Here is a 144,179-nt window from a genome sequence, read left to right as displayed (position 1 = left end):
CATTAGAAGTCTGGCTAGATTTAGCAGTTGTCCACCCCGTATTCAGCATGCTTTTGTGCATTAGATGTATGGCTCTCTTCATACTACACTCTTGCCAGTTCCACTAATGCACCACAAATACAGTAAGTGCTATAAATAGTCTGTAATTTCTATTAAACTATAGCTCCAAGCACCACCTCTTATCTTGATCTCAAGATGTACATCAGCTGTTTCTCTCTTGGCTTATTGTCGGCATCTGTATACTAACAACACCCCGAGCACCCATTAGAGTCAATTTTATTGGTAACTTCTGCTCACTTAGAAAGACATCATTTATCAGCTCCTGGAAATCAAAGCCAACTACAGCCTCCTTGCTTACATAGTCTTGCAGTCCACCAAGTATTAAAACCATATGGAAAGGCAACAATTACACACACACACACACAAATCTGTTCAGAGAAATAGTGTTTTTGTGTGTGTTGCATTAATAAGTCGCTGGCTGCCTGAATAGTTTTAGCTGGAATCATGCACTGGAGGGGTTGGGGGTCCCTCAGCCCAGCCTGCCCCTTTTCACAGTCCGGGAGCCCTCAGAGGATGTCCTACTGAAGGCTTAGGCCCGCACCAGGAGGGGACCAGCTAATCTGGGGAACGCAACACGCCCATTATGCCTCTGCTGCTGCCATTGCCAGCTTCGAAGCTGGCTGAGCCTCAACCTTCACAGTCACTGCAGCTTTCCTGAGCCTCACCCAGCCATCATTGCCTGAGACTCAGACCCTTGCAGCAGCAGTGGCCATAGGTGGCTTGCCTGAGCCCGGGGCCCACCCTGGGCAACTGGGTAGCTGCCATCACGTTCCCAATGCTGCAAGTCCCCACCCACATCCCCGACACTGCAAGTCCCTGCCCACCTGCATCTGCTGAGCACATAGCCTGCTGATCAGTCTTTCTGTGACCATGTCACAACCAATTTGCATATTACCCTATTAGATAGATTTGCTGGAAATTTTTTTAGAAAGGTGTGTGAGTAAACAATTGAGCTGATTTTATTTCTCTTCTGACTTGCTACTGAGCTATAAACAAGATTACAAAGTTTGCCTTTTGATCCCTTGTTATTCCTCTTTTTCTTTATCTCATGTGTGCATCTGACGCCTCAATTCTTTCTCCTGGCTAGCCGAGGCCTGCCTTTTTACACCATCCCTCTCCCAAAATTCCTCCTTTACTCTTTAAAGATCAATTTAGAGCAACAAGATTGCAAATATGTACCCTACCTACTCCTTGGAAGCTGAAGCCACAGAATGTAAAGTAGAAATGAGGAATAAATAATGCATATTGTAATTTGATGTTGTGATTCCCATCAGCACCTTCTGAGCAAATACATAAAGGTCAGGGTTTTGCCCTGAGAGAAGAGATTCTGCACCAGGGAGGTTTAGAAGGAGGATGTTTGGCTGGTTCGTCAATGTGAACTGATTGTTCAACTAGTAAACCTCCTTTGGCTATTCTGAAACTAAACAAGTTTGTATATCGGTATTCATTAAATATTCCTTTAAAAATTTCTTGGTATAGCCGAAACCAGTTTGGCTCAGTGGTAGAGCATCGGTCTGTGGACTGAAAGGTCCCAGGTTCGATTCTGGTCAAGGGCATGTATAATACATTGGTTGTGGGCACATCCTCGGTAGGGGGTGTGAAAGAGGCAGCAGGTTGATGTTTCTCTCCGACGTTTCTAGCTCTCTATCTCTCTCCCTTCCTCCTCTCTGTAAAATATCAATAAAATATATTTTTAAAAAATAAATAAATAAAATAAAATTTTCTTGGTATACAGAGATTTGGTGGACAAACCCTACAGTGACCCCGATGAGTCATGCCCTTCCCTTGAGTGTGAGTGGAACCCACAAGTGCTGCTAAAAGAGATATGACAAAGCAGATAGGATTCTGTGCCTTTGATTAGGTTACTTGGCTTGGATGGCAAAGGTGATACAACACCACTCTGGTGATTGTGTCACCTTAGATAAGACTCTGACTTAGAAGACTGGAGGAAGAAATTCTCCTGCTGGCCTTGTAGTCAGCTGCCATGTTGTGAGCCTAGGAGGTAGCTCACAGCAAGGAAAGGTGGATGGCAGCCTCTCGTAGCTGAGAGCAGCCCCCAGCCCACAGGGAGCAACAAAACAGGGACCTGGGTTCTGCAGCTGCATGAAGAAGAATTCTGTTAACATCCAGAGGGGGCTAAGAAGCAGAACTGTCCTCAGTCAAGGCTCTGACGAAAATGCAACTTTGGCTAGTACCTGATTGCAAATAGCAAGAGCCTGAGCAGAAACCCCAGCTAAGGTGCATCTGCCCTCCTGCCCCCAATATTGTGGGACAATAAAAAGCTGGTTTATTTTCCTTTAATACTTTTATAGTATTCCATTATCTTCTCACAATCAGGTTTCTGTTGCCAAAAGTGTGACATGCAATTGATTTGTTTTCTCCTTCCTAGGTGATCTGCTCTTATTCTTTCGTAGATGTTGGGATTTTCTTTACTGAACCAAGTAGACATTTCAACAGATTACACATTTTTTCTGAATGGAATGGCCAGCAATGCTTTTAGAAAGGCAACATGAAGAGTTCTGTTGACCCTATCACTGATAAAACAACCATAACTGGTGAAAATTTACGAAAACAAATAGAATATTGTCATAAGAGCATACACCTAATGAAAAAAATACTTATTTTTAAAAAATGCACGCAATCTCGGTAAGAATAGAAATTGAGCCTCTTTACCTGGCCGTTCCCCAGCTCCAAGTGACCGTAGTTCTATTCCAGGAAGGTGCAGATCAGAACACAGAGGTCTCGCCCCCAGCTCCCAGTCCAGCATTAACTACGCCCCCTGGTAGGGCAGGCCCACGGTCCTTCTCACCTTCCAGCTCCCTGCACCTCTTCACAGTCCAGGAGCCTCCTGGGATGTCCTACTGGCTGCTTAGACCCACTCCCTGTTGCAGAAGCTCTATTCCAGGCAAGAGTGGCTGAGGGGCCTCGGGTTGCTCCCTTCCTCCACATGGTCCTCACGCCAGTTGGTGCATCAGACCAAGAAAACTGGTTCCCAACTGCCTTGTCTCTGCCTGCTTGCAGGTTGGGCGGTTTCTAAGTCTGAAGTGGCAAGCCCAGAAGACCAAAAAGTGAATGGCCTTATACAATATCCCACTTGTAAAGAGGGAACCTCACTTCCAGGGAAGTGGGTTGCTGTCCTTCGCAGCTCTGGAGCAGTGGTGCGGGGAGTTTTGGTGGTGAGCAGTTAAAAAGAGGCTCGTAGCTCCATGGGTGCAACAAACTAAGCCACAGACGAGGTAAATGTTTAACAGAAAGGATGAGGGAAAAGGACAGCTGAGAAGACCCCTCAAAGGCTGGCTTCAAATCTATCCCAGAAGAGACTGGGGTTTAATTGATTTAGGCTGTGGGACATTGTTGAACCCATGCAATGTTTCCCAAACGTCTCTCATGATGAGAATCACCTGGTGGAGTTGTTAAAATACAGATTCCTGAATCCCAACTAAGAAGTGCTAAACTAGAATTTTTGGGATCATATAGGTAAAATTGTATACTTAACTAGTGCTCTGTTGTAACTAGTTTATTGAGATATCTGTCTTAGAGCACTAAGTTAAGTATACAATTTTACCTATATGTTCCCAAAAATTCTAGTTTAGCACTTCTTAGTTGGGATTCAGGAATCTGTATTTTAACAACTCCACCAGGTGATTCTCATCATGAGAGACGTTTGGGAAACACTGCCATAGAACCATCAGCCAGCAAAGAGGGGAGGCTGGCAGCTGGGTGTGATACCATCAGAGACTGGGAAAAGAGGAAGACAGCCCTGCTAAGCCACTGGTACCCCAGGGTGTGTGTGATGCTGAGGCTGCATCCTCGGAGGCAGCACACAGCGGGGGAACAGATTCCACTGAAACAGTCCCGCCAAGCAACTGAAAATATAAACAAAATTATCAACCACCACAGTGAGCCTAGAGGAGCCTATCATATAAGTACTCATTGGAAGCCACATAGAAAGTCTGTGGAAATGCAAGATGTTGTAGCTACTTTGGAAAGGATTCTGGAGATCCCTCAAAGGGTTCAGCATACAGCTACCATATGACCCAACAGCCCACCTCCGAAGTATATACCCCTCCCCCCAAGCAAACATATTTCCACATAAATATATACACAAATGCTTCATTATTCATAATAGCCAGAAATGTGGAAACAACCAAAATGTCCATAAACCAGAAAATGAGTGAGATGTGGTATATTCATATAATGAAATACTACTTGGCAATAAGAAGAGAATGAAATACTGATACATGCTATCACATAAATGAACGTTGACAACATTATGCTAATGAATAAACTAGTCACAAGAGAGCACATTTTGTCCATAGATATGGAAAGTGAGGTGGATGCCTAAACCTGGGTGGTTGGAAGAAATGGGAAGTGACTGCTAATAGTTACAGGGTTTCTCTCTGGTGCTTTGAAACTATTCTAAAAATTTTTGTGGCAATGATTGCAAAAAAAAAAAAAATCTGACTATTCTAAAAGCAATTAAATTGTATACCACTTAAATGAGTGGAGTGCATGGTAAGTAAATTATATCTCAATAAAACTGTTCATTAAAAACTGGCCATGCAACCAGTTACCTTTCTAACTGAATTAATATATTAATGCTAGTAGGGTTTTATCTAAAATTGTGTTTGCCCAAAATTTCTAGAGCATTTTTTTTAGTTGTGTGACGGAGAAAGAGAACTTTAATTACTTGGTCTCTTTGCAGGTATATTTTTTTTCAATAATAAAGTATATGGTTCTATAAAGAAACACACAGGCAGGAATGGAGATGTTCAATATTGCTCAGTGATATGGATTTGCCTCAAAAGATTCTGAGGCTTAGTAAAAAGAATCCATAGTGTTCCTTCTGCTCTCAAATCAGTGGGTTGCTTAATTCATTATTAGTGATTCTATTCAGGTGTACCATGTGCTTCTATGCTGTGTTTTGAATTTAAGAGAGCCAATCTGTAAAATTAGGCTTATTCGCCACTAGAAAACACTGGGCCTGTAATTTGAGCTCACCACACCACATCTGTGCTTTTTAAGAAGTCAGAGTTTAGTCATTTATATTTAAGGAAAGAGATTCAAATGTATCCTTTGATGCCTAAACATAACTCTTTGTTAAAGCAAGTAAATATAAGTAACAATAGAGGCCCGTGCACAGATTCGTGCACTGGTGGAGTCCCTTGGCCTGGCCTGCACCCTCTTGCAATCTGGGACCTTTTGAGGGATGTCAGAGAGCCATTTGGGGCCCAATCCCCACAGGTCAGGCTGAGGGACCCCACAAGTGCACGATTCTCTACACCAGGCTGGTTGTGGCCTGATCCCTACAGTCCAGGCTGAAGGATCCCACCAGGGCTCCAGAGGGCCTGTACTACCATATTTCCCCAAAAATAAGACATCCTCCGAAAAAGAGACCTACTTACAGATTTCCTTCTGAGTAAAATATAAGGCATCCCCCCGAAAATAAGGCCCCCCTAGGCTAAATATGAGAGATTTGGTCCACTGATTCTGAAAGAAATGGAGTCACAAGAAATTCACCAGGAAATTCAGGAATTGGATTGTTATGATGATGTTTCAGAAGATGATGACATGATTGTCATTGAATAAATGAGTAAATTCTTGATACTGTAGGATTCACAGTTTTTCTGGTTTGTGTTGACAACTACCGTACTACCGTACCATATACAGGTAATAAATTTCCTTTATTTTCATTTAACAATAAATGTGTACCGTATTCTTCTTCATGGAAATAATAAGACATACCTTGAAAATAAGACCTAGCACATCTTTGGGAGCAAAAATTAATATATGACATTGTCTTATTTTTGGGGAAACAGGGTATGCATATAAGATCTTTGGTTAATCTCTTCCCACCCTTCTCCCTTCCCCCTTCCCTCTGAGATCCATCAGTCTGTTCCATGTTTCCATGCCTGTGTGTTGAGCATCTGCCCCCTGGTGATCAGTGCACATCATAGCTAGTAGAATGGTCGCTTAGGCCTTTATTTACACCAGTGGTTCTCAACCCTTCTAATGCCGTGACCCTTTAATATAGTTCCTCATGTTGTGGTGACCCCCCCACCATAAAATTATTTTCCTTGCCACTTCATAACTGTAATTTCGCTACTGTTAACAAATTGTAATGTAAACATCTATGTTTTCCAATGGTCTTAGGCTCTACAGCAGTGGTTCTCAACCTATGGGTTGAGTCTAAGAGTTAGAGTCTAACTCTTCCTCTGAGCAATGATTTGATTCTAAAACTGGAGCCAGGTGAAAGTTAAGTAACTTAAGTAAATGTTTACATCTTAGTGGTAGCCCCCATCAAAAAATTCATATAAACTATCACCGATAATTTCTAAATGATCATAATATGGTGGTGAGACCAACTTAAAGATTTTCACATAGAAATAACGCTTGTAGAGTAAGGTAACAGGCAGAACCATATTGGGCATTAGTAAATAGCCTTTGTTTAGCCAACCACATCCAAATCAGGGACCAGACCCGCTCCTTGCTCACAGCAGCAACAATAAATTGATGGTAAGGATGGATCATTAAATCCTGGTAATTAGTGGGATATTATTCCTTCTATCAAATTGGAGGCATAATTGATTCATCTTTTTACTTTGAGATATGTCACATCAATTTCTTTTGCTTGTCTCAATAGTAATTCTTTAGTGTTCTTAATACAGTTATTTCAAAATTATAGATCCAGCAATCAATATGTATTTATAAGTGTCAAAAAGGTCTGAGTTATTATGCTGAACTTTATGGGGCATACAAGTTAAGATAAAATCTCTTTTGTCACAGATAATTAGAAACTAAATAAATGAAAGATTTCTTTTTTAAAAGCAGAGAGAGAAAGAGATAATAAGAATGCTAAATGAGTGGCTTGCATCTCCTTTGGACAATAACCATCATGTTGCCCTTGCGATTATCACTCACTGGGTTGATTACTCATGGTGCCTAAATCCTTCCTTACGCTTAGTTATAGAAATAAGGATTTTCTCATTTCCTTCAAAAACAAAAGCTACAAAAGACCTCAATTTCTAGTGACAGAGCCATTTTTGTTTTGACATGGTATTATAAAATACTCTCTTTTAAAATTAATCAAGAAACTATTTCTTTTTTTAATATATTTTTTATTAATTTATCTGTGTACATATCTTACCATTTCTTAATGCATTTTGGTAACCAATTATTACTTTCTGCATTGGGCTATTTTTTTTATTAGTGAACAGGATAATATGACTATGGTATTAGACACATTTTTTAAAAGTTTTACCTGCTAACGCAATTAATCTAGAATTTTAAAGTTGCCTATACTTCATACACCAGGGAAGCCAAAGAGTGACAATTTGAAAGAATGTGTGGGTGTTTTTGGTTTGTTTTTTTTTAATCAGGTAAAGCATTGGTTATTTTCATTTTTATTGTCCCTCTCTTCCTCCCCCTTTTTTTAAAGAGAGAGAACTTTTCACACTGGCTTATTTAATTAATGATGCATGTGTGACCCTGTGAATATTTTAGTGCACTGTGAACTCTGGCTACAAATATAATTAATATCAAGGAAACTGTTTGTAACAGGAAAGAGAAGCAGCTACATTATCAGTTTCATCTCTAATGATTGTCATAATTTCTTCTTTCATCTTCCAAATTTGATTTTAAAAAGAGCAAATATGTTACTGCTATGCAAGGGTGACATATTCATTAATCACAATACAGTTTACCGTTATGAGCTACATTTGTTTATTATTAAAATAATAGCTGCCATATGAGTAACTAATCTGATATTAATATTCTATTAAGATGATTCGACAGTGCATTATAAATATTAACTACAAAGAGAATTCAGAGTGATTAGAGAGTTCTTTTGTTCCAGAATTGAAAGTGTCATGTCAACTACTGTCATGAAATGGTCAATAAAAATACATAAGGTATAAGAAATTTTTTTTATTCTTATGGCCTCTTAATTTCAGTTATAAAAACTATTATTTTAAAAGTATATAAAGACAGGATTTTTTAAGCAACATGTTTTATGATATGTGCACAGAGATTAAAGTAACTACACATGTCTGACTTCTAACTCATGCTGATAACTTGGAATTTTCTCTTCCTCATGAATTCATGTTTCTTAGAGATAACAAGCTACCCTGGGGAAAGGAGCCCTAGAGAGAAAGGGGTAGTATCTATTACTGGGAGTTTACAAAGTGATGTTCTCTATTAACATTTCCCATTCCCTGGATTCCTTCTCTGACAGCTCCAAAGCTCAACACTGACGCAAAAGCTTAAACAGGTGGGTGATGGGAAATTATACAGCCATTGTGACATTCTGGAAATAACACAAGTTTAAAATCAGAGGTGGATTCAAATAAAAATAAAGTGATATAATGCATATAGATATCTGGTGTTCACAGACTTTCAATTAATTACAGGTAGTATTTATTTGAACTATTTAAGGCCTACCATGTGGCAGACGTTCTGACAGAAGACAGTGGTGAATAAGCCAGACCCAGCTACTTACGGCAACCAACTGTCATAGTTTGTCCAGAACTTTTCTTTCTTTCTTTTTTTTAATATATTTTATTGATTTTTTTACAGAGAGGAAGAGAGAGGGATAAAGAGTTAGAAACATCCATGAGAGAGAATCATCAATCAGCTGCCTCTTGCACGCCCCCTACCAGGGATGTGCCCCGCAACCAAGGTATATGCCCTTGACGGGAATCGAATCTGGGATCTCTCAGTCTGCAGGCTGACGCTCTATCCACTGAGCCAAACCGGTTTCGGCCAGAACTTTTCTTTCATAGTTTGTCCAGAACTTTCCTTGTTTCAGCAAAGAAAGTCCTGCATTTCAGAAACTCTTAAGCCACAAGCAAACCAGGACTGTTGGGTATCCTACCAGAGCATGAACCTAATGAGCAGCCTAACTTGCGGGGGTTCTCTGTTTTCCATCTCCATCACGAAAAACGACAGGTTCCTGAGTGGAGGAGCTGAGGATTAAGAAATTAAAGAAAAAAGAAGAGACCAAGAGGCAGAAAGAGATTCGTCAAGCTGGGTGCTAGATGGGTGCATCCTCTCTGATGGAGAGGCAGCGAGCACCCGGCCATGCAGCAGGTTTATTTATAGGGTCAAAGGAACTTGTTTGCATTCTTAACTAGGCCCTAGCATCACTGGATTTACATATCTAGTCCCGGCCCTGCTGACACCTGGACAAAGGTAAGTCAGAAACTGAATAACAACCCAGCCCCCTTGTTGCGGGGTGGGGGGGGGGGGTGGGGGGGGTGGGGGTGTAAGCCCAGTGCCTCGGGCTCAGCTGACAGGATACCCATGTGCCTTCTCCGGTGGCCCTCTACACTAGCTATAATATATCTAGATGCCGGCAAGGACTTGACCACAGTGTGAAACTATAGTTTCACAGAGTGCCCAAAGGGAGAGCAAAATTATCATCACTCATCGTGAGTGTGAGAAGGACAGGATTCTAAAAGGGTTGGCGAGGAAACCAAGAACTGGGTTAAAGACAGGGCGTGTCAGAGCGATCAGCTGAGGAAGCAGCTGTCAGAGCCATTCGAGATTCCCTGGAACTGTAAGCTGTCCTTGAGGGACCCTTTACAGAGTGTTAGTGACTTTCCTATAGACAGCCAACAGAGGCAGAAGGTATGTAGGAAGCCAAACAAGTGTGTAGGCAATTATGTCACTTGGCGGAGAGCCAAAGCTCAGAGCATTTTCTGTGGACAAAGCTTGACTTAGACCACATGCTTGAAGCATCATATAGTCTTGATATCTCCATAGTACCAATATCTAGTAGTGAAAGGAACCAAAGCTCCAGATTTTACCCTTGGTCCTGAGGCAGTTTTAAATGTTAAGCTCCTCGGTTTTTAATTCCTTGCCTGGACTGTTATCTCAATATTCCTTCAAGCTTTCTGCATCTGGTGTTTCCTCCCACACCGGCCTTCCCACCCAAACCTTCCAATAGCCTCCAGAACCCTCTATTTTTATTGGGAACTCCCATCAGATTCCAACTACATCAAGATTGCTCTTGTTGCCGAAACCGGTTTGGCTCAGTGGATAGAGCGTCGGCCTGAAGACTGAAAGGTCCCGGGTTCGATTCCGGTCAAGGGCATGTACCTTGGTTGCGGGCACATCCCCAGTAGGGGGTGTGCAAGAGGCAGCTGATCGATGATTCTCTCTCATTGATGTTTCTAACTCTCTATCCCTCTCTCTTCCTCTCTGTGAAAAATCAATAATATATATATGATTGCTCTTGTTTATTGTTTAGCCTCTCCTCTCCCTTCCATTGCTGTGTTTTAGTCCATGCTTGCACGGCTGTCTGTAAACCCCATGGTAGCCTCAAGTCTCTCTGCCTCCATTAGAATAAAATGTGTCTCCAAATCTGGCAAAGCTGGCAGCATCCAGAACCGCCAGAGAAAGTTCCAAAATAAAAATCTGGTCATGTCTGTTCCTTGGTTTAAAATCATTCAACTCAAGGTGTTTCCTAGTTTCCCTTCTTCTTTCTTTTTTTTTTTTTTTCAAAAATCCATATTTTTATTGATTTCAGAGAGGAAGGGAGAGAGAGAGAGAGAGAGAGAGAGAGAGAGAGAGAGAGAGAGAGAGAGAGAGAGAGAGAGAGAAATATCAGTGTTGAGAGAGAATCACTGATTGGCTGCCTCCTGCACACCCCCTTCTGGGGATTGAGCCTGCAACCAGGGTATGTGCCTATCAGTCCACAGGCCAACACACTATTCACCAAGAAAAACTTGGAACCAATAGTCCTTCAAAAGCATCTTGTTTAAATTCCACATATTTGTGAATTTTCCAGTTTTGCTTCTGTTGTTGATTTCTCCTTTTTCTTCTCCTCTTTCTCCTTTTCTTCCTCCCCCCCCCCCATCCTCTTCTTCCTCCTTCTTTTTTTGTAAATATTTGTATTGATTTCAGAGAGAAAGGGGAGAGAGAGAGATAGAAACATCATTGATGAGAGAGAACCGTTGATTGGCTGACTCCCCAAGTCCCTGACTGGGGATCAAGTCTGCAATCCCAGCATATGCCCTGACCAAAAAAAAGGACCATGACCTCCTTGTTCATAGGTCCACACTCAGCTGCTGAGCAATGCCAGCCAAGCTGTTGATTTCTAATTTGATTTCATATTGGTCAGAAAAGATACTTGGTCTGACTTCCATCTTTGTAAATTTGTTAAGTCTTATTTTGTGACCTAGCATGTTATCTATCTTGAAAGTCCATGTATCCTTGAGAAGAATGTGCATTCAGCTGCTGTAGAGTGGGATGTTCTGTAAATGTCTGTTAGATAGATTTGGCCCATGGTGTTGTCCAAGTCCTCTGTTTTCTTATTGATCTTCTATATAAGACCTTTTTTATTAATAGTTTGTATAAGGATGGATGATCTTTTCATTATTTTAAATGGAACAGAGTGTGGAAACATTTTTGCTGTACTTCTAGCAGGACTAATACTTCTCAACAGAGATTTTAAGGAGTGTTGCTCTAGCCTTAATTCCTACATCTCCCTGCTTGCCATAGTCTTTATCCAATGCGTACAGAACTCCTAAAACCCATCATGCTCTTGACATCCTCTCATTGTTGCATGTGATTCTTCCTCTTTCAGAAATGTTCAGTTTTTATTCTTTCTCCTAGCTAATTTGTACCTCATCTTCAAGACTAAGCTCCAGGGCACCTTTTTAGCCCCTCTACATCTGGTTTAGATGCCCTTGCCCAAACTCTCTGGGCACCCACTTAATTCCATTAGCACTCTGTATTTTCCTGAGGAGAGAAGACGTCTTATTTATCTTGGCTTCTTCAGTGATCAGTATAGTTTCTGACATATACTTGGTATTTACTTATGAATGCATGGAATGTTGAAGACAGTAAAGAAATCATTAAACCCAAATGTAATGGGTGAAATTGGACCAGCAGTATAGGGACTACCTGTCTGCAAGAGTAATTAGAAGAAACAAAGCTATATTTCTGGAGTGCTCTGAGTACAGGAAAATGAACTGCAGGACCTCTGAGGTCTTCTTCTTGCCTTTGGAGTCTGAAATTCTGGGAGAATAATACATATCTCTATGAGTTTGATCTAGTCCCTTCAAGTACATTTATTATTCTTTATTTAAATAATGTATGACTTACCCTTCCAGCTGAATATCAATAGGAAAAACAAATCTGATCTTAGATTTCCTAACATCTCCAAGTTAGGAATGCATTCCAATTCAATAAAATTAAAAGACCTTATATACAAATTATTGGGAATTTCTCCTCTCTCTCAACTGTCATTTGTATAGTCAGTCTTTTTCATGTTTGTTTTTTGTTTTTTGTTTTTACTTTCTAAATTCTCCTACAGAAGTTTTAAATTAACTTTTCTTGACTTGTTTAGTGAAAACATTAGAATCTATAGAGAAAATGTGTTGCATTTATAACCATCTTTTCTCCGTCAATTTTTTTCCTTGTTCTTTTTATGACTTCTTTTTTCACTAATATGCTCTGCCAAGGATTCTGACAGCTGAGATATGTGATTAGTGCCATATTATATCTCAACATATAGACTTAAATTTAGTCACAGTGGTCCTAGTTGAACTTTTTATTTGTCAAAATATTTTACTCTTAAGTGAGAGCTACCCACACATGCCTTTTACAAAAATAGTTCTTGCATAAAAAGATTTACTATATCTTTCCTTCTTAGTAATTTTGAATAAGTTACCAAATGCAGCTAAAAATCACAAGTTTCATTTCACTCTGTGTGTGTGTGGAGTGGGGTGGGTATACACAGTAAAAGTTTTCATGCCTACCAGTACTTATGCTGCAATAAGGAAATTAACTTTCTTACTTTCTGGAAAACATTGTCTGCTAATATTACTGCCTATGCTTCCTTGCTCAAGTGTGGCTCACAGACTACAACCTCATGAAAATATTACCCTAATTTTTTTAACCCTTATGACATTCCTCAGCATTGTTTGAGAGGAGAAAAAGACATTAGTGCAAATTCTGATACAGATAATAAAAAGGAGAATTTTGGAAAACTGGAGCTTTTCTTTTAATTTATTTTTTTAAGTATCCCTAAACCCTTTAGGTATACTCTACAAAGTAGTTTGTTGCCCCTTTTAAGGAGAAATGTTACCAGGATACCAGCAAAACCAGATATTTCTAAGTTTAATTTGTTATACAAACTGTGTTTTATAAAACTTATTGACCTATGCATGACTTATTCTAGTCTAATTATGGATTTATAGATGTAACTTTTAATATTTGAGGCATTAACACATTTTTTAAGTTTTTTATGTGAATATTAAGAAAATAGCCTCTTAAAACTATGCTTAGAACATCATGAATTCCTCGAAGGAAGGTCTAAGTTTTACATGGCTTTATCTCTTGTGCTTGCTACACAGCTAGGCACATGCTAGTGTATAGAAAGCACCGAAATTGAATTTGAAGTGGAAAACTGAGGCAAATGAGACCATAATCAATGAAAGGCAGATTTAACATTTTTACTTCGAAAACCCACAGTGGTCCTAGTTGAAGTTTTTATTTGTCAAAATAAAAATCCACCTGTCGGCCTAAAAAGGAGAGATTTTTAAGTAAGAAAATAGAATTAGATTAGATGGTGTAACTACCACAAAAATTTCCTCAGTTGAGTAATAATGCATGAGGTTTGTTGTACAGTAACTGAACTAGCTTCCCTGTAGTCCAGTACTGAGCACATTATCTATCACCTGGAATACTGCAGTGGCCTCCCAAAGGGCACCATCATGTCCAGTCTTGTATTCTTACAAACCAGTGTCATCCTGCAGCCAGAATGATAAAGTTAATCATCTCTTCCTCTTTATCCTCTTGGAAATCACTTAGTATGGCACGTCCAATGGGGTGCTGGAAAGCCTGATACATGCAGAGGCTTAAAATCCCAATGAACATTGGGGCTTCTGCTTTTGGGGGGCTTTTGGAGCCCAGTCATCATGTGAAAAAACACAGGCTAGCCCGGTAGTTGATAGAGGCTCATGGCTCCATCACTTCCATTGGCCCACCAACTTCCATTAGCTGACTACAACCTTATTGATTGATATCTTCCCATTGTCCTTAGGATATAATATAAAATTGTATTGTTGCCTGTCCTGAACTTCCTCCCTGCTAGTTTGGTGACACTGTCAATTGCTTAAATCTTCTTATTTACTGAAAACCTTTAGCTATCCTGGAATAATTATCTAACTCTTATTCCCAAGGCAGTTCTTTCTATCAAGAAGACCAGACAACCCAGGTTATGGGAAGCAATTTTTGCTTATTGGTTGACTTGATCAGTGAGAAATCTCACAATCCTAAGACCAAAAAGGTGGGGTGGAGGGGGGTGGGGAGTGAAAGGAAGAACTTCTGTATATGCTGACCATGGGTTTTATTGTCATCAACTAAGAGTGGCCTCAGTGGATAACTGAACCTATCACCTAATTACTGTCAAAAAGCGTGGCTTAGAAACACCTACTCAAAAGCTTTAATAATCATTTGGCAGACTTCCAAAATGTAATTGGCTTATAGTTAACAACTTTATATCATAGGTCAATTCATTTAGTTACCTAGGGGTATATTTTTGTAACCAGTTTATCTTGGAGGTGTACCAGGAGCTGCCTTTGATTAATATCAGGCATTCTGTTGTTGCCTTATTGATATGTTTATGACTACCAAGAACAATTGGGAGCATCTGCTTTGACTTTTTTTTCAGACTCAAATTATTATAACCATGGTATTGAGTTCTCTGACATATTGAGTTCTCTTACAATTTTGGAAACTTGAGTGCCCCTTTATTCATTTGTTGGAATGGGCCTGACACTAAATTGTTTTCAAATCATATGGCTTGTCAAATACTCTACCTAAATTCAGTTAGCCATTAAAAATGAGAAACAGCCCTGACCTTAACTGAATTTCTGACTTACAAGGTTTGCCAGAGAAGATATTTTCAAATCATTTGATATTCAATTCTTTACAGTTGTTTGATGATAAATAAAACTCAAAGATGATTTCAATTATATATTTTTCTAGATATTCCAAATCATATAACCCATTTCCCATTGTCCGTAGGATAAAATCTGCATGTCTTTCTGTAAATTAGTATGCCTCCTTCTCTCATTCACTGTGGTTCACCAAGGCCACATTTCTTGTTAACTCTCCAACTCACCAAGACTGGTTTTTCCTCTGGGGCCTTGCAACAGTTGTCTATGCCTGTAATAGCTTTCTCCTCAATGTGTCATGATGGGGCCTTCTCATCACTTAAGTGTGCCTCAATTATCATTTTTCAAAGAAGCCTTTTTCAGTCTCTTAGTTACTCTCCATTACTTAAACATGTTGTATCATTTTCATAATATTTTCACTATTAAAATTAGTTTAGTGATTGGCCTGTTTGTCACTTATATTCCAAGTGGTGTATGTCATTTGTGAGACCTTTTCCACCTCGTTCATAATCTATCTCAGTATCTAGAACAATGTCCCATATGGACTAAGTGCTCCATAAATATTTTAAATATTTCTTAAATAAATAGATAATCAAAGTAGTGGCCTACATTGAGGGACAAGCAGCCACAAAAACTTGCTTTTATACTGTAATAAAATTTGGAGTATTTAATTTACTATATCCCTCAGTATTCCTCTAAAGGATTTATAGGGGATATTTATCTTGCATACTTATATACAAGATCAATTAATAACTTGTGTGTTTTGACTTGGGATCATATATCAATTGTATCCTATCTTACTTCTATCCCTGGCTGACAAACACAGGACCAAATCTAAGATCCACCTCCAAAAATTAAACAGAAATTTAAGGTGCACATCGGGAGTCCTGAACACAGTCTTAGAATTATTGCCTAGTATCATTTTTTACCCATCTCTTTATTTTATTTTATCTTAACAAGTTGCCTTGTGTGAATTTCTGTAAGTTTTCTCAAATCCTTTTTAGAATGAGACAAGTCAGATAAAAGAGAACAAATATATAAAATATGTATGTCCATTCAATGACTGTAGAAAGCCTACCTCAGGCTCCTCTCCCCTGCAAATCCTTTAACTAAAGTGGCTCTTAATGTCTGCTGGTTACAATTCAGCATTCAATCAAATGCTGTCTTATAGTATGCTCTAACTGTTTCATAGTATAGATACCATAAATTTCTTTAAGTCCCTATATGTATATACGTTCTCCAAAGCACCTAGAACAGTACCTGGCACATAATAAGTATTCCATAGACCTTTATTAAATTAATGAATGAACAAACTGCTCAATGAAGGGGTAATACTGTTTCTAAAACTTCTAAAAAATAAACCAGTTCCTAATATTCTGGAATCATACCTATGACACCAATGGGAATTTAGGAAATGTGTTGTCTAATAGGTTTACTACAAGAACAAAGAACGTATTGATGATGTTCAGCTCCGTAAATATTAAGTGACAGCCTACGCCATGCTTTCAGGATACAGAATTTTACTAGACACCAATTCATCAACTTTGCAATGCTTTTGTATTGATTCTAAAGTGCTTTTTGGATGAACTTTGAAAGCCATTTGCTGAGTGTGAGATTTTGTAGGCTTGGGGTTGTCAATAAATGTGTTTTTCTGTAATTAATAACTATGTGTTCTTGCACCTGTGGGGAAGACGAAGCATCTTTCTAATCTCATGTTCAGCAATAAACATGAGCAACTGTCTGCATGATTCCTTTTTTGATTCCAGCTGCCAACAGCTTGGAAGGCTTTCAGTCCAGCTAACTCCACATTCCCTCATTAGCTGGTGTCCCCATTTATTTTCCTGCCTAAATGGGTGGAGAAGTCATTTTGTTTAGCTCATTCGGATCTGTTGAGAAAGATACCAGTGTATCAACACCTGTCACTTTTCAGTAAATCCTAAGAGGAGCCGGAGCTTTACAGCAGATTTGCCTTGGCAGGAAACAAAATGCTTGAGGATGGCAATAAATGACTCGGTTCCATGAAGCTGCCATCTCGTCCCTTAAAGTGGGGGATGAGCATCAGTCTATTATGGACATAATTAATCCAAATCACTTACAAGACAATAAAACTTAATTATGGATTCTTAAAAGTGAAGAACCCACCAATTATGCTTAATAGGCTTTTTCTTAATTGTAGCTGGTGAGTTAAATTAGTTGAGGCTATTTTTCCAACAGTTGATTTTTTTTAAATGTCATTTTATTTTTAGTTAAGTAGACTTGGTATAACATTGCTTTGTGGTGGTATATCAAATACATCCATTGACTTCACTTTATTCCCTGTATTTTGGAAAATATTAGTTGAGAAGTAAACTCTTGGATGTCTTTATGTAATTGGCATTACCTTAGAGACCTTCTAGCTTTATTATCTGTTAAAAGTATTTTCCTCTATCTCTGAACAGCTGAATATTTGTCTTTACATTGATCTTTTTGTTATTATTGATGTTATTTTTTGTTGTTTTTTGCATCTCTGAACTTGAGAGTGCAGCCAGGGCAAAAGATTTCAAAATTCATTCTGATTTTGTCAGATTCAACAGTGGGTCAGCTGTTGTTTGTGAACGAGAACCTCATCCCTTGAAAGCGCATTAACAAGGACGTTATTAACTTGATGACCCTTCTACCCACAAAGGATTAAACTGTCCCCAGAAACCAGCAGTTATTCTTAAAAATAAATGATAAGAACAAACATTTATTGATTTTTGTTATGTGCCAGGTCCTTTTCTATAGCAGTCTACATGGGTTAGCTTACTTACCTGTACCACTGTTCATAAATTAGGTACTATTACTGCCTGCTCTTTACCAATTAAGAAGCTGAAGGAGTTTAGACAACTTGTCCAAAGTCATGCAGCATGTCAGCGATGGAGTCAGACTTTAAACTCAAGAAACTCAGTTTTAATCCTTTAATCCAGTATTCTTACTCGACTAGAAGGTAGAAAAGGATGCACATATACATGTGCTCTTGTTTCCTTAAACTTTCCCATGTGCTTACTTTTGTAAAGCACCACAGTCAATATCATAAGATTTTTATATGTGTATATATATCATATGTAGTGGCCTCTTTGATAGATCATGTCCAAAGTAGTAGTTTCTGCCACTACCATATTTCCCCGAAAATAAGACATCCTCCGAAAATAAGACCTATTTACAGGTTTCCTTCTGAGTGAAATATAAGGCATCCCCCCGAAAATAAGGCCCCCCTAGGCTCTGTCTCAGAATGCTATTGCTAAACATGAGAGATTTGGTCCACTGATTCTAAAAGAAAGGGAGTCACAAGAAATTCACCAGGAAATTCAGGAATTGGATTGTTATGATGATGTTTCAGAAGATGATTACATGATTGTCATTGAATAAATGAGTAAATTCTTGATACTGTAGGATTCACAGTTTGTCTGGTTTGTGTTGACAACTACCATACTACCGTACTGTATACAGGTAATAAATTTCCTTTATTTTCATTTAACAATAAATGTGTACTGTATTCTTCTTCATGGAAAAATAAGACATCCCCTGAAAATAATACCTAGCGCATCTTTGGGAGCAAAAATTAATATAAGACACTGTCTTATTTTCAGGGAAACTGGGTAGTTCTAGCTATGCAACTGCTTCAGAACTTCCTATCTCTTTCCTAAACCTCATCCAAATAGGTTTCCAGCAAATATTTTTATTTGCTCTTGAATCAGTTAAAATTACTATTATTGTAGATCTTCACCCCAGATGACTTTGAAGTACCACCTAGCATTCAACAGCAAATATTATTGTGTGCTGTTGGAGATCTATTTCAAATAAGAAAATGTTGTTCATACACAGCTGATGAGATTTGCACTGTGAATGGCATATTTTCAGCTGTGATGGTGACTGCACAGAGGTCCTCGGACTTCTGGGTTGATTGAAATGATTTGCAAGTTACCTAGTTAAAGTTAGGGAGCATTATTACTTAGATAGGGCTACCAATTCTTTGCTACTCCTCTGATTGAGAGGTGGAGTTTAGTTCTTCCCTCATATCTGAGCTGGCTTTAATGATGTTTTTTGACCAATTTTCGTGCAAATGGAAGTGACATCTTGGGAATCCCAAGAATAGGTCATAAGAAGTTTTGCAAATTCCACTTCGGTCTTTCAAAATGCTATTCTGGAGAAAGCCAACTACCGTTTATGATGTTTAACTGCCCTGACACCACCATGTTGGGGAGGCCAAATGTAGGCACTTTGGTCAACAGTCTCCACTGGGTTCATTCTTCCACTCATCCTTCCCAAGGCATTACACATAGGAGTGATGTCATCTAGGACCTTCAAAACCATCCCATCCACCAGTTAAGTACAAAAAAAGGACTTCAACCAGTGTCACAAAGGCAGAAGAATTATACAGCAAAGTCTGGCTCAAATGTTTAACATAATTATGGGATATAATACAATCGCTGTTTTAAGCTTTGGGGTGGTTTTTTATGCAGCAGTGGATAACCACACAGGGTATGACATCTGGCTCTGTCACAGGGGAATCAAAGCTGTCATTCTGATTCTATCATCACAGAATCTTAAAGTCCCCAGGCCCTAAAAAGGCCATTTCACAATTATAAGCAGATTTGCCTTCCCCATAGGGATCCAGCTAAATAAGCACTGACTCTCCCCTATAACTGGCCCCTCAGAGTGCATCTCCAACACACTCAGGAATGAGTCCATCCTGGCAGACATCTGCATTGTCTGGGTGGACTGAAAGCCACCAGCTCCTCGAGCTTATGACTATAGCTCAGGTTTTCATCAAGGATCCAAAATCAGTTCTCGTAACCAAATAGGTATTCAGACCACATCCAACTCTTCCTTTATCTGTTCCTTTATCTTCCATTCCTCCTGCCCTCCTCTCTCAACTCCTTTGATCTCCACCATGCTCTTATTTATGGTCTCCTCGGAAGCTCCACCTTCTCTGAAATCTCCTGCTTCTCTTTATGTTGTCCTCCCTTTACCTCTGTATGACCCTGCAGTCACTTGACCTCCCTCCACATCTGTGAGTTAGGAATGATGTGAGCATTCACATAAGATCACATAATTCAACTGTGAGCATAGCACAGGATACAGAGTAACTGCTCAAAATAGCTTCACCGTTATTGATAACATTACTATTATTTGTCAGCCTAAAACAATAGTGGCCCTGCCAGTTAACCCTGGGCCAATAAATATCTGTCTGACTGCCAACTACAATGTGCCATCACTCCTTCCTATAATAATCTAAATTACATTTGGGCTCATTCGGAACCATCCCTACCATAATCTAACCCTTCAAATCAAAGTGACCACACTGCCCAGAAAATCATAGCATGTCATGGTATGAAGAAATATAATGTTTAGTCTCATCATACAGAGAACTGTCTGCCAAACTGTCCCTGAGTCCTCTCTAGAAACTCAAATTCCTGCAACTGAATTACTCATTATAATTTTATAGGGTGTTTTTTTTTCCAGTTACTTATTTCATCTCTGATATACATATCAGTTATTTTAAATTGAGTTAACCCAGTGTTACAGAACATAATGCTATCTTAGTCCCAAATAGTATAACCTGGGTAAAATATATTTTTTACATATCAACTAAGAGAAATAACAATTTGCAATTTTGTCTTCCTAAAATATATGTTATTAAGAAATCTTTAAACATTTTAACACTGTATCATTTTTCACTTTAACATTGTGACTAGATCAATGATGACTATTAGAATGTCCTTTTTTAGGGCTCATCTTCCCCTCCCCCCCAAATATAATAGATATTCAGTAAGACATTTACTTAATGATAACTGAACTCTTTCCAATCTTTAAAAATGGATATACAATTGCTTTATGGACAGCTCTATTTGGTGTATCATAACAATACAACAATAACAGCTAACGCTTAAAGCTTACTCTGTACCCAGCACTATACCAGGAGCCTAATTTACATTTTCTCTGTCTAACCTTCACAACAACCCAAAAGTAGGCATTCTTGTTCTCATTTTACAGAGAAAACAGAGGCATGAAAAATTTAAATAATCTACTTAGAAGCTCACAGCTACTGAGTGTCAGAGCCTGGATTCAAACCCAAGAAGACTGGCTCCACTAACTATAATATATACCATTTCCTTTCTGCCTCTCATGGGCACCTGCAACTCATGTGCTTAAAACAAAACTTATCATTTTCAATCATAAATCTTCTCTAATTTCTTGGTTATCTAGCACCAAGAAACATCATACAATTCTCTCTAATTCTCTCTTTAATGATCTAATTCCCTTCCCCTTCGCTCCCCACCTCCCCTGGATCATTGTAATATTGCAATATCTCCTAACTAGTTTATTTTTGCCTCTAATCCCAGTTTATTCAATCCATGCTCCATTCTGCAGTCAAAGTAAATTTTTCCCAAATGCAAATCTAGTTATATCACCTCCTACCTTAAAGCACTTCAACAGCTTCCTTGTATCCTTAAAAAAGTGTTCACACACCTTAGCATGGCTTACAGCTCTTATGATTTAGTGTGCCATCTCCCTAACCTCACCATCCACCCCACAGGCTTGATGCTCCAGTCACATTCAGCTTCCCTCAACTCTTCAAATAGTTTGTTTTCCTTGCCTCGGGGTCTTCATGCATCCCTCTTCTACTGTGTGTGCACATTACAGAGAACACCACAACTTCTTCACCTGGAAAAATTCTATTCATCCCTCGGGTTTCAGCTTAGATTTTGCTTCCGATGGAAGCCTGCCCTAATCTGCCCTGGCATGTCTTCATGTAACTCCTACACTTCCTTTGCTGCAGCATCAATCAAGCACTATTATCATAATTTTAAAGAACTATCTGCATTCCCCACTAAAATGTCAGTTTCATGAGTACAAAACTGACTTATTTTAGTACTTAAAGTAGTTACCCAATAAGTGTTTGTGAAATTAGTGAATAAATTTAAAGCACAAAAGGGTTAAAAAAAAAAAAAAGGTGATCCAGAGATACTGTATTCAAAAAATTACATACTCTCAAATTGCCTATTTTCTGTCAAAAATGCACTCCCATATTTAGTGTGAAATATTCTATAATAAGAAATTAAAAAGAAGCAAAAGGAATGGTGGATGGCCATGAAGAAACTATAATGGATAACAGAGAAAGAATAAATGAAGGAATAGATAAAATATAACTTTCAGTGGCTGATAAATACATGCTTATTTAATATCATGGACAAGGAGATATACACAAGCATTCATAAGATTACTGAAACAATAACCAAGATATAGTTCTACTGACTTATAATAGTCTCAGAGAGAAAGTAGATTTAAGATTTTGGAAAAATTAGTGTTTATCAGTGTTTCCTTTACAAATTATCCCAGCCTCCTGAATACATGAAGAGCAAAGTTGAAACTGGAGGCTCAGTGCAAACCATATCAAGATCCCGATAATGAAGAGAGGAAATAGAAACCTGTAACTAAAAAAAGAGACATAGACGTTCTGATTAAACCCTTCTCACCACCATCAGTTCTTAGAATCAAAAATGTGTGCATTCATTGGTTTTGAACATCTTTACTAATAATAGCCTAGGTGGCCCTTGCGCCCTTATGCCCTCACATCATCACAAGATGGCCACCCACATGTGGCCACAAGATGGCTGTCACAAGATGGCTATCTACATATTGTCACAAGATGGCTGGCAAGGGGGGGGGGGCAGTTGGGGGCCATCTGGCTGGCAGGACAGGGCAATTGGGGGTGAAATCAAGTCAGAAGGGGAGGGTAGTTGGGGGGTGATCAGGCCAGCAGGGGATCAGTTAAGGGTCAATCAGGCTGCCAGGGGAGCAGTTAGGGGGTGATCAGGCTGGCAGGCAGAAGTGGTTAGGGGAAATCAGGCAGGCAGGTAGGCCAGTGGTTAGGAGCCAGCAGTCCTAAATTGTGAGAGGAATCCCAGATTGGAGGGGCTGTAGGCTGGGCTGAGAGACAACCCCTTCCAGTTCACGAATTTTACCACAAGTCCTCTAGTCTACTATTAATGACATTCCAGGAATGCAAAAATCAATAACAAATATGGCTGAACCTTTCATATGCCTGTATGAGTGCCAGAACTCATGATTGGCTCTTAGCACTAGGTTTGAGAAAAAGAGATGCTGAATAATCTTAAAGTATATAGAGTGGGGTAACCTCCATGGGTCAACACAAAAAGCATCATCAATTAAAACGAACTTCATCATATGGATATTGTTAGTATGATTGCAGTAACCCAAGAACCTGTTGTTTCATGTATCGCTGAGAATATCTGTTAGAAACCAGTCTTCTGCAGAGGATAGCATAGGAAAACGCATGCAAGGTACGGCAGGGACCATTCCCTGCCGAGTCCGTCTACAAAGTGCCATCTGTTTGCATTCAGAAGTCCCCAAGGGCCTACCTACCCACAGATTTCAACAGAACCAGGCCCTGGAGCTAGTGGATTACTTCTGAGGCACAGGACTCCACACAGGACCAAAGGCACGGAATCATAGATTTAGCACAAGGTGGTTTTTTGATCTGTAGGCCCCAATGTTGGGAAAGTCAAGTCAGCTATGCTTCATCTTATTCTGATACGATGAATAAAGTATGAGCCTCATTTACATTAAACACTTATGCCTCATGGTTTTAAAAATCTCTAAAAACTGCTACTCACATTTTAACTGCAACCACCCTACTTTTCCCCTGCAGCTCCCTATATATTTTAATTATGAGAGGGACAGGAAGTATGTCAGACCTGGCAAAGGATACGACACTACGTGTTCAATTTAATTAGAGAACATTTTTAAAAAGAATTTATATGTAAATCCTCTTGAATGGAGAGATTAAAATAAATGTTACAGTCAAATTAAGTTATTCCATATAAATTTCATTTGCAGCATCCTTTGTGAAAATGTGTAAAGATTATGGAAAACATTTAGTAGAATGTTTCTCTTATGCTAACATGCCCAAAATCCTGCCATATTTTATCCTTCTAGGTCTCCCGACAGCAGGTGGTAGAGAGGCCAGAAAAGACATTTCACAATGCCCTTAAAATTTAGAAGAAGAAAAAGAAGAAGAAGAAGAAGAAGAAGAAGAAGAAGAAGAAGAAGAAGAAGAAGAAGAAGAAGAAGAAAATATATATATAGTCATTTAGACACTGGATATTCAAATGAATCTTTATCAATAAAATACATGTTTCAAGTTATTTCTCTCCTTTAATAAGCCATGTTGAGTTTTGTGTTTTGTTTTGTTTTGTTTTGTTTTGTTTTTTTACTTATTTCCTCTTTCTCCATATTGCTGTTTGCTTGTCTTCATTATGGATGCAAACCTCACTGAGCTTTGTGTGGGAAACTGTTATTTGGGGCACAAACATCTCACACTGACTGTTGGTGCTTTTTCCCTGAGGGATAAAGCGCTTCTCTGTGGTTTGTGTTTCTTCTAGGCCACACCTGAGAGAAATAATTAGCGAGGCTCGCAGATTCCGGAGAGGAAATCAGAAAAGCCCATTTTTGTCTTGGTCAACCATCACTAGTATTCTTGTGGACACAAGTCCTTTCTAAAAGTGAAAGTTGTAAAGATACCAAAATGATCTTTGAGCATCAAGAAGCATGCACAAATGGTGCTGATTTTAACTTGCTGAAGGTTTTGTGTGTTTTTCTCATTACTACATGGATCTCAGCAGCTGTAGGTACTTAAACTCTCTTTCTGGAACCCTTGCACCCTGCATTATGCGCAGGAGAAGTAGGGACAATTACCACCCATTTTTCCCGGAGCCCAGGGAGCCACTCTGCAGGAGGATAGACATTCTTCCTCTGCCACCAGACCTTCCCACTCACGGAGCGCAGCATCTTCTTAGAAAACAGCATGATGATATCATTAAGAAAAATAGAATTTTTTTTATATAACAATGGTGAAAGGATCCATGAGAGAAAGAAGGGGAGAAATAAAGTTCAGTTAGTCTTTGCCAAGCTCAGGTTGCCCCCAGCGATAGGTAATGACAGGCCTTTGTGGGTTTGATTGGGGGGGTGAGCATTGATGGCACCTGCGCCTGCAGGGGGCCGCCCCGCAGCCAAATGGTAATAATACCGAGGTACAATTACAGAGCACCTCCCTGGAGTCAGCCCCTTTGTTTCTCAGATCCTTTTCCTTTTCATTGTTCAAGAAGCTGTGGACACTGTATAGAAGCTGAGGTTCCAAGACCTGCAGCTGCTGAGATAAATGAACGTGGTAGCTGTTTCTCAAAGTTTCCAGTTGTACTGTTTGCAAAAGTTTCCAGGGGGAATACTATTTAAGAGGAAAGTTTGACAGAAGTGCAGTTAACACAGTCTACTTACCTTCCCGAAGCCGTAAAATCCTAGATCTATATATGGATCATTCTTTATTCCTCTCCAGTTCACAGGCTGGCCCGGCTCCTGTTCCCCCGCCCGGTGGGGCCGGTCCCCCTGGTCTGCTATTAAATTCTCAGCGTGGAAAAAGCCACTTCGATTTTCTCCTCTGCTCCGCAGACACAGACCTGAGGTTGTCTGCACTGGTGATATATAACAGATCCAGACGTTTAAAAACGTGTTAACCTGTTTATCTGGAAGAATAAAAATGTTCTGAGAGGACAGAGCCCCGCCAAGTCGGAATACAAGTCTGCCTCCACTTTCCTGCGTTTTCCTCACCCAAGCAAAGTCATCCATCGGAGCATCAGCTGCTTGTTGTTGAAGTCTTTTGAGGTTTTGAGCATTAGAAAACTGGCAGGTAGCAAAAGCAAACATGAATGTAATTCCATGTTCAGAACCATGGAGATAGTAAAACCTGTCTTTGGTTTTCCAAAGGCCCTTTATTTTCCCAGCAAAAAAATATAGGATTCATTTATGGGGGAGAGGGAGAATGCTGCTTGATTAATTATTGTTACTCTGCTTATTTTATTTCCTATATTTTGCAAATAGCCTGTTCAGATGAACATAAAAACTGAAAACGTTTGTTAAATGCCCACAATGCAAAAATTAAGTCTTGCTTCACACTTTTGGGATTTTCCAGGAAGCAGTTGTTGGTTTCACAGTATGAGAGGCATTTCTACTTTGCTCACCTGCAGCCTGTTTACTTTTTGTCAAAGTTTACTTTTCCTCCTCCTCTGCGTGTTTAGATGCAGAGATAGATGATAGATAGAACAAGCAATAATAAATGGAGAAAAATGTTACCAATAGGTAAGCCTGCCTATAAAGGCTGTACTACCGTGTTTCCCCTAAAATAAGACATCCTCTGAAAATTAGACCTAGTGCAACTTTGGGAGAAAAAATTAATATAAGACACTGTCTTATTTTGGGGGAAACAGGGTATATATATATATATATATATATATATATATATATATATATATATATATAATTTTTTTGCATTTTAAAAAATATATATCTTATTGATTTTTTACAGAAAGGAAGGGAAAGGGATAGAAAGTTAGAAACATTAATGAGAGAGAAACATTGATCACCTGCCTCCTGCCCACCCCCACTGGGGATGTGCCCGCAACCAAGATAAATCGAACCCGGGACCCTTCAGTCCGAAGGTTCAATGCTCTATCCTCTGAGCCAAACCGGTCAGGGCTATTTTTTCATTTTTAAGTCCAAAATTATTTTCAAATAAGATGTCTTAAAACTTCCATGTGGTTTAAACATGCACAATTAAGGATCTGTCTCAACGCCTGCCCCAAGCACTTTCTCTCCACACATACCTTGAGATCCAGCCATGCCGAACTACTCATTTCCTCAGCTGCTTGCCCTATCCTCTAGTCCAGTGTTTCCCAACCTTCTCTCATGATGAGAATCACCTGGTGGAGTTGTTAAAACACAGATTCCTGAATCCCAACTAAGAAGTGCTAAACTAGAATTTTTGGGAACATATAGGTAAAATTGTATACTTAACTAGTGCTCTAAGACAGATGTTATATACAGAGCACTAAGTTAGGTATGCAATTTTACCTATATGTTCTCAAAAATTCTAGTTTAGCACTTCTTAGTTGGGATTCAGGAATCTGTGTTTTAACAACTCCACCAGGTGATTCTCATCATGAGAGAAGGTTGGGAAACACTGCTCTAGTCTGCCCAGGGAGCTATGACACCTGTTCAAGACAGCACAGGAGTCCCTTCCCCCCGCAAATCCTTCCCCTGGTCTTTTCATGCCGGTTAAGTATTCTTCACTGTGAGAAGTGATTTTTTTACATGTCTATCTTCATTGGCATATAAGACATACAAAGTGAGACTGCATTTTGTGTGACTTGGTCATGTATGCCTCAGTTTCTTAATTTATAATATGGAATATGGCAGCACCTACTCGGAGGGATGTTTTGAGGATTGAATGGGCTCCTTCATGCTAAGCTAGACATGCCTGGTGAATAGCAGGTCTTCCTCATGCTATGGCAGTGCCGTGCTATGACGGTGACAAGTAATACACTATCAGAAAAGCCTGAGAATAATAGGAGTCGGAGGGATCGTGGTATAGCCCACAATAAACATTGCAGAAATGCATTAAATATTTTCAGGTAAAGGAATGGGTGATCGGGGAATATATTATTCTGGCATTGCGGGGAAGAAGTAATGAAGATCTCACAGTGATACCAAGGGGGAGAGAAGGAGAAATCGCATTTGAAAAGCCTTCACGTAGGCCTCTATTAAATAGTAAAACCTTGATTTCAGACGGAGACAGAAGGGATATAAGCTATTATGTCATCGTTATCTTAGGACCTGCATAAAGTCACGTTGTAGGTGGTATTTCTAGGATGTGGTATCACCGAGGTAATTGGTATTGTCTCCACCAGGCAATATGGATCACCCTCTGTTTGGATCCAAGTACTTTTCTCTGTGACAGGCTAGTTATTTAACAGTTTATTGTATGTGTGTAGCAACCTCTAGTCAGCATGTGGTTGTAACTACATATCTGAAAGGACCTGGATCAAAGGTGGTTTATACCCACATAATAAAATTTTTTCTTTGTTTTTATTGTTGACACTGTTATAGCTGTCCCCATTTTCCATCCTCTTTGCCTGCCTCTACCCAGCTCCTGGTCCCCCTTCCCTCTAGTCATCACCACACTGTTGTCTGAGTCTGTGGGTTATACATACATGCTCTTTGGCTGATCCCTTCACCTTCTTTCATCTAGTCCCCCCTGCCCCTCACTCTGACATCTGTCAGTCTGTTCCATGCACCCATGCCTCTGTTTCTATTTTGTTTGTCCTCTTGTTTTGCTCATTAGGTTCCACATCTAAGTGAGAGCATATGCTACTTGTCTTGCTCTGACTGGCTTCCTTCCCTTAGCATAATGCTCTCCTGGTCTATCCATGCTGTCTCAAAAGACTTCCTTTTAAAATTTTTAATGAGACTTATAAACCAGAGGGAGACAAGAAAAACAATGCAACAGCCTAGGCTTCGTTATTTTTAACTAGAGGCCTGGTGCACAAAATGCATGCATGGGGAAGTGGGGAGGTCCCTCAGCCTGGCCTGCACCCTCTCCAATCTGAGACCCCTCGGGGGGATGTCCCACTGCTGGTTTATTGGGCCTAAACCGGCAATCACACATCTGTCTCACAATCCAGGACTGCTAGCTCCTAACCACTCACCTGCCTGCCTGCCTAATCACCCCTAACCACTCTGCCTGTCTGCCTGGTTGTCGCTAACTGCTCTCCCCTGCTGGCCTGATCGTTCTTGCCTGCCTGATCGTCCCTGCCTGCCTGATCGTCCCTGCCTGCCTGATCACTCCTACCCCTCTGCCTTGGCCCCTGCCACTGTGGCTTTGTCCAGAAAATGTCTGGTTTATCTGGTCTAATTAGCATATTACCCTTTTATTAGTATTGATATTAATTTTCTCATACCCTGTATTTCTTTGTTCAGAAAAAAGAAAAAGTTATATTATTTGACCTCAAACCCTGATTCATCCGATACATCAACATAAAATAAATAAATAAATGCAAGAGCACACTGTCATTGTCTCTTAACAGTATTTTATTTAAAAGTTCACAATTAAAGCACTTGTAATAACACAAAAAGGATACAGATACAAAGGCTGCCTTAAGGGAGGACTTTTCTCATGTGCAGATGGGAAAGGGACCTTGTGCCTAAAATGGGTGGGACTCACAGGGCCGTGTGCGCCTCCGTAGATCATTAGAATCCATAATCTGAAGGGAATGAACGTAACCAAAATTGGCAGGAAGTGGGGAGGGCAGGGTGATGGCATAAATCTGAAGATTTCAGTTGGCTCAGGTTAAAAATTTCAAAGAACAACAGGAATAAAACCACCTCAGCGGTATCTACCCTTTGCTGACATCCTCCAAAACCCAAAACTGCAAACTAGTGTCTTTTAAAGAAATTTATGGCTTAAAGACCTCTGTCACACTTCTCACATCCAGTTCCGTGGGGAGGAAGGATGATATTCCTGGGCGAACCAGATAGAGTGATTATTAAAAAGGAGCCATAAACAAACACCACGATGAAGGGCTTCATAAATTAGATCCGGGCTTTATTTCCACAAAGCTTCAGAATACTGTGCCTTGTGAAAGGGTCCTGAGGTGGCAGCTGCTGTGTATGAATGACAATAGTGTCTGTGAGGTTTACATGGAAAGGGTTCAGAAGACAGAGCAGCCACTTCTTCTACCTTGATTATCATTAATCAGCACCATAAAATGTTAGCTGCAGGGAAGCACACGGGAAAGCTTGGCCACCGAAAATAAGGCACCAGCAGAGAGATGCATTCTCTAGGAGAACAAGTTACTGAGACAGGACTCTATGCAAGGCATTTGGAAAGTGACTGACGACAATTTAATGGTGACAGGAAAGAACATTAAGGCAGAAGGTTTGGTATCAACATTCATGTTTGGGAAGGAAGTGGGGAATCAGGTCCTCGGGATAGCACGTGGCTGCGGTTGGCTTGGGAATGGAGCCGGTGTCCACCTCTCTATGCCCCTTTGCCAGCACCGGACTGCCTGTAGTGGAAAAGACTCTTGGAGTCCACAGTGCGAGATTTCTGGATGGCTTCGGCGAACAGTTTGGTCACCTGGAAATATAAGCGTAGGAGTCTTAGCAACCCAGTTATGAAAGTGAATGTTTAATGAACCAGAAGTGAACATCAGTCTCTGCTCCCAATTTTCAAAGGGACATGAAATGAAATAAAGAAATTTTTTTTCTTTTATGTCATGGGGACTTTCTGCTATATTTCAGACATCACCCTGAGCTAATGTATCCCAGCATCCCCCCATTCCTCACCCCCTGAGTGGGAATTGAAACTGACCGGGGGGGGGGGGGTAATGATGGGCAGAAAGATAATGAGTCGAAGAATAGTCTTTCCCTGTGATAAAGAACTTGAGGAGTCACATCCACACAGAGCAGAGCATGGCTCCTGCGATCATTTTCTGTGAATGGAACAAGTGCTCCCATGTATCTTGGATCTTCGATCATTAGCCTGTTGCTTTGATGGGCTGCCTTTCACTTAGACACAATGGAATAAAAGTTTGTATCTTGACTCCAGGCCACACCACACTTCTTGTTTAAAGGATAATTGTATGGGTAATGAGAGGGCCATGGCTCTCCGTGGCTTTTGATTATCTCAATTGCTTGCTCACCAGCTGTCTCAGTGAGGCCACCACCTACCATAATTGCATCATTACTTTAGATTCTATTTAGAAATTCTTCTCCATTGCGAACGTTATAAGAAGGGTAAGGGAGAGAGATGTGCATAGATCGATGAGCACTCTTATGGGAGACACAAAAATAAAAATCCTCATGCAGCCTCTAGTTGAGAAAAAGGTTGTACCTGGAAATTAGTGAGGAGAGCAATCCCACTGTCAACAGCTGTCCTCCGAATCACATAATTATCATGGATAAACTTAGTGTTGTTGTTGGGGAGGTTAATCACCAGGTCAATGCTGCCGTCTCTAATCAGTCTGGAAGGATAAACAAAACAAACAAAAGCTTGCAGGTGATCATGTATATATTTTATAATTAATTCTAAAATACTAACATAAATTACCCTCTTAGCCATTTGAATCAATGCCATACTGAGCTGATTGCCATTTGTCCTCCTCAAAGTAAATGTTCACATTACACTATTTGAGGAGTTATAATTTTATTACTGTACTCTTGAAAGAATTCTGGTTAAAGTCTAACAAAATGAATGGAAAGGTTGCTTTTCTCTTTAAAATGCTATCTATGCCGAAACTGGTTTGGCTCAGTGGTAGAGCGTCGGTCTGCGGACTGAAAGGTCCCAGGTTCAATTCCAGTCAGGGGCATGTACGTTGGTTGCGGTAGGGGGTGTGCAAGAGGCAGCTGGCCGATGTTTCTCTCTCATCGACGTTTCTAGCTCTCTATCTCTTTCCCTTCCTCTCTGTAAAATCAATAAAATATATATTTTTTAAAAATAAAACAATAAAATGCTATCTATCCATAGTAAGAATCGGTAATTTGATAGATACTTAGTTATTTTACAAGAAGATGATTCCCCGGCGTTGAAGTCCAGCCCACCCCATATTCCCACGCCCAGATTAACTTTACTTCCCTGCCTGCATCCCTCCCTCCCCCTCTCAGGCGATGGTTTGAGAATGCAGGTCACCTGATTCTGAGTTAAACCATGTCACATTCTCTTGCTGGGCTGCTACACGCAAAGGAGACATTTAAATGTCAAAGGCATGAAGTAATGCTAATTATTGTTTTACAAAGCTCTAAGCGAGGGCTTATAACACTGGAAGTCTACTAAGGTCTGAAAAATTTGCCTTTTTATTAATTTGATGATGACTTATAGCTACCTTCTTAGGAGCTCTAACAAATAGTATAGTGCTTAGATTTGGCATGATTTAGCCATTCAATGAGGTGTAATATCCCTGAGAATTATCTCATATGTCCCTATGCCACAGAGTTCTGTGTTTATGTAATGGTGTTCTGGAAGGCTCACACAGCATGCTGAAATAGTCTTAGAAATCTAGCCTAAGGCATAGTAACCCACATGATCAAAGAATAGCAAACTAAGTAATCCAATGATTGACATTATCATAGCTCTCATCAGAGTCTTCTACGTGTGGGAAGTGCTCAAGTAGTTGACTGAGTCATTGAAGCATAACCTCGGTGAAAGACAGCTGGTCAAACTTGTACTTGACATACACATATATAAATCATATAAGTTTGACCTCAAAGATAAAGTTCTGTATTGTAGTCTTCATGCCCATGATTCTCATCACTGAGACATCAGTGTCTGTCAAGGAAAGTACCCTGACTGGGAACTATTTTGAAGATGCTTCATATCACTATGTGCACATATGGCATTATGTGTTCATAGTGATTAGCAGAGTTCACAAGAATGAGACTTTACCATCATTCACAAATTCACTCATCTGAAATTGGTTGCCCAAGAGGACTTATAGAAGACTTGCAAAGAGGTAAGATGAAGTATTCCTATCACACTGGTTCCCAAAGTTGACCCTCTGTCTGTGCCCAGTTCTTACTTTCTGATGGAAGAGAGGCTGGGATTCTGTCCTTCCTGAGACGGCCAGGCCACTGGGGTAGCAGGGACATTGTTGGCGTTGAGCCAGTCTGACGTGGCTTCTGTGGCAAAGAGCTGTGGTTGAAATAGAAAAGTCAGTTTCTGGATCACAAGGAAGGCTTTCGAAAGGGAAGCAAAGAAGCCTGCTGGGATACATGTGACACTTAAAACATAAAGGAGAAGAAACTGACACATATGAGAAGCAATGCAATGCCATGACTACAGATTTAGACTCACTATGCAGAGTCATGGGCACTTTAAATATTTCTGCATTATTTGCCATGATAAAACATTTAATAACTAAGCCAGGCTTTGTGTCAATGTATTCATAGCAGAAAAGGATTTTTTTCTTTATTTTTATTGTTGACACTACTATAGCAATAAGTTTTGCCTATAAGCATAGCAGCTGTAAATCCTGACTACATATGAGAACAGATAAATGAAAAAGAGAAAATATATGGAAATGTTTTGGAACTGTGTCCCAATTCTGTGTAAGCTAAACTTTCTAAATTTGTGATAAATGTACTTAAAACTAGCCCAGTCAACCTATGAACCAGGAGGTCATGATTTGATTCCCAGTCAGGGCATATGCCTGGGTTGTGGGCTAGATCCCCAGTAGGGGGCATATATGAGGCAGCCAATCAATTACTCATTCTCAGCATTGATGTTTCTCTAACTCCCTCTCTGAAATCAATAAAAATACATTTTTTTAAAAAAGTTAAAATTAGTCTTTCTAATTATTTGATTCCATTGAAGATATGAAACTATTAAGTTAGAATATATTTGGATTCTCTAAGATGTTTCAATATTTCTTTTGTGGAGAGAGTTCAATGCTGACAGAAAACAACTTGTAAAAAATGTACATACCTTGAAACCTTCATTGTGCAATTGTTCAGCCACACCAAGGAATCTTGGACGGAATGATTGCTGAAATTAAAGGAATTTAATACAATTCGCTTTCTAAATATACATGTTCCTTATTTAGTCATATGTAATGTGGCATTCTCTCATGCTACCATGAGAGATAATGCCATATGTTGCCAGGTGTTTTCTATTTAAAGATGACAAGTTTTATCCCTTATCCTCCTATAGCGAGTGCCAGTGCTTACCTCTTTTCTAATATGGATAAAATTCTATCCACATTGTCTTATTCTCTGCTTTCTTGCTTTTTACCTTGCCCTCAAATCCCTATATTCCCTATTTAATCCATGTAATCTCTGTCTGTAGATGCAGATAGAGCCCAGTTCTGCATGGATCCTATTTCTGATCAAGGAGGACTTAAAGACGCCTGGGTTAGGAGCTCACTGCCAAGTCCAAGTCTGCTTTGCTGGATGTTTTGCCTGTTCTAATTGCTGAATTTGAATTCGAACTTTGTCCTGCCCTTCAGTATGGAGGCCCTGTCCTAGCGTCATTCACAGCACCCTGCAATAAGTCAATCATTGGGAACTCACTTTTACATTTACTCTAAGGCCGTGGTCGGCAAACTGCGGCTCTCGAGCCACATGAGGCTCTTTGGCCCTTCAAGTGTGGCTCTTTCACAAAATACCACGGCCTGGGTGAGTTTATTTTGAAGAAATGGTGTTAGAAGTTTAAGTTTAAAACATGGGGTTCTCAAAAGAAATTTCAATCGTTGTATTGTTGATACTTGGCTCTGGTGACTAATGAGTTTACTAACCACCACTCTAAGGCAAAGAGTAAAAGAATGGACTCTGGACTCACAAGCTACATTTGAAATCCTGGCTTTACCATTCATCATTGCTTAGGAAATGACTCGAGTGTTTGAGCTTTCATTTCTTCACTTTTAAGACAGTAATGAGAATAGTACTGTACCTACTTCTTGGAGTTCCATGACAAACGCTGTGACCCTGAGCAACTTACTTAACCACCCCAGAATGCCCTTTACCCACCTATTAAATAGATAGAGCAACACTACCTATATCCTGGGGTCCTCTAAAGGGAACCAAACTTTAACAGCCCCTCCCAAAAAAAGCTGTGCCTTTTGGATATTGATTTTAATCTAGTTAGTAAGAAACAAGACTTGCCCTAGCCAGTTTTGCTCAATGGATAGAGCATTGGCCTGCGGCCTGAAGGGTCCCAGGTTTGATTCTAGCCAAGGGCACATGCCTGGGTTGTGGGCTTGATCCCTAGTAGGAGGTATGCTGGGGGCAGCCGATCAGTGATTCGCTCTCAACATTGATGTTTCCATCTCTCTATCCCTTTCCCTTCTTCTCTAAAATCAATAAAAATATTGACCTTAGAGCCCCAGCTGGACCCAACTAGTTTCCAGGTCCTGCCTTCCCTGGGTTTCTGCTCATGCACCAGAGTTGCCCAGTCACAACATACCCCCTTCCTATGGCCAAAAGCCAGTGTTTATAAGACAGTGGTCAGGGGAAAGAAAGCAAAGCTAAGTGGCCTACCCAAAGATCAGCCCATGACCTTGAGTTCATTAACATGAGTATACAGTAACAAGCATGCAACAGTACATATAGTTTAAAACTCCTATTCTGCTTGAAATGATAGCATTTTGGCTGTTTTTCTTTGTAAAAAGTTTATACATAGATGGCATAATTTGGTTACTTTGGTAAATGTTTATAATCTATTTATTATATTAGTAATTGTTATGTTACATTAGTAATGGTTGAAAAGATCATGGATATAATTTTATTTCAGAATTTTAGAGAAATTGCAAATTATAATAACAAAACATGGCAAAATCCTTGCACAACTTGGATAACGTCCAGCCCCAAAACCTCCTATTTACTGGCAGAGGCTTTCTGAGAACAGATCTAAATCCTAAGAAAAGACCCCAAAGACTGTGTTCAAATGCAGAATTCTTTCAGATTCGGGCCCTCTCACTCCCAGAAAGGCAGTTTTATGACAGGAAAGTATCAGCAAATAGAAAAGATAAATGCAACTGGATGAATCTCAGCTAAGGCGGGCACAGGGTTATTCATGACAGCCTAGAACACGAATTGTAACCATGCCCAGAAAAGTAGCTTTCCACTTCTGCTTAGGAACAAAGAACAAGAAACAGGCTTAGCTGTAAGAAGCTCATGGCTAGACATAAAAAATAAAATAAAAAAGTATAAAATCAGAGAGTAATTCAGTGGTGTTAGGGCAATTCAATGAGCTATGTGGCAGTCACTTTAAGAACAGGTTAGCTGAAGAATAGGACTCATTTGTTCACATTTGATTCTGCTCGGAAAGCAAGGGACTGAATTAGATGGCATTTTAGGTTTTCTTCGTGTTCAAAGTTCCTTGAAATACAGCACATATACATGAAATATTCTAAATATTCTGAATTTTGGAACATCACATGTGTGTAACACAGAACAGACTTAAGTAAGCACCATAGTACTTTGAAAGGCATCCATCAAACACCTATTGCTAATTAATAGATTAACCATGAACTGAAACAAACTCTTCTCAATCTCTCCAATTTTCCTCTAGCAAAAAGTCACTGATAATATGTGGTCATGTGCTAATCTAATGTTGAAATGGTTTCCTAAAATACCATTTCTTAAGTACAGTGATTCCCAAACTATGGCCCCTGGGAAATCAGCTTGACCTGAGAATTTGTTGAAAACCTGAAACTTTCCGCCCCACCCCAGATCTATAGATGGATCCCAGTAATCTGCATTTCAGCGAGCCCTCCTGGTGATTCCGAGACACACTGGAGTCTAGAAGTAGGAGGGACTAGGAGACAGGAGGGCCATCTTCCTCTCATTTTATCGTTTGAGGTGAAGATGCTCTAACCTTGGCCAAAGACACAGTGAAAAATGCTGAGGGAGGAGAGCTAGGATGCAATATGTTTCTTCTCCATTTTAAAGTCAAATAAGCCAGCCGGTCCTCTCAGGCCTGCGGACACCAGTCAGAACCCGGAAAAGATAAATACCCTCCATGGCAGTATTGGCAGCTCCCAGCCAGGCAACCACTCTGCCTCCCGGTCCGGGGTGCTGGCTTTCATAGCCACATTCTACACTTCTATCCAGCGTGTATTGAACACTTGTGACACATAAAACAGCCTCTCTACAAGAAGAAATTACAGCTGTCAGCTTGCATCTGAGCAGCCCCAGAGTTAATAGCTGATAGGAAATATCTGGGTAAGAAACCATTTGTAACCAGAGGTGAGAAGTGCAGGCTGATTTATTGCCTGGAACATGTTTATATATATATTAAAAAAAAAAAAAAAAAAAAAAAAAAAAAAAAAAGAGCCTTTATCCATTTATATCTATTTCCTCTAATTATCATTTCCCTATTACTCCAACTTCTGCCCACGGAACAGAAAAGCCAAGCTAATACTGTGCGATGCCTGTGGACTCTACAGGGGTGTCTGGGCTGACAACTCTATGGCTGCTCCTAATGATTCTGTATTGAAGATAAAAGGTTATTCAAGTCGCTCTGAGTCGTCTCTTTCAACTAAAACGCTTGCTTTGTGCGCGATGCCAAAGCGCAGCTGTCCGGATGGCACTCGCTCTCCGCAAGCGTCCCTGAATGGCCCAATCAGAGGGGAACAAACAACGGGGACTCTTGATCTACTCTAGAGTGAATCGTTTTTCGTTAAAGGGTGTTCCAGAAAACTTCAAAACCAGGCAGATGGCCTGCTCGTAGCAACTAGAAATAAATCCTGATGGGCTGAAAGGAAGCTGGAAACCCTACAAGGGAATCCAAGATGATTCTGTTCCCATATAAACCTGCGTTGTGCGTTTCCATGCCTATAGAAAGCCTCTCGGTAGACAGTGTGTGTAGCAGTTAAGTTGACAAGGATCCCTTGACAAAATCTAAATCCTGATATTTTCCAAAGCCCTAGTCACACCAGGTTGATGTTATAAATACTTCAAATTTCCTAGGTAATTTGACTCATAGGATTTAACCTTGGACACACGCAGATACAGAGAGCCTGTGTGTATAAAGGATTGTTGGGGGGGAGAGGGGAAAGAAGGAAAATTAAAAGAAAATGTTAAGAAGACTGCAATAACTCCAATGAGTGTATGCATGTCCTCATCCCCAAACTATTTACTAAATGTTTTGAAGCAGCTGATATTCATGAGTAATAATTACTATTTAAAATCTATACTAAACCACCAACAATAAGAAAAATGCTTCCCGGCTCAAAGTCCCTCTTACTTCTTCTCCATAGTTCTCTTTCCCCCAAATTTTATCTGATAGCCTATTATAAAATGTTGATAATACATAAAAGTATCTTCAATTAAACTGTTCTACTCATAACAGACAGGTGGGTCCTGGTGAGGAGATGAAGAGAAAAGAAGACTTTTGCCTCAAATAAATGGGGTAGATATTGACCATCCTCCCCATTTATACATGAAGGAATGATGGAGCGAATTAACTGTGAGTGATGTCCACATCCATGCTAAGTCAATGATTGTCTTAAGAAACCCAAATGCAGGTGTGGACTCTCTTTCTTAGAGCTTCATGTGTGACTCACCTAAATTCCTTCCCTTGTTTTCACTGGCCCTAACCCTCATTTCTGTATTTCAGATCCTTTTAAGTTTTGATTATATAGCACAGTTGCTATGAAGTTTGGGTAAAAAGTTTGATTAGATTTGGTTCCATTCTAGCCAAGAAATGCCCGGTGACTTTTATGGATAGTAACTCTCTAGTTAATATATTCTGTCATATTGTTGTGTTAAATTTATGACTCCATATTTTTAAATCACTGTAAGTGAAAGTCTGTCACATAATAATGGTGAGTCTATGCATTAATTGATGGTGATGGTAGTTTTCCTTGCCTCCCATATAAAGCAGGTCAGGATTCTTATATATCTCTGAAGTCATGCTGATGAAATTTAGCACAGCTGCGAATATTTTATTATATATTTCTTTAAATATTTCCTTTGTATCTTTGTAATTAAAATACGTATGTATTTAAATCTCTAACAGTATGTACTCATGCACAGGGAGAAAGTTCTTTGCAATAACTCATGTAGCTACTGAAACATTTATTTTGTTTAAAAAATAAAAAAATAAAGAGTACGTGAACAGGTAGAAGCTCAATGGACAGAATCCCTTGCTGAAGGAAACTCTTTTTCTCCAACCACCTCCCCTCCCCCGCCGCTTTTTTCCTCCTGGAAAGCAGAAGTTCTAGTCACTGATGCCAACATTACACAAATACTTCATAGGGATCAAATTAATTTTTGCTTCACATTTCCCTGCAGCCCTGGAACCAAACAAGGCACAATTTTATACATCACTGCCTTTTTAAACTGGTATTTTAAAATGTTACCACGAGATGATTAGTTGCAGAGATGGGGATTAAGGGCATGGTCTTCCCTGACTGCCCCCAGGACTCACATTAAACTTTAGCCATAACTGGAAGTTGGGCAAAAACTCTCACGCTTGCAACTTAATAATACTTAATACCCCTTTATAATGGAATGATTCTCTCTTACGGGGTGATGTGTCTCTAAACTGCCATTAAGATTTGCAATAGCAAGTCATCTTGTTAGTCTCTGCTCTGACTGTTCACCTTCACCCTGGTGGCACCTTTATAAAGCAAAAATCCCGTTACTTTTTGCAGAAACTTCTCCAAGGCCACTGCCCGTCCAGTCTCCAGGGTCTAATTTGCATATATTAAGACACCCTAATGAGATGGCATGTATAATAATCACCCACTGGCTTGAGGATACCTGGTCCTGTTCTAATTATATTTTAATGATTTCTATGTAACCATGCATGGTTTGAGATTATTAAAAGTTCAGCAGGGGTGATATATAAGACCAGCTATTGTTTGCAAAAGATCCAAGAATTACTACTCTCCAAAGAAAGTGAATGACCCTTTGGAAGCATCTAGTATCTTTCAGGAAATTTATAAACAGAACAGGTTTTACCTTCTTGCAATAATTATCCCAAGCAGTGGTAACAGAAGTTTCCTGACTACCATTTTGCACTAAGATTGATACTTGGCCTAGAATAATAAACCAATAAGGCCCTTTTCATTATATGAAGCTATTCACTTATAATGATGGCACTCTGCTTTGACTTACAAGGCTTACCAAATAATAATATTTGAAGAACTGCCATGGTATTCTGTGGGAAATGCTGATTTTCTTAAGCCCATTAAGTCGCTGCCCTTTAAAAACTTACAATCAGTCATGGAGAGCTGGGCTGAAATTTTTTCTCAAAAAAATTCCCATCTTCTTCAACTTTGCATTTTTGACATTTAGTGGAAATTGAAATGTGAATGAATGAGTGTAAGAAAGGAGGGAATAGAGGTCAAGACGAGGATGAGAGACCAGAGAGAGGTATCTTACCAGACTGTGGCAAATATTAGGTGGCTGAGGATTATGATTTAAAGGTAATTGTTTTAAATAGGAGGATGGATATTGTAGACATAGATGAGCTGGAAAAGAAGAATGTTAAGAGACAAAAGACACAGACATAGAAAGAGAAAGAAGAGGTAAGACCCAACCTTTCAGAACGCCCATGTTGAAGGGTAAGGAGGACAACTAAGAATAAAACATACAAAGAATGAAGGAGATACCTTTCAAAAACACCCTAAATTCCTTTCAGAACAATCACCCTTTCACTGGAGACTTTTTCCTCTGTCTTTTTTTATTTACCCACTTATTTGTACTGGCCACTGCAGCGGAAAAAGGAAAAAAATCAGGGAACATATAGAGAAAAAAATGACCCTTCTCTCTATAAGTTGCTGTTTCCTTTAGAGGGAATTCAAACTCACCTCCCTCTTCGATACCATAATTAAGGACCCCTCCCCCAGACATTCCCAGCAGGTGCCCACTGGCATGCATACAACCGCACACCACCTACCTGGATTCCAATCAAGATGCCTTTCTGCGGTATCTTAAATCCTGTGGAAAGCATTGCCTTCAGGAAAGCTGTGTGGATACCTTCACCGAAGCAAGCAACCTGTTTAGAATAAATGAAAAAGATAAATAAAAGGAAGCAAATAGTCAACCACCTTTACCGAAAAACAGCCACAAATGGAAAGCACTTTCCTCCCAGACACCTTTGCCAGGTTTTATTAAATTGCCTGTGCAATCTGAATTCAGGGATGAAAAGGCTGGCCAGGGCAGATGTATCTTATGTTTTTAATTAAGCATAATGAATGAATAAGCAATTCTTTCTCTATCCAACAGCACTCCATGGAACCGCCTAACTGGATTCTACTGAGAATTATTTGGATACAAATCACAGCTTCTGGTCCATAATGCGGTGAGTTACCAAATGTTAAGTTGACATAATGTTTAAATAACAGTGTATGTTGTGTATGCTATGCAACAGTGCGTGAATTCACAGGTCAGTAGCACAAATGCGTAACTGCTGATCAATCCTCAGGGATCCTTTCACACAGCGTATGAGAAAGCCTTCTGAGCCATTCAATAAGTCCATGAAAACCTCAAAGGAGTTTGTTTTTTTTATAATTTCCATAAAATGAATATACATACCATACTGCTAGCCCTGAATCCTGCAGCCATAAGTAAAAAACAATTCCAAACTAACAGATAATGTTATGATATAGAGAGGCTTCATCTACCATAATCGTGCCACAATATAACTATAAGTCACACGACCAGCATAACTATAGAACAAGTGGTATTTGTGGAATAAATGGCCATCTTGTTTGTGGATGGGTGTAGACTCTGCCATGCACATCAGCATTTGGCACAGGTACAGAAACACCATTATAGTAAATAACACTGATGGCTAAATTCATTCTTTAAGCAAATGACTCCTTTGCTATGAAAGAAAGTTCTCAAATCACGTTGACCTTCCGTTGACCACCAATATGCAGGGTGGGACAGAAGTAGATTTACAGTTGCAGGTACATGAAACACAGAGCTTATTCTTGCATTATTATTTATTAACCATTGTATTATTTTCCATATGAACAACTGTAAGCCTACTTTTGCCCCACTCTGTATACTCCACAGTGAACATTTTCCTTGGTCAAGTTCTGGCCAAATGGGACCTAAGTTAATGGTACCCAAATTCTAATGAAAGAACCTGGGCCATCCCATCATAAGTGCGTATAAGGACAACAGCACACAAGAGGTTGCAGCAGTTTTCTACAGAAAAACATATGGAATGGTCAGATATTCAAGTAAAGATTAGGACTGATAGCCTTACCTCACCACAAGGAAAATGAAACACCTTACCGACATCAGGAGCTAAAGGTTCCTTCCACCCCTCATAAAGCCATTTGAACATTGAAAATGTCTTTTTTGAAACATAATTGACATTGCACTAAGCTAGAATTATTTTTCTAATTTTGCTTATATAATAGATCTTGTAACATCAGACTTAGTGACAGTTGGAAATATGACTCTAATAATGGAAGAATTGTCTTTTTATATTTTTGAAACAGATATTACAAACGAAGAGCCTAATTTCCAATTTTTTCATATTTCCATAATTCAGCAACACCAATAATGTACGTCTGGAGGCAGAACGGACTTCGGCACTGAAAATGGGTTTGCCACACTAGAGCAAATGGCATGAAGGAAAACATTCTCTCCCTGATCTGAATCCTGGGCCAGCTGAAAATAGCCCCTCTACTGAGTGTCCATGGGATCAAGATAAACCCAAAGAGAGCCTCCTTCAGTGACCGGAAATGGAATGGAGGCCCCTTCCTTTAATGTTAGGTTGCCTCACCTATTAAATTAAAAAGCAGCAGCCAAGGAGCTAAGAGAATGCAGTCACCAATCCACATACGAACAAGATAGCCATTTATTCCTCACTGCCTGCCTTCCAGTCTCACGTGGCTCCTCATTGCTGACCTTGCTCGAAACCAGGCAACCATGTAAAGCATCCCGTATTTGTTGCAATTAAACATTTCCCCTCTCAGGTTTTCCTCAATGCCAAGAGGAAACAGTGATGCCTCACAGTCTGGTGTTGACAGGCCTACGTGCATGGATGAGAATGTGAAGGTTGTATCTGGTGAGTCTGTCAAGGGCTAGGTGATTCATAAAACGTCCTGACACTGACATGCAGGGAACTTTCTAGAATCTGACAGCTCTCTACAAGAAACACATTTCACATTCTTGAAGAAACCTTCAGCTGACAGAGTCCCAACACAAGTGCAGAGGGACATCCAGTGGCCACTCCCATTATAGCTTTTAGGTAAGACCCAAGAGGTTAAAGTGGCTTTGAAAGTCATTCTGAAGTTTTGCATATATTTGCATGTTGCACAATATTTAGGACCATGATCTTTCAGATGATGCATATCTATTTTACATTTTGTTAGTAAAAATCCATCTATCTAATGTGGGGGGAGGCGGTGTAGGGGTTCAGAGAGACCTGAAAATCTTAAAATGAAAAGAAGTAGAAGATGTTTGGAAGCTATTCTCAATGTGTAATGTGGAAACCGATTCGAAATACATGTATTATATTCACATGTTGATTTTAAAATCTGGTCTCCAAAAGTAAAAGATTTTTCTTTAGCTCAAAATTCTTAAGCCCTTTTCAGACATATTCTAATAGCAGAAGTTTGTGTCCCTATTACTGTTTATTAACTTACTTTACCATATTCAGACCAGAGAGCCGTATATTTCAAAGTAGACTTAATGAAAGTGTTTGTTAATCATTACTAGTTACCTCTCCAGTGGAAGCCATCTCACATCTCAGAATGGGGTCAGCATCCCTCAGCCGGGGCCAGGAAAACATTGGAGCCTGTCAGAAATAAGGGGGAGGAAAAAGCATGTGAGAAATGTTTAAAAGGACTAAGAGAGAGAAAATATATTCCGTGAATCATCTCTCACACAATTCACTTAGGCTATGGTAGACATGTAAAAAGAATCTCTTTGGTCCAAGCATCTGACTTGAAAAATGGCTTTAAAACTCTGTTCCAAGAATTTCCTGAGCTCTTAGCCAAACACTTGGGTTAAATAGTCACAAATTATTTCTGTAAATAGGGCCCCTGTGACCAGTCTAAGCCAGTGTCTCTAATCTGGCCTACACAGAGTCTTACTGGAGTGATTTCAAACGAAGTCTATTGGGCATTGGTCTACCCAGACACAGAGTTCAAACACATTTTTTTTCTTGGTTGGTTTTTGAAACCTTCCTCTTCTTGTTTTGATCATTTGAACTTGCAACAAGCCACCTTGCCAGAAATGTCTGTCTGTAAGCTGACTTCTGAGATATTAAACTGTTGTTGACACCTCTTAAAAAGCTTTGAAAAACATTCTGCTTGGAAACACTTTCGCTCAGAACTTTCATATGAACTAGAACATAGACGGGAGTGCTGCCTTTTCATTCATTTTTATCAGCGCAACTCACTAAGAACTGAATTCTTACTTCTTGCATATATCCATTTATCTAGTCTAGACTATTTTGCCTTAGATTCGGGCACCCTTTGAGTTATCATGGGAATTCTAGCTTGGAGTCATTTTACTGAGTCATCTTAGTCAATGTATCATACATTCCTGCCCTCCAGCTTTTCAATACCCTCATCTACTGATGTCTACCTACCTATCCAGGGCTGTATTAAGATTGACTATAAATAAATTTTTTGAAAAAAGTAGATTCATATACAATAATAACTAGGAAAGAAGTAAACTAAAAGGTACAGTCCGTTTTGAAAATGCTTATCTACCCATCAGTATTATTTTAATGGGAAATTATTTCATATACATGTATTTATGTGTATAAATATTCCTATGTTTATGAATAAAGAAACATGAATTTAAAATTTATATAGAATCTTCAGTGGGAAATATTTTTCAGGACCTTGTTGGTCTCAACATAATTTAAACACACGTGTGTGTGTGTGTGTGTGTGTGTGTGTGTGTGTGTAGCCTTGAAAGCTTTTATGATTTAATGATTTATGTTTTGTCCTAGTCTCCAGGTTTAAAATGCTACCATTCCCCAACATAAAAAGTGACATTCTATTTCAGTGCACTATAAAATCCAAGGTATCCTAAATTATTAAGTTAAGTAAGATTAATAAATATTTGTTATTTATAGCTTCAATGTAAGGCTTCCACTGTGAAAGTCAGAAGTCAGAGTCTCCACTGTAACACAGTGGTTGAGTTCACTAGTACATTTAGAAATAGAAGTTTTTGGAAGACACCTAAAACATGTGTCACATAAATATGTCACAATAAAAATTAATTTAATGTGCGCTTCACAAAAAAATTCACATATGTTTATATAATATCTCACTAATCCTCATGCCTGTTCATTAAAGTAGTTAAAGTCACAATTATAAATGCTCTGGGCATGGATACCGGGAGGCAGCTAGTGAAGCACAATGGCTTCCTTAGGAGTTATCCCTAGAAATATACACTTAGCCCAGCGGGTGTGGCTCCATGACCTATGAACCAGGAGTGACCTATAATGCAGGAGGTAGCCAATCAATGATTCTCTCTCTCCCCCTCTGAAATCAATAAAAAAAATATTTTTAAAACATGAGACATACTTATATATGAAATGAGTGAACAACCCTTAAATTTTCTTGGTCACTCTTCATAAAAGTGCTGGCAATTTCATCACTCTCACAGCGCCACTGTTACCAGTAACTACTATCTCAACTTTCCAAGTGGGAAAACTGTACCACTAAAGAAAGGAGAGACTAAGCAACAGGGACCAGGGTGGTGAGAATTTAACCAACACCATAGGAGAAAGACTGTAATTAGATTCCTGCCTTCTTGAAATCTTGGCACAATTCAAATGTGGCTCAGTTCAAGCCTCATCCTAACACTACATACCCATGATTTCTGTTTACCAACTAAACTAGCACCATCATGCATCAGCTTCATAAATGCAGTCTATAATTCACTCAGCTGGTCAGTTTTGACTCAGTTCTAAATGGTTTTTATTTTTTTATTTTTTTTTAAATATATATTTTATTGATTTTTTACAGAGAGGAAGAGAGAGGGACAGAGAGCTAGAAACATCAATGAGAGAGAAACATCGATCAGCTGCCTCCTGCACAACCCCTACCGGGGACGTGCCCGCAACCAATGCACATGCCCTTGACCGGAATCGAACCCGGGACCCTTCAGTCTGCAGACTGATGCTCTATCCACTGAGCCAAACCGGTTTCGGCTCTAAATGGTTTTTAAATTATTTTGAAATTCACAGCGGTTTACATAAAGTTGGCTGTAGTGCATCTTCCTTACATATTCAAAGGAAGTATCATTAACTTTCCGGTCCAGCACGTTAGTGAGAAGGTTCAAAAAATATCATGAAAACTTGTTTCTTTGGATGAAAACTTGTTCCTTAAATTTCCTTGGTACTTAAAAAAATGACTAATACATTTTTTCAACTGTTACCTTAATTCCAACATAGTCAGAAGGAATGATGGGATGCTCCAGTGTTGGAAGAGGTGTTTCATCAATGCTCTCTCCAATCATCACTTTGGTGGCCACATCAATGAAGTCTACCCCAAGGGTCTTGGAAACAAATGGGAAGGATCGAGAAGCTCTCAGGTTACACTCAATCACCTGCAAAGATAACAAAATTCAAAAGAAGACAAAGGATGGTGAGAGCGAATAGCAACAACAGAAATAGTCTCCCCACCAATTGGGTTCCAGCTCTTCCTGACTGGGGACCAGCCCTGGTTTTGCCAACTTCTTCCTTTACTCCTGCTGCTTTCACTTTCCTAACTGGTTTTCTTTCCATTAGTCACTTTAACTCTGACTTTCTTTCCTTTTTCCAAAGTTCCATTGCCCTGCACTGCTGACAGATTGATGTCAATGCAAGCTCAGATAATCCCACATCCCTACTGAAAGCTGTCTGGATTTTCACTGGCCATCAGATTAAGGTGGAGTCTTTGAAGGCCTTTTACCCTCCTGTCTCAGTATGCCCCTCTGACTTAGCTTGTACCACTTTCATGGCCCCAATCTTACTTTCCAATTTACCTTGCACTATTTCCCTAGAAAAAAATGGTCTTGCTGCACTGAACTAGTCAGTATCTCCTAAAATGTGCCAAATTTTCTCCTAGATGGTCTATGGGTAATGTCCTCTCTAACTTCCTTCTAGCCATTCTTTAAAATAGAACTCAAAATACAAAATCTTCCTTGAAATATTTTATAATCCACTTCAAACCAAACAACCAGACAAATGACACTCAAATACATGTTCATGCACATACGTGTGTGTGCGCACTTGTGCACATGCAAACACATGCATACTAGTAGATATGCTCTCTCTGTTCTATGATGCCAGTAGCATTTCATTTGTTCTTTCTTTTTGCACAACCTTCTAGCAGCAATTGTACTCTAATATATTATGGTTTCCTTTTTTAAAACATATATATTTTTATTGACTTCAGAGAGGAAGGAAGAGAGAGATAGAAATATCAACAATGAGAAAGAATCATTGACCGGCTGCCTTCTACACACCCTATACTGAGGATCAAGCCCACAACCTGGGCATGTGCCCTGACCAGGAATCAAATCGTGAGCTCCCAGCTCAAACTCTGAGCCATGTCAGTCAGGCTGGTTTTCTACAAATTCATCTTCTTCCTAGCCCTCGTTAAGTTAAAGATATTTGGGAGCAGAGACTGTGTTTTATAAATTTTTGTAACCACCATAGGACTTTGCATAGCAGATGCTGAATCAGTATTGGTTACAGTTTGGTAAAATGAAATAGACAACATTGATTAAGACTAACCTAGTTGATTTAACATTTTGATATTTTGGTAAATGGTATAAAAAACAGCTTTCTTTTTTTGGGGAAAAGAGTAAAGCAACACTTCAGGGCATGTAATTTATGACTGTTATACATATTCAGATTACTTTATGGTAGTCACTGTATCCATCTATGCCAGTGGTTGGCAAATTCATTAGTCAACAGAGCCAAATATCAACAGTACAACGATTGAAATTTCTTTTGAGAGCCAAATTTTTTAAACTTAAACTATATAGGTTGGTACATTGTTATTAACTTAATTAGGTTAATCCTAAGCTTGCCTTTGCTAAAAACTCAAGGGGTCCAAGAGCCACATGTGGCTCTCAAGCTGCAGTTTGCCGACCACTGATATATACTATACTGTAGGTGATCTTTCCAATGGATCAGAGTTCTTTCCAAAGCTGTGCCTGACACATCAGTGCCACCAAGAGCCTGTGCTTTCAAACGAGGTGGGCATTATACACTTTGAACATCCTCTATCCGGTTACTAATAGTGGCAGGTGGTCTCACTTGCTCTGTGGTTGTGTCCACAGGGAAGATTGCTAGAAGGACACAAACCAAGAACATCTATCACAGCTGTACTCTCCTCTCAAATGCTTTGGCATTTCTTACCAAGACATCATTTCCTTTGACAAGAAACTGGACGTTGAATGGGCCAGAGATGGCAAAAGCCTTTGCAATCTTTCGGGTAGCATCCTTCACCTAAATCAAAAGGACAACAATGTAGTGTTAAGAGCATATCTTAGATAAATTCCCAAAAAGAAAGTTACAGATCCTTAAATTTGTATTTCTTTAATTTCTCTTTATAGACAGCTACATTTCCAACAACAACAACAATAATACACTAGTAGCCACCATTAGGCTTCTTTTGACAAAATAATAATATGTGCTAAATATTCACACCAGACCTTCTCAATGGCTCCTTGGCTGATGGTTTGTGTGGGCAGCATCAGAGTCGCGTCTCCCGAGTGGACTCCAGCGTCCTCCACGTGTTCAGACATGGCATGGGAGATGACCTGGCCAAGAGAAGAGCTTGGTAAGAGTTGTCAGGCACCTACTTCAATGAAGCTACTGCCTTGCCCACCCCTATGGTTCTCAAAGGTGCCTGGAGCATTGACCGGTGTCTTTGCTAAGTCCCTGGCGAGCAGAGGAGAAGGAGCTGCATACATAGACTTGTCAAGCCTCCCCGTGTAGGGACAGATAGCTTCTGGGGAGGCTGAGCGTAGTGGAGAGCTTACCTCCCTCTCCCATTGATTGGAACGGGTATAAATAATAGGGAAAGAGGACAACTAAACCAGCTCATATTGATGTTTTAAGAACAGATAGGAAACGAAAGCATTTGGGAGGCACAGGAGATGTCTTTCTCTCTTCCTTCCAGGTTAGGTTTTAGACACTGAAAATGAAAAGGAGATGGGAGAGATCAATATCCAGGTAGCTAAATGTCATAACAGGTGAACCAGAGAGAACACTTCAGGTATAAAGATCAAGAGATCTCTAAACTGAAATTTGAGAGAGGAAGGAAGTTAAAGGACAATATTATTGTCCCCTTTATAGGTGAGTAAACTAAGGTAATATAAGAATAAAATAATTCAAGTACATGTGACTACTATGGGGCCAAGTCAGGACTTTGAACTTTAATCTGTCGGAGTCTAATATTTATGGCCTCAATCACTGTAACCGGAATGTTAATAATATGTGCCTTTGGCAAACGATAAAGCTTAGAGTCCTGGAGAATAATTGGGTGACTGTAAAAAACTTAAGCTATAGCTACAATTTGCTTATCATATTTATAGATGACTTAAAGCACAGTGACATCTGAGTCTCAGTCCTGCTGTCATTTACAGTTCTGTGACCTGGGCAAGATCTGATAAGATGGGAATAGCAGCAGTGTCTGTCTCAAAGAATGTTTGTGAGGATGAAAGAGAAGACATATACAGTGTCTGGCATGATATTTAGTGCATAGTAAGCACTTAATTTTTTACAGTGTCCAGAAATGAGGAGGCAATAGTCCAACTGAACTTTGTAAATATTATATATCCTAAGCACTGTGTTCATTTCTGAATGTGACTCGTTAAAATAATGTGAATAACTTGGAAACTTTCCAAAAGAGGTAGGCCAGAATGATGAGGAGTGGTCCATGTCTGAGAAAAGCTTAGGGCAAGAGCTTATCTTGCAACTTGGAGCCGAATCAGAACAACAGAACAACTTTACCAGCACAAAATTGAACAAAAATATGAATTTTTGTAAGCCAGTCTTATATCCCCACTTCTGCACTGGTATGACTACATTCCTCTTATTTTATAACTCATTCTCAAAAATTTAAACTATTAGAAAAGTAGAAAGACTTTTTTTAACATATGCTCTACAATTCTGGAGGTCAGGAATTCAGGGAGAAAAATTATAAGAAAGTACGTCTTAGTTTGAAGAAGGAATATGTGAGATATAGAAAAAAGACCTCAAAACAAAACATTATAACCTGAATGCGGTAAAAAAAAAAAAAAAAAAAAAAAAAAAAATGTTCATCTTTGGAGGTTGTGGGGTTAAAATAAATATTCCTAAGGATGCTTCCATTTAAGATTATATGATTCTGTGGTAAGAAGTCATCATTATTATATGGATTTTTTTCCCCAAAAAAAACACCTCATTTTGAACTGTTAACTTAGAAGACAAAAAATAATTTGACATCCTCAATAGTGTTTTGTGGCCTCTGCACAGTAGAAGACAAACTCATTTGTGGATAATAAAGAACATTATAAACTGATGAACCATAAGATAGATATAGAGACAGTATATCAACAAGTAGACTGTCAAGTTACAGCGGGGACGGGAGGAAAATCTGGGGGAGATAATAGATCAACCGAAGGACTTGTATACATGCATATAAGTGCAACCAATGGACACAAAACTCTGGGGAGGGAGGGGATGTGTGGGAGGGAGGGAGGGGGTCAAAAAAAAATCAATAAAATATATTTTTTAAAAAAAAGGCTGACCTTTAATATTTCCTTAAAGGAAATAAAAGGACATGGACTTCTTAAATTACATAACTCTCTATATTGCCAGATAAATCATAAATTCCTGACTACACAACTAGCAAACTGAAGGAACACGTTCTTCACATTTTTGTTTCTCCCTGAAGTTGGATGCTTTCATTGCATTAGCAATATGAGACGTGATATGTAAGCCAATTTTATGTTATTATCATTATCCACACTACTGTTTGGTTTTGCCTTTATCAACTCATTAAAAAGGGGGTAGATGGAAAATCCAGAGAGAAGAAAAACTAAGGATTCAATTAGGAACTTCTGAAAGAAAAGCATTGGATGTTTTTATAATATCCACTGGAACATAAAAGGAAACTCAAACAAAAGAAAATGAGAGCGAAAAAATCTATTCAAAAAGAATGTTGAGTACCAGATGATAATTAATTTTGAATATCATCAAAGAGAAATTCTAACAGTATGAGACATAGGAAATGTGATACCCATGACACACCAACAGAGCTGTCAGTGAACTTGAAAATTATTGCGACTGAGAAGCTTGTCCATTATTATTAAAGACCTGTTTTGTATAAATCATAAATTCTGATCTGTGTTACGTTTCAAAACTGCCAAGAAAAATAATATTTGATGGGAAGACAGGGATGGGGGAGACAGGGATCAAGTACTTACTCTTCCTTCTTTGCCAACAGCATCCATTTCGACTTCCCGGGCCCCCTCAATAAATTTCGTCAGCACCACGGGGTGTTCCTGTCACCAGGGAGAACAGGAGGGCAGAACTTTTAGCTGAAATTATCTGTGTATTGCCAGGTAAGCGGTGTACCTTCAGCAAATACCAGGGCAATACTTGCAAAAACACTACACAAGCATGTGAGCCAACTCGTTTTGTGAGAACAGGCCATTCTCTGCTTACAGCGAGACAGAGGCTGCTTCCCAAGTTTCAGGACTCAGTGAACCGAACAAGAGTTTTGAAATTTCAAATATAGACTTCTAGGTGAGTTAGGAAAAAGAGGGGACGAAGGAGATGGCATCAGGGGGTTCCTTTTCTGTTTCCAGAGTTACAGGTAACTTATGGAATAAAATCTGTATTTTATTAATAATGATATGTCATTGTTGTTTCAGGTTCTTTCTGTCTTCCTACACTTATCTTATTCGCCATGCTCGGCACCTTAGCCATAGAGTAAACGTTTGATCAGTTTCTAGAAACGTCATGCTTTTCCTCAGCTTTCAGGTCTTTACAATGCTGTGCTTTCTTCCTTCTCACACCCACGATGTAAATCTTTTAATTGTGAATCAACCAGTTTAAATCCATCTAAAAATCTCTTCTTCGGGAACTGGAACCCAATACCTATATACTACACCTCAACATCATGTATCTTTTTCTATTGTAATGCTCATCATATTTGTGTTTAATTGTAATTTTCTGATGTCACTAGCAAAGAGAGACCTCCATGTGAACAGAGGCTGACCTATCTTTTGATGAGTATAACCCCTGTTACTGAGAACAATACCATTACATAGCAGGTGCTAAATATGAATACATTCATAAATAGATGAGTGACTGATTGGAGGGGGGGGGGGTAGTTTGCTCTAAAATCCCTGCATTGAGTATTGAGTGTACAAGATTCTGCTATAGTTTGATCAGGAGACTTGCAACGGAAAGTACTCAGTCAGGTTATTTCTATTTAACATATTGGTCCTGTAAGCATTCTATTTATATGCTAGAAGGAATATATATATATATATATATATATATATATATATATATTTTAAACAGTCTAACAAGTAGAAGTCCTATGAGATCCAATGTTCAGGCAAAAAAAAAGGGGGGGGGGGGATCCCTGCCTCCTCACTCACATGAGACCGGCTGACCTCGCTGCTGGTTTCTCCAAAGGGGAGTACAACAGGACTGTTGGCAGAGAATCCAACAGCGGGCAGTGTCTCACTTCTGAGCACATTAGTGAAAATGAGTCCGTCCTTCGTGTTATCTGACTTTCACACAAAAGTGAATTTTAAACCCACTTGGTTTTCTTTTTTTACGCTTCTTGTATCTTATCACTCTTTATGTTTATCCACTCTCTTCACTGCCCAAAGGTGGGGGGGGGGGGGAACCATCACACAGAAGAGAGGTCAAGCTTCATATATGCAGGAACACATGCTCTTTATTCTCCTTTGAAAGGCCTCTGATTTCAGCTCCCTCCAAATTCCACTCACCTAGCATCAAACTCCTTTCTATAAGTTGTGCTTTCTCTCTCTCTCTCTCTCTCTCTCTCTCTCTCTATATATATATATATATATATATATATATATATATATATATATATCCACAACTAGCTTTTAAAAGGAAAACATCACTTTCATCCACTACATTACAAGATCTGCAGATCAATAATCCCATTGGGCAAATCTTAAATGGATTGCACTGAGGTAACACCAAAGGAGAAATAAAAACTGCATTAGTCTAGGAAGGTGGTAGAATCGCCACAAAACTACAAACATTTTTATTAACTAAAATGGAATATACCAACGTGAAAAGAAATCATCAGGTGAGGGAAAGCATTTACCATTAAAGTTTCGAGACTGACTAAGGCAAAGTCTCTCCAGAGATGAGAATTAAAAATCAGGGTTCATGAGCATGCTAGGGCAGCCCTTAAAGCTGGGGAGTCCATGGAGAACTTGACCAGCATCTCACCCATGATCAGACTGGATGTTTATCCAACCAGCTCCTGGAGTCTAAAGTCATATAAAACTCTATTGTGATCAAATATGCACTGGTTATCCTCTTCTTCAACTCGCCCTAAAAATCTAAGAGTAAATTCACTTGATTTTTTTATTCCCTTACCTGTAGAAGACTAGTGGGTAAAAGAAAAATGAAAACCGTCCTAACAACATAGTATGCAAAGAAAAACAACACATGAAGTAAAGTAGCAATTAGCAGAAGAGGTAAATATCCACAGGAGGAAATTGCACCCTACCTGAGAGACTCTAGTGGCTTCCTCCAGGAATCTTTTCATCTCATCCTCAGTGAAGACCACATTCATGGCAGACCCGCTGGGAAAAGAGGCGGGGGGAAAAACAGGTCAGTTTCTTTACCACTTTGGAAGTAGAGCATCCTAGACTTGATTGTTTCTCAGAAAGGGTCCAGGAAACCAGAGTAAGTAAAAAGATACCTTTTTCTAAATTGAGACTCCAATTTAATCAACAGAATAAGTGACCAAAGTAAAAAGTCACTGAAGTGTGACAAGAGGGGGTTAGACTTATGATACTGCCCAAAGGAAACCATGGCAGCTCTAGGGATGGCACATCTCCAAAGTTTGTCCTTTCTGATTTATTTGTTTTCACTCTATTGGTTCCAGGTAATGCTTGAACCTTAACAGATTCCTCTCAGGATCTCATTTCTCTAACTCTGTTTCTTCAGAGTTCATTACCCAGCCTAAACAGGTCAGACTACCATCTCAACCAGGATACACAAGAATCTATTTTTTAGTAACATTTGCAAACATAATGTACAGTATGTGACTGAAAAGTATTCAACTCTGTCCTTCTTTTTAAATACTTCAGAATGAACGCTATCTGAAATCTATTTCCTCTGAATATTGATGTTTTCAAAGTGGAATGGAAGGTGAGGAAAGAAGGAAGACTAAGGGGGGGGGGATAAGAAAAAATGTTACTTTCTACTTCCATGTTTAAAAGTATTATTTTTTTTTTACCTTTTCTACTCTATTACAAAATTTTATATAAAGAGTTTTCAATTTCTTTATCTATTTAAGACAGGAATGCTAAGGCTATAACACTGATAATTCACAGTATAGGAAACTAAAACAAAGATATGAAGATGAGAAAGAAAATATACCATAGTCAAAGCTGCTTTCTGGAATCCTCCCTTCAATATTTGTGTGTTTAAACTAAACTAACAGTAATATCTCAAACGAGTAGTATTACTGGACTGTGGTTTATACAAAATGTCATTTGAATAAAGAAGAAAGTTTTTCCACCTCATTTGAAATTTTTCATTATTTTAAAGGATCCCATCTCAAATTCCATTTACACTTTCAAATTGTGCACAGCAAATTGTGTTTCTCTTATTATCCCCTGTTCACTGAAGTAGCTCCTTACATGTGGTAACATCTGAAGAGAGGAAGTGATAATTCACAACTTCTCCTTTGATGATAGGTCTTAGTTTCAAGGTTTAATATAAAAGATCCTCGCTGCCCATTCCCTCACCATTGTAATTCATCTATTTAAAAAAAAATGTGAGCTCAAAAACTCAAAAATTCAAACCAGGGACACCATCAGAAAGTGCTGACAACAATTAAATAGAAAACAGATGCTGAGGAGAGATAGCTCACGTTTGTTTTGGTTTGTTTTTTCTTTAATTGTCCTCTTCTCTAATGTAAAATTATTCCCCCACTGTTTGGCAAGAAGATGCCAGAAACCATGCTTCTAAGATACAGAACTGTGGTGTCTTCCAATTGCCACTCCAAGGAGGAAAAGCATTGAACTGGAGGACGGTGGCATTGGCCCTCAATTTGGCTGTGCTGGTTTTGGGACTGATGATGGACTTACAAATTACTAGACATCAGAGCCTATTGCTATTAGCACACCGCATGCAATTCCCTATCCCTCCATTTTTAAATCATTGTTTGGAAAACAATATATTACCTCAAAACATAGGAAGGTCTCAACAAGCAGGGGTAGCCCACAGACTTCGCGAAGTCCAGTGCCTCATTCTAACGAAGGGAAACAACAACAGCAAAAATGTATAAGCAGTTTAAAATAGTCCATGAACATGCAGAACAGATTCCTTGTAAGTAGCAACCCAACTTTTTCCATTCTCAAAAGACACCATTAAAATGTAAATTGGACATCGGGATACATAAAATGTCTAGTTCCTAATTCTACATAGCACACCTAATTCAAAACGAGTTTGAACTTTTCTTCATTGTCTGAATCTTTATGAGAAGACTCCTACCAATTTATAACCAACATTTCACTGCAATCATGGAAATACAGCAACTTTAAATTCACTGTTCACACCTGCAGGAGTTAATACGCAGGTTGTGACTCTGCAAAGGAGAACATGGAACACAGGCAGGGGTTTCTCTCCTCACCAGAGTGTTCACAGCTTTCCAGGGTGCCTGCGCCACCTTCAGCTCATCCAGGACGGCAGAGAAGATGGAGCGGTCCTCGGCCCTGTCGATCTGCAGCGGGCTGGTGCCCATGATCTTCACGCCGTTCTTGTACAGAGGCACTGCCAGGTTGTTTGGGATCTGGCCTCCCACGGAGATGATGCAGCCACTGCAGGCCTGGAAAAGACGTGTGCAACATCAGCCCACTGAGGCACCTTCACCATCCTGAGCAACTGCCTCCCTTTCCTTATGGAAAATGATTGACAGGACGGTGATGGTTTCATTTCTCCTGTCAATGGATCATATTAGGTTGTGCCACAGAGAGATAGAGGGACTTAATTCTGACTTGCCAGGCGCTTACATGTAAGGTCCCATACAACTCCACATCGCTACCATAGATGAGTTCCTTACAATTACACCTGCAAGTGTGACGGTTAGAAAAAGAAAATCGAACGCATAAATATTCTTATCTCATACTCTACACTGAAATCAATTTGTGCTTGGGCTGCTGCTGTAACTTCCTAAGTGGATTCAGATCCATCTTTCTAACATTGGCCTCTTCTGTTCTCTCCTGGCCCACCCATTCACACTGAGATCAATTATCCTACAAGTTACTCCTACACTCAGAGTTCTCTAAGGGTGCTCATTGCCTGAAGGATAAAGTGGAAACTCATTACCAACAGAGCAATTAAAACTTTCCAAACTATCGATCATCACTTCACCTGGCCCCAGGCAGAAGCCTGGGCTCACTGCCCCCAGCCATAGCTTCCTGCACTTCTTACTTTGCCCTGCTCTAGTTTCCTTCCTCTTTTTCTCCTCTTCTTATCTAAACTCCCATTCTCCTTTAGCCAAAGTCCAGTCTAAATCCTACCTCCTATTTTAGCATCTTCCCTGCTTTCCTGCTACGTTGGAGCCTGTCTGCAGGACTCTAACTGATTTTTTTTAGATCCTATTTCCTTACTGTTTGCCTTATAATCAGTCCCAAATCTTTAACCTTAATCCTCTATTATGAGTCAAAACTTCAACGTTGAAAAAGAAGAAAACACACACAAAATCTCAAAGTTTCTCAAGACTGGTGTCCAGTGGTGAGGGGGAGCTCCTGTGGGCTGTTGGGAACTGGATTTGAAGTTGGAAGACACTTCCCTTCTTGGATCCCACCTCTGTGAAACTCGCCTGAAGGTGCAGAATTCTTATCTATAAAATTAGCACAATAGTACCTACCTACCTCACAAGGTCACTATGAAGATTAAATAGAAATAAACATTAAAGTTTTATACAAGTGTATAAATGACATTAGTATTCATATTAGAAAATATAATATTAATATTCAGGCCATTGATTTTGACATAATTTGTGTTTACTTTAATGACCTACTAATTAAATATTAGAATTGGTGAAGTAATAGATATGTACCAAATGCATTTCATCATTATTTGAAATCATTATGCAATACTCTATTAAAAAAAGAAGCTAATTTCTCTCAGAAATTATAGTTCTGTCTACACTAGGGGTGTCGAACTCAATCAGAGAAGGGGCCAAAATCTAAAATCCAGCCTAAATCGCGGGCCGAATGGTTTACTGAACAGTCATAAACTGACAATGTCATAAACTGACAGCAGAGTGCAGTGATGACAGCGCGGTGCGGGCCACATTGCAAGGCCTGGCGGGCTGGATTTGGCCCGCGGGCCTTGTGTTTGACACATGTGGTCTACACAAACAATTGAATGCTTAAAAGCATTGTAAATTGTATTGAAAATAATAATCCACAGTTCTGCATATTTACAATTGTATTTTAGCTACTTTTATCATCATTTTTATATTCAATATGTAGTTTTTCAAAAACGTTAAGAATTCTTTTTGAAATAATATTTGTATTTGCTCATTTTTAGCTTATGAATGGTGTTAATATTTTAAAAGCTTAAAAAATGAATTCCTCTCAAATAAATGTATACAAAGTCTCATATGTGAATGACTTCAAAATAATCTCTAAAATTAAGGGAGCAAAATTTGGAGTTAACTGAACTAAATGGGAGCTTAAAGTTGAATTAAAAGCCTTTATTTAATAAATATATCAACATTTTTTCCAAAATAGCTGTATGAAATAGATTTTTATTTTTTAAGAGATTAACAACTTGCAAAAGCAATAATAACATAAACTGCTACTTGTTACTGCATACCGTAGACTCTCTGTATGACCTTCACAGTGTCTCTCTGAGGCAGTCATTACTCTTTTATGTCTAAAGAAACTAAGGCTTGGTAAAGGTAGATGACTTGCCCATCTTTCTTAGTTGAACTCAATTCTAAATTTTGTAAAGCGGTTGTGTTTAATCTTTGAATCTTAAGCTAATGATTTTTCTAGCTGGCTTCAGAGGTGGTTAATATTACAGAATACAAGAAGAGCTATTCTAAAACATTCTTTTTTAAAAATATATATATATATTATTGATATTTTTTACAGAGAGGAGGAGAGAGGGATAGAGAGCCAGAAACGTCGATGAGAGAGAAACATCGACTCCCTACCGGGGATGTGCCTGCAACCAATGTACATGCCCCTGACCGGAATTGAACCTGGGACCTTTCAGTCCACAGACCGATGCTCTACCACTGAGCCAAACCGACTTCGGCTAAAACATTCTTTTTGAAAAGTGGTAGATAGAAAAACTTTCACTGGCAAAGCCCTATTCCCATTATTGACCTCCAGAGACACAGCTCATCACTGGGCAGACAAATCTTCCCCACAGGAATGGGTGAGAGTAATGGTGAGATGGTGTAGTGAAGTTTTGTTCACATAGCAGAAGGAATTCAGTAGAAAAGAACATGTTTATAGGACAAAGTTAATATAGGACAGTTTTCTGGAAGAATTCTATTTGAAAATAGCCCCAACTCCAAGTATAGAACTTTCAGGGGCTTAGAGAGCCTGGTATCTCACACAAGTAAATCATCATCATCATAATCACTTAACATCTAAATAGTTTCAAGTAAGTTACTGAAATAAAATATTCTACAATTTAGATATTGTTTCTCTACATACTCTACACTGGCAACATTCAAATATAATAAAACCTTTTTTCTAAACAAATTCCATTGACTCCCAAATTTCCATCACTCTCACCAACATGTGCTTGTATCTTTTTAACCTGGTTTAGCTTCCTACTTTTGAAAACCCATTATCACTAAGCTAATGTCTGCCGCCAAAGGAATATATCATTATAACATTTTCTATTTTGAAAAAATAAGAGCAAGTAGGAAGGAGATTTCAGTATCCCTAGCCTCCCCTCTCACTCAGCCTCTGATCAAGACTCCCTTCAAAGCAACCAGCTTTACTCACAGGGCATGTCACCTTTTTTATTTCTCCTTCATGTTTCTTTAGAAGCACTCCCTTGATGCCATGGAAACTGTTTTGATCCTGAACTAGACCAACAGACCTGGGTCAAGAGCCCCATCATACTTTCTCTCATCTCAGGGAGCTAGACATCCTTGGGAAAGCCCATTGCCCTTCTAAGTGACTCAACTGTGTGCTTTTCAATAAGTTTAGATGTGCTTCCAATTTTCCGAAAATTTACTACGGAATGCCTCAGTGCCCTCAGCCTCACTAGGGTCATCCAAGGTCAGATAAGGACAGTCTCATGAAAGTTGAGAAATACTTGTGATGAGAAACTGTGCAGCCTGCTATGAGGAGAGACACAACCAGCTCATGAAAAGAAAAATACATACACATATTTGTACACGTATGTGTGATTTGTGTAATTTCCTAGGATAGTCTGAAGAATACATTAATTGAATATTGTTCTTATGTTCTCCAACATAACACTTAAAATAACATTATAATATATAGTAGCACTTTAATTGCCAATTAGCTTCAAAAAAGGGCAATTTATTTACTTCTATCACACTGAATACAGTTATAGCGAAAGGAACTCATTAATATCCATATGTAACCATATCCAAAGGCAGTCACAGACACTTATAATCTTTTCTTAAAGAATTCCTGGGGAAATGACTAATTATGTGTGTAAAATGCCTGCTGCTACTGCCTGCAATGCTTAATATTTTTAAATAATTATGTAATTTTTCACATATTTATGTCATGAATCCAGTTTTATTTTAATTTCCCTTGAAGGGAAAGCTGTATTGCTCTCTATCTTGCTAAACCTGGCATTTAAAAGGTGCTCAAGTAACATTTGTAGACTGCAGTTATTCTGATCCCCACCTATGCATCTGAAATGAATATTATGGAATCGTTAGGAAAACCGTGGCAGAGAGAAAAGTAAACATTGTGCTTTTTCTACCTAATGGTTCAAATTTGTTATATTAAAAGGTTAGTAAACCAGATCTAACTAGACAACTATGATGGTGCATCCATCCTAAATTTGTTCATTTTTTCCTTTTTTCTGTCCATTTTTCTTTACACTAATAAAGTCATCACAGTGTTCCAGCGCTATACTTTATACTTTACAATGGGATTTCAACCACAAGCCTCGTGTTACCTTCACAGTACCTGCATGTAGCACATTTTTACATTCATATCATTCAATGACAAAAGAAGAATGTAAGTACTGATCATCAGCACCCACAGGGAAGATACACTCAATAATACTAGAGTGGGAGTGGAGGAGCAACTGTAGGAAAATGCTCCTAAAAAATCACTCGGAATGGTCTCGTCGATCTAAATGGAAAACTAATGGCTTCATCTGACAGCAAAAGAATTAGCTGGTCCTTTGTCAACAAGCAACTTCTCTCCTCTGGGAACTGTGCTTCCTTATGAAGTTCATGAACTAGAGAGAGGCTGCTTGTTGTAATTCTGGATGACCATTCAATCATTCTGCAAATTATCTACCAGGGTTGCTTTGTACTAGTGAATATGTGCCTGGCACTTGTTACCAAGAGGAGTTTTTAATATAGCTGGAATGCTTAGAAAGAAGGAGTGAGTTTTGTATGAAAAATAATCATTCTGAGCCAAGGCCTCGAGAATCTAAGTCTGGGGTGGTTCTTTTTAGAGTTTCACTACAAAATTAGACAATAGAAGACACTGACAGCTTTTTATCCTGAGGGGAATTACAGTATAAATCTATATACATGAGCACATATATAAAGTGTGCACTGCATATATTTTTCTTTCCTTTTTTTTTACCTCCTGTTGGTAGATGTCTAGGATTCTCTCCAAAGACAACTCTTCAAAGTACAGTTTGTCACACTCATCAAAGTCTGTGCTCACGGTCTCAGGGTTGCAATTCACCACCACAGTCTTCTTGCCAAGTTGACGCAGCGTGCGGATACTGGAGACTGCACACCAATCAAATTCCACACTGCTGCCTGCAGAGACAGTGAGATTGGGAAAAGAGGTAGGAGACGCTTGAAGTTACAACACAAAGAGTAGCAGAAATACTATATTGCCAGTCCGTTCAAGCTAAGGAAGCTAATGCCTTTTCCATTATTTTTTTTCTGGCTACATTTCATTTATTTGCCCCTTCCTTTCCTCTTTTTCAATTCAATTTTTTAAAACTCCAAAATATAAATTTCAGATCCATTATGTGTACTATCTTAATAGCAGGAAAAACAGCGACTAGTTAAACAACAATGACATGTCGGCTTGTTTTATATGCTAAGTTCTGCAATAGGGCATATCAATATATGCAGCATACAGAACCTCAAAGTTATTGGAAGATCATTGTAATGATACAAAAAATAGCCCTCATTTACTGAAAAGAAACTCAGAGGAAACGTATTGTCCTCAGTACACAAAGATAGTTCAGTCAGTGATCAGAATACTTGAGTTTTTGTTTCAGTCCTTTCACCTGCCCTGCTGGCTGAAGGCTAAGCCCAAGGATCCCCCTGAGGTGCCTTGTAGCTCTGACATATCTTAATCGATTAGAAGTCCTGTCCTTTGCAAGCATATCCTTTTGAGGTTGGCAAGGCCACCCCATGCAGAGTGAGTGACCTTCTAAGAAGTAATTTGAAGTATAATAATGGCCTTAAATGGCTCAAAATATCACCTCTATTGGGATGCCATAGAACTGAAAGTTCTAGGATTTGTACTCATTCTTGGCATTCGGACTTTGTCTCCTAAAAATTGTTGTCAGAATAAGTTATGCAAATGTAGTAGCAAGTTGATTCTCACTATCAATTAAATGTAGATTTGATTGTCATCTCAGCTAGTCTTCTGTGGGCCATAGAGTAATGCAGAATTTTTTGCATAAATCAGGTAAGATTTGAAGAGGAAGGAAGATAGGTCTAGAAAAAGAAAAGGGTGGGTCCTGGTGACAGATTTTGGGCCATAAAAAACTACAGTAGTAAAAGTATAAACACTTGTCCTCCATGATTTAGCCAAAAATTGATAAACTGGAACATTTAAAGCACTTAGTTAATTGAAAAAGCTAAAATAGACTATGCTGAAAGTAACAAATTAAGACTATATAAATTTAAGTAATCTATTTTATCATTTCCATTTTAGAATGTCTTACAGAAACTAAATGTTAAATACACTTATTAGGAAATATCATTGTCTATTTAAATACATACTTTGCAACTGTAATAGATCTTGATTCATTATTAAATATTTACTTATAAGTGTCTGGGAGGAATATATAACAATTTCTAGTTAGAATGTATTAATCAAATCATATAATGCTCTATGCACCAATAAGAAAAGCTCTTTGCATTTGATGTCAACAGAAATTATATGTTATGTCAGAAACTGCATCTACAAACATAATTCTGGCTAATGTGCATAGATCTTTGTGAAATATTATGCTAGGAGAGAAAAAGTCAAAGTGAAATTCGTTCCTCAATCCCAGTGACTCAATTTAGTTCATGAGGATGAAAGTGATAAAGGGATGATGATGAAATGAAAGGAGAAGGAGTTTGGGTGGAGGCCACATTTGAGTCCCACTTGTACCACTTAATAGTTGGATATGTTTGGGCTTCACCTCTCTGAACCTCAATTTCCTAATTTACAAAATATTTATTATGATAGCATCTATTTTACATACTTTTTAGAATAAAAAACATGTGAAAAGTACTACATAACCTGTAAAGCCCTATGTAAACATAAGTTATCACTTTACCAATGTGATATGGCCCACAGCCCAGCACCATCAGTCCATGTTCATCAAATTTGATATCATGCTCCTGAGAGGACAAAAAAGATGTTTAAATCATTATGTTATTATTCCCTCTAATTAAACTATGTGTCCTGCCTTTGAATGCGTCTTTCTCATTCTTACTCTTGCTGACATGCATCCTCTATGAGTCTGGGAACTTCTAAGTAGAAAACTATAAGAAGCTCTACTTGTTTGTAAAAAGAATAAGTTTGATATTTTTTTTAATTAAATAGTCATTAGAACGTGGCATAACTGTATGGCTCATGTAAGGATTATCCTTATCTTCTAAGTTGTTTGATTTCATGATCTTAACACAGTTCCTCAAAGATAAGTACAGAAAGACATCATCACATCTGATCCCCATGATGTCTTTATTATCACTAGATAACCAAAGACAAAAGACATGTATTCCCCCATGTGTACCATTTACTAAATCTAGAGCTTTCTGATATCGCAGTGTGGCAGTTTATACCTGACCATTGTAGGTAACATAGAGGTAGTTTGTTACTGATGGGTATTCTGCAGCCAGTGTATCAATCTGAAAAAGAAAATACACAGATAAATAAATAAATAAATAAATAAATAAGTTTTCCTCTTCCTTTGTTATAATTTCTCCTTTAAAAATGATTGTGGGCCCTCTCCAGTTTGGTTCAGTGGATAGAGTGTCAGCTTGAGGACTGAAGGGGCTCAGGTTTGATTCCAGTCAAGGGCACATGCCAGGTTGTGGGCTCGATCCCCAGTAGGGGGCGTGCAGGAGACAGCTGATTGATTATTCCCTCTCATCATTCATGTTTCTATCTCTCTCTTCCTCTCCCTTCCTCTCTGAAATCAATAAAAATTGATTATTTAATTTTTTTAAAAGAATATTCTGGGGGGTTTTCTTGGTGCTTCATTCATATTCCTTTAATGCCTTTTACTACCCCAAAAATAAAGACAAGAAAAATGATGTACAATCCAATTGTTTTCTAATTCTGAAAGTAAGGAGGGGGGAAAAAAAAATGAAAGAATTTAGCTATCACCTGAGCAATAATAATAATACTTATCCCTGAGTATCACTGAGTCATTATGGTAGGACTTCTCATGAACACAACAATGTGCTCAAATAATCAGCAGGTTACCAAGGCTTACTCAGCCAACTGGTCTATAGCAGCTGCAAATAAAATCTAAAATCAGAGCAAAATGACCTATATATAAGGATGTCTTTGGTTCACAAATTAGTGCATCTGATTCAAGGTACCTATGGCAATGAGCAACTGGAAGACACAAATTTTATAAAGCCTGAGGGAGGGGGAAGGAGACAAGTTTTCACTGAACAAAAAAAAAAGTAAATCAATGGAGGTAATTCAGCTCTTAAGGGCCAGAAGCTCAGCTTAGAGGGCAAGCTAGTGTCAAGCAGGTGATAAGGAAAAATGATAATAATTGCTGAGTGGAAAATATTCAGCATCAAGCCTGAGACCTAAGAGTATGCATGTGCCCCCTGAGCACACAGGAAAGGTCAGTGATTTTAAAGGACAAAAGCCAGCTGGTGGTACTTTAAGCCAGAGATGGCTTCTTAGAGTGTAGTAAAGGCCAAAAAAAAAAAAAAAATCACAATGGTGCACCTATGGAAGTTCTTATGTGATTGTCATGAATACCAGATGAGCTCATTATGCCAGCCCTATCACAATGAATACTAAATGATCCATAATGATGGAGCACTTAAAATAAAGTATTACCTTGTAAAAAGTTAGTGCCAAGAGAGATAAGTATTCTTTTCAAGAGCCTCAGCCAACACGCTAGGGTATTACAAGTCCTTCTGTTACATTAAGGATTTCTCTTTCTACGGATATATTTGCACTCGGTCAAAAAGCAGAGGAGAGGACATTTTGATTTTTTTTTTTTTTTCCTCATTTAGGCCGAGAAATTCATGTGCTCACTCGTACCTTTACATTCCAGTTACCCCTTAACCCTCCCCTTTTTAAGCATACCTAAATCCTGTGCTGAATAAAATTGGGCTGCCATTGGACAAGCAGAGTCACATTCAAGTTCCACCACGATTTTTACTGACAATGTCCCTTTGAGTTGGTACCCACATTTCACTTGGGGAATCTTGAGAAGAAACGAAACTACTTTACCTGTTTAACCCAAGGGTGGATGTTTTTCTTTAACCTCAGCTCCCTGGTCTGGGCCTCAGTCAGCTTGAGGCATTTGGAGATCTGCTTGTCTGAGAACCCAATCTCCTTTGCCCTTTGCAAGGTTTCTGCTGGGAGGGACTCACTAGGATTTAATGAGAAAGAGACTCATGTTTCAAACAACCACAGTAAGAAGCAGTGAACTATTCAATTTCAAAAGCATTCAAAGTCTTTATTTTCTAGATTCACCTTGTTTAGATCTATCTTTTAAAAATACACAAATAACCCACTAACACTTATGGCCTTTATGAAGTCTACTATCTGCAACGCTGATCTCAATATGTGGATTTCTACTTTCACTCCGTATGTACCTTCTTATTTCCTGAAAAATGGTTTCTGCACTTACTGTCCTAATGAATTTCCTCTTTAAAAATAATCAGGAATTAAGGAATTCTTCCTCAATTTTCATCTCCTATCCTATCAGCATGTTTGATGTGCCGCTCAAAGTATCTTCCTCTGGCTTCTGGTAAGTTGCTTCTCACCCTACTTTATTAATTCCAACAACCATTTACTATTTATTTCCAAGGCTCTATCCTCCAGTATTAGTCTGGCTCCTTTTTCTCCCTCTAACTGTAGCCTGTGCCATGGCTCCATGTAGCACAAGTCGTCAATGACACCCAAACCTGCAGCCCTTTCTCCAGTGTCTGACCTGTGGTCCAGGTCTCTATGTGCATGAACTTTGAGAATCACCTTTACCTGGGCATCCCAACGTTGTATCTGACTAGAAATTTTCTCCATAAACTGCCTTTGTTTCCTAATATCACATATCTTTTTCTGTTAAAGTTATTGTTTTTGTTTGTTTGTTTGTTTGTTTTTTGCCTTATGATTATTTTCCACTCAAGCCAGATTTATCTCCTCACTCCCCCCATGCCCCTATTCCAATGAGGTGGACTGGATCCATGGTGTTTCTCTTCTGCAAAGCCTTGAATATTCCTGTTACCTACCCAACTTCTCTCCACCTCCCAAGCACCTTTTTTAGGTCAACAAAAACCAGGCTTCAAATACAAAGACTTCTCAGTCTGTTCTTATCTACAATGACCTTCCTAGGCTCCTAATTGATGCTTACGTTTTGAATCAAGTTGGAATTTGGAAGCCACTGCTTAACATGTCATCACCACCTGGTATTTTAAATGTCTCTTACCTTTATTTATTTTATTGTTAGCAACCAGACTTTTTCCCTGCTAGATTCAAGTTCCACAAGGGCAGAAAATACATTTGACTTATTTACCAAATTATTCCAAAGACTAGCATGCTGTCTGGCCCTCAAACATTTACTAAGTACTTGTTAAATAAATGAAGATAACTATGATTCTATGGCTTTTTATTTTATTCAAAAGACTAATAAGCTATTGAAATCAGCTTGTAATTAGAATTCAAAACATACACAAAAATAATTTACATAGACCCAATGTTCAGAAATATAGAATACTACTGTAAAAGCATCTTTAACCAAGTAGCTGTGACCAGCAATAGTCAGTACAATAAAATTCTGTTATGATAGTTTGATAGCCAATTAAATAAAATTAAAATGTAATAGTGTATCATCAGATGATCTAATAATAAATAAAATATTTTCACTGAAATTCTGCTATTAGAATGTAGTTGAATGAAACCCATTGTATTTTGTTCATTCTATTCTTCAATCCTCTTTAATTAATTCACATTCTCAGTTTGGAGAAAAGAGAATTGAGTTGGTATATTTAATAGCTATTTCTTTGGGGTTTTGATATCAATATTAGTTTACACTTTTGCAGCTACAGCTCTTCCTATTCAATACACTTTTTCTATAACATCTAAATTCCTTTCTGTCTCTCAAATCAATTTATTCTTCCCAATGAATTTATTTTCTTCTTTTTCTATTCCCATTTAGATTTTTAACCTTCACAGGTATCTGACAAGCATTCTCTCAGAGCAACATATTTACCTGCCAAATTCTTGAACACAATCTGATTTTTTAAGTATTATTAATCACTTACTATGTGTGCCAAGCACTGTGCTAGATTCTGTAGAACTGTGCTGTCCAATATGGTAGCCACTAGTCACACATACAAATTTAAATTTGTGTCAATTAATTAAATTACTTTAAATTAGAAATTTAGATCCACAGTCACCCTAGCCACAGTTCAAGATGCCCAACTGCCACAATGGAATGATAGAGACTGATTCAACACATTTATGGGGAGATAAGCTATGTGGTGAAATGTGAGGTCAGAAAAAAAAGAGATAACAACGTGAGTGGTTGTAGCTGAGAAATACTGTGGCAGTAGAGGGATGAGAAAAGAACCATAAAGAAAATGTAGTGTTATATAGATGAAGGCGTTGACAGATGTGCTATAAGCAAGGGCAACTCCATTGCAATCATTTGAGGCAGCAATAGAGATCATAGGTATAGGAAAAAATGGAGGATTTGTAGTTGGAAAAAGTAAGAAATTGTGGATGATGGAAGTAGAGCCACATTCCCTGTCATTCTTTAACACTTAGTAAACATGTACTGTGTATCGGGCTCTGTGCTACCTATTTTAATGGCAGAGAGATAAAGTATAGAATCTCCACATTCAAGGAAGTCAGAGTATATTAGGAGGCAAGCTGTACGGATGTAGCTGTACTGTGAGAGGTGCTGTGAGAGAAACACATACAACAGGAGGCGCTCAGAGGAAGTGTGCCCGGATTCTGCTGGCAAAGTCTGGAAAGGCTTCTGAGCATCTGAGAGTCTTTGAAACATACAACTTTATGGAGGTTAGCTTTAGGGTTGCCCCCAAAAATGTTGTTGAGACAGAAGCAGAGGAAGGGATTTGCTGTTGTTGATATTTGCTTTAGAAAGGTATATTTCCACTTTCTGTGCTAAGACTATGTTCCTAAACCAATTGCTCATTTGTTTATGTGCAAGTGAGCATTCAGCCTCAAAGTGGAAGTGCTTGAAAAATAAGCTCCTTTTCTAAATTAGAAATTTGGATGATGTTATTTTCAAATAAATATCTTCAATGATGACTTTTGTTAATGTTTGCCTGCATGAGGAAAAGCTACACATTTTCTCTGTGATCTGCAATTACATGAAATGCATAGGTATGAAGGTTAAGTGGAGAAACACAGTACATATAGCACTGTATCAATTCTTACCTATAGATTTTTTTTTCTAGCTATTTGCTAGAGCATTTTTCCATCATTGTGGGATAGCAGTAAAAGAACAGATGAACAAAGAATAAGTAGATCTTCAGTAAGACATTTCTTTTATTACAAACACTATCTGAGGCAAAACCCATACTATATTACTATACTGACCACCACACTAACCTAAATAACTAAGCCTAACCCAGAACAACAGTGTACCACACACATAAGAAACATGACATAAAAGTACCATCAAGCCTATAATTTGACTATGGACAAGCTTAAAAGCAACTTTTTCAAGTCAAAGATGACCAGAAGTAATATATTAATCTTTAATCTTTGGGTCATGATTTGGGGTTTTTTTGTTATTATTTTGTTTTTTGCCTTGAGTGATTTTTGTTTTTCCTATATGGACTATCATATAAGAAAATAATTATAATGAAATGATTCCTCAGAGGTTCCCATATTGCTTTAAATGAAAGTTATAAATAATGATGTTAAACCATCAAACAAACAAGAAACCATTCAAATTCCTCCGGCTTCTATTAGGAGTGCAATACATTTGCATTTGTTCTGTCCACATTCAGCTATGTAATGTTTTCCTTTGATGAAATATGCACAATTCCTCTTATTCTTGTCCACTAAAAGCAAGTTCAATAGAGTATGTAAAGATATTTCCAGCAAATATACAAAGTGTTTCTCCACCCACCAAATAATATTGAACTTTTACTAACAAAACAAATTTTTTAAAGAAAAAGGAAGGCTGATTGATAGAACTAGCCTAATGTATAAAAATACAGTGAATTAATTTTGTGCTCAACTCTGGTGACAAAAAAAAAATATGTCACTAGGAGTAACGCAGTTGTTACTGTTCCCCATAGCATATCCACCCCAGAGAGTTTTCATTATTTAGCAGGATGCCTGAGAAGAGCAACAGCAACACAAAATAATGAATCGTGAATGATAGAATTTCAGAATGGGAGTGAAAACTCTCCTCCATTGGTGCCCCCTCAGATCATACCAGGTGACAGTCTGAAACAGGTGCATCAAGCCGGGACCGGTTTGGCTCAGTGGATAGAGTGTCGGCCTGCAGACTGAAAGGTCCCAGGTTCGATTCCGGGCAAGGGCATGTACCTTGGTTGTGGGCACATCCCAGTAAGGGGTGTTCAAGAGGCAGCTGATCGATGATTCTCTCTCATCGATGTTTCTAACTCTCTATCTCTCTCTTCCTCTCTGTGAAAAATCAATAAAATATATTTTAAAAAAAGAAAGAAAGAAAGAAACAGATGCATCAAGCTAGGCCTGCAGAGTGCATGTTTTAATAAGCCCACAAACTGAATCTCAAAATATTTTTTTGGTGAGCCAGAAACTGCTTTAACTTTTGTCCAATATTCAAATAATTAGATCAATAGCATGATATATTTTTAAACATCTTGAAAATTAGCATGTATTAATTGGAATGGCATGTAAATACATGCATGTTCATCTATCTCAAACTGAATGCAAATATTGGGTAGGTATGTTCATATGCAGTTCAAAGTGACGTATGTTCTATAGTATTTCATTCATGGTCTTGCTGGTTGTTCATGTCTATGCTTTAGACATGTCCATGAAATAGCAAAAAGCACTTTACAATGCCCCTTACTGAGAAAAAAGATGTTGATTATGACCTACTCTGGCAATTACAAGGACAGAGACAAGTTAGATCCCACCCACCTAATTCTGTAGGGCATCCCTAACTCCAAGACAGAGAGCTGGTTCCCCACTCCCACCCCTCTCTCTCTATGTCCCTCATTTGCTCTCTCTCTGCTGCTTCTGCATAACGCAAGGCTGGCTGGCATATCATTACACCCAGAAGAAAATTGGCTTTATTCCCTACTTGTTCGGATACAAAATTTTATTTTGAGCCCCATTATAATAAAATAAAAGAAGAGACAGTTTGAAGACACAATTCATTAGCTGTGGGCCAGTGATTCAGATAAGGTTAAACCTCTTCAGAGTCAAATACAAGATGAATAATCTTAAGTGAACATAAAAGCTCATTTAACAATGTGGAGATTCAGATACATGATCCTCATCTTTATCTGCCCGGATTGGGCTGCCTTCTATGTTGCCTGCTAAAAAGAACTTTCATCAGAGTAAGATTTGTTTAAAGCAAGCTAAGAAGAAGCATGCTTACGGACAGGGCTATAATATATCTATTTTTCCAAAGGAAAATGAAAACCTTAATTTGGAACAAACTCGAAACAGAATAATTACTAAGCGGAATATAAACACTAAATTTGTTACTCACTCTGAAACCTCAGTAGGGAATGCTCCGTTTATATTGCATTGTAAATCAAAGGAGCATTATACCCAGTGAGAAATGTGATCAGCTGAAGGGAGTATATTGTACTAAAGCGCAGTTTTAAAAAATATGTAACAAATAAATTATCCTTCCGTTATTTAACAGGGATTTGTGTGTACTAAATGTGTTTGTTTATCTTTGCTTCTTGGAACAGGAAGACATTAAATCCATATTTCAGAGCTGTGTCCTCTATACATCCAAATTTCCTTTCCCCTACCAGCTTTCCTTGCTTTCAGAGTTCAAGGGCAAACTCCTCAAAGGTTACCCTTTGATCATGCTAAACAATAAAACAAAGAAACACCAAATAACTGTGATGCTAGCTTTTTCATAATCTCCAGTTTCTCTTTACACAGCAGCACCAAATGACAGTCTGAAATTTGAGAGGGGAAAGAAAAAACATTTTAAAAACAGACAATCAAGGCTTTTACACATTCGGCCATAATCTTTGAACTGTCCGACAGCTCAGCTCAACTTCCACAGGGGGAAGTCTCCAGGGTGTTCTCTGGTTTTGTAAACAATAGGAGCTTTTCTGCTCTCTCTCTCTCTCTTTCTCTCTCTCTCCCCGAGTTCCAATGTAGATTTTTGTTGTTGTTGTTGTTGTTGTTTAAAATTCTACCCCGTCATCTCTGAAACCTCCTCCACTCACGCTTAGTCTTCAATAATACATGATAAAAGGAAATGGAATAAATTCCGCTTAATGAGGAAATTTTCACCTGGCATGGAGGAGCTGGGGAAATCCATTCGCAGACTGGAGGCACGCCGGCGGCATGGCAATGACCCTGGAGCCGGTGCCCTGCACGCAGACCTCTCTCACACTTGGCTGGCTTTTATCTGATCCCCCAACTCACAAGTAACACTGAACAAACACCCTTCCAGAGCGCACCGGCTCCGATGTGAAAATGAGCACTTCACTTGGCCTGCCATTACGGGATGGGTTTGCAATTTTATTATCTTTAAAAAAAAAAAAAAAAAAAAAATCCCCCCAAAGGCAGAAGCTGAGCAAAACACTGGGCCAGATGCTCAGGAATGTCACCTGCTAGATAAAGGAAAGAGAACGGAGGTAGACACACGAGTTCTGCCCTGAGACCCCCCGCCAGCCTCTCCCCAGAGTTTTACACGGTTTCACTGATTATCGTGTGGTATCTCACAGTCCAAGACCATGCCACAGTCACACTCATGCAATCACTGCACAAGTTATGTCTCTCATCTTTTCTTTCTAGGAAACAGCTTGTAACTCCTTTTCTTTAAAAAAAAAAAATGCAAAGAATATATATTTTTTCCAAAGCAGCACGGCATTTAGAAAGCCAGACAATTGGATAAATACTACTCTTTTCTCTCAACTTTTCAGAGCGCCGGGCCCTGATTCTATAAAGCAATAAGGCCTTTGGGGAAATTGAGAAAACCTCTCTCTTTTTCTCATGTGCAAGACAAACAACGTCTATGTCCAATGTCCATGTGGAAGGCTGCCATCAGGAAAATTACCTGTTCGGATCTGGGTCCACTTAGCACCATCACAATGATGCTATAAGTATTGATTTTCAAGGACAGCACACTTAAAACTATATTTCACTTTAAAGTCTATTAACAACAACTAAATCAAAACAAAGAAGAAAGCCTTATGAGAAATAGATACTGTAGATATTTTTAAGTAGATAACTTCCATTTTTTAAAAACAATTTTAGCGATCCGAATAATTCAGAAATATTGTGATGTTGCTTTCAACCTGGTAAGGCCATTTATATATTATTGATGATAAGATGATTATATGTATGACTAAATATAACATACATATAAAATTAATTTTTGATCAATTATTTTTAGTCTTTGAAGGAGAAATATCACACCTTTTCTAAAATGGGGGGGGGGGGGGGTAGAACGGAGAAGGCATTTCTAAGAGAATGTGGGAACATTCCAGACGTAAATTCCTGGCTCATGTCACATCAGGTCTATGTTAGCATGAGGGTTACTACCTACATGGAAATCAAACTCTTTACCCCTGAGAGTTTTTTTTGTAGAAGAAGACATATAAATGCACATGAATAGCCATGATAGGGGCAATTCTTATGTTCTTCACACTAATCACTACATATAATATAGATGATAGATAGATAGATAGATAGATAGATAGATAGATAGATAGATAGATAGATTCAAGCCCAAATTGAGTAGCTCACTCTCCAAGCTGCCTAGAGCAAAGGATGGCCAATTAAGTCAGTCCCTCAGCTACAGAGTACGTGGTAGCGTAGGAGATGAGGCAGTATGTGCGATGTCAACATGGCCGATTTGATGCTGATGTGATGGCCATTCCATCGTCATTATATTCACATCAGCAAATAATGCCTGTTCCAACCTTGGCTAGGCAAATACCACTGGCCAATTCTAGAGTCAGGCTCCATCTCTGCTGAGAGAGAAAAAATATCCATCGGATGAAACAATAAAAGTTTAGAGAAGTTTATTTAGCACAACGCCAAGCAGGTAATAAGTACTTGCTGCCAGAAGAGGAGGAGGACGGGGAGCAGTCCTCACAGGACAGGAGAAGGAGGAAGAAGAGAAGAAATAGCAGGAACGAAGCAGAACAGGACCAGCAGGTCACCTACACGTGGCCCCTGCACCACAGCTCCTCTTAGTCCCCTCCCTCTGCTCTGAACCATGCCTGTCTCCACACCTTGCGGTGGTGAGGGCCACCTCTCTGGACTCCCTGCAGATCACAAGCGATCCCGAGAGAAGGTGCGGCAGGCCTTACTCTGCTGGGAGGCACAGCCACTGCCTCATGCTCCTCAGGACAGACACCACGCACGTCACTGCCGGGGCAGGTGAGAAGGCTCCATGCCCCGTAAGGGCATCTCAGGTATGAATGAGCAAGTGAACACATTCTGGGGGTCTGTTGGTGGTGATCTAGCTTCTGTCACTATAGCTCCTGGAGTCTCTTTTGCCTAAACTTAATTTCTATTCTATGCTTCAGAAGCCTTTTACTTACGCCTGCATTAACATGGGAGGTTAGGCATCTGCATTTTATTGAAAGGAGGAAAAAATAGATGTATGTGCATGCACGCATGTGTACGAAGAGTCTTTTTACTATGAGCATGGTAATTTTACAAAAGGAATCCTTATCCCAGCTCCCCGTGCCCTTGGAAACGCTGTTTAAGTCTTTCAAAGGTGACCCGTGGGGGCTTCCTCTCTGCCTGCCCCCCGTGTTTTCCCCACAAGAGTTCTGGAGAAGGGCGCATCTCTTACAACGCTTCTGCTCTAAATGGGGTCAGCAATTCAAGCAGGAAAACACACAGCTCACCACTTGACAGCTAAGGAGGAAGTGATCTCCAGCTGTCTGATTTAAAAGTCATCTCTCTGAAAAGCAGCTTTGGAAAATTAGTGACTAGAACCAAAGGCAGGAGCCCTGGGCTACATCTCTGGCTTTCCTCTGACTGATGTGGCATCAGGTATGTGTGACTCAGTTTTACCATCCACAGAAATAGAATATTCATCATGTACTACCTGTGTTATAACAGAAATCTACCTTAAAGTCACCAGAGAAATAGATATCTCTGTGTTATAAATACTATAAATATATAAAGATTTTGCCATTGCTGGCTAATTTAGAGCCTTCACTGCAACTATAAATATTGATGACTATCTCTCAGAAATACTTTTCTAAAAGTTACAATTTTGAAAACTTGGATAATTTTTCATCAGAAATAATACAGATGGTTGTTCTCAAAGGGCAATAGAGATTTTATGTCCATATAAGTATGATAGTGCTTACAGTGTATGTAATCTCTATTTGTCAATATGAAACAATTAAATGAGTCCATTTTCATTAGAAAACAGGTTACTCAGAACCTTCCCAACTAATTAGTAGGTATATAGTCACTTAGAAAAATGAAAAACTAGAGATGCTAATTTTCAACTTTTCTAACACAGAGTGAGTTTATATATTGGATTATATATTTTTCAATCAATAAATTTATGAGTCCCTTTGATCAACCAGAGATTTTAATGCATTTTCTTCCACTTCAATTTTTCTTCTTTGGCATGACAAAGAAATTCTGATTTTCAATTTCTACCAGGAATAGTTCTTAATTTATTTAATGGGCATGCTATCATACTATTATTACTGAGTGTTTACTCTATGCAAGGCCAATTTCCAAGAAAATATATGGTAAATAAAGAATTGGAAGCCAGTCCTCTCTGTTTCAGAACTCACACTATACTTTAGGATGGTGAATTCTATTCTGCATATACACATATCAGCAAAAGCTCTTAAGGAAAGCTTATAATAGTATATTGGAATTTGTCATAATGGAATTTACAATTTAATTGGAGACTGTCACTAGCATGCATATAATAATTACAGAACAATGAAGTGAAACAGTGTGGCTCCAGCTATGTATATTGAGCAAATCTATTATAATAAAAGTAATATGCTAATTAGACTGGACATCTTTCTGGATGACCTTCCGGACACAGCTGCAAGGGAAGCCCAAGTCCCCGGTGCCAGAGGGAAGCCGGTGTGCCGGCAGCCAGGGGGAAAGGAAGGCCTGCTTTTGCATAAATTTTGTGCATCAGGCCTCTAGGAGGTAGATAATATCCACCCGATTCTGTTCATAGACTTCATTTCTTTATGGAAATATTCTCATTTTTATGAAACAGCAGAAATATAACAAAAGAAGAGCAAACACAATTTGTCACTTTCTAAGTAGAATTTTTTTCATTTACTTATCTCTTTCCTGTTGCACATTCGGTCCTTATAGTCCAGCTACTACTCCTACCCTGTATCACCAAATTTGGAGGACTTGCTCGACTCCCTTTCTATTCTCCCTAAACAATGCAATATTGTTGAAAGTGTCTTCCTGTTTCACTTGCTTTGTTTTAAAGTCTCTCTTCCCTTGGCTCCCATGACATTGGGATATATTGAAGGGAAAACACTGTCCTTGGATTTCAAAAGTCCTGAAAACACAAATCCTCATTCAAACATGCACTACCTCTAAAAAATAAACAACTTTAGCTTTAAAGTATACTGAATATAGAAGAAATTAAGGAAAGAAATATGTATGTCTTATACCCACAAATCTACACTAATAAAAGAGAAACATGCAAATCGACCATATCTTCACAACAACCACCAGCCAATCAGGAGTGGGTATGCAAATTAACCCAACAAAGATGGTGGGCTCATTTGCATATGCAGGCACAAAGAAGCTGGGGGTGGGACGCTTGTGTGATGCTGCAGGAGATCCACACAGCCCTAGCTGCTCAGGGCCTCTGGACAGTGTGGAAAGGGGAAAGGCAGCTTTGGTGGAGTGAAGGTGGTGCCAGCAGTCAGGGGAAGGAAGGCCCATTCTTGCACAAATCTTTGTGCATCAGGCCTCTAATGTTGTATATATTTGAATGTCCACAAACTGGATTGGGGAAAACAGTGACATGTCATAGCAAAGTATCATTAAAAATTATAACATGCAATTATATGTTATATATAAAACATACATATTTCTTTCCTTAATTTCTTCTATATTTAGTATACTTCAAAACTATTGTTTATTTTTCTTTTTTTTTCCTACAAAAAAATATAAATTATCATTGGAAAGAAGTGCCATCTCTTTTCTGTCTTATATCTAAGTTTTCACATCTTTTAGGTGACATTTTTTTCTCTTGAAACTTCAATCAAATATCAGTACAAAACGTTCTTGTCTGTTTTTTCATGCTTCGTGAGCAAGTTAAATAAAAAGTCAATAGAAACTAACGTGTGTAGGAGAGGACATTCAAAGGGAGTGTTCCAGTTAAGGTGACACTTGCATTATTACATCTGCCCAAAGTCTGTGGCTGCAGGGAAATGGCCAACTTTACTGAGCTCAATTTAGCACTTGAATGCCCAAGTGGAACTTCCCAGGCTTGCTCTAAGCTGCTCTGAGCCATAGGCACACCTAGGATGTCTCAGCACTTATCCAATGCACGTAGTTTATCACATTGAACATAGTTACTGTCGTATGAAAATCAGGCCCTTCAAAAGGGCACCTTCTCTTTTATGTTATAGTGAATGTAGCAGTAAGTGGCCACGAAGGGGGAGGGATGTTAACGATCAGAATGAAAGTAGTTTTAAAAAGCGCACGAAACCTACAGAACAGTGGGATAAAAACAATTTTGGGATCATTTGCTCAATTATCCATAGTAAATTAAGTTAATATCAAAAATAGAGAAATAGATCCAAAGCTCAGCCTCCTGTACTTGTATGGGATGAACTGTGTCACAATGATCACATCCCCTAATTTCAAATATCGAAAATGCACGAAACAGATTTAAAAATAAAATAGAGTAAACCACAACGTTGCAAACAGAAACAGCAGCATTGTACAAAAAATACAGAAAGCAAAATGGACCATTCCAAGAAAATTGCCCAAAATGAAGCCCATGCAAGGGAAGAGGCGATCATGACAAATGACGGAAACCGTCCTCGGGTAATTAACACGGCACCGCACGGGCAGAGGCTGGCCATCCTCTTTAAGCAATCACTTAAACTTGGGAAGAATTTGAAACTTAATTCAAGGTAGTTTGATCCAGTAAGAGAAAAATTATATAATTTCAGCAAGTATAATAAAATCCTTGAGTTGGATATGGCAGTCAAAAATAGCTAAATAACCCCAAAAATCAAAATAAAATTTTTTTAAAAAAACTGAAAAAAGAGTTTCAGACAGAAGATAAATGGATGCTCAAAGCTGGCAACTGGAACACTCAGACTTTTTTTCTCACCTGTTCGTGTTTTGTTTTTTTTAAAGTATCATGGTTGCCTTTCCATCAAAAATTGCTAATCCAACTTGCTATACATAAAATGTTTGGGATGTAATATCCTGAAATAGCTCCTGCTCACAAACAAGCCTTACTAGAGTTTATTTTCTTCCTTCTAACAAAAGGGGTTCAGCTGTGTGATCCTTGTTCCTGTGCTTGTCTGTTAATATAGCTGAAACCTTGTCATATGCGCTGGTTCTATGGAGATAGGACTATCATCCCTTCATTTACTACTGTTACTCTACTGAAAGTTTCCATTACTATATGTAGTCTTATTTCCTCCAGATGGTATCTGTAATTTGCCTTTCCATACAACTAAACCTACATAGGTATGTGTGTATATACACTGAGTGGCCAGATTATGATGATCTCTGAACTATGCGTTCAGAGATCATCATAATCTGGCCACTCAGTGTATTTGTATCTTAAATGGGTACCAAGAGTATTCTAGACTTGCTGGAGATCAACCATCTATTTGCCCTGAGCTTTCTATCAGCCAGTGCAAAGGGAAAAACTGATCAGGTGCACGATTTATAGTATCTTTCCTATCAAATAAATGAGGTGCTCAAGAGAAGTACACTGAGTGGCCAGGTTATTATGTGTTCAGAGATTATAAGAATCTGGCCACTCAGTGTACATACACATGCATATGCATAGATCACATAGGGGTTAAATATCCAATATCCTAGGCTCTGTAGTTCTGTTCAGGGTTCATCTCATATCACTCATTTATTTGCATGTGATATCAAAGAAGTTACTAAATATCTCAGGGTCTCAGTTTACTGAATATAAAATCAGGATAATTACTACATTCCTTAAGTAGTGGTAAGCATTAAATAAAATAATGAGCTTAGAATAGTGCCTAATGTGTAGTCAATAAATTTGGTGATTATTATTTTACACTAGGAAGGCACTCAGAATTGTTTGAGTGAATCAAAATTCAAGTATGTATGTTAACAGAGTTCTAATTACTTTATTTTGTTACTTTAGAGAATCAGCTATATCAGGAGAACCTCATAAATGAAGACACTTGATATATGTATCTGATTTATGGTACTTGCAATTCTTCCCTCCACACCAAATTTATCTGCATAACCAAAAGTGGAATCTGTGAATGTCCTAATGGAAGAAAGGACTATCAGTGAGTTTTTATAGTTTTTCAGAGGAAAATAAGCATATTTTCCTTCTAGTGAATATCGGTGAAAATGCTCTGTGGGAGAAACATTTATGTTTAGGGTAAGTATGGTGACAGTAGACATACTAAAGGTTGGCTATCTCAGCAGTGAAGGCCAATGGATAAGCTTTATACAAATGCCACTCCATTAAAAATGCCTGCAGACTTAACTTTTCTTAAACTCCTGGCAAAGTGATCTGGCAATGTAAAGTTACTAGATGAAACATACAAACCCCAATGTATATATGTAATAGGCCTTGGAATCCTACAGGATACAATTCACATCACACTGAGTAAAGAGAAACTTTTCAAAGCCTGAAGAAATCTGCTATACAATATATTACCACTCCAGGTCGATTGATGCTACTATACCAGCTTATAAATTTGGGGAATAGCCTGGAACAGTCAACGTTCCTGGCATGCCCCTGGGCAGCCATAAACAATTTAAGAGGAAAGGGAGAAAGTCGGTGAACTCAGGCGGGAAGAGAAAGTGTCTTGCTGAAGCTGTCTGAATAACGATTATCTCAGACTAGGTCGGTAGGAACGGATGTTGCTCTGGAAGTCTCCTGAGGCCGCCATTGCTATGCTCATGGATTGGAGACGACAAAGGGAGTTCTGATGAAAGCAAACGCTAGGAGCCGGGATGCTGAGTGGATTATCCTAACACTCATCTAATAGTTCTCATCACCCAGAAGGCAGGTATTTCATTCCTCATCCCCACTGTAATTCATGCTTACCTACACCCTTCAAGGCAAGGGATTTCTGACCGTAATTTTCCAATGTCTCAAATATATGGAAAACTGTATTTGAGACATTGGAAAAATGCTGACCTTGCTATGATCAGTTTTGTCTTCCCCATTCTAGTCAGTGGACATTTGTATACTAAATATGTGGGTATAGTCAATTTGGGAGTTAAGTTCTAGACCTCATTTCAGCTGACTGTCTGTAAATATAAGTATAGACTGGCCATCAATTTGAATGATATTCTCATCCTCTGTTTATTCAATGTTAGAAGAATTATAGCATGATTAACTGCTATGAGTGGGAATTTTTGTTTATTAGCATATGAAATGTTATTGATATTTTTATAAGGATAACATTTTTATCACTAGATATCATTGCTTTCTTTAAAAAAAAGTATAATCTTGTAGTAAATAAGTGACAGCACATCATAAAGAAAATTAAGGGATGATATACTGCAATATAGATAAGCAAATGCAAATTGTGACTGAAAAAAATCTTTAAATGTCTATATCTAAAATCTCAAAATAATCTTCACTAGAATAAGTATATTTTCACTTTCAAGGGGAAAGAGGGAAAACCTCTTTGGATATTCATTATGTGCCAGGTTTCCTTTACACGTATATCGTTTAAGCTCCATAAACTATAAAGTGGAGCAGGGAGGCTGTGAGGCCGAAGAAGTGAGGGAGGTTAACAGGCCGGAGATTCCACTGTGGGAAAGACTGCCCAGCCGTCTGGCTGACTGGCTCCACAGCCGGGGCTCCTTCCAGCGCACAGGGAAGGAACCAGTGAACCTTCCCCCACGTCTAGCATCTATACTGTGTCCTCTCTTTAAGTTTCTCCTTTTCCCCCAGTTGAGATCTCCAAGGCCTATTTTTCCAGGAACCTATAAGAAAAGTGCAAAAGAGACCTGGCACATTGGTACCAGCGATAAGTTGAAGCAAGTGAATTTGGGGGATCTCTCAAAGCATACCATACAAATAGCTATCCCTTTAGGCCTAAGCCTAAAGCCAGACTTTTCAACACTGAAGAAGTTGAGATATTGAAAATAAGTGAACCACAGCCTGGCTGGGGTTGCTCAGTGGTTGAGCACCAACCTATGAACCAAGAGATCACAGTTCGATTCCAGGTCAGGGCATGTGCCCAGGTTGTGGGCTTGATCCCCAGTAGGCAGCTGATCTATGATTCTCTCTCCTCATTGATGTTTCCATCCCTCTCTTCCTCTCTCTTCCTGTTTGAGATCAATAAAAAAAAAAGTTTTAATAAAAAAATAAGTGAACCTCAAATAAATGCAAATGAAAAAGAACAGTGATCTTCTTATCTTTTCTCCGAGTTGGCAATATGTAATTCAGCCATAGAGCACCAACTCTTACTAGAGAGCTATTACTGATGGAGCTATAGATACCTAATGACTAAGGCTCCCTGGATATATAATTGCTGAGAAAAAGCAGATGTCATAATCCAGATAAGCAGAAGATACTGATGGCGAAGCTCATCAAAACAGGGCAAGAAAGCTGAAGTTCTACACACATGACATCCGCTGCAATGTGCTTTCACCTTCAGACCCCCACAGAAAGACCGAGACAGATGGCTTCAGCAGCCATCTATTTTTATTTCACTATCTAACACCTCTAAATAGCTACCATTATCAAAAAGCTATTTGTGCATCTATGACACACCAGAAAGAAATGAATTAAACAGTGAAGTATTACTCAGATAATAATAAATTCAGGGTTTAAGTTTACTGACACCATGAATCATCTGTTGAGATCATTGTAAGTATAACTTTTTGGAATCTTTTAAATTATTGAAAGCTTTATATAAGAGGACTTAATGTAAGAAATTATGACTAATAGAAAATACCCTTATTTACAAATAGGCCTATGCAAGAAAATGATGACTGAAAATGTCAAATTATCAGCAAATAAATGCAACAGGATGTAGAAGAAAGCTGTTATAAGTGACCTGTAACCTTGACTTGTTCTAATCCTCCCAGGAACTTAATCACTCTCAATATAGACTTACTTCTGCTTAGCCAGAATCTCAAGCTGCCTTCTGGTTGTAACAAAAACTATTCAATCAAAACATTGAATTTGTCTAAAAATCAAAATGTTTATCAAGTGGAAATTTAAATCACAATAACATCTGCTATTTTTCACCCAAGTCTCTTCCACTGCTACAACTGGCATAGTGTAAGTTTCTAGCCCCCTCTAGTGGTTTCACTGGGACAGTTTCGTAGGCATTTGAAATCCGTTGTTTAAAACTGAAAACAGTGGACCTGACTATAATTCAACATGGAAGTTCTGCTGGCATCATAAACCCAGAGAGGAAACTTCAAGTCAGCACAATTCTAAAATGAATGTACAGGCTCGGTTCTTAACTTCTTTGTTCTCTACTGTTCATTTTATTATTTGGGAAGAATGACTTCTAAGCAAGATCGGAATTGCCAGTTCCCAAAATCAAGCATTTGTTGTGGGCAACTGTTGAATAGATGAAAAGGAACCTCGTTTTGCTCAAAAAGAAAAGCAAGTGTTTTCAGTGCTCAGCGTGTATGCATCTTGTTTAAGTAAACACAGCAACCCTAGTATCTGTTGTGGTTGCTAAATAGTTGAAAAATCAAGGCTCTGAGCTCCTCCACTGTCCTCAACCATATTTTTACCAATGAATTTTCCTACATTTTCTCTAATCGTTGGAGGATAATTTGTACAGGAAAAATGTTTCCCTCTCTAAACATTTGCTTGCAGGTGAGGCATCTTTCCGATAGCAGTGTAGTTCAGAGCTCTCTTAAAGGGGAGTGCTGAAGAGGATTATACGATGTCCCTTAAACTGATAAAAATACTTCTCTTACCAAAAAGGAACATCTGTGATACTTGCATCAATAAAGGTAAATTTAAAAAAAATAATAATAAATCAGCAACAATAAATAAATAAGGCATTAAAAAATACATTTTTAAGACCTATCCATGATTTTATAAACTTGAGGTGCCCCAACAAATGGCCTAACTCATAAAATAAAAACATTTTAAAGCACTCACATTATCTGAACATTGTCAACATTAAATTTTAAAAGTAATTGGCCATGGAGGAGGTAAAAATTGTATGTTAGTGAGAGGTAAAGAGTCTGTTATCAGTGACTGGGATGTGGCTTATTTGCAGACTGAACTGGAAGTCCCACTGTTAAAAATGTCAGTAAAATGCAAGCAGAATACATTTGCTCGTCAATGTACAGCAATGTGTAGGCTGATGTTAAAAGAGGGAAATAGGCTTGGCTGGTGTGGCTCAGAGATTGAGCATCGGCTCGGGAACCAAGAGATTGCAGTTCGATTCCTAGTTAGGGTTTATACCCAGGTTGTGGGCTCAATCCCCAGAAGGGAGCTTGCAGGAGGCAGCCAATTGATGATGTATCTCTCATCCGTTTTCCTATCTCTCTCTCTTCCTTCCTCTCTCTCTAAAAAATTACCAATTAAAACGTACTTTAAAAAAAAAAAAGAAAAACTTGGAATTCAGAAAATGTATAGAAAACATGAATATCATTTTATTGATTATTCAAATTTAAACTAGGTAATGCTTAGTAGTTAAATAGCACATGATACCATAAGTGTACATTGCTTTTCATAAATTCAAAAGACCTAATAAAAACATCATTATGTTTGATGGCATGGATGGAAAAGAGGAGATGGTTCAAATATTAATAGGTACCTTCTAATAGTAAACATCTTAAAACTGCCATTTCTTTTGGCTATGGCCACTCACTTTCAATCTTGGCACTATTTACAGTGTTGAACCACCATTTTGGCCAAATGCTTAAGGGTAAGAGGAAGACCATTTGAAAATTACCCAGGAGACATCTGGAGTGACCAGAGCCATACTGCCTTACCTGTTGAGCCCTTTTAGCGTCTTTTCCATGTTGAGAATGTCACGCATCTTGAACAAAAACCACTTGTCAATGGATGTGAGCTTCACAACCTCATCAAGGGGCATATTGCCTTCCAAAGCCTGCCAAAAGGAGAAGAGAATCATTTTTTGGAAAGCAGTTTATAAATGTCTTATTTGGTTGAAAACATTGAGCAGCATCCCTCTCCTTGTTAGTCAGAGCCTGAGGCTATAGTCTGAGACATAAAACATGAAACTGGTACCATATCACTGATGTTGCTCTCAATACACCTACAGATACTGCCAACTATTTTCACAGTGACATCGAAGGGGTGTGCTGAGTTAATCAGAGTGGTATGTGCTCAGAAAAAAACCCCTAACAGGCTCTGCCTCCTGCTCTTAATATGACTACATTGCCAATTATATCCTAAATTTGGGACATCTTTTTGGAATTAAAGGAAATCTCTTGAAACTACAGTTAAGCCAAATTGGTAAGAAAAACCTCGAATTGTTATAATGATCATTTGACTTGTATTTTGGATGCTTACCCTTTAGCAAATAGCATCTTTTTATCACCTCATTCCATATGCATGCAAACTAGTCAGTGAAAATATATGGGTCAAATCTGTCTTGGTCTTTTTTTCTCTAGACAACACCCTCACAGAGGACTTCAAACAAGAAATTATTTTGAATCAGTTACTTTGACTTTGCACTAAGAAAGGCATTTTTCAAAATCTTAATATATTCCAAAAACAATGCAGCAATAGCTTCGGTTCTGAAAGGCAGCTCAGCCTTTCTCTGAAGCTTATTTTAGCAATTTCTCAAAAGTAAAATTATAATTATGAGTCATTAGGTTAAGTAGAAAAGGCGACTAAATGAAGAGAAGATAAATTCTCAAAACCAGAAGTTACATATTCAAAAGATGTCTATTCTTATTTTTCACTATTTTTAGATATATATTGTACTTATACCAAATAAAACACAATCGGATAGTATTTCAAAACAAAATACTTTAGAATGGCACACTATATTTTTAAACCCCATTAAGAAATATATGTAACTAGCACTTTGGTGTTAAATATTCCAATCCAGGGAACTTAAATTTCTTAAAACTTTTACTTATCTCTAGTATCAGAGAAACCATAATTTTAAGTGTGAAGAGATAGCACAGTTCATAATTCTGTTGATTGGAATAAAATGACATCTAATGGGAGTACTCAAAGGCATGTTCCCTTCATAAGTATAATTCTCCCTGTAATTACAGCCAGACTCCCAAGAAGCTGCTATTCTGTCTTATTTTCCAAGCGATTAAAGCACAATTAGCTGTTGGCTATCAACACTGTACGGAGGATAGAGCCTGAGGTTGGAGCCCTTCTGACAGACCAGAGAAAGTTTGCATAAAATCATATAACAGTGATTGCCCTGCGTGTGACAGAGGCCCTAGGATGCTGTAATCATGTCACCATGAGGAAGGACAACTGCAGTCACACCTGCAGCTTAGAACAGAGGGTAAGATACTGCCTGTCTTGGGACTTCATCTTTAAGCCTTTGCCGTGTAGCATGGCCATAATGAAGTTCATAATGACCCCAAACAAGTCTGAGGGGACACTAATGCTCCTCAGGCCAAACATAATGCCCTGTGTTCTCCCCAAATCAAAATAGGTGATGATCCAGTCATCCTGAAATAAGACTGCTGCAAAAGGCAGACCTCAGAGCAAGTTGCCCTTTTCTGAGAATCATGAAACCCAGCGAAGATTTACACACTCCCTTCATTCTCTTTCCCCTTCAGCCCTCCGCCATCCTTACACTCTTTGTCAAAATCACCAAGTGCTTGGTTGCTGTGGAAATGAACAGTAATGATGACCTCTAACAAATAGAAATCAATTCCTTCTCCCAGCGCTCTGGGAGACAGTAATTTATACCCCAGACCCTGCACTTTTTGCTCAAACGTAGGGCAGTCTGTGCAAGAAAGAATCTCTGCACGTTTCCCCCTGAATTCTCATCCTTTATAAATCTGTTAGAAGAAGAAGAAAAGGTTTGCTTGAGTTTTACAGCCTCCCTGGGAACTTGGAAATACTTCCTTCTTATCATTTGCCTCAAAATGGCCGAAGCGTGATAACTAGACTTAAGGGGGAAATCCATGTATAGAGACATACACATGTACATATGAATATGGTACATTGCGTGTTAAACAAAAAACTGAAATAAAACCAATAAAGAAGGTGAGATGGCTCTCTAGAGTTAACCTCTCATCGTTACTATCACCCCTCCACCACTGAAAGATATTAATTCCCTATTACCTTGAAATTCAACATTGAGAAATGTTCATCAAAAGATACTAGTATCCCCCAGAATTTGAATGGGAATGAAATAGTCTGCCTTTAGAAACCATAAAGGTGAGAAGAGTATACATGATATGCCAGGACTCTCAATATCTAGACATGAAAGTTGCAGTGAGTTCAGAATCACCTAACAGCGTTTTGCTGTTACAAGGAGACAAATTACAAAAACACATTCCCTTTTTAAAGACAAAATTCATATTTTTCATCAACTCATCCCACAGGCACACACGCAGGCATAAAATGGTCAGCGGGGCTTTGTAATTCCAGTGTGGTTTGATACTATTGAAGGATTAATGCCTAAGCTTCCTTAAATGTCAAAAAGCCATGTAGGGATTTCTGACCAGACAGATCCCAGCTGGCCAAGTCACCTTTTATAAAATCAGATAAGCTCAAACCTCAAAACTCTAAGCATAGTAAACATGAAAGGAGATTAACGTGGCATTTAATTTGCATAAAAGGGAACTACGGAGTGGAAGTGAGAAATGTGGGTCTTTTTTTATTCTAAAAGTAAAACCAATAAAATAATTACATAGAGAAAAGCTTATAATCATGAAAGTTCTTTACAGTCTGTTGTTGTTTTTTAAACCCAGAAAAAGAAGCAAAGAAATAGTATCCTAAAGTCTTAAGTAACCCCTACTAAGTGATACTATTTTATACATCTTATTTTCTAAAATATAATTTTACATATTTTCAAGGAACAAGTTATGAGAGTGATAGGAAATGACAAGCCAATATTATCAAAACTACTTAAGAGTATTGGTATTATATACACTAAAAAGGAGAAACATTTCATCTGTCTGATCATCCCTTAAAACTGTAATGTGTCCTTAACTCTAGGCTTAAAGTCTAATAAAAAAAAGGGGGGGCAATTTTTTAATTAACATACAATAATCTGATGAAATCCAATGAAATCTCCAGTTTAATACCATTAAAGACAATTAAAATCTTTCCCCAAGTCCCTGAATTGAAGATTTTACTTTAATATTCAGGCTGCCTATATTCTGAAAAAAATAGTGCGTCTGGACCGTTTGTCATATGTTACCTTGGCAATGGCATAGATGCGGGTACTGGATGGGTCGGACAGCTCTCTTTTGAGATCCAGGTTCGATGGCCAGTCTTTGTTCATCGGGAGCCTGGAGGTGAAACCATCGATGGACGGGTGGCACATCCGTAAAGCCTTCTGGAAACTCTCCTCAAAGGTGCGCCCAATAGCCATGACCTGTAACACACATTTAAGAGCTCTTATTTAAAGAAAGAGTGTATTTGTTTCTAATTTGTAACTGAACTAGAAAAGGAACGTTTTTCAGAAAAGACTTAGGAATAAAACAAGTATCAGAACACTATTACTCAATTTTAGGTTTAATTTTTTTTTTTCTCTCCTTGTCTTCATGATTTTGATACAAAGTCTTCAATGTTAGGCCAGTCTTTTACCACTTAGAGAATGTCACTGTATTTGCTGAGCTTGAGGAGGACATCACCTGTACCTGCTCCTCACCATAGCATTAAAATAAGGAATCTGTGGCCAGAAAATATAGACCCTTCCTTGGGCATACATAAATAGAACTATTCTAAACAGATTTCAATCAGCCTCCAAGACAGGTTGGCTTTCTTACAGCTAAGCATTAATATTAATAGAACCTTGAGAGTCATAACAAATACTGACAGATTCAGATTTTAAGAGTAGGTGGGAATTAAATTCCCCATGACAAATTCAATGTGTCTTCCCACAATCTTTACAGCTGATTGTACACTAATCAATTAGAAAAACAATGTGGTGATTTAGTTTGAACAAGTTACAAGTCAGAACTAAACTTAAATTGACTTTGAAGGCAGCCTAGTTATTTTCAGTGGATAAACACTGTCTTTGAATCATTTCATAGAATAATAAATTGCTATGTATTTTTGGTCACCAATTTAAAATAATAAAAGTGTTAATGCTGCCTTCAGTAAATGCCCATGATTCTTCAAATGGACCTGAATTCCAATGACTATCAGTTTGGTAAATCTTCCTGTCAATTGTGTGACAAGATACATATTCAAAGATCACTAAAGCATATCAGATAACCTTTCCACACTGCTTCAAATTTAATTAGAAATAAGGGAAGATTCTCAGGAGTGGGAATAGATAAAAGCTTAGTGTGATTCAGATATGCAATTTGCAAGGCATAGTGGTATTTGAAGAGTTAGACAATATGTTCACAGATTTTTCTCAGCTAGACCTGGGAGAGGCTGCCAGATATAAGATGTTTCATGGTACTATCAAATCGAGAAAATATGTTTGAAATATTAAATAACATTTTTAAGTATTACAAATTTAAGTGTTGGCCCTATAAAGAACCTAGTTCTAATGTGCCACAGTAATTATCTTACTCACTGCTCTATCCTCCCAGTGTCTGCATGTAGTAAGACCTCAGGAGGTATACACTAACTTGAGTTGAACTACATGAACTAAAGGTTAAAATTAACTGACAATAGGTCAGATAATAAGCCCTAAATGAAAACATTATATCATCTCATATTCTTTGCCCTACAAATTTTACTCTAAACATTATGAAAAGGGACACTTCACACAAAATGTAAACTAAATAACAGTGTTTTTTGGCAGAACAAACTACCCACAGAACTTATCATGGCATTTAGTTCTAATTCTATTGTGTAGCTTGAAGCATTATAGAAAAAAATAAGATTTAAAACAACAATAAGGAAGAAAAACTGCTACTTGTCCTTTACAACTACTAAGACATTTTCATTTAAAAGGTCAAGTTGTTCCTTATCTGTCATTACTTTAAGACCTTCCATTAATATCTTGGAAACTCACTGCTTCATCCTCCCAATGTCTGCATGTAGTAAGAACCCAAGATAGTAACAGGTCTGCCTTCCTTATGTGAATATGACTGATCAGTAAAAGGTCATTTCCTTTCTTTTCCTCTGCATTAGTTATAGGTGTAAGCTATATTTCCTGTAATTCATGGCATGACTAGTCTGAGTTTCTAAAATGACTCATCTGAGTTTATGTTATAACCTGTATTATGGGAAAATGAAGGCCAAATAGAACATTAGTTCACAAGTAGTTTTTTGCTGTATAATCTAACCGGCTTGGCTATCTAGACATACACTAAGAGCTCCTATATTGACCACACAGAGATAGCGATGAGTTAAAGTAAAACAGACAGGCCGGTAGAGATAGATTTTGAGATTTGTACATACGGCTTGTATTAAAAAAAAAATCTACACATAAACAATGACAATAACACTGATGCAATACATTTATTGGAAATGTGCTGTAAATCTACTTTAAAAATTATTACTAAACACTATGTGCATTAAGCCAAAACCTTATAAGAGCCCCACAAAGTATTATCATCTCCCATTTTTCAGATCTGAGGCTCGGTGTTTCCCATAGGTGTCTCTAGCTAGTAAGTGGCAACACCAAGAGTAAAACCCAAGTCCGTCTGATTCGAACGCTCATGGTCTCTCTACTCTCTCAAGCCTCCTGGATGCAAAAAGAAAGAAACCCTTGGTGGGAGGAGCAGGAGAGAGAATCTCAGAGGTGGGGATCTAAATTCCTTTGTTTCTTCCTGCACAAGGAGCACTGCTTCTCTGAAGAAGGAAGAATCAAAAGCTAACTTTAAGTTAGAATTTAAAATAGAACATTATGTAAAACTGAAGTGTGCTAAAAGCTTGGAACATTTTGATTTAATAAAAGGGGCTTAATACTCTACTGTGTTCATCTCAATTTAGAATTTTAGAGCTAGAAGGATCATGAGAGGTCTTCCACTCTCGCTTCATTCTTTTCTAGATAAGAAGTAAGATCCAGAGATGATAGCCACAATTTTCAGGGACTAAGGTTGAACTCTTAATCACAATTCATTGGTCTTTTTGTATACCATATTATATTTTATATATTAGTATTGTCTTGATTTAGTTATAAATTACATTAAATTCAGTTATATAAGTATAAATATGTGTTTTAATGCATGTGTATTTATTATACCTACACATATGGCCTCTTCTTATGAATGCTCTTAGAATACTAGAATGCTTAGATGATCTTAGAAGCTATTAAATAATCATGTAATAAATGCCTAATGTTAAACAGTTTAATAGAGAGGTAGAGAAATACTTGGGAGGAAATAAAATTCCTCTATATCCTTCATTTATGAACCCAGAATCCAGGCAACCTTAGAACTTTCAATGCTATTAAAAATTAGACAAAATAACTGGGAACAAGGATGAAATAAAGAAATAAACCAAGGACTCACCTCTCCTACACTCTTCATGGAGCTACCAATTCGGCTGGATGTTCCATGGAAACGATCGAGATCCCAGCGAGGAATCTTAGTAACCATGTAATCCAGGCTGGGTTCAAAGCAGGCTGATGTCTTCCCTGACACAACGTTCTTGATTTCTGGAAGTGGGATTCCTAAGGCAATCTTTGCAGCAATAAATGCCAATGGGTATCTATAAAGGAAGAAACAATTGTTTATTTATTTCAGCAATAAGTATTAAAAGGAGCCTAAAACAAAAATTGGTCTTTCTTAGAAATTCTGGTATTATGCCACATCAGGATCTAAAACACACATGATTCTCCATTTGGGATGAACACTGAATAGCCACTTATAAAATAACTAGAGGCCTGGTGCATGGAATTTGTGCACTTGAGGGGCGTGGTGCCTCAGCCTGGCCTGCACTCTCTCGCAGTCTGGGAGTCCTCAGGGACTGGGACTGAGCCTGCAGTCAGATATCCTTAGCGCTGCAGCGAAGGTAAGAGAGGCTCCCACCAAGGCTGCTGCACTCGCCAGCCGTGAGCCTGGCTTCTGGTTGAGTGGTGCACCCCTTGTGGGAGTGCACTGACCACCAGGGGGAAACTCCTGCATTGATTGTCTGCCCCCTGGTGGTCAGTGTACATCATAGCAACCGGTCATTCCACCATTTGGTCAATTTGCATATTAGCCTTTTACTATATAGGATGTGAGTCACAATAAAATATAGAGGCAGAAGTCCCAAAAGAATTCATTCCCTATGTCTGACATGCAGTGCTACAGCTCCCAACCTACATCTTTTCAACCTAAAACAAATAGTTGCCTTGGTAAGGTGCTCACTTGTGTAAAATCTCCAAAATATATGCATGTCTGCACCTGAGAACACAGTAGAGTTAGTTGATACTGTTGGTTATGTTATAGTCAGAAAAGGTAGGCATTGCTAGTTTAGGTCCTTGCTCTATCTCCAAATTATCTTTGAACTTTGGGCTTCCAACAGAACTATCACTCTGGAAACCGGATTAGCTTTGTCTGGAGTGTCAGTGTGGTAATGATACTTCAGAAAATAATTCATAGAACTATGGAACTACTTATGAATTCTTTAGTACAATTCCACCATCTGTGATGAGGAGACTGAGAGAGATAATAAGTAATGTGTTCCAAGTCTCACAGTCAGTAGAAGAATCAGAATGAGAACTTGGGTGTCCTGTCTCTGGCCTAGTGTAGCATGCCTTCTATTCAGAGGTAAATATTTTATTCATCACATGCCATATAATTTAAATGCCAAAGGCATAACATGAATAGTAATAAAGGGTATTAATTAACTCCCCCCCTCCCCCCAATAATGCTTGTCAGCAATTGTTATGTGGATGGCAAATTTATTTGGTGGCAACCTTTACCTATAAGAAAAATCATATATTGCTTGGTCTGTGGAATTTTTGCTAAAATAAAATAATGTATATTGAATGCTTGAGTCAAGTGAACTATGTATTTTTTGTCCACCATTTGCTACATGTGAAAAAGCCAATTGAGAACTAAAATTAAGGATTAATTTGCACTTTTTAACAACATCTGCAAAGTGTAATTAAGAAGCAGATTTTTCCCCAGCCTGTTTTGACCACCCAGATTTTGATTAGTTTGTGATTAGCCAGCAAACAAAGCCAGCTAGCAATACCATTTGCCTCAATCTGGCAGCAAGCTCATTAATAACTATGTCCTGAGGGTCCTAAATGATTTGGAGCCAGCATACAGAAATAGGGACTGTAGTTTGTAAACATAGCACAGACTTCAGGAGCTGCCAGTCTTCCAGTTCTCTCTGTGAAACACCCGCAAACCCGCGGCCCAGCACTCTGGTCTTACCCAGTCGCCTTGGAGGCCAGGGCAGAGCTCCGGGACAGTCTGGCGTTCACTTCAATGATGCAGTACTCCATCGAGGTAGGATGAAGGGCAAATTGGATGTTGCATTCACCCACAATGCCCAAGTGGCGAACGACGTTGACTGAAGTGCGTCTCAACATCTGAAACTCCGCATTCGAGAGTGTCTGGGCCGGGGCCACAACAACGGAATCACCTGTACATCCAAGCAGCACTCATTAGTTTGTGTGTGTGATACAAGGCACAGGACAGTCTAAGGGTTTGCTGGGAAAAGAGTTATCTTCTATGTAGGGCACAGCAGGCATTATTTTCTCTGATTCTTGTTTTGCCTGTATTATTCTGACATTTATAGAAACCCTCCTCACCTTTCCCAAACTCATCTAGCTGTCAAGTCTTCAGTCATCTACTTACTGAATTGACATTAATTTTTCAATTTTCCTTCTCTTCATCTCATATTATCTCTATCTCAAGTTCTTCCTTCCCTAAAATATCAACTCCCCTTCCCTCAGACGGGCACTCCACCTGTTTCTATGTCTCATTCCTTCCCATTTTCTCACTCCTCTTCAATCAGAGTCCTTTGTATCTTTAATCTCTTAGTCTGTAGTCACCACCCCTTCTGCCTGAAAACATGCCAGATCTCCAGGAGCTCAGGAAGTGGCTTCCTCAACATTGCTAGATAACCACAAGAACCATCTCTCATTCTTTACATGACTAAACTCCTTGAAAGTTTACCAGTTCTGCTTATCATTCATTGCGATAGAACTCCATTCAATATGGCTCACATAACCAATTTTGTATCAACACTATCCTCTTGAACATCCAAAGCCCTATTTAAAAGCTCATTTTTAGCCTTTCATAGCATTTTATACAGCCCAAACCAAAGCTCTTTTATGAAATATTTTCTTAGGTTGGCTTACTTGATACTGTACTTCCCTGCTTTTCTTCCTCTCACTATTCTTTTTATTCCACACTAACCATTCCTCTTCCTTCTGCCCTATAAAATCTAAATGTTACATCCTGGAACCTATTCTCTCTTTTTTTATACCTCTACCCTTGAATACTTAATAAATGCATCCAGCTTTGATTATTACCTTTATACCAAAGACTTTCAATGACTTGATATCAAATTCTCTACCTCTATCACATTCTTGAGCTCTAATCCTATACTCTTAACCCTCTTCTTGTGATGGTCATCCATACATTAAATTTAGCATTTCTAAATCCTAAGTCAATATCTGTGCCCTCTAGTCTAACTAGTTAACTTCCTGAGAAAACCTATTTCTATTACTTGTGGCTATTTTCTCATTCACTAAGGACAAACACCTCAGTCTGCTTTAAGTCTTCTTAACATCACTACTTACTTCTCAACATCAAGTCTTATAGATCCCGCCTTCACATTATATTGCTCAGATTTGATGCCTTCCTCAATTGAAATCAGGATAATAATTCCTGCCTTACTTCATAGGTTTTTTGTGATGATCAGATAAATGTGAGAGTATTTTCAATTTTACTATATGTATAAAAATTTGTATCACTAGACTGTCAGCTAAAAATGGTCATTTCAAGGGAAAAAGAAGTTAATAAAGACTGTTATGGGCTATCAAACACATGAGCTGAAGGCACTACTATAATTTTTAAAGATTCTTTGCCTACCTGTATGAACGCCCATGGCATCAACATTCTCCATGTTACACACGGTGACACAATTGTCATCAGCGTCTCGGACTACTTCATATTCTATTTCTTTCCACCCCGTCACAGACCTCTCCACCAGGATCTGGTTGGTCATAGCAAAGGCCTACAAATGGGTAACAAAAGGTACCAAAGAGTAAGAAAAGGCACTGGTTTAAACATGAATATTTTCAATGTCCTGGCCTAAATGCTGGTCAGCATCAAAGTGTCTAGCCCAGCCTCCATTCTCTGCTCTCCGGAAGGCATAATGTGTCAAAAAAATCAGTGAGGTACTAGGAATAGCATCCTGCAGTGAATATGCTTGATTTACATTATTGAGTCTTGCCATTCAAAGTGCTGATATGACATTAAATCAAACTAATTTGGGAAAATAATTGAGCAATCAGGCAGAGGGAAATGAAATTATTTCGGCAGCTAGGCTTCTGTGAAACCAGAAAATGTGATAAGTGTGAATAAATATAGAAACATAAATCTAAAGACTCTGGCTTTCTCCAAAATAGCTCAGGGTGCTGCGTACAGCGACATACACAATGAAAGTTAGTTGGTGTTGATGAGGAGAAGAAAGGCGATGATGATGGTTGTAAACAGTGAGCCAAGATGGCATATGAAACTTGGGAATTAGAAGAATCATATGCAACTCTTATTATGGTTAATCACTGCCTAAGTGCTTAAGTACTCTGAGTCATATATCATGAATGCCTGATTAAACAGATATGAATTAGTATAATCATCATTTCATATTTACTGAGTACCCAGCGGTAGGTAGAACTGAACTCAAATTATAGAAGAGGCTGTCTCTGACCTCAGGACATTTAGTGGCTGAAATCCAAGACAGAGATGCCCTCTGTCTCTTAATACAGTTGATTTGTGATGGCAATGAAAAGAAGAGAAAGCAACCGGGGAAAGTAAATTGTTTTCAAGTTATTAGCAGGCAGTAAAATGAAATAACTCAATGTAAGTTTGTCCATAATGGGTCTCCACGCTATTATTTTGACCTCAGTCAACACCGTTGACTCCAGAATGTGCAATTGAAGCTGGAACACCCTGTCCCCACAGCTGCCCGTGATGAGGTTTTCAAAGTGGTTAGGAATTTCTGTAGCCAGCGCTAACAATTTAATAATGATTAATTTGTGGTTAGAATTGCCTGCTAAAAGAAATCTGGGAAGGAAAGCGTGTGAAATTGGGAAAGCTTTCTGCATGCTGATGAAGTAGACTAAATATGTGGGCACAGGGACCAATTACATCATATTCACCTGTTGCCTCGACCCTTTATTCCCCCCCTTTCAAATCTCAGATTTTATACAAAATCTTGACTTAGCGACTCAGATGAGTTAATGCAGTTTCTTATGGTGCTAATTATCACCTCAAGAGAATAGGGGTACTTTAAGATATAATGATAACAGTAGTTATTCTCAAGAGAAAAGCAAGGTTTTTATCAAAGAAAATCATTCAATAGCCTACTGATTATTTTAGAGTAATATGAATATGAATAAAAATATCCCAGTCCAAAATTGTCTTCGTTAGTAAACATTATTAGACAATTCAGTATTCAAGAGGTTTTTGTACTGTAAAAAGTATATATTTTTAACAGAGCACAAATAAATATTGTAACTATTGGCATTAATAATAAGATTTTTAATATTAAGAACATTGGAGATATCTAATATGCTAGAGAGGAAAATATGATTTATGTTCATAAACATGTTTTTTCTTTAAATACATGATTCAGAACTCCAGAATGGAAACAAGAAATATTTATATTAGATATGTTTCCCTTTTATTGGTGCATCTTGGCAACTTTAGAAAATCTAAATCCAAGTTGTTGACAAGTAAGTTTGTCATTATAATTATTTGAGTATATTTAATTTTACTTATTTTTTTCCTCAAAGCCCTTCATCAACAATTGAAGGGCCTCATTTTGTTTCGCTCTAAAAGTAAGTAACGATAGAGCTAAAAGCTGTGCTTGGGCTCTTTACTCAGCTCTCCTCAAAACTCCCTTCACAAAGACTCTCATGCATGACTGTTATGTAAGTTACATGGCCCTTTGGCTGCTCACACATGCATTCAACAAGCCCCCAGGACTGCCAGGAACTGCTGGAAATAGAGTGAGGACAAAACTCTGAGGGAGCCAGGACCGGTTTGGCTCGATGGATAGAGTGTCGGCTTGGGGACTGAAGGGTCCTGGGTTTGATTCCGGTCAAGGGCATGTACCTTGGTTGCGGGCAAATCCCCAGTAAGGGGTGTGCAAGAGGCAGCTGATTGATGACTCTCATCGATGTTTCTAACTCTCTATCTCTCTCCCTTCCTCTCTGTACAAAATCAATAAAATATATATTTTTTAAAAAACTCTGAGGGAATAGAGTGTGGGCAAAACTTGGCTTTCATAAAGCATGTTTTCTTGTTCATCTCTACTTTATTTTTTGGACACATCTTAATTTTCTCCAGATTTGCCTTCCAATACTTAAGAAAATAAGTATTCAGTAATAAGTTAAAGTCATTTTGATAGTAATAAATTACAAACACTCAAATCTCACTTTTACTTATGCCCATATGTCTGTTTGTTGGCAGAGAGCTAACTTGTGTTTATACTATACATACATTAAACAGCTGAGTTTGAGGTCAAGTTAAACTAGCCAATGTGTGTTGTTTCACTTAGTGGATGTCATTCATGTGATATTATTTCAAAAAATAATGGAACATTATATTCTACAGTAGGTTTTTTTTAACTACTGAAATATATTTTAGCATTATGGATGTTTTGGAACAGATTATGAAGCAGAGGAAGGTAAAATTGGATTGACTTGATAACACTGAAATCCATAGGTAGGAAAATAAAGATTGACCTTTATGTAGAGTCATCACCGGTTTACCTAGGACTCTCTGGCTTAACACTCTGTTCCAATATAAATAATTATACTGCATTTCCTTTTTGAGGGAGTTGTATTTTGGACAAAACTTTTAGAGAACACAACAGTGATTTACTAAATAGAAAAAAAAAAAAAAAGGTTATTTTTGTCTACCTCACTTTCTCTAATGGAAAGGGCATGTCCCCTCAGTGTCTTGAGAGTGAAGATGGTCAGTGAAGACACATACCTTTGTGCTGAGGTCTACCAAGGTCTCCTTATTAGGACAGATGCCTGAGCCTAGCCCACCCAGGGCGTAGGCAGAGCGGATCATCACTGGGTAGCCAATGGAGTCTGCTGCCTTCAGCGCATCCTCAATCTGTCAACAAGAACAAGAACTCAGAGTAAAAGCTGACCACACTAGCAGAATCAAACATTCCAAGAGAGTCTGGCGATTCAAGTAGATCAGTTTATTTGAGGGGAATGACTATGGAAATGTTCTATTATTCTCTCATCTCCTTCTAAAAAGCAAGTGTTTTACAATTTTTAAGTAAAATTCTAGGATTATTTCAGTATACAGTGAAGACCCTTTTTAATGTCTTTGTGGTGAATTTTATTTTTGCATGTTAAATTTAAAAAAAAAAAAAAAAAAGCATAAACCAATGGCCCAAACTAAAATATCCAGCATTCATTTGAGAATAGAAACCATATTGAATTTTTTATTCAGTTTAACAGTCTCCATCTTTTAATTAAACAAGGTTTTCTGTTGCTGAAACTAACTTGATATTACTGCAATAAGTCATTAGGAATATTATATAGAGAAATTTTTTTATTTTTCAAGTTCAGTCAGAGAGCAGTCCCAAACGCTCGGAATTCTTTTTTATAACTTACAAAATACAACACATGACGGCTATATTTTTCTGTCATGGAATATTATTACACTACCAATGGGAATGTAATTACACCTTTCCCATATGCCTGCTTCTCATCCTGAGGAAGCAAGGACATAATTAAATCTGGCAAAGAAAGAATGAATGGATGGCAGCAGCTTTCCAAATGCTCAGCAGAGCTGTCCTGGGATTATTCCTGATTGACAGCCTTGTAACATAGCACGTACTTGACAGCATTCTTCTCTGAAACATGCTCGACCCTTATTTAGTCGGTCCAGCTGTACTCCCCTTATCCCTAAGGACTTGCCTATTTCTTCAATGGGGAAGTTGCATCAAAAACTGCATCCAGCACCACCACTCCACTGACTATATGTGGAAATTAGGCTAACGTCAGGGGCAAAAACAGATGTATAGAAAGCTGATTTTTTCTCCATGCCTATTAATATAACACAGGATCTGATGGAAAATGGTTAATAGAAATGCAATATTATGTGTCCTCTTTCAACATCTAAGCCATGAATTTCTCAGTCATAAGTCTTACTAATAAGATCCAATGGCTTTTTTATCTTAATAATCTCATTTTAAAATGTTTATTCCATTTTAATAAGAAATTTTAAATTTAATGATTTTCCATTTGCAGGTCATCTGCAAGTACAAGATGCGTCACTGATTGTGGGAAGAAGGTAAAAATTACTTTGGCAATGCAAGTTAGTATGGTTAGTTTTAATTCAGGAGATTTGAGATTTGGCAGCATTGATAAAATCACTTTTCTTGATTTATGCTTCTCTTTTCATAAAATAGTAATACTTAACTCTGAAATTTGAGCATTGAATGCTGCAATTACTACACAATATCTTGCTGGACCTGCATGGCAGTTGAGTATCGACCTATGACCCAGAAGGTCATGGTTCAATTCCCATCAGGGCACATGCCTGAATCGCAGGCTCAATTCCCGGTGGTAAGTATGCAGGAGACAGCCAATCAATGATTCTCTTTCATCATTGATGTTTCTATCTCTCTCTCCCTCTCCTTGTCTCTCTAAAATCAATTAAAAAATATATTTTTAACTAAACAATATCACTGAGGTACTAATACATTTCGGAAGAACATATATGCAAGTATAATAATTGTAACTTTTCTTTCTAGAAATGATAAACATTCTCCCTACAACCAAAACAGACATTGGCCTATTCACTCCAGAACAAAGGTTTCTTACCGACTCCACGGCAAAGCTCGGAGCAATCTTTTCATTAATCTCATTTAGTTTATCTGAGAACAGCTGCCTGTCTTCTGTGGCCATGATGGATTCCACTGAGGTCCCCAGGACCTTCACGCCATACTCCTTGAGCACACCTCTCTTAAATAGTTCCACTCCTGCAGAAGAATAAAATACAATCTGTTATTATTTCATCTTAAACTCTTGTCTTCTTCAATACCATTTTTTAAATCTTGACATTAACTTCAAGAAGCCACCACAGCTGAAACCGGTTTGGCTCAGTGGATAGAGCATCAGCCTTCGGACTAGAAGGTGCCGGGTTCAATTCCGGTCAAGGGCATGTACCTTGGTGTGGGCACATCCCCAGTGGGGGGGGTGCAGGAGGCAGCTGATGGATATTTCTCTCTCATCGATATTTCTAGCTCTCTATACCTCTCCCTTCCTCTATGTAAAAAAATCAATTAAAAATATATATATATACATATATATACATATATACATATATATACATATATATGCATATGTGTGTGTGTGTGTATAATAAAAAAAGAAGCCACCAAAATACAAAATAGAATTGTATTTAAGGTAAAAACAATTTGAATTGATAATTCTGAAGACATTCTAACAAAATATTCTGCTGATGTAACTGTTCCTTATATTACCACTTTCTTCAAATGGTTTTTATTATTGTCACTAACAAAAATCACAGAATCATAGTGACCCTTGAGACTGTAGTATAGTTCCTTCCCTTCTAAGGTCCATCCTTATAATGAGATTTAAAAAAGCCCAGGGATATGGATTAAAAATTACCAAAATTGTTTGTTTTCACTAACTCGCTAGCTAACCTTAGCTAAGTGTTTTATATTTGTCATACCAATTACATCACCAACTCCTTACCCCAACTAGCTAATGATATCCTCATTCACAATCTAGTTCCAAAGGTTTGAAGCATTTTAAAGAGGACAGAGCATTGGACTCGGCAGATAAATGAAGGGAAGGTAGAGAGACTGATCTAGATTATCATGAAGATACACCTGAATTCGCTGAGACATAGGATACAAGGAACTTATCCATGTTAATTCTCACTTTTCCTTCATAATAGTTCTCGGAATATCACTAGTATCAGAGAGCAGCAACATCCTGGGATAGAGGATGGAGACCCAAGAAACCTACTTGGCCACTCTGGAGCATTAAAGCAAAAGGCTTCTTTGTGTTCCTCTGATGTCCTGTTCATCCTATGACATTCTCAGGTGGCCATGTGCTGCTTCCTCACACATTAGAGGAAATCTTTACAAATTGGTAGGTCAAATCAAGCAAAAAAAAAAAAAAAATTACACATAAGTGCATGTACCCAAATTCTGCAAGTAAACCTAAAGGAACTCACCACAGTTCAGAGCTGTCTGGCCACCCATGCCCAGAATTAACCCGTCCGGCCGTTCCGCCTTGATGACCTCTGTGACAAACTGGGGGGTGATGGGGAGAAAGTAGACGCTGTCTGCTTGTTTTAAGCCCACTTCGTTGGTCTGTACGGATGCGATGTTTGGGTTCATCAGGACAGTTCTGACATTTTCTTCCTGAAACAAAAGGATCCAGAATCTACTGAATACACGGTCTAAAGAAGAGAATGGCCATATTTCAATGAAGGGCATTATTAGGTAATGAATAGATTAGGTAATGAATGAATGAATGAATGAGTGAATGGAAGTTAGAGAGAAACAAACATTTGGTGAAAGGAAGGAAGAAACTGAGTGAAAATAAAAACTATCCAAAAAGAATTGCCTCCTCATAAAGATCATCCTGAATTTCTTGCCACTGAAGCTATCAAGCAAAGCTGAAAATTATTTCTATAGAATTTGACCAGACATCCACAAATATAGCTGTTTTTTTTTTCCAAATCATTTTGTTATAACATTAAGGGAGGGTCAGTTCCTGGATGGGGCCACTGTCTGTGTGAATTTTGCATGTTTTGCCATGTCTGCATGGTTTTTTCCAGGTGCTCCAGATTCCTCCCACATCCCAAAGATGGGCGGTGAGATGAACTCGCAGGTCTAAGTGATTCCAGTTTGAGTGTGTGTGGATGTGACTTCACCCTTCAATGGAAGGGCCTCCTATCTGGGGTGGGTCCTGTCTGTACCCTGAGCTGCTGAGAGAGGTTCTAGCCACCCAAGACCCTGAACAGAACAGAGGATTGGAAAATAGACCTCTTGTTTGTTTTCATTCATCTTCTTAAATTTCTCACATTTATTTCAATGTTTAATATGAGAACTATTCAGAATCTTTTTTATAAGTTTGGTGATCATTTTGGTGGCCAGAAAAATTCCACAGGAACTTAACTCTTGTTTACATAGTTTAGCCTATGGTAAAATTGGTTCCATTATACATTGTTTTGCTTAAAGCCACAGCTTCCAAGACCCTATCATCAACATTGAGTACTACTGAACTTTACAGTTCAATCGCCTTAAAAGAACATAATATTCCAAAAATTTTAATGAGTAAGCTATAAAATGGAACTGGAGGCAACATCAAAGCTGCTTCCCTTTCTAATGTTTGTCGGAGAACATTGGTGCACATTTAAAATGCACAGTAATGTGTTTTCTTCTTGCTAGAAGCACTGAGGGCCTTCTGTTGGCTTCTATTTTCTTTATATTTTCGTACTTGCTGTATTGCTTTAACAAAGAGCATTATACAACTGTTTATACATATTATATAAAAAGAAAATGACCATATGGCAAAATAAAATAAAAATGTATGTGTGTGTATGTGTGTGTCTGAAGGTATTCATAGCATATCTCATTCTTGACATCTGGAGAGACCACCAAAATAATTGTTCATGTAGGCTACTAAGAATAATAACTCCATAAACCAGGATGAGTGTGAAACTTAGCAAAAATAATGATTATAAAATATGGCCAGATGGTTCTTATTTTACCTATTAGCATATCAATTTTGAACGCTTCTAAAAAGTCAACAAAATATTCAGCTGAAAGTATAGAAATCATCTTTCAAAGGCCTACACATCCTAGAGGGGAAATCTGAATAAAAAATTAAATATACCTCATGCTATTTTAAATTCAAATAGTGCCTTAAAACTTGTATTTTTTACTAACTTACTTGATTTTTAAACCAATACTACAAGAGAAATTTCCACCTTACAGATAAAAACAATGAGATTCAATAAATAACTTGCCAAAGACCATATCGCTGGAAAGATCCGGAATTAAAACTTGATTCAACTCATGATTCAAGTCTTAAGCCCTACTGCAATACCAGTCATCTCTCAAGATTTTAAGGAATTACTCTAAAAAGATTATTGGGTGTATTAGCAAAGTATTAAATATATACATACAGATAAGCAATTTCATTTAAAAATATGGGTTAGAGTATGAGTAATTGGGTCTAAACTGAGATTAGATCATTAAAAGAAGTTGTACAAGGTCTTGCTACTTTAGAAAAATACCAATAGGCCTGAATACATTTGTACTTTCCTGAATGGACAATATGATGAATATAGGTATTTTTATAAATAAAATTATATGGTAAAAGTCCCATATGTACATGTGATGGGTATTCATTTTAAAATTTAAGAATAATTTCAAACAATTTTAATAGATTTTACATCATTTTCTAATATAGTTCTGGCTATAATACATGCACAATTTAATTATTTTTAAATATTTGGTTTGTAAATTTATCTCTATTAACTTCCTAATTAATCATAATACAATATATATAAAATTCCTATTATTTAAATATCTTCACATTATGGATGTTAAAGCATATAAAAAATATAAGCCATGAAAATATTAGTTATTCATAAAACTACCAAATAGGCTTTAAAAAAAAAAAGTTTGCTAGTAAAATGTGTTCTAAATCCAGAACACACTTGGATTGTGTTCTAATCAATTTAAACCATTGGACATCCACTATCTATCTAAAGATCAATTGAATCATAATACAATAAAGTGTTTTTTAAGGTATACATAGAAAACATGTGTGCATATGTATGAACACCCATGTGTGTATGGAGGAGAGTATTGAGAACAAATGGGAAGAAGATTGAGGTAACTGGGGGCTATGTTTTTTATCAGGCATCTGTCAAGTGAAAATCTCTGTATATAGAATATTAAATAAAATAAAAAGTAAATTTATAAAAGCCAACTATTCTCTATGCTTGTTGCTGAGTCTCCTGCTGCCTTCCTGGTGTCCTTCTCTCCTAGCCAGGTCTCTGGTCAATGGCTTCACACTGCAAAGCCTAAGGCAGGGTCACAGAGAGCTCACAGTGCCTCCCCATGGCCTGATGAGCACCCAAATGGGGACTATCGGGGGAAATAAGGACACCAAAAAGAAGCCTAGTTAGCTCTTTCATAGAAATACCTTTCGTGTACAGTGTAATTTTTCTAGTTTTATTTACTAGGTAAGAATTGGGAAGATCTCAAGAGACTTTGAGGAAACAGGGAGGATGTTCTTCCCAACTTGGGTATCAAATCCTCTTTTCCACTTGAAAATGCAACCAGACCATCCTGGTAGGACAGCCATTCCAAGTCACACAGGTGGGACAACTGGGTTCCCTAATGACGGATGGTAGCTTCTAGAGCTTGAACAAAAGGCACTGCTTCTCCAACCGGATCTTCCCATTCCAACCACAGAAATGCCTGAGGCATCCGAGGAACGCTGAGGGACTTCTAGATTACCAAGGATGTCTAAATTCACACAAAAGGCGAAAAGCTCACTGCCTCAAAAGAAATGAGAAACAGCTATAAGTGTGGCTTTCTATGTTTTAATTGTAAATAGGAGATAATGTAGATAATTTTAAAGACCAATCTAAATTACTGTTTAGGTGTGTACATTGGAGAAAGTAGATATCTTGTCTGTGATCAAACTTCCTTTAATAAAAGATGTTTAAGGAATAGGTAAGGAGATTAATTATAGTGACCTTGAAAAGAGGTAGTGTCATATATCTAAATTATGCAATACTAATTAGACTCATTAAAGGGTGTATATAAATTCTGCAAAGATCATATTCTCTCACCTTCATGGCTTTTACAGCTTGCGATCCTGAGTAATCAAATTCTCCTGCCTGACCAATGGACAGACCTCCGGATCCTAGGATAAGGACTTTGGAAACCTGCAAGCAATTTAAAAACAAAACAAAACATTGTTTTTTATTATTAATATTAGGAAATAGGCACTCATATGTATACATATATGTATATTTTTAGGTTAAAAATCTCCCCAAATTTAATTAAGTGTATTACATTCAATATTTCACAGGTTTGTTCTGAACAAAGGATTGGCACAAAAACAAAAAGGCCTCTGGATCTTCCTAAACTGCCAAGCCCTTCAGAAGAGAAAGATGTTCTTGGTTACTGTAGAAGACATTGGCTTCGGAAACTTGATTTGCTTCAACAAATATTTATTGGGCACCTACTATATGCAAGTCATTGAAATACCAAATTATACATTTCTTTCACCATTTAAAAAAAGAAAAGAAAAGAAAAGCATCTGAGGACAAGTTGATAGTCTGAGAAAAATGCTATTGGTGTGTGGCTTCTTTCACTACCGAGAACCCACACTTTGACTCCACATTGAGAGGCTAGATTATGGCCAATCCTTTCATCTCAAAATACAAAAAGTTGTCATGGAAATCATTAAACTATCTAACTTAACTTATTTCATGTAAACATATAAATCAATTATTTTTGTTTGTAATCTAAATACATATATATCTCTCTAAATTTTGCAAAATAATATGTGTGATCTTAATGTGATCTTAATATAAGATCTCTACCCATTTCATAAAAGAAATGGGTAGAGATCTTATATTAATGTACATGTTCAAACAGATAAGAGTTCAAGTCTTATAATATATTAATTCTTATCCATTTGCTTTCTAAAGGTAAATAATATTCAAGTCATGATATTGAGTAATAATCCTTTTAAAAACAGAAAAAATTATATCACCTATAACAGTTCTGTAATCTGAACTATGTATCTCAAGCATATGTAAAGCTAAGGTTTATTGAGTAATGAAAAATGTATCCAATTCTAAGTAAATTAACTCCTATTGTTTACTACGTTATTTTATTACAAACATCCTAGAAGAATTAAACTTTAAAAGATGTGACTTTAATTCTAAACATGAAAATGCCAAAGAACATAATCAACAACAGACCAAATAGTTAAATGCTTAAAATGATGGGAGATTACAATAAAACCAATCATCTTTCATAAACATTGGAAAAGTTTACATACTAACCTAAATATATCATTTCATGGTAGAGAAAATCCAAAATACATAAACCAAAAAGAAGCCCACACATACTGACCTCAATCCGAGATGCAACCAGGGCTGGCTTTGGTAGAACCGATGTAACAGTGGTTCCTTTCCCCTTCTTTATCAGTGAGAAAAATGAATCAAACAGATACTAGAAAAAAAAAAAAAAAGGAACCAACCAGTTAGGAGCTTCAAAACTCGCAGGGTTGGCAGATAAAAAACAGTATTCCCACTAAAAATGAACTTTAGATAAATAAGTTTTAGGGTATGTATTTCTATGCAATATTTGTTTTTGTTTGTTTGCTTGCCAATTCTGGCAAAACTAAATGTTTATTACTATAGAAATTAGATCAAATAAACACTTCTAACTGCTTGCGTGACATCCTATTTAAAAAATTTTCAGCAGACAATGAACATTTCAGATAATGCCTTCAGAGAATATCAAGTTTGCAGCCTTTTAATGATGAATCAGTTTCTTCCTCTAAGTAAAATTCTGGCTATAATTACTTATGCTATATTCCTTATGCTCCCTAATGTAAGAAATAACTGGATTTTTAAAATTTCTATCAGCTCTAAAAATATCTCTAAAGATTATTCTTAAACTTTACCAATAAATTTACTTTTTGCAACAGACATAAGAAATTTCAACAAAAATATTCATTTTGCAACTATTTAGCAGGTAAAAATAAGGATTAAGTGACACTGGATATTATATATCTTGATTTCAATGTTCCTAATTTCAAGAACTAGCATAAGCAATATTTATATTTTAAATTCTTAAATAAGTATTATGCATTAGACATTATGTGTGCATATTAAGTCACTTTAATTTATGAGTTTTATTGTGGGTAAGTAATGCTATATTGACTTTGGCTATCAAGAGCCATTATTTATTAACTATAATAAAACAATGGGGGGAAAAAACACAAATCTGAAAACACAATTCAGTAGTAGACTAGATAAGGTAGTAGAGTTTACAGACAGAAAACTTTTATTCTCTCCCTCATTTTGCCTAGATGTCTTTTCTGAGAGTATCTGCTAACAAGGGAAGAACCCTCAGCATTACTATTGGAGGCCCTGGGATGTTAGAGATGCAGTCACACCACACTTCCCAGACTTTTCTGAGTATCACTGCAAGCTCTTGTTTTGCAAAGATGTCCTTGAACATTGAACCAAAAGCTCACACAATAAATGTAGAGATGTTTGTATTACAAACAAAACATCTCTAAGAATTCTTCATGGTTCTTTTCTTAAGCTATCCAACTCATATGCATGTTGGTATATGCCCTCTTCTCTCCCTACACTGCTGCCCTCCTTCCTTCTCCTGCTGCTGGTTATTCTCCCTATATGGCTACACAACCAGTTGCCATAGAGATTTTGTGAAGTCACAGATGGGGGATTAAAATTTCATTTCAGTTATGAGAATAAGAGAGCAAGGGGAAATTCATTTGCATAGGATAACAATTGTAAATTTTAGAACTAAATATATCAGAATGATAATAACTTAAATAAAAATAGGATTGCATCAGGTTTCTTAAGGGATACCTCACTTTAAATTAAAAAAAAAAAGACAGACACTTCCTTTATGGGGAAATTTTGATACATTGAGCATATTATTACAACACCCTTCTTGAGAATGTTCTGTAACAAGATCATCTAAGGTGATTATTTTGGTTGCTCGATTTTTCACATAAATACATTTCTAAGTTTAAGACTTGATTCTACAACAGGCCTCATCTTTCTAACATACCTCAGTGTCCGTTGGTCCTGGGCTGACCTCAGGGTGGAACTGCACACCGAAAAAGGGTTTGCTTTCATGCATAATCCCCTAAGGAACGAGAAATGGGAGAAAAGTCTTCTGAAACAATGGATGCCAACCAAGGCTGTGTATTATTCAAATAAAAAAACTGAGGTAAATGCTTAAAGACATTAGAAAAAACTAGCAGTGCTAATAAAAATAATCCAACAAAGATTCAACCAAATGTGGTTCCCCTTAATGAAAACAACAGATTTGGTTTATAGCCTTCGGGACCCCTCAAAGCTCTGTTCAGAATACACCCAAATCCTCTTCTGATCTTCAGCTTCTAATGCTTCTCCAGGGTCTTCTCAAAGGCTACTTCATGTGCTCAGTCCCAGAGACACCCAGAGTGGTTCCAACAGATCTCTACCAAAGCCCCATTAGCAATGAATGTGCAAGACAGTCATTGATTAACCACTCAAAGAATGGGTCTTAATGAGTCAACTGATGAGAAAATAAGACAGAAAAATTACTTCTGGAAAAGCAGAGGGCTATGAACTCCTATAAGTTCTTCCCCACACTCCCACCCCCCCCCCAAAAAAAAAAAGCTCACATAAACAAGAGAAAGGTATCTGTATAACAGAGTATTAAAAGCTCTGCATGTCTCATGCCCAACTTACCTCATTGGTTTGATCATTGACATTTGTAAAAAGTGGCTTCCAGCCAGCAGGGAGGGTGTTTTCCAGGGCATAGCCATGATTCTGAGCGGTAATGAAAGCCTGTCTATTTGTCACGTTCAAAACAGGCTGATTCTGCCCTCTGGAGAAAGAAAGGAAGAAGGAGAAGGAAAAGTGAGGAGACTACAAACACATTCATTGTAAAATAGCAAACAAGAAAAGACTATTAAAATTCGAAAGATTCAATTACTTAGTAAGAAAAAAATGACAGATTGTTAATCCCAATAAGTTTAGCAACAAAAATAAATTCAAGAAGCTTTGTTGTGTGTCAAGTATCATATATATTAAACTTCTGTAATCAGTTTGGGGAAAGGGAGAATTGCATTCATACAATGAAGTTAAGAGTTGCCTACCAGCTTAACAGAGACTGACAAATGTAAGCGACTTATTTTAAGGAGCCACAGTAACTGTCAAGGCAGACGAGAGTTCACAGGAGATAATGAAAAGAAACTATTCAGTCTGGAATCAATCTGAATTATACTTCCTCTGGAAGGTGGTCCATGAGGGACAGCTCCACGTTCAATGGGTTAACATTATTGGGGTAAGAAAGTAAAACCTAGAGAACTTAAGATTTCTTGGTTCTTAAGTCACCCAGCCTTACAATGTTATCAGTGCTCTGAAATCAAGTTTGAAATCAGAACAGTTTCCTTAGAATGCCATTTGATTGAGTATCATAACCTCAGTTTATGCCTAGGGAAGGAAAATAACTTTAAACTATAACAAAGTTATTGTTAGAGAAGGCTGCCTTTCACACATGCGATGAAAGTGGTATCAGGTGGTCGGACAACTGTGAACCATATACGGCTATCTATTCTGAAGAAAGTAGCATGGAAGGTCTCTAAGTCTTTTGGATTTAGTTACTAATATATAGCTAGTCTAACGGTAAACAACGGGTAACTGCCTTACCGGTTAGCCATGGGCATCTTGTAGGATTTGGCACCAGCAGCTAATCCGATGATTAAATTTCCTGTGCTGATTCCAAACAATGGCTCCTTGCGGTCACTCTCCAAAATCTAAATCAGGAAGAATTTTTATTAACCCAAAAGTACAGTCCCCCAAAAAAGTGCCTCTCAAGGAATAAAAAGGAAGCATCCTTTTTCCCTCTTAATTAACAAGGTAAAGAGAATGATCATTGAATAAAAAGTTAGATTATAAATCAGATTGACAAATTTATAGCGTTAGAACACAATACAATGTACTTAACCTACAGATTAAAATAAATCTAATTTAGTCTTTCTTTAGAAACTTGAGTGTGTTATAGTTCCCAAGGTCATGGTGAGGAACATAAATTGTCATTTCACGATGGTAAGGAATGACACATTTGGAGATTGGGCTCCAGTTCTCTGAACTCAAGGACACAATCCCAATGACTTTATCTAAAAAAGGCTCTTTTTCCTCATTGGTTTGCCCTAATACAGATCTGTGCTGACATTACCTCTGAGGTCACAAGTAGGAGTAATACAAAATTTCTGAATAAATAAAAATATATTGCAGCTGAGAGCTGTCACAGACCAGACTCCCTCCACTTTTCACACAGATACACACTACCCCCCAGGCTTACCGCACCTTTTTCACATTCTGAATTAGTGGTTGTGCGAGAGCTGGGTTTCCAGGTCCTCCGGCAATTAAAAGCCCATCGTACTCCATCTTGGTGAAATCATGATTCCAGGGAACTAAATGCACTTCGGCTCCTCGCTAGAAAGGGAAAACAAGAATGATCAGAATTTAATAACTTTTTTTTTGCCAAAATGTGATTCCACTAGACCTTCTCCTGACTAAGCATTCCTTAAAAGGAAAGAAAAAAATAGCATGTGATTTAAATAAATAAAGCTTAACAGAGACGGACAAAAACATCAGTGTTTTTTGTGTGATGTAAATGTGGAGAATAAAACACGATTAAAAATGTGATCCTGAAAAAATAGAGCCTAAAAGCTTCATGCTTGGACACATAGGAATACAGGTTATCCTACCTAGAATTACGGGATAAAGAGTTCAAAAAAAAATGGTGAATTGATTTTCTGCAAAACTTAAGATGGCTCACCTTCCACCTTTTTCAATGTTGCCTTTTTTGTCTGATCAAATTTTAATCAGCCTTCTTTCATGGGTTTTCTCCTATTACCTGTGTTTATATTCTGATTGAAAAGTTAGAACTTTCCTACATAAATATAAATAAGAAGGTATCTTTGAAGGTTTCCTAGACACATTTCCTGAGGCAAGGATTTGAAAAGAAAAAAAAAGTTATTTTGAAATGTTTCCAAGAAATACCATTAGAAAATGACGCCGGGAGGCATTCCAATCAAGTATGCATTCTCAGGCAGTTACCATATGGACAACCAGAGCTTCGGCCCACCAAGGGACTCTGAGCGCCAGTGTAGACTATCCATCTTGAAGACAGCCCCGCTATGGAGCAAAGGAGCTGGGATGTTTACACAATGGCCCTCTCTAGCCATTGGTTGGGGCTGCAGCAAGGTCATTAGTTCTATGGCACTCAGCATGCCAGCGGTCTCCAGCCAACCAAAGAGAGCCCTCGGTCAATGAGATGCAGACACTTGCAATTGGAAGGCAGGCAAAATGCTGAAAGGAGAGGGAGCTATGGACAGACCATCCACAGCATCTGCTGCTGAAGAGTCCACGCACATTTTTATTACTAAACTTGACCAGGATTTGAAATCATGATTTGGACACCTTTGATATTCTCTAACGAAGAATTGAAGAATTCTGCTATACTCAAGCTAATTTGATATTATGCAAATATATCTGTGCATGCGCGCACGTGTGTGTGTGTGTGTGTGTGTGTGTGTGTGTGTGCACAACAGAGACAGAGACTTACCCAGAGAGGCAGAAACAGAGACTAGGAAAAGAAGGTGAAGAAGGAGAAATCCCAACAAAAAACAAGTCCATAAGAAAACACTGTAATTATAGTAAAAGTCTCCTAAAGGATTTTTAAGGTACAATATTAATGGTTGTCCAAGAGTTGATATAACACAGCATGAAAGTTTGCACTGTATCAGGGCATGACCTCTGCATACATGTGTTGCATAATAAATACAGCCCAATAGAGAAGTTCTCCAACTGAGTCTAGTTTTTTGTTGCTGTTTTTATCTCTAAACCCAAGAATGTGAACATGGTATGTCTCGGAATGTCAGTTAATAAGTGATAAAAGCAGTAATCCTTTTCTTCTCTGTTTTTGTGTCCTTTGAGATTTTTTTTTTAAACATAGTCCACTTCTCTCATTTTAACAGGGATAAGTGTATCGTTTTGTAGATCAAAGGCAACAAGAAGGAGCAGTTTCCTGACATTCTAGAAAAAAAATGCATAAGCTTTCTCAGAGACAGATAGAGGAAATCAGCTTAACACTAAAGGATCAATATTACAAATCCTTACCCTTGAGATGGAATGATTTACTTACCTTTACAAGGAGGCGGATTACATTGTTCTTTATCCCACAGTCTACAGCAACCACTTTCGTGGGGTTTCCTTTGCCAAACACCTTGACATCCTGCCATTTTAAAAACCAAAGAGTGAGAGGGAAGTTCCAGATATGAGCAACACATCAATATCGTAAGCAAATCTGAGGATGCTTCACACTTAGATTGGCGGCAGATTGATTGCTAAGTATTTGGGAATGACTGGCAATTAATCAATTTGTAAGAAAGACAGCAAGTGCTACAGTGTGTATCCTTTTTATGATAAAGAAAAAAGTACTTTGCTATGTTATATAAAATTTTGATTACAGTAATAACAATGATCCCTAAGAAACTGGTTGCTTCCATAGTTAACAATCATCTTTCCCATGTTTTACCTCACTGACAAACAGAAGCAATGGAATTTTCAAGTATTGTTGCCCAATTCAGCACTAGACAGGTGTGGTGATAGGTATATCATGCTTTAAATACCACTTGATCCTCAACTTGCAGTAAAGTGGCGATAGGATAGGGCACAGCACTAGGCTTATGCAGCGGGACCAATGTATGAGAGTCTGAAGAATTGCTGGGCTAGTGGAGACCTCTGGTCCCTCTGGGTTACTGTGCAATCGTTTGCATGTAAACGGTAGACTTCAGAAAAGGATCCAAGCATAACATAATCGTTACCTATGTCTTAAGCACTTCATGGAGTCAGATCCATTTTCCCAGGCTTTTAACAGAGAAGTAGTGCCCCACAGTCATTAAAGGAAAAACAATAGAAATAGGGAGAGAAGCCTACAGGGTGGGGTGCCCACAGTGATACCAGCTTTGAGAGGTCGCTGGCACATTCTGAATGTAGGATGATTCAAAGTTTGCAAAAGGTCTTAGATTAAAATTACAATCCGGATATTTGAAAAAGCATTTTCCTTTCACTGAAATGTCTCTCTCTCCATGAAGTCTATTGAATGTGAAATCATAATCCTTAGACTACGTTTGAGAAAAAGTTTATATTTTGGGGGGCTTGTTGACTATTCTAGAGAAGAAAATACCCCAGCCCATCTATGATCTGGAGGAATTATTGCTGAACTGCTCCATAAATGTTCAGATAATCTCTCTCATCAGAATATTTGAAAAAGTATAGGTTTATTCTTAACCTTAGGCTTCTGCTAAAAAGCAAAACAACATTAACGTCTAGTTGTAGCAACATCACATTGCAAGTATAAGACGATGAATGAAGTTATCAACCACACAGAGGCAAAAATCACAGAATAGATATGATTTGATACAGATATACATTTACCACAGGTAAAGTGAAATCATTTAATGGTTCTGGCGTTAGGAAGCAGAGCCAGCTTTCACCATGGCATTCTCTCCCTTGGTTTCATATGAAGATACACATAGGCTCCTTCTAGCTGATCTCTAACAACACATCACATACTCTCCCTACAGAATGGTAGAAGTTACCCAGGACCTCACATGTGACTATATGGATTTGCATTAGGATGTGCCAGGAGAAATATATTATGCAGCGTTTTTCAACCTTGTTTGACCATAGAAATTTTTTAAGGTGAATGTCTCCAGGCCCAATATCCCTCACGTTTGAAAAATGATAGACTACATGTCCAACATAGTTCTCAATTCTAAAATTCTAAAATGAAAAATAGCCCTTTCTCATGCTGTACCTCAAACTAAATCAACTCCCATGGAAATGCATAGATACAAATACAAGGAATATAGCCTCTTGCCATTTGAATGGACAAATTTTAAAATTAAAAAAAGTGAATATCTCATCTGGCATGATCACATTCCAGAGATATAAACAAGTATATATCGAATTTAAAAACCCACAGCTAAGCATAAAAAAGTGAAAGAGACAATTCTTGTAAGGGTCTAAATGCGATGTGGTATGAGTTTTTTAAATAAAGCTATTTATAAAATGACATGGAATACAAAGGTGGAATAAGTCATGGGAGCTTCACAGAGGAACTGACTTCTTGAAGGCAAGCAGTGACGAGAGAAAGAGAGAGAGAGAGAGAGAGAGAGAGAGAGAGAGAGAGAGAGAGAGAGAGAGAGAGAGATCCTAGGCAGAAGAGCAGAATATGCAAACATATCCTGACCCTGCCAAATGTGGGTCAAGAAGAACCAAAAGTCATCAAGAGCCTTGAGAGAGCATCTTAAATTCATGTAATAGGATCCTGGAAATGGTGCTTTCTGGAAACATCTCAGTCAAAGCACACCAACATGAGAGGCAGAAATAGCAGGAGGTAAGCATGAGGAGTCACTGGAGTTCAAGTTAGGCCAGCTCTAAACAGACCTTGGCAAATTTCATTTACCTGATACCTTCCTTTTCCTCAGCCATGAAATAGAGTTGGGTGGGTTTTTTTTAATATATATTTTTATTGATTTCAGAAAGGAAAGGAAAGAAAGAGAAGAGGAGAGAGAGAGAGAGAGAGAGAGAGAGAGAGAGAGAGAGAGAGAGAGAGAGAGAGAGAGAGATCAATGGTGGGGATGGAACCAGTAACTAAGGCATGTAACCTGACCGAGAATGATACCATGACCTTCTGGTTCATAGGTCAATGCTCAACCACTGAGCCACACCAGCCAAACAGAGTTGTGATTTGTTCTTGTTGTATAATAAGAATTAACTGAGTATTCAAAAAAATGTGGGATGTATTTTTTCTAAAACAAAAACTGCCTCTTTAAATGGACAACGATAACCATGAGCTATCTTATGCAAGAAACTGTATGTTTGAAGTATAGAGGAATAAATTGTTGCGGTGAATAATTCTATTTAAAATAAAATTTAAAAGAGAGACACTTTGCTGTCCCAGTGATGAAGGAAGAGACATTTGGAGCCATCTCTATGATAGTGAATATAATTTCCAATGTAGAGCAGCCAATAGTAATGACTTCAAAAGGGTTTCAACTAGTACAAATTCTCCACATTTAAAGTTCAATGGTAACCAAATTCATACTCCTAGGAAAGAAAACTCTGCCTTGTCTCCTATTTTATGTAGTAAAAACAGAAAGTAGCAATCAACCCTTTACATTTTAAGTACATTTTTTAAAAAAAATTTCATAGCAAATGCCACAAATATCTCAAACTCCTACTGAAAACATCACTGTGCTCAACCTAGTAGAAATTGCTGTTAAAATAGGCTGATCTTTTATCTAGTCACACCCAGTGCCTCCTTCTCCCATTTGTCTAATTCACCTCAATGTCTTTTTTTCTGCTGTGATTGCTCAGCCCAGGCTCTTGTGGATTTTGTCCTGGTTAGCTACAATAACCTAGTTAATTGCTCTTTTATCTAGTCATTGAGAATGAGTTCTCAATTGTTTCCAGTTTTGTTGACTTAATCAATGACAAGAAACCCTCTAGACCTAACCATCTCCACTCATCTATAGCCAAATACATGAACCCTTTGGTTTAACCACACCAAACAACATATAACTCTTCAAAGGTACCATGTTGTTGCATACCTCTGTGCCTCTCAAATGCATGCCATTTTCTGAGCCTGAAACTCAGTTCTCCTAGTTCATCCATTTAACTCCCTGCTCTTTATGTCTCAGAACAAACCCAACTCCTATGCAGAGCCTTCCCTAATCCAGCTATCTAGTTCAATGCTGCCCCATGCATGCCCCTGCTCCTGTGGCAAACTGTGTGCATTCTAAGGACAGCATTTACCACAGAATTCTGTCCTGGTGATTACTCATTTGCCTGTCCTACTAGCTCTGACCCAAGGACAGAACCTATAGCCCAAGAGACCTTTACCTACATTAATAAATATTCCATCACATTCAACAGACGTCTTTCTAAAGTGTATTCTATACCCTCTTATAAATATACGCTAAACATATCTGCCTTTAGAGTGGCACAGTGATTACTATGAACACTAGTTTTTTAATTGAGCTATAATACAATAAATCTTCAGTGTCTCAAGGAATACTTTCCCCTACCCAAAATGACCCCAGACTCTTGTTTATTGTATCTGATTTCTTTAAAGCGCTCTCAACTTTCTGTCAGGATATTACTCTGACTTCTGGTTGGCACTATGCCTGTCTCTGACAAGTCAACAGATCCTTTATTTGACATTGTTAAAGTTTTGAACTGGGGAACTAGAAAAAAATGAAAGTTAAAATTAATAGTAAATAATTTCTAACGTTAAACTCACTGTTTTAGAATATATATATTTTTCAATTACTTTAAGACCTATTTCTCCCTCAACTCTAGTGCTTCTAGAAGATGATTTTGAGCTAAATGAAAATTTTGATATAAGAAAGGAAGAGCTAAAACAGAAATAAAACAGAACTACAAAATCTGAAAGAAAATTGCTCACCTTGGTTGAAACCTCAGCAATCAAATTCTGTTTATTTGGGTCCGAAAAATTCACAGACTGACCTTCAAATTCAATCTTCCCAAGCGTGGTGCCCTATCAAATTAAAAAGTTAGACAGTTAGGAGGGAGCGGTGATGAAGGTGCTGACAGGATCAATTCACGGGGACTTAAACAGCTGCTCTGAGAGTTTGATGCCTTTATAACTACTCCCAACCAAAAGCAGCAGACCTTCATCTCAACCTGGAGAGAGGAAGCAATTTTCACAGTACATTTGGAAGCCACTCTGAGAAGTCCAATCAGTTATTTTAGGCTGAGACAATGATCCGGGGTAAACAAAATCAAAGGCATCAGAATTTGGGTCTCCAGCTTCCAGTATTTAGGGCACCTGTGCCTTAGTGCATCTATCTAACCTAACGGTATTTCATGGAAGACGTGGACAAAACAATCTATTGAGGGGAGGAAAAAAAAGTAAGAAACCTAAAGATTTTTAGAAAATTGACACGATTGGGAATTTAAAACATTGTGAGGTAAAATTAATTCACAAAAATGTGAAATGCTATCTAAGTCATAAACTTTGAGAAGTAGCATTGAAAATTGTCACTACTTTAGACATACTGATGTCTAGGTGCTCCAAAGAGCCTGAACTAAAAAAAAAATGTTTAGCCTTCTGTGAAGCTTTCATGAATTAGCCTTGCTAGCTTGAACGAACATGACAAATGTTTTCTTCTCCTTAATATTATGTCATGAAATTTATTTATTTGTTGGCAAGTCTAATTTGATCTATTAAGAAAAATGGCATATTATGTTTAGTAAGTAAGACTTTATTGGGGGGATGTCAAAATAATTCATTGATTTGCCTTTCTCCAAGAAATTATTGCATTGAAAAAAATAAAGGAAAGTCTTTATTTTCCCCTCGAAATTTATTCCTTAAAGGAATAAGTCACTGGGGAGTGAGTGAGGTAGAAAGTATCAGCACACCATTCAGACATAATAGTTATTTGTGTAATTACTAAAATCAGAGTGCTATCTCAAATTCTAAGGGGTGGGAGCGGAAATAACTAAAAATAACCTTTCACTCCCACATTGTGTTATTAATTTTCATAATGGACTTTATTTACTTTTAGAATCCAAAATCACAGAATCTCTTGACCATATTTATGAAACTTCAATTTAAAAACTGAAATCTGGTTTTCAATTATCACTTCCTTCTTAAAACATGCTGAATGAAATTCAATCTTACTTCCCAACCTAAGAGTAAAAGACAAAAGCTACAGTATACATTTTTAATATGTGCCAGTACAACTCAAAATTAAATATAGTAGGCAATACTACAATTTTTTTGAGCTAGCCTTTTCAGCCAAATTTTGAAAACCTAACTGCCTCTGATAAAAGAAGGGTTAGTCCTAAACTAACACAAAGGACACAGTATGGTCTTGTGAATTGTTTTTCAAATTAATGGGGCTCACTATATTTTATTCAACATAGGAATTCTATAGCCCAAATTGAATTTTCCAATTTTATTTCCCTTTTCATTCCGGTAGTCTCATCATTGGTTACTGCTCCCATAATATCGCTGGGTTAAAACAAAAACAAAAACAAACAAAAACCCACAAGAATCTACTGATATATTTAACCACACTAACATCTATTCTCAGGAAAATCAAGGTGGAGGGGGGAAAAAATCAAAGATGGAGTAGAAGGGTCACATAAATTCCACTCTCATCCTTCTGGTCCTAAGTATGTATCCATGTTCTTATTTTCAAAGCTGTTCTTTCTGTTCACAGAGATCCCGTGTCGATATATTCTAACAAGAAATCTGCAACAGATTTTCTTGAAGAATCTTTCACTTCTAAAGTGTCAATTTTATTTTTCTTATTTTTTTATGTAACACAATTCAATGAGACCACTTTAGTGGCATCTGGGGGATGCAGTTAACTTCAGGTAAAGTTTCATGCAGGGGAGAAAAGAAGTGTCCACCTTATAACAAGAAGAAGCAAGCTGAGGGTGAGGAGATATTCTAAGAGGAGGGGTCAGATTTTCAGCAATGAGACATAAAAGCAAAAGATAAACCTACATGTTATATCACCCAAGGCATCGGTACAGTCTCTAGAAAGACTATGCAATCAAGTTAACACAGGCAGGGCTCATCTGACACACTCATGAAATATAAATCACTGATTTCCTAGACAACTTCTCCAAGAGCACTAAGCAAATAACACCGATGCCATACAAATCTGGGTTTGCATTTGCAGCATGGAGGTGTTTAATTTAGGTAGACTGTTGTGTACCTCATAACCTCCATTTGTTTCACTGGTCCTGAGATGAATTATAAAGGCCATGACTTGTCAGGGCACTCAATAAAATGCTGTTGAGTGAATTAATCTTCAGTATCAAATTTCCCAATCAGGTATTCAGTCTCAAAAACTACATCAGAGGTAGGGAAACAAAAGTACAGAAACCCAAATGGCAGAAATAGGCCAGATTTTTTTTTACATACAAATGGGTTCCTCAGGTACTGAGAAAAAGTATATATATTCGAGAGAGAGAGAGAGAGAGAGAGAGAGAGAGAGAGAGAGAGAGAGAGAGAGATTTGGCTAAAGGTGATGACCATACCTTATCCCGAATTATTTTAGTCAGCATTCTTGTATCCACTCCATAGATTGCAGGGATCTATAAAACAAATTGTAGTGACAATGAAATTGGAGGGAATTAGATCCAGCATATTGTTTTCAAGTTACAAACTTAGCATCATCTATCTTTTTGAGCAGTAAATAATTTCCTTACTCCTTTTTTTCTGACCCAGGTAACTGTGTTGTCAGAACACGGTAAATTGCTGTTCTAGTTGGGCACAGTATTCTTAATACCCTGGCATGTCCTCAGAATAAAAAATGAGAAATTCTGAACATCAATCTTCTGCTACAGTTTTGTTGCTCTTAGCACAGGGTGTTAAATAATATTACACACACACTCACACACACACACACACACACACACACACACACACACATTGAGGTAATGACATTTATGAACTTCATAAGCAGTAACTTGTAAATAATATACAAATCCATGTTTTGAGTCAAATGTCCCTGTCACATAGTGGGCACTCTACACGTTTTTCTGAAGATTCTTGTCAAGTAAAATTTGCCCATCTATTTAATAAATCAGGCAACATCACCATTTGTTTTATTTTCTTTGAGTAAGCTGGATAGAGACAGATGTGGTATAATGAAGGAGCAATGAGTCAGGAATCAGGAAAACCAGTTGTAATGTCTTTCTTTCACACCAATTATCTTAGTGATGTTTGATTTTCTCACCTCTACCTCAAAGAGATAAATTGGTTTTTATTTTATAGTTCCGTTATTCTACATGTCTGTGATCATGGAAGAAGAGTCAAAGCACATTTATACAACAAGCTAACAAGCCATGGATGGCAGCTTATATTTCAATTAGAAGTTCTGACACAGAGCAGCTATAATCCCAGGTGCCCTAAATAGCACAAAGGAAACATTAAAGGTTGGGTGGAGGTGGAGGTGGGGGGGTCTCCCGAAAGACCATTACAAAGATGAATTCAGATGGTTGAGGAGAATATAGTAATGACCTGGGAGATGGTGTTCAGATGGTTGAGAAGAACATAGTAATGACCTGGGAGATATCACCTTCTTATCTCTTCTAATAGTTAGAAAGAATGAGAACAAGGAAGCCAGGATGGAGATCTTTGCATTTGTCAAACAGAGGCAACATTTGGCTCCAATAGGCAGACGCTTATTGGAGAGGTGGAGCTTAGTAGAATAATCTTCTGTCAATCACAGGGCCAGCATCAAGTCAACCAAAAGCAGCTACAGCAACATTGAAAATGAAGCTCAATATATAGCAGACCCATTAACTTTGTCTGACATTCAAATCAGGACAATCCTCTTAGTTGATTAGAAAATAATTAAAATAAGAAAATATAAATTACGGTTTATAAAACTTTTATTTATAACTTCAAATGAGATTATACTGTATCCATACAATTATAATGTGTAAGCCCAAAGAGAATCAATGATAATCTGTTTATATTCATTACGAATTAAAAATAAAAATAGTAAGGTGTGATAATATAACCTGTACAAATCCAGACAGCTAGTTAATGATAGAGCCGGTACTATCACCCAAGACAAAAGTTGCATATCTGAGTCTTGAATAAAAGAGAAGGGAGAGGTTGCTTGAGAGAACAGAAAATTTTAAAATTTTCTCTAACCCCTTTTCAGGATTAGAAATTCAACCAAGCGTGTATGACTGCCACCTAGTGGGTAAAATGAAAATATGTGGTCGTACAGCTTTAGAAGAAAATGAGTTCAGGTAGCTCAGCCTGGGTAGTAAGAGAAATTGCTTCTGAAATAAAAATAAAAATATTCCAAACTGCATTATCTGCCTCATCTGATTGTCCCTTTTAAATTAGACACATGGTCCCAACTTACCACAGACCCCACCAATCTATAGGTGATGCTGGATGCCCTATCCTATTTCTCACCTTTTCTTCCTGTAGCCATTGCCCCAGACTCTTGGTAGCCAGCCAGTGGTTGTAGTCATTGCTGTAATTCAGCACCAGCAAACCTGAGACCTAGAAACACAAGCGGCCATTTAAAGGGGGTGATCACAAAGTATTGGATAATCACAAAAATATGATCCAACTCTTGTGACATGTCTTAAGAGTCAGTCTGCTATCTTTTTAAGCTTTATTACATCCCCTGATATGAGACTTAAATTTTTGAAGATGAAGAAAAAAATATGACCAACACTTTGCTCTTAAAATATATGATTGTTACCTTAATTATCTATCATTTGAGGGAACAGTTTTACCTGTTTTTGCCAAATCCTGAGACTAAGCTAGATCTCCCTTCTTGGCATGTTATATTTCTCCTCAATGGCATTTGTAATAATCTAATAAGTAATTACTTACTTAATGGGCATGAAAGATAAAATATTTTTAAATCTATATTTAAAGGTGAATGAGAATTTTGGTTAAAATTGTGAGAAATAGAGTGAAAGTAAATTTTTTAGTTGTTTGTATGGTCCACATTCGTAAGATATGATGAAAATGTACCATTAATAGAAAATCTTAATGTGTTTACTTTCAGACTAGCATATAAGCTATCCTTTATTCATCTCCTAAAGAGAACAAGATAAAGAGGCAAATAATTAATACAGACTTATCAATTAAAAGGTGATTCATCACCAATTCTTGTAGCATTACTATTATTTGGACTTATAACAATACTTTTCCAAATGAAGTCAAGGCATTAAAGAACAAATCTGAAGTGCCCTGGGAAATAAAACTCAAAGTAATATATTAAAGATTATTCTGGTGAGAATATAAATTTAACAGTCTATACTACGGTATTGAAGAAGAAATTTTCCCCTAGTGTCTTACAGCAGTAACCAAACGTGGTGATTTTTTTAAATAGTCGTCACTAGTATTACCTTAATTCCATCAGACTCCATATATTTGTTAAGTCCCATTTCGTCCAATGCAGCAGTGTCCGGGGCTCCGCCATTCCCAATAATAGGATTGACCATGGTCAGAATCTGTCCCTTGTAGGCAGGGTCAGTAATAGCCTCCGGGTACCTGGGTAAAGATGCCAAAAATTGCCAACAAAAAAATGCATAGAACCACAATGCCTTAATTACCGAACCCTTCAAAATTACACAACTCAAAATCCTGCAAACCTATCTCTAGATTTTAGCAAACCTAAGGAAATGTCATGATAGAATATGGAAATTCATTTCATGATATGACTGAAAGAAAAATAAAATGTGACTTTTAAGTCCTCAAGCATACTCTCATATAATTTCCATTCCCTCAATTTCTCAATTTATTAAAGTTCTACAAGGGTCTTCATTTTAACTTTAAAACATACTGCTTTAAAGTTTGCAGATATCCTGAAAATGTCTTTATTCTACCAGACATAAGTGAGCCCAAAATGATATTTGTTATTGAAGGCTACAAATTGCATCAAAATATTAACTGTGAAAAAGTAAAAGGTGTTTTTTGTTGTTGTTGTTGTTGTTGTTTTTTTAATACTTTGTAGGAGACTGAAGAGAACACTGAGTATGTCAGTGGTGGTTGCATGAGTGCATACGTTTATGAACACTTGTTGAGTATTTAAAACACAGAGTTAATTTCTATGAAATATAGATTTAACATAGTTGATTTTCAAAATAGCTTATTTTAAGAAAAAGGTATATGTTTGAGAATTATTATTAACTTAGAAGAAAAAAATCAATCCCACAAAATTTGACCCTAAGCATTTCTGACTTCTGAATTAAAATATCCAAATAACTATTTTAAAGTACTACTGTGGAATTAGGAAGGAAGGCAAAAGGGGCTTTTTTTTAGTTCTGAGAAGGAAAACATAAGATATTTGAGAAATCTTACCCCCACAAAGGCCAGGAACTATCTACAGTAGCATAGTAGCTACCCCATGCATTGGAATGTGTTGCAATAACGATTTTGTCCCCTCTTACATTTCACTTTCTGCAGAAAGAGTTAAATAAACCAAGTCTTTCTTGTAGATTACTGCTGAAAGTGAATTTAGGATCTGAGGGGGACTGAATCCATAACCTTGAAACCAATAAAGCTCAGCTCGGGCAGGAGTCAACATGAATTCTTCAGCCCCCATCCAGACTAACCCCAAGAGCTACCTCTGTGGAGAGAGTGCTCAGTCTTCCCCCTCAGCATCCCTAACGTGACTGGAGTGCCCTGATACTAATCCACACCTCCATCAGCTAACTTCTCAGATGCCTCTCACTTGATCATTTTTTAACCAAAGCTTACACACAACATAAATGCATCTCTCGAAGATGAAAAACAAAATAACTCCCTTCATTATCAACCACCTCACCTAGGGAGCCACTCAATGAATGAAAGCAGCCTTTCTCAATGACAAATAGACTAAGCTTATTAACGAATGCCTTATTCTCCATTAAAAAAAAATCCTTAATTAAATTTTACTTCCCTTTCTTTTTTTCTTTCCATAAAAGAACTGTCCGTTTTCTTTAAGCGTGTGCTTACAATAGTTTCTAGTAAGTGAATTAAATACAGCGTGTCCTAGCGAACGGCCGTGTTGGAAGCAAATTAATCCATCAGGTCCTGTTTGACTTCTGTGATGTGACAAGATTTATTACCCATAATCTATCACACAGAAGAAAACTCCGGTGCCCTCCATCATGCTGATCTATATTAAACAGTTGTTTGTTGGCAGGTATATTAACACGGCTAGTAATTAGTGCTGTCGAAACGCTTAAATAATTGCCTGGTGAAGGAAAACGTTTCAAGCAGGTTTTATACACTGTAATTTAATGTTCTCACCAGTGGAACTATTTAAAAAACCATCTAATATTCCTCATTTCAAGCACAGAGCCAAGAGGTTAGAGAAAATGTACGTTAATAATATCATGGAGGTTTGGCCAATCAATATCTTCAATATCAGTTAACCCAGTGTCTCCCTGTCTTGGATAAGGCTAACTTGAATTTCACTAAAGAATTCATCAAGTATTTTATAGTTTGGTCTTTGGAATCTCTAATGAAAACCTCCTGAAACCATCTAGTCATTTTTTTAAAAAGACTCATACTTTTTTAAATTCCCAGCTGTAAATGACTGTATAATACGGCCTCCTCCCTGCTTTATGTGAGGTTAAGTGATTTTCTCAATATCACATAATCAGTTATCATTAGGACTGGGACCATAACTTCAGTCTCGTGGCTCTCAGATGAACAAGGATGTAGGATTTCTGTAGCAACTAGCAGTCGATCTCTTAGATCTGAACAGCTAAGTTGGGTCTCAGTTGATAAATTTTGAAAATATCAGCTCTATGCCTCTGCTCTTCAAATCTATAAATGTATCTGTTATGTCACCTTTCTTATTAGAGTGCAAAACTGTATAAAAGCCCAAGGACTGTCTTAGCTCCTTAGGGTCGTTCATATTGGATGTGCATTGATTCCCAGCTTGGCTAATAGAACGGCACTAGAGTGTGCTTCCATCCTTTGTCCTGCTCCACCTTTCATCCAGTTTCCATCCCTCGCATGGCAGAAGCCACGGAGCAATCTCACATAAACTGTGCCCTTGCACCCTGTTTCTGGAAATAATTTTGTCCTGTCTTCTACCCCGGGGAAGCACCAGTGTCCGAGTTCTGTTTCATGTACAGCAGCACAGGGGAGTCTGCGTTGCTGCCTCTTTTCAGGGATGGCGCAGTAGGTAGCGCACAGGCACAGGGCAATAGGAAGTCTTCCTATGGTGTAGTGGTTTCCACTCCCCGCCGTGAGTCAGATCATCCCGTTACTCCTCCATACAGAGGAAGAAAAAAGCCTTGGAGTGGACGCATTACTCACCCTCCCAGGCCGGTATTAAAGACCACTTCACCAGCGACAGAGGACGGGTGGCCAAAGGAATATCCCTTCATCTTAGTTCCATCTTCCAGGACAATGTGTGCTGTCTGTGCCTGCAGAAACAGATTCATGATCCTTAGCAGACCACACAATGTAAAGCACAGCTAGTCGAAAAAAACCCAAAGGTACAATACACCCCAACTGATTAAATAAATGCACAGTATATATCTGATGAAAACTTACTACCTCAATTCAGAGTCACTCTACTGCTACTGTCACTTTCCTTCAAAGACATGGCCCTTGTCACCGGCAGCTGTTTTCTTTTGTTTTGCTTCAAAAAGGAACTGAGGCGTGTCAACGCATTGTCTGTTCTAAGTCTACTTGTAGAGTTTGTCAATCCAGAAATACTTCCACGGAGCTGAAATGCTGAGCGTCTGTCCTTTCCCCCTTAACATTCCCTAGCTTTGCTCAAGTACTGCTGGAAGGAAAGTTCACAGGTTCGCATCAACATTGTAAATTATGCCATACAGCTCATCATCATTCTGAGGTTTGGAGCTGGAAGGGATCTGTAAGGTTATCTACCCAATTGTGTTCCAAGGAGTTCTCGCGTTTGATGGAGTTGTCCCAAGGGCTGCCTCCTCCACCAGCTTTACAGTCATAAAGAAGCTGAAACTTTATGCTCTGTTAATACTGATACAAAAGCAAGCACCATGGAACATCTGAAATTATATGTCTTTTGCTTTTTAGTAGAGTTAAATTATATCCATGTCTGATTCTCCCTTTAAGTTACAAGGCATTCTGAATTTGATTACTTCACCATACTAATCTTTGAAACAGCTTCTATAAAATTCTTGGCTTACAAGAGGGACCATTAGAGGAACTTATCTGAAAAGCAGGCTGTATCCACTCCTCATACATACTTTAAATTCTATTGTTGAAACAATTTCAACCTAACTCTCAATGCCCATAAAGTTCAGGAGAAAGAGAAATATGTTAACCACACATTGATATGCAAAATCTAGACTCTGTAAAAACCTCCTTGGCACGCAATAATTGGAACATGGTTAAAGAAATAAACTATTAAAAAAAAAAAACTCTAATAATTGAGAACATTTGCATAATAATATTCAGTATTTTTTTAAAGATTGATGATGATATTATGGTTATTTTTAAGAGTTCTTGTTGTCTTACAGATATACACTGAAGTACTGACATGATTAAGGACAAAATAATATGAGATCTGAGATTTGCTTGAAAAGGGATTGGGAGAATAAGCAGGGTTATAGATGAAACAAGTCTGGCCATGAGTTGAGATAGTTGAAGTAAAGGAGATTATTGTTCTGTTCTCTCTGCAACGATTAAATGTGATCATTAAAGATAAAAATATTCTCTGCTTTTCTTCTCTCACATTCTTAGGAATGGGCCCATAGTATCTAATCCTTTTGTGTCCTGCTACCAACCTCCATTCTCAACACACACACACACACACACACACACACACACACACACAGAGAATGGTATGCAGCAGGAAGTCAATAAATTATTTCTATATTTCTGTTTCTGAGATCCTCTAGCTTTACAACATGCATTCTGCTTTTCAAGTGTTAAAAAGAAAAATAACATTATTTTTCTATAGTGACTTTCTCTGTAGAAACACAATGCCTGTTTTAATGTACAGAGTATACAAGTTTCAACATTGGAATGATTGCTCCTCAATGTAAAGTAGTGTGTATCTTTAAACTAATACATCAAGGGTCTAAATATTGTTCGTGTGTGTGTGTGTGCATATATATCTATAATAATCTATAATAATAAAAGCATAATATGCTAATTAGACTGGACAGCCAACCGACCTTTTGAATGTCCTTCCAGACAAAGCCTAGTAGTTTTTATGTATAAGATACTTCTTTCAACATGTCAGTGTATATATTTAGACTGAGGTTCAATGCATGCATTTCAAGGTTATATTTCTGAGAGAGATGGAAAAAGTGCTATGCTGCACATTTTATACATGCATGTGTGTGTGCGTGTGTGGATGTATGGACATGGACAGAGTTCATCAAAAACTTTTCCCCTTTTCTTAGCATATCAAATTACCTTTGAAGTTGAGTTTTGTTTTATCTTTAGCCTGAAAGCCAGTGTTTGACATTTCAAGCTTGACACTTTATTTTTCAATCGTTGTGGCTTGTCCTCTCAGCCACTAAACTAAAAAAGCTCTTGGAATTAGCACAAAGGAAACCATGATAATTAATGTAATATAAGTGACGATAAGACTTGGCTGGCAGAGATCAGCTTAAGGCACGAGTTCTGATCTCTGCCCCCGAATCCAAGAAATCACTGTTGCGCATCACTTCTACTAATCTAATATTCTTATTTCATACCAGAGGCCCGGTGCATGACATTTGTGCACTGAGGGGAGGTCCCTCAGCCTGAACTGCACCCTCTCGCAGTCCGGGACCCTAAGGGGTCCTGTGTTGCTGCTGCAGAAGCAGGAGAGGCTCCCACCACTGCTGCTGTGTTTGCCAGCCGTGAGCCCAGCTTCTGGCTGAGTGGCACTTCCACAGGGGGAGTGCACTGACCACCAGGGGCAGCTCCTTCATTGAACATCTGCCCCCTGGTGGTCAGTACATGTCATAGCAACCGTCATTCTAAAGTTTGGCCAATTTGCATATTAGCCTTATATTATATAGAATTTTAATGTTTCAACTATTATTTGTTTATTTGTAATTCAAGACAGAGGTTGATAATTTTAGAAAATAAGAGTGTAATGCTTAGTGTATTTCCAAAGACTATTATAAGCTCTTCAAATGTCTATGGTGATGGCTCTCAATAGGGTACGTTTAATGGGACAATTCCCCAGGTAACTCTAACAGTTTCACCAGGTGAAACTCTTTGGTCCAAGTGATGAAAATTCACTGTCAAAAAATATTTCCTACTGAAAGTGTTATCTCCTCTTCTCAGGGAAATCATGGATAGCCTACATGCTTTTATAAAATGGAAGGGAAAAGGAAAACCTTTTCTTACATAACAACTTTGATAGAACCTAAAATAAAATAACTGTTCACAAAAATGTGTAAATTCCAGCTGTTTTCTATATACCAGTTTATCCATCCTATTCTGAGCCGCATCTGCCTAAAAATATTACCTCATTAATATTTTTCTTCTACTTTATCCTCTTCTCATCTAAGAATTTCACATTGTCTGACCTATGTGTTTGCCACCACCTAACTGTTTTAAAGAAAGATGAAAATTAACATAAGCAAATCCAACTCCTGTTACCTGTTCCTACAATTTGATTTGGTATTTTCCTTCCTCTCTCCATGGGATTGGTTTTCCACTTGGCTTTCCACCTTTTAAAGATATATTTGAGGAGACATTTACTGTTGCCTGGAATAGTCCCTGAGATTGTGCTCAATAGGTCTTTTTATTCCTTTAATTATATTTTTTGTTCTTTCTGGCAGCTTTTATAGACCTTCCAATCCCCTTTGCAACTACACACTATATTGTTACAAGGCTTCTGTGTATTGCCCACAGTACCCTTTATATCCCACTTAACTCCATTGTCCTACAATGAGGTTAAAATGATGAGTGCCAACTGACTTAGCTATGAGGAACTCTGAACAAAGAGCCATTATTTGGAATCCCCTCTGTTGGCTAAGAGTTCCCCAAATGCTATTTCATTCCAACAAATCCAAAAGAAATCACCTTGTTATTATCGCAAGGTATTTTAGAAGCCTCAGTCCTAGTTTTAAAAAAAAAAGATCCATATCCTAGGAATTAAACTATAATATTAAATTATAATTTAAGTGCCTACTGCTAGAGCACTGTGGTACTGTAAATGCTGAAAATGCAAATGAAACTCTGATAAAGAGAAGTATGTACACGTGTGGAATGTCAGGAGAAATAACCACAAAGTTATATACATATGAGGTCTACAAAATAAAGAACCTCTATGATGAGTGCTTAATTAAATGAATATTCCAACAAGACAGTTTAGACATTCAAGTCACAACGTGTGCCACGTACTATGCTAAGCTCTGGAAATACATGGATAAATGTCCCCAGTCCACCCATGTAGTAAAAGGGCTGGATATCACATGGATGATAAGAGAGAGGGAACCTCAGGAGGAACAACACTGAAGCTCCTGGGTGTACAAAGACACAGAAAGTTTCATCACTCCCCCAGGAGATGACTCTAATTTTTTTTAAAAAAAAACACACTTTCTTTTCCATCCATGATTTAAGTAATAAAATTAAAAATTTTAAGAAAAAACTCATGTCGAATTTTGAGTTTGAAGTCCAAAATTTAAAGATTCTTTCAAGTCCCTGCTTAAATGTCATCCATCTTCTTGGTGAGACCTACCTTGACCCTCCCTTTTCAAAATGACAATATGCCCTAGTCTACCCTTTTCTCATGGCACTCATTGCCTCCGAATACATCCCCTGGTGTCTTATTCAAAACAAAAGGATTATTTATGAAAGAGTTATGCGGTGTCTGAAATGCATAATCATTTCATTCTAAAATATAGGAATAATGGAAGAAAATCCTGTAATCCTCTAAAATTTAGTTTTAGAATAATTTAAACAAATGGATCTTGCAGAAAAAATATTTTACATTTCTCATATTATTCTCATATGTATTTGCCATAATAGATTGACATGAAAAGTCTAAATCTAATTCAAAAGAGGTCAAAAGTTATTTTGAACACTAAAAACTATGAACTTTTTAATCACCAAAATTAATTCAATAAACATGTATTATTTACCTTGCTCATTAAGAAATTTGAGTATAGCTTGCTTCTGTGAACCCATCATTACCGAGCAATACAAGCAAGCAACAAATTCTAAGGGGAGTTTAATCTTGGTAGAATTGAGAAGGATTTCACTTTGGTTTGCTCTCACTAAATATGGAGAACAGCTTTGCTCCTTTCAAAATATGAGTACTGCCGAAACCGGTTTGGCTCAGAGCGTCGGCTTGCAGACTGAAAGGTCTCAGGTTCAATCACGGTCAAGAGCATGTACCTTGGTTGCGGGCACATCCCGGTAGGGGGTGTGCAGGAGGCAGCTGGTCGCTGTTTCTCTCTCATCAATATTTCTATCTCTCTCCCTTCGCTCTGTAAAAAATCAATAAAATATATTTAAAAATATATGTGTGTGTGTGAGTGTGTGTGTGTATATATATGTGTGTGTGTGTGTGTATGTGTGTGTGTGTGTATATATGTGTGTGTATATATATGTGTGTGTGTGTGTATATGTGTGTGTGTGTGTGTGTGTGTGTGTGTGTGTACGTACTTATAGAACCATTCTTTCCACCTGACTACCCTGGGTTTTTTCCTTGTTGCTGTTTCTAATATTCCGTATTAAAAAGCCCTGTTTTCCAAACAACTTAAACAATAATAAATCTGATTACCTGATTCCTATCTGTTTGAATGTTATGTCTTATTTCTCAATAGATTAAACTTAGAGGTTAAAGGGAAGGTGTGATTATCACCCCTAAAATCCTATTGGTATTAAATACCTAGCAAATACTAATTGGTTGAACGAATGAATGGCTGTCAGGTGGCAAAGATGGTACATAATTCTACTTTTGTTTCTCTGGGAGATTCAGGCTGGCTTGCAAATAACACTCCTGCTTTGCTCCCAGTTGTATTTAGGCTCTGCTCACAAAAAATGAGAAGAAATGGGAAATTTATAGCTGTATCTAATTCCACATGATCTATTTCCTGGAGACTAGGTAAAGGAATAAAGAACACCTGTTTCAACAGTATTTTCTCCTCCATATTTCACCAAGTAGAGATGTAAGTGGATACAGCAATTTCTTTTTATAAAGCCATTATATCATATAATAATTGAGCTTTATTTGCACTTTAGTAAAATTACTTTAGTCAGATAATCTACTAACCGTTTAGCAGAATACTGCTAAATGACTAAATAATGAATTCAGTGAAAGAGGAAATTTATAAAAGAAAGATAAGTACACTCTCTTCCATACCTACCTTTCCCATTATTTATTTTAATACTAATGCTATTAAATATTTATTTTTCATTTTATATTTGATTTTTTTTTTACTTTTAATCACATTTGAAATTCTTAATTCATTTGTCTTAGTTTTTGGTTGAACTATTTTCTGAAACATAGGTTTCTTATTCAATGTTTTTTCTAGGAATGGTGAGTCTTACAAATCTTCCAAATCCAAACATACTAAGTCTCTCTCTCTCTCTCTCTCTCTCCCTCTCTCTCTCTCTCTCTCAACTTTTCCTAATATCTCTTGGAAATAACTTTTAAATCTCATGTGGTTCTAAGAATCCAAATTTAGGATAAGAATCCAAAGGCTTTCGAGAGTCTCAAGAAATAAAGTTCTGCTATTAATGGGGATTCTAATGCAGAGCACTGCAGACACCGGAGTGCTTTCTTTCTTTGTATAGCCCCAAAACATGAAAATTAGCCCAGCCCTAGCTGGTTGGGCTCCGTGGATAGAGCATCAGCCTGGGTTGTGAGTTTGGTCCCCGTGTGGGAGGGAGAGAGGGGGGTGAGGGGTGAGGGAGGGCGCAGAGGGGTGCAGGAGGCAACAATCAATGATTTTCTCTCATCATTGATGTTTCTATCTCTCTCTTCCTCTCCCTTTCTCTCTGAAATCAAGAGAGAAAATAATAATTATTATTATTTAAAAAATAATAATAATTATCCCAGACTTCAGGTGACTGACACAGCCCTTAAACATCAGTCATAGCCCAAGGTCCTTAGGTGCCCCCGTGTTGGTAGTGTTCAAGAGTGGACATTCACTTTTGGGGGCCTAAGAACCACAAAGTCAGCATTCAAGTATCTCAAATTAAATAGCACACACACACACACACACACACACACACACACACACATTTCTCTATGCCTTCTGAAAATCTCTTGATTGACCTTGAAAATTTAAACCAATGTTTAAATTGTATCTGCAATTAACATCTACAACTCTTCAGAATTATATTTTTCCCACCCATATGTTTAAATTGCAAAACATACAAACAAGCCCTTTCCATACCTACAGCCCACAAAATAAATAAATAAATAAAAATAGCCCAGGGATTTATAACTAATATGGATAGCAAGGAAAATGCATTAAAACTAGTTTATACTTATAGTTTGATTTATTTTAGCCTGAAGCACACAGATATTGTGGATATGAAAGCCAAGCTTCTGGTTAAGCAGTGCTCCCTCTATGGGAGCTCACTGATCACCACAGGGGCAGATTGAGCACCTGCCCTCTGGTGGTCAGTGCACATCATAGCAACCAGTTCAGGTCGTTCAGCCTTAACAGTCGCTTAGGCTTTTATTATATAGATGCTCTGTTTGAGATCAAGTTTAAAAGTACAGATGTTTCAAAGCATTTTCCAGAATAAAGAAAATGCAACAACTATTGGTAGGGGTCACACAACCAAATTCCCTTTCAGAAAGCTTTGAAAGTGTGTCCAGGGTGCTGTGCTTAGCTGATTTAGAGGGCTTCGTCTTAGGAAGTAATAGTCAACATTAAAACACAATTTATAATTTAACCTGTGTTTATTATTGTCTTAGGCTTATCCTTTGCATTCAGTATTGTTATTAAGAATCATCCACTTGTTCATTTATCATTCCACATGCCTGCATCATTCTGAGCTAGCTTCAAGAATATTGATTCTTTACTTTGAATCAGTTTTCTTTGAATCTTTTAGTTCAAAACACTGGAGACAAATCAAAAATATATTTTCCTTGCAGTCTAAGATTGCTTAGTGAACACCTATCACGTTAGGCTTTTGCATACTTGGGACTTGCAGAAATATGTGAGAAAGAAACAAATTGAAAAACAGCATATTCTGTTCCAAACACATGACAATATTTTGGTTGAAGTGGAAGAAATGTGTCAACTCTAAGCAGCATGGCCCTAAAATATCCTACCTAAAGCATTACTAACGGCCATATAAAACAAGAATTCTTACTGATTCTTTGATTTAAACAATGTGTTCTCAAAATGCAGCCAATAAAGGAAAAGGAAAAAATATAATGTACTTTGTATTAAGATAAAGTGCAGTATATAAATGGGCTTTTGAGTAAGCAATAAAATTACAACAGGAGAAATGATTTAGAGCAATCTGAAGCCAGGTTAAACAACTATGGCTTCAGATTTATAAGCACAGTAACAAAAATGCCACATTAAAATGATCCATGTGATGTTCGTGGCCCAATTATAATTCTAACCAGATTTGCTACATGTGTCGTTGCACAAAACAGACTTGCCTGTGTCCCTGTGCTGACTGCGGTGCTTACACATCTCTGAAATGGGAAGTACAGCATAGTTTCTTCCCCCAGGTGTGAGAAGTCACCAGTAAAATGTTCTGGATGCAAAGCCTCTCGAGCTAATCTATTTATTCATTTTCTTTTCATTGAGTTCATTGGGCTGACACTGGTTAACAAAATCATACAGATTTCAGTTGCACAATTCCACAGCTCAGCCTCTGTGCACTATACCGTGTGTCCACCACCCAAGTCACGTCTATGGTCTATCACCATTTATCCCCCTTTTACCCTCCTCTACTCCCCCCTCTCCTCACCTTCTCACCTCCTACCCCCCTGCAATCACCACACTGTTTGCAGTGTCCATGAGGGCTGTTTTTTCTTTCTTTCTTTTTTTTTTTCTTTTTTGCTCAATCCCTCTACCTTCCCTTCAACCCTCCCCACCTAACCACAGCTGTCGGCCTGCTTTCTATCTGAGTCTATCACTATTTTGCTTGTTAGTTCATTTTTTTTATTAGATCCCACATGGGAGTGAAATCATACGGCATACAGCACTTGTCTCTCTCTGACTGAGCCTCGGGCTAATTTAGCAGCAAGTTTTATAAAAGATCTGAATATAAAAAAATAATAATAAAATAAAAAATTAAAAGATCTGAATATAAAACATTATAGCTACAGTAAGCCTCTTCAGTTAAGAGTGAAAATAAAAATGGTCTACTCTGGGAATCTGATGCTATGACTGTCAGATTGTCATGTAAATTATTTGCATATGTAAATTATTTGCACATCAGAAAAAGTAGAAGCCCCATGTGTTTATTTCATTTTCACAACAAGGCCTAAAGCTGTATAACATGTTTGATTTCTGGTTTATCTCATGATTCTGAGCTCAGTAATTCATATCAGTACTCATCCTCTTAAGAATCAAATAAATCTGAGCCAAGATTTGCAAGGAGGAAGCTTAAAGCCAGAATTTACTTCAGTTTCTTATTGCATAGGTAATATGGTGAAAAGCTAAAATCTTGGAATGTTCTGGATTGATACATGAAAGCTAATTTTTTATTCTTTAAGTTATACTTTCAAAATATGGATCCTCATAATTCAGAATTACAGCACAATTTGCTCTCTAGAATATTTAATGAGACTTGGCTGTAGTTATAATGTCAACATTTCAGGATTTCAAAATACTGTAACAGCAGTAATCAATTAAGCCTTACAACATCCCAAGTTAATATTCAGTCATCTGCCTTTGGTTAAACTTCAGCCAGTGTTGGGGGAAAAGAACATGAGGTTGATATCCTTGAATACTTCTATGTTCTGGGCATTTATAAACAAATGAGTCGGATTTATAAGTGATTTTTATTCCAATTATGCTTCTCATTATAAATAAAATATGGCACTTAGGAAAATTCCATTACAAAATATGTTTAGAAATTGTAGGTTTATTAGCATCTGCTATGTGGTACAATGTTCTGAATCTGAGAGATATCTCCAATGCTACCTGGTAATTTTTACTTTATAATAATAAAGTAAAATGATCTTCTATTAATCCTCATCATAGAAAAAACTTGTTCAGCAGAATTCTTAGTGATACAGCAACCCTATTGATTCATTTGAAAGAGCTTCACATTAACCAATAAGCTCTCTATGGAATGTTAAAGACCACTATGTAGCATTTATCAAATTGAGAATAAAAGAAAAAGAATAGAGGGGACTCGAAAATACTTTCATGAATTGAACTCCTTAGGCCAGATGAAGAAAGTCAAGTGTGAACTTGAGATCACCAGGGCTGAAGAGTCCAACACCAAGTGTGACCCTGGTCCATGGAGCAGTCTTCAATCCTCTGTCATTGCAGAAACCTTGAGGAATACTGGTCACATGGAGCACGCTCAGTCTAACAGAGAACACTTGCAACCTTGAAGTGACCTCTGGTATGAGATATCTACTATATTCTCACCGTTAGCACAAATCAGGACTATTAGAACTTCTAAAGAGGATGTGAGGGCAGAGGAATGTTCTCGATTTCCACAGAAGTGGGTTCTAAATTAGCCTTTGAAACAGCAGTAAGTCTGGCTACGCCTGATTAGATAGAAACTCCAGGCATCATCAGCTAGAGAGGGAAGCATGAGGCCAAGACTGGTGCCAGTTCTTTGGGCATTTCCCTCACCTGAATCCTTAGTTTCTGAGCCACAGCTGGAACTAGGGTGAGGCGAGTGAGGTGCCTCAGATGCAACATGGAAGAAAGGTATCCTTGGTCCTGTAGCAAGAGCCTCCTTCTGTGTTGCACTTATCGTGTTTCCCCGAAAATAAGACATCCTCCGAAAATAAGACCTACTTACAGGTTTCCTTCTGACTGAAATATAAGGCATCCCCCTGAAAATAAGGCCCCCCCTAGGCTAAACATGAGAGATTTGGTCCACTGATTCTGAAAGAAATGGAGTCACAAGAAATTCACCAGGAAATTCAGGAATTGGATTGTTATGATGATGTTCCAGAAGATGATTACATGATTGTCATTGAATAAATGAAAAAATTCTTGATACTGTAGGATTCACAGTTTGTCTGGTTTGTGTTGACAACTACCATACTACCGTACTGTATACAGATAATAAATTTCCTTTATTTTCATTCAACAATAAATGTGTACCATATTCTTCTTCATGGAAAAATAAGACATCCCCTGAAAATAAGACCTAGTGCATCTTTGGGAGCAAAAATTAATATAAGACACTGTCTTATTTTGGGGGAAACAGGGTAGCTATCTCACACCCCCACTCTAGTCTAAGCTCTGTCAGCTATTGCTTTTTCAAAGATTTCGTGACAAGAAGTTCAAAACATCTGTTGATGACAAACAAATAAGTCTATACTTTAGAAAGAGGGCTATGAAAAGTGGAGTACATAAATTAAAATGTTCAAAAGAGAGGCCACCTCCAATTTAAATAAATATTGTCCAATAAAAATATGTAAAGTTGCTCATCTATTCAAACTAATTCTGCAACAGCTCACTTGGAATTGGAGCATTAATTTATTATTTCAATAATTTGGGTTATCATGGATGAAATCCAGTCATAAACCTATCTTTAGTAAAAGTATAATACAGTTATTTTTTAAAGTGTGTCATATGCATACCTGTATCCCACCTCTGCTATATACAGAAGCTCCAATATAACAATAAAATCTATTTTCTGTGAATGTCTTTGAAGCTACTACAATAAAACTAAATGGTTCTAATTGTAGGAGTTTTTGTAGTTGCCAATTCTAATCAAATTACAATAGCTTCTCAAGACTGAGCTAAATAGATACTTCTGTGTTAGAATCAGAATATAATATCTTACAAAATGAAAACCTTTCAAAGAAAATAATGATTCCTGTGACTGATTTGTATCTGAAGTGCCAGAGACAAGGATACTTAGACCGTTAGGTTCCTGCCTTAATTGTAACACAAGTCACAATTCTTAAAAATAAGTGGACTAATGTTAGAAGCAGTATTTATTGGACCTTTTTCTATTTATATGGAGCTTAACCTTTTTAATTTAATAACTTAAATTCCCAGATTCATTTGCAAGTAAAAACAAAACCATTTATTCTTGGCTACTTTCTAAGACTTGTGAACTCAGAGTTTTAAATTTGTAAGTTTCATGAAATCAGAGACTATCTATATTAACTATTTATTTCCACTTATTTTTCTATCTATATACTATCAGGATAAAAGTTTCATGTTTACTTGTGAAATAATGAATTAATTAGTGAATAAAATAGGATATTAGATTGTTCCTCCTATCTTTTGGAAATGAATTCACCATATTGGAAGAAATATTTGCTTCATAATCTTTGAGTCTAATTCATTATAAGTAACTAGAAGCCCAGTGCATGAAATTCATGTATGGTGGGGGAGTGTGCCTCAGCCCAGTCTGCACCTTCTCCAATCTGGGATCCCTCCAGGGATGTCCAACTGCCAGATTAGGCCCGATCTCAGTAGGATCAAGCCTAAAGGGGCAGTTGGACATCCCTCCCACAATCCAGGACTGTTGGCTCCCAACTGCTTGCCTGCTTGCGTTCCTGATTGCCCCTAACTGCTTCTGCCTGCCAGCCTGATCACCCCCTAATCACTTCCCTACCAACCTGATTGATGCCTAACTACTCCCCTGCCAGCCTGATTGCTCCTAACTCCCCTCCCCTGCAGGCCTGGTCACCCCTAACTGCCCTCCCCTGCAGGCCTTGTTCCTCCCAAGTGCCCTCCCTGCTGGCCATCTTGTGGCAGTCATCTGTGTCCCCTTGGAGGCAGCCATCTTTGACCACAAGGGGGCAGCCATCTTGTGTGTTGGAAAGATAGTCAATTTGCATATTACTCTTTCATGAGATAGGATATCTTTCTAAAGATAGGTTTAATATAAGGCAAAGGTGAAAAAAATCACCACTATAAGTATTTGAGAAATTGACATATGTCTTGTCATTTGTGGATGTGTAGCCCATGAATAACATAAAAAAAAAAAAACAACTCTGATCTAACTCCCTACTAAATCCTACTGAAAGGCATAGAACAGAATTTATTTTTTCAATTATCCAGTTTTGCTTTTAAAGTATTTTATATATTTTTAAGTACTGATCTTGTGTGAAGGTCACACAATCTTTTGAATAAAGAATCATTTCCACACACTGATGACAAAATTTAGGTTTGAAAAGAATATATAACTTGACCAAGTTTAGAGCATTGATAAATACAGAGGAGGGATTAGAATCCAAATCAACTACAATTGGCTGAATGTAATCATGAGCACCGAACATCTTACACTACTAATAGAAAGAGATTATGGTTCTAAAACCTTCATATTTTAATATTTTACAGTGGTGATCATATATATCTTTAATATCAAATTCTTTTTTGTTTGTTTGTTTGTTTAATCTCACCTAAGGATATTTTTTTTCCCATTGATTTTTAGAGTGGAAGGCAGGGAGAGAGGGAGAAGAGAGAGAGAAACATTGATGTGAAAGAGACACTTTAATTGGTTGCCTCCTGCACACACCCTATCTGGGGCCAGGGATCAAATCTGCAACCCAGGTACATGCCCTTGACTGGGATCAAACCCACAGCCATTCAGTGAGCAGGCTGATGCTGTAATCATTGAGCAACATTGGCCAGGGCCATATCAAATTCTTTTTAATTGTAGGACACCTTGAAATTTGTTGTTCTTCCCATAAGTGAAATATATCTGTCTATTAGCAGGTATGTTATATAAATATTAGCCACAAACAATTATGCAAGGGAAAGGGAGGGCCACATAAAAGTACAAATGTGTCACTGCTGTTATCAAACCCACCCTCTCTGTCGCCAAGGGGAGAGTGACCTCTAAAGACATTGAAAGGCAACCAGTAGAGGCCAGAGTTCATTGACCTGAGAGCAGCATACCTTCCACAATCTAACCCTAGGCAATATTGTTCTCATTACTATTCATTCTCTTTGAAGTTATATATGAGTACCTTTCACATATCACTTACACTGAACTGAAACCAGATACTCTCATAGTTTATAGCTCCTCACTGTATCTTTGGTGATGTTTTAGAACATTTCTCCTTACTGCTCTCTTATTATAATTAATCTGGATTAAAAAATGGTTGTTTCTGGGTTTCTTAATTTAAAATGGTAGTTTTTTTATTACTTTATCCTGAGATCTTGACTTACTTTACTCACTTTATCTGTGTTTGTGTGTGTGTGTGTGTGTGTGTGTGCCTGTGTGTGTCTGCCCTCTCCCACTCTCACCTCCCATCTCTTAGTCCTTACTGCCTGTCTCTTTCTGTCTGTCTGTCTGTCTGTCTCTTTTCCTTTCCTTTTACTCCTGTCCCTTCCCCATTCCTATCAGTGAAGGCCAGAAGAATCTAGGGGCATTGCCAAACCCTACAGATGTCACTCAGTTACGACCATATTGAACCCTGACTGGAGCAACCTAAGCAGTAGAATCTGTAGAACCATTTGAAGGACTTTTCGTCAACCCGGTGGACATATAAAGTATAAGCAGAATACTTAAAACTATTACAACCTAATTTTATATTCACTGAGATAAATTGTTCGGGTTTTTTTTTTTTTTTTCTAATTCACTTTTAATAGCTCTTACTACTAAAGAACTACTGAGATCACTCCAGCTTCAGATTCACAACAGGTGATTTGCATTGTCAAAGTTCCCATGGAGTAGCTTCAGACTTCTCCGGTAATGAATGTCTTCACAAAGGTATAGAAAGGAACAGAAATCTGATGAACTCTCATAATTCAGGGGTTGGGGCAAGGAAGAGCACTTGATGTTCCCCTCCTGGACCTGCTCTTCAGTTATACATACACTCAGAGGAACAGAATTATCAGCTCCTAATTGTCTCTGTCTTACTCTGCAAACTAAAACTCATAAATTTGGCCTTCTAAAGAAGGGCTAAGAGGAAAAAGGAAAAATCATTGTCTACATGAAGATCTGCAAGTATCAGATATTTTCCTTTCGAACATTTTCAGAGAAAAGAAGACATTTGAAAAGATGAAAGTTTACAGTGAGGCAATATAGAACAGGGGCTCAACACAGCATCATGTGGCTCATGAATAAAAGTAACCCCATGTTTGAACCCAAACTGTGAGCAGTAGTGCTAACCTTTTAAAACATTTGCCCTCTAAACAGAACCCTGGCAGTTTACATGTTAACAGGAATTGTGACCCTCCTTCTGTAGTGTGTGAATATTGCTGTATTTTGACTCGGAGCAGATAAAAATAAGCATCAGGTAAATCAGTAGGTTCTATGGTAAAGTAAATGTTAATAAGTTAGCATTTCAGAACTATATTCAAATATTTCCTTCAACACTAAACTACATGCCATAGGGTTTTATCAGAAGCCATGAATATGAGAATATTACCTTGACAGAGAGGAGCCTAACGCCAGGTCTTGAAAATTTCCATTGATGTTTTGCAGTCACATTGGTAAAGCCAAAACCAGTCTTCAGGGTCTTCACTACTTTGCAAGCTGTCAAAATCCTCGTCATTTTGAAGATGTTGATTTGTGACTAAAATTAAATGAAATTACATATATTTTATGATCAATGCGAAAGAAAGCTGGGGAGAGGGGAGTACAGTCAGGTGCTGAGGGCTGACTGCACGGGGATCTTTGAATTTCCATTCATTCTGTTATTAAATGTCTTCAGCCACAGCTCCTCCTTCTCTTAACCCCTCCTCCCAAGGTAATGCCCGGAGATGTTCTATGGACATGTAATACGAATTGCAAAACATCAAACACTACCTTCTCCTGCTGAAATAATGCTAGTGTTGTAGAAAACCAATCACCCATCAAAGGAATTGCTTATGCAGCTGAATAGAATGACCTAGACAACCTTAGGCATCTCACCCTAAAGAGTAGCAACTTTCTAATAATGCCAAGGATCAAAGGCTTTTTACTTGTATTAGATGTGATGCCGAATTTCTCTCAAAAAATCTTGGATTTCTAAAGAAACCTGAAGACATGCCATTTTCCGCTTGGAAAAAGACAGTGAAATCACATAAAGCCAAGAAGGATGTCAGAATGGACTTTTCTCCACAAATAGAGAATAAAATATATTGCTTTCGCTTCATTTTGATCTTTTGGGATAATAAAGTTCTGTGCTTCAAATTTTAAAGCAATGGGTGATAGTAAGTAAAACACTGGAGCAAAGCAGCCTATTTAAATCCCTCTCTAGTATCAGATGTGTAAGTGTAGGAAACAATGGCAAACATTGATTTTAATTTTTTTTAAAAAGGATTTTTAATTATTAAAATGTTACATGTAAATTTCTCAAAACTTGAACATTCATGCTTCAACTGAGTTTTGAAATTCATAATTCAGTCCTTCAATCCCATGGTTGATCCGGCAGGCACAGGTTCTCATTGGCTGGGAGGAAGCTCTCACTTGTCATGTGTCTATGTAAATCAGGAAATACTGCAGCATTCTCCTTTGATACCTTGCAAAGGAGGCCAAGAAATAAAGGCTCCCTCCAGACCTCCCAACACGAACATAAAATGATAAAGAGATTATAACTTTTACTGACATAGGATGAGTGCCAGAACTAGGGGGTAGAGGAGGAGGATGGGTTTTTAAAAAAAGAACTAAGTTGAAGTTCAATCATCTGTCTTACTTGTTGCATTCATGAATAAACACCCTCCAAATCCAAACCACTTTCTATCACAGCTTCTGGTGATAGAAAACTAAAAACAGTCTAATCTAGTGTACATAAGTAATGAATAAAATAGGTAATGTTATGGTAGGGTGTCCAGATACAATGAAAAAAAACAAATAAATAAACTCCCTTGTTCATGTGCCGTAAAATTTAAGTGTGGGGTTGTGTTGAACCATGCTGTCCTAAAGAATGCGAAAGAGTATACCAAGTAGATAGAGGGAAGAAGAACAGAAGGGATGGCATGAGCAGCAGCATACACACATGAAATCCTATGGCATGTTTTAAAAAGCTCTGGAACAGTCCAATGAAGCCTAAATGCTGGCATGGGGTGAGGAAGTGAATAGAAATGATAACATGGAAGACTCTGCATGCTTTAAAATGGGTGCCCTTAATCCATGAATAGTGTGTGTGGTGCTTAGAGAAGGGCTTTGAACAAAGGTGAAATTTATGTATATGAGAGAAAGATGATAAAAAAAAAAAAAAGAATTGGAGGAAAACTGTCAGAAAGAAAACTCACAACTTAGGCAATTAAAGACTTAGAAACCGTATTTACTGGCTCAGTGTAATTCTAGGTTAAGCCTTGGTCTCATCATATATAAATATATATATATATTGAGATGTGCCTTTCCCAAATTAGAAAAATGTTTCCTCCTTTTATTGTCTGTGCTTTTATTAAATATGACAGTTGGGAGCAGACTGAAATCTACAACCAAACTGGAAAACAAATGCTTATATTAGTGAGGAAGTATACATTAAGATAGACCAAAAGGGTGAGATGATAGGAGTTAATTAGTAGTGACATTTAAGTCTGACATGAAAAATCTAGTGAAAATATTTCACTTTGTTTAAAGACACTTTTTCAAAGCATTCTTTAAAAAGCATTTTTAATTTGAATTGGTTTTATTCCCTCTGGTTGTATTTACATGGTCCTCTCCTCACAATCAGGCAGGGTGATGCCTGTACACCCGCGCACACACAGGGGCTGAGGAAATCCGGGCATTTGAAATGCATTTTGTAAGAGCCAGGCCATTAGGTTCTCTAATCTTATAAATCTCTCACTCAAAAAAGCAAAATAGTACATATAAATTTAGGCCCTTTTTTCTATTAACATTTATCATAGTTGCAGGATTGGGTTACTTTTCTCTGCACAATCCCATGTAGAAAACTAAAACTAAATTAAAGCTAAACATCATTTTTCTCAATTTTTGATGGAGCAAATAGTATACTGGTAGTTTTTTAATTTAATGCTAAAAAATATTCTATTTCTTTCATAAATTGGAAAATTCCTTGAATATATATAGAGAGAAATAAATACATGTAGTATTTATGTGTATATCATTGAAAGATTATACATATATATGTATATGAATACATATATAGAGGAGGGGCAGAGAGAGAATTATCCTTAACTAACTTCATAATTTATCATTTCTTTAGAGGATTGAAAGCATTCAGCCTTTCAAATCCCTAAGAGCAATTGATTTGATTACTTTATTATTGTGATATCTAGTATTCAAAATGGTACTATATCAAGTACAAAGTAGTGTTAATTTTCATTTGATATTAAAGAAATTTGGAAAATGCATAAAAATAGATAATAGCCCACCCTTCAAACATAACCTTTGCTATTAAGTTAGTATATTTTTCTTTAGCATTTATTTGTATGCATGGGTCATACTTTTGAAAAGTGTGATTAACTTTCATTGTCCTTTCTTGAAATACTATAATAAGTATGTTCAATGTTATTACATGTTCTTTTGTTTTTTAAATATATTTTTATTTTTCCAGAGAGAAAGGGAGAGGGAGATGAGACAGAACCATTCTTTGGCTGTCTCCTGCATGCCCCACACTTGGGATGGAGCCTACAACCTGGGCATGTCCCCTGACTGGGAATCAAACTGTGACCTCTAGGTTCATAGATCGATGCTCAACCACAGAGCCATGCTGGCCTGGCATTACATGTTCTTTTAAAACTTTAATTGAAATGGCTGCAACATATTCCATTTTCATTGTTTCTATTGTTGTACGATGCATATCAATATTTGATAAATATTACCAAATTTCTTTCCCAAAAAAGTGTGCCCATGTAGATATCAATCATAATATATGAGTGTCTGATACATTCTCACCATTAGGTATTATCTTTTATTTGCTTATTTGAACACACACACACAAAAAAACAATAATTTGTTTTCATTTAAATTTTAAATTATTATTGAAGTCACATACTTTCATAAGCTTTTAATATGCTATTTCTTCCCTTTTTTTCCATAATTTTGTTCCCATTAATCTATTTATGTTAATAATCCTCTAAAAAGGAAATATAAAGCAACCTGCTTGACAGCCTGTGTTTGTTCCTCTTTATTTGGACAATCCTTTGACATAAGCAAGGAGAAGCCTGCTACCAATTGGGGAAAATTGCTGATCCTGGAGAATAAAAGCCTCGTGTTTTGGAATAAAGTGAAAAGAATGGTGTTAGCTACTCCTTCTTGAAAGGTACAGAAACTGTCAACTGCCCTCTCGAAGTGTATCTTGCAAGGTGACAAATCAGAGACAATTCTTAGTGATGCATCTATCAAAAAGTCTTCAATTCAGCAAACATGCAAGAGATGCTTCTGGGGAACTGATGGAAGGGATGGATGAATTCCTCTGTATGGAGTTTCCACCTGATCAATTTTTTTTATTTCAGTGAAGGAAATAAAACTATCCCGGGTGAATATACGATGAAATAAAGATACTTAGGAATAGGAAAAGAGAAGAGTCAATTAATAATTCTATGAAAGACTATTTTAAAGAGGTACCCCCACACACATTACCACAAATTATGCAGTCAGGTTTCTCACATTTGGGGAAGTGGCAGGGGTCAGTACATCGGAGTGCAATGGATAAGTCTCATCCTGAGAAAACCATCTTCGTTATCACTTTATCTACCCTGCCAGGTAAATATTAAAGACGTAAATTTAAAGCAAGAAGCAAGGTATATCTGGAAAGCAAATAAATTCTGAGTAAAAGAAGGTGAAGCAACCCTTCAAAAAAAGAAAGCTATTTTTGTGTTTGAGCATAGATGCATGAAAATGGAATATAAAAGGTAGAGGTGATTATTGTGGTTAATTCTGAGTTGTGTTAGCTTAATATAACAAGGAGCACTGTCTTAAATGAGGTATGGACCCAAAAAAGGCTACTCTTTAAGGGAAAGGGATGTAGATTTGTATGCACATAAAAAGCATATACTTTCTCCCATCACAAAAACTAGGAGAATCTGGGAGAAAATTTCCTTATATAAAGTTTGATCAAGGAGAAGATTCATCAATAATGATAATAGACAGATAGCAAGCTGTTAGATGATGTGGTTTTAAAATAATCTGAAGTCTTTGGAAATCCAATCAAGTGAGACATATTCATTAAGATCCAACTCATATTTTGAGGGATAGAAATTGAGGAACCAATTTTCATGAATGTGCTTGTCAATCTAACATTTGATGACATACAGAGTGGTTGAAGTGAAACAAAGGTAGTTGAAAAATAAAACTGAAAAGAGACCTAGTAAAAATGGTTTCAAACATAAAAATCCAAGGCACATGTAATTTATATACTAGGATAATAAAAAAAAGCTATAACATATAAGACTGCCACTTGAAAACTTTAAAGAAAGACATGTGTTTATAAAGAATAAATCTTGTACTAATTTATTGCTTAAAAAAGAGATATTTACTAAACTAAGTGGAAATGTTAGATGCAATTGGCCTTTATTCAAAAGCATTGAATATATTTTCTAGATCATGACTAGGTGCATACATCTTTGCTAAAGAATATATAAATGCAAGAGGACCTAGTAGCCGGAGAGTAAAACAAGCTTGTGGGCTAGGATGAGATCAGAGTGGACAGTGCCTTAAAGAGTTGGTTTAGAATTCAGTGACCTTGGCAAACTGAAGTCCTAGTCAAACACAAAGTGCAAGCAAAGTGAGGTCACGTGGAAGTTAGCCCAAAAAGGACAAAAAAACAAGCTTCAAATGCAAGTTGTGGAGGACTATATGGAAATAGGCCAAAACCCATAGGCAGTAGTCATACAGTGTAGCAAGCTGCCCAAAGTTACTCAGAGTAAGTTATAGTCATTGTAGCCATACATTAAAAAAAAACAAAATTAAGAATGAAAATTTAGAAAAGAGACACAGGCTTTACTAGAATTTGAAATATTAGATAACTTAGAATACTAAAAATGGAATTTTGACCCTGAGATGACTAAAATTTAAAATCAATCTTCCTGAAAGGATTGGGAAAAAGAGGAAATCTTGGTGTAATAACTAAGAAAAACCCTACAATAGAAGCTAACGTATTTAAATTTATAAGCACAATATATTAACATATATCTATGTGAAGAAACAAATACATCACTTGCTAATATGCCAGTTAGTGCAAATAGGTATTTAAATAAATAAATGTTAATGATGATAAATACGATTCCTCCTGAAAGCTGGGGTACTTGACATATGTTGCTCACCCACAGAGTGCCACCTACTGATTTAGGCATTTGGCATGACTTATCTGCTAATCTTAAAAGGAATCCCTCAACTGAATTTAACCAATACTATCCCTATCGCACAGATAACGATGGTAAATTCCAGACCCAGACCACACAACTAATAATTTACAAAGTCAAGATCAGAGCTCAACTCTTAGCCAACATCTATGTTCTTTCCAGCATGTCAAAGGCTGGTTAAGATCACATTTGATAGGAAGAACATGTGACTCTAGAGGTAGTAATACTAAAAAAATATTATATCATCTGGCAATAAGAAAAATTTAACCAGTAAAATCAAATAATGAGAAGAAAGAATCCATAACTTCTCTGATTTATTATGTTTAAATTCAAATAACATAAGAAATGAAGAATAACATAGAAATAAAGCTATAAATTATTTTTACTAATCTACCTGGTAGAGCTGATTGGCCTGGGAGCCATACTTCCAGCTGGCTAACTGACTTAGCTGGATTTACTCCAAATAGCAAAAGATATTCTATATTTTTCTATCTTATATAATATGGCTTAAAGCTACTTATTCCAGAATCTGAATAATTAAATGCCATGGAATGGTCATGGCTGGTCATATATAAAATCTATAATTACTAAAAATAACAATAATAATAACCATTTAAGGAAGTATTCATTTTGAGTACTTTCTATGTGTCAGTCTATGTAAATCAGGAAACAGAATTGTTTTCTGCTGAAAAGATGCTTCATAGAAAATTGGGAAACTTTTAATTTTTCTACTTAAATTCTCATCAGACAGAGAAT

General features: G+C 37.7%; 1 protein-coding gene across 1 annotated transcript; it reads right to left on the bottom strand.

Moving 5' to 3' along the window:
• Positions 1–28,913: 28,913 nt before the first annotated feature.
• On the bottom strand, positions 28,914–137,916 carry CPS1 (carbamoyl-phosphate synthase 1). Its single transcript, XM_084891408.1, has 38 exons — positions 137,597–137,916; positions 122,461–122,570; positions 119,553–119,697; positions 118,603–118,692; positions 116,703–116,759; positions 114,091–114,183; positions 109,759–109,848; positions 107,916–108,044; positions 107,256–107,362; positions 106,293–106,431; positions 105,625–105,702; positions 103,927–104,025; positions 102,630–102,725; positions 98,985–99,174; positions 97,601–97,758; positions 95,745–95,873; positions 92,613–92,757; positions 90,945–91,155; positions 89,088–89,286; positions 85,868–86,044; positions 82,488–82,606; positions 64,407–64,548; positions 62,765–62,830; positions 62,257–62,320; positions 60,324–60,505; positions 55,175–55,369; positions 54,726–54,793; positions 53,039–53,114; positions 50,736–50,813; positions 47,976–48,083; positions 47,680–47,769; positions 45,708–45,878; positions 43,030–43,104; positions 40,243–40,341; positions 33,322–33,381; positions 32,417–32,529; positions 30,736–30,865; positions 28,914–29,979 (listed from the first exon to the last, which is right to left on the bottom strand). Exons 1-38 carry the CDS (start codon positions 137,720–137,722, stop codon positions 29,881–29,883), a joined length of 4,503 nt encoding a protein of 1,500 aa, XP_084747534.1. The 5' UTR covers positions 137,723–137,916; the 3' UTR covers positions 28,914–29,880.
• Between the last annotated feature and the right edge of the window lie 6,263 nt (positions 137,917–144,179).

This window comes from Pipistrellus hanaki (assembly GCF_964339955.1).
Source record: "Pipistrellus hanaki genome assembly, chromosome: 8".
Lineage (NCBI taxonomy): Eukaryota > Metazoa > Chordata > Mammalia > Chiroptera > Vespertilionidae > Pipistrellus > Pipistrellus hanaki.
The sequence above is the reverse complement of the archived record's forward strand: the minus strand, read 5'-3'. Positions and strand labels throughout refer to the sequence as shown.

Coding starts and splice junctions, on each gene's coding strand:
- CPS1 (XM_084891408.1), bottom strand. CDS start 137,722: ATGACGAGGATTTTGACAGCTTGCAAAGTAGTGAAGACCCTGAAGACT. Junction 108,045..109,758: donor TAATCCGCCTCCTTGTAAAG/GTAAGTAAATCA, acceptor TTCCCTTTCTAG/CGAGGAGCCGAAGTGCATTT. Junction 60,506..62,256: donor CTGTGGGCCATATCACATTG/GTAAAGTGATAA, acceptor CTGTCTCTGCAG/GCAGCAGTGTGGAATTTGAT.